The sequence below is a fragment of the Equus caballus genome, chromosome 17 (assembly GCF_041296265.1).
Source record: "Equus caballus isolate H_3958 breed thoroughbred chromosome 17, TB-T2T, whole genome shotgun sequence".
NCBI classification, from domain to species: domain Eukaryota; kingdom Metazoa; phylum Chordata; class Mammalia; order Perissodactyla; family Equidae; genus Equus; species Equus caballus.
Window position 1 is genome coordinate 47,803,974 of NC_091700.1, and position 144,179 is coordinate 47,948,152.

Sequence of the window (144,179 nt, forward strand, 5' to 3'; positions counted from 1 at the left end):
TTTCCCATGCTATTGTCTTAGCTCACGCCTGTATTTCTTACCTAGATTATAATAACCGGGCTTTTAGTTTATCTCCCAGATTTCAGGCTCCTCGTGTTTCAATCTCCCTCTCACATTGCTAGGAGAGCTAGCTTTCTCAAACCGTTATTATTATATATCAGCCCTATTGCAAAACTTTCTGTGCCTCCCACATTGCCTACAGTAGCAGTAGTCTCGAAAGGTGGTCCTGGGACTAGCAGCATCTGTATCACCTGGAAATTTGTTAGAAGTGCAAATGCTTGGGTCCTACCACAGACCTATTGAATCAGAAACACAAGGGTTAGGGCCCAGGCATCTGTTTCAACACACCCTCCAGGTGGTCCTGATGCCTGCTATAGTTGGAGAACCTGTGGCCTACTTGATAGAGCTTGAATGCTGTAGGGTAGCCTAGAAACCCTGACTTTTTTCCCCTACCAAGTCTCTTGCCACCTTTCTCCCCTCCTGTCCCACCCCACACTGCCCACCCTTCAATTTCATTCTTTCATTAGCTATCAAACATGCATTTGTCTTTCTGGTCTAAGCACTGATGATGTAAACAGGGCAATCTAGCTCCTAAGTGGCTGGCAGCCCAGGGGCTGGGGTGCTCCAGCTACAGCACCCCACCTGGAGTTAGGTACACACCTTGTCATTTCAAGCCACAAGCCTCTGCCTTTGAGGCTGCTTCTTGGTGAACTCCTACTTGTTTCTTGGCTCATTTTCAAATGTCCCTTTTCCTTGAATTACTCAGAAGGCTAATCCTAGTTTCCCTGAGCATCCCCTAGCCTTACACTTCCTCTTGTTACTTCACTAATCCCACGGTGGCATTAGAGTTTGTCTACCTGTCTGCTAGAATACAGGTTATGCGAGGGAAGAGCCTTCTCTCATCTTTGTGTAGCCAGCGTTGTGACAGTGGAGATCAACCCAGCACACATCAGAATCATCCGGGAGCTCTTGAACATAAACGGATGCCAGGACTCACCCCTAGACCTACAGATACAGAATCTTGCAAATCCGTATTTAAAACAATCCCCACACCATAGTTGAATCATTGCACACTGTCTTGCACACAGCAGATATTTAATCAATATATTTTTTTTTTCCTTTTTCTCCCCAAAGCCCCCCGGTACATAGTTGTATATTCTTCGTTGTGGGTCCTTCTAGTTGTGGCATGTGGGACGCTGCCTCAGCGTGGTTTGATGAGCAGTGCCATGTCCGCGCCCAGGATTCGAACCAACGAAACACTGGGCCGCCTGCAGCGGAGCGCGCGAACTCAACCACTCGGCCACCGGGCCAGCCCCTAATCAATATTTTTTGAACGTCTGATCAATCACTTAGCAAGGCGCCTGGAGGATCCTCTCTGCCTACCCCTCAGCTTGCTTCTCCAGGTTCTGTTTTCGTTTGCTGTTAATTTCACTTTCCATTTCCTTTAATTTGAAAGTATTTGCACAACAACCAAACAGCAGTCATGACTGACCAAAGGCAAAATTTTATTTAGATGATTTTAATTATTGACCTTATGTCTGGCATCTGAAGGTTAATAGATTGTTCACAGTCTCAAATATCCAGCAGTAGCCTCGAATTAGGGCTACCTGTTGAATAGTCCCCTAAAGTATCTTTCAGGATTCCAGTCACCTCGAGGCTACTTTCTCAAGAGGTGTCCGTGGCTGATCATAGCTATCTTTATTATCCTCTAAGGTGGTTGGGAGACCTTACAGACTCACCAGCAACGGGACAAGGCCATCGCGGGCCGGCGGGCGCTGCTACCTGCGCTAAGGTCGGAAAGCGCCTGGGTGGAACTGAACGGGGAAGTCCCCCGGCGGGCTCGGCCTGCAGCTGCTAGCGAGAAATCGAAACTCAGCTGTTGAAACCGCTCCCCCTGCTCTTCGGAATCGCATCTCGAGACTCGCTCAGCGTCCCAGCCCGCATCCCTCCCGCGGCGGCGGCGGCCGGGGACCCGCGGGCTCTGAACCATGTACACCCGCAGTAAGGTAGTGGGCTCCTCCTACCCGGTCCGGGACCCCCCGGAGGGGCGCCGGGAGCGGGACTCCTTACAAGGCCACAGGCAGGATTTGGAGGCGTCCCCTGAGGACCCTTCGCGGGAGAACCGGGAGCACGCGGGCCAGAGCTTGTAAGTATTTCACAACTTGCCTTGGGGGACGGGAGCCCCGGCCCCAGACATACTGACAGGCACCTGCTTGGTCATTGGAGTTTGATACCACAGGGGACCAATAACAGGGTTTTTGAGAGAATGAAGGCTCATTTGCCTAAACAAAAGCACACTTATAAATTGAGTGTGCTAGTACGCGGTCCTTTACTAAAATATGTGAGCCCCATTCCTTTCACGACCACGACTTTCCTGAATCTGGGGACCGGCTACGGAATTGAAAGATACCGGTGTGTAGAAACTGCCTGGGCTTCTTAGTGATTTTCTAGGGATCTCCAGAACTCATACTCTAACTAGTATGAAGATAATTTTTTCCTTACTGTTTAAAAAAAATTGGTGCCCTAAATTCCATCCTCACGTCACCTCCGGGGGGGGGTGGTGCCGGGAGGGGAAGAGGAAATTGTGATCAGGGGTAGATCCAAGTGCTGCCTCTAGGAGCAGCTTGCACCCCAACATAACTCTCGGATAAACTAGCCTCTTAGGACCAGAGGAGGGGGACTAAGAGAGGAAGGAGTGAGTGACTGGATGTTTCTTGTCCCTGGAATTAAGTGGTCTACCCAGGAACAGAGAGGTAACATTTATTCTTGGTCTTTGGTTCAGGCACTCCAGTTAGTATCCCAGAAACATGTATTATGCAAAGTGTCACTGATCCTCTTTCCACCCTATAGAATGAGCTGCTTTAACTCAACAGGGCGCTTTGTAAAGACATTAGCTGCTTTTGAAGTGCTGCCTCTGTGAATTGCAACTGTCCAAATGGTTTCATTTTCAGTTCTCCCTTTTCATCAATGTCTAGACAGGTGAAAGACAAATGCTGTTTGCCAAGGAGCAATATATAACCTTATGACCAATAAATAGATTTTCTTTTATCCCTTAACTTTGGGAAGAATTTGTAAGTACCAGGTATTTGATATTATTCAGTTTAGGTTTATCCTTTGATGGGGTGGGTGATCTGGGAGATTTCAATTAGAAATTGCTGCATTTCTGTCCTCCTCAGAATAAGAGATATCTTGCCACAAAAGAAGCGCATTAATTTCAAGTTACCTACCTCTCTATAAGCTGTAGCATTTAATGTAACAGGTCATGGACATATAGTTTCATGTTGATGATAAACACCATCTACATGCCTTTTTTTCTATGAAAAAGTATCTACTTAGATATAATCATTTATTTGCAAGCTCAGATCATCTCACAAACATTAGCAATTGCATCCATCTGTTTTCTTTTTGATTGTAAATTACCTCAGAATCTTGCTGGACCACATTTCTCAGAGAGGGGCAGTTTTCTAATTAATTATCCAGATCTCAGTACCTGAAGGCCTCACTGCATACTATTTTGTGATTTCTAAGATTTGTCTATAGACCATTAGAGAGTACGTGGGAGAGTTCAGTTATCTTTCACAGAACTCTTCTTCCTCTTCTTTTTTTTTTTCCATGTAACCCAGTTGCAATAAGTAGAGCATTATAATGTACATTCCCTTTTAGATATTTACTATCTAAGCTCCTGTTTGGACCACTCTGAGTTCTACCTACATCTCCATTAGTTACGTATATCTACTGTTTATTCTCGCTTGTCTCCTTTAATGGAAGTGAGAAACCAAGGAAAATGGTTGAATGCAAGTAACATCTCAGTAAAATGCACAACCAAAAAAAGCCATTAAGAAGATTTTATTTGGGGGCCAGCCCCACGGCCAAGTGGTTAAATTCTCGAGCTCTGCTTTGGCAGCCCAGGGTTTCCCCGGTTCTGATCCTGGGCAAGGACATGGCACCACTCATCAAGTCATGTTGAGGCAGCGTCGCACATGCCACAACTAGGTCCCACAACTAAAAATATACAACTGTGTACCAGGGGACTTTGGGGAGAAAAAGGAAAAATAAAATCTTTAAAAACAGAAAAGAAGAAGATTTTATTTTTTTTTGGCGAGAAATTAGAAGCACTTTCTGTTGGAAAATTAAGAAAAAGGAAGGAAAAGTTAAGTGCCTAATAGTAAACATTCATTTATTCACTCTCAATGTGAGCTTATTTATGTGCTAAAGGGTTGGAATTTTGACTGTTTTGTGTGCATCCTTCCACTTATTCATTAGGGAAGCCCCAGTGTGGGCATCGGAGCATGGGCTTTGATGCCTGGCAGACTGGGGTTCAGGTTCTGATTCTGCTATTACTTGTCTCTGAGCTTCGACAAGGTGCGTAGTTGTTTTATGCCTCAGTTTCCTCATTACTTAGAGTGAGATAATACCGATCTCTCAGGGTTTTCTTTTAGTGTGTGTGTGTATGCACGTGTGTACATGCTTGTATGCACAAAACGTGACTTCATGACTGGCAGAAAGCAAACATCCAGGAAATGTAGGGTGCTGAAGCCTTGAATTCATTTTACAGAGGTTTATTGACCAAGTACTATGCTGTTACCCTGAAGTGGAGTGTTTGTGCCTTGTGAAAATATCCTGATTTAAAACATGTGCTTACGTATAAATAAAGAGATTTTAAGGCAGTCTCTTAAAATGATTCCTGAAGACCTCTGATAGATTCTAAAGCAAGGCTGAGTTCTTGACTATATTTGGATTTAAGTGATTATAGGTATTTACTAATTCATACTGGCTTTCCCAATTGTTTTTAGTTGGTGATTTTATCTTGTCCCTAAGTTTATAAACTATCTATACAGATTTAAAGAGGAAAAAGCTGCCATAAACTTCGAATCTAAAGTAATCCTTTACCCTCTGTTTCAATATTTTGCTTGTTTGTAAACATCTTTTACTTGCTTATATCGTATCTAGATAAATTTAAGACTAAGGCATGAGTTTTCCTGGAAGGGATTTCTGCCTCACTTCATCCAATTCTGGGCAACAGGCTCTTGCCTGTGATAGCGTTACACGGTTCACTCTATTCAGATACACTTTATTCAGATACTTTTCTGTAGCCAGACCTGAAGTAGTCCTTTAGCTTGATGCTGTTTGAAGGAAATAAAAAGATGTTCTGAAAATGAACCTATAATATGGAATTTTACTCTACAGCTAATTTTAACATAATTTATGTACAAACTGTTTGCCGTGACATATTTGTGGCCTATTTATTTTGAGAACTGCAGACACTTAAAGATGAGCAATAATAATAGCAAACACTTATGTAGTGCTTAATATGTGAAAGTGCATTGTGTATATTAACTCTTTCAATCCTCGCAACAATCCTATAATAAGAGAGGATCTCTAGCTCTGGATATTTAATTAAAAATATAGGAACAAATAACAACTACAGTCGTGCACTGTATAACAACCTTTCAGTCAACAATGGGCCGCGTACACTATGGGGGTCCCATAAGATTAGTACAAGATAGTCTAGGTGTGTTGCAGGCTATACCATCTAGGTTTGTGTAAATACACTCTATGATGTTTGCACAATGATGATGTCGACGAAAATAATCTATCCAATCTATAAATGAAAATTTGGGTGAGTTTATTCTGAGCTTAAATTTGAGGATTATAACCCGGGAGAGTCTTTCCACAAAGGAACAGAGCACTCCAAAGAGGGGGGGGGGGGTATACAGGGTCGTTATATACCCTCAAAGAGGATGTTTCACATATGATTGGAATGTCCCTTTTACAATAGTCGCGAGACTACTCTGTCGGCACAGCCGATTGATGGAAATAGCAGGTAGGTCTTCTGTCTCGGTGAACACAGCAGGGTGGCAGTCTCTTGTCTCCAGCTGGGTGGTCACAGGTGAGCTGGGAGGTGAGTGCAGCAATCAGTTCCTAGCCTAAGGAAAAATGCTAATGTGGGGGGGAAGTTGCATCTTTATCACAAGGGCCTTTGTTCTGGCCATAGGAAATGTCTAAGCAGATATGCAATGCGTGCTCAATAGCCAGTCAGGCCCTTTTGGAGGAAAAAAAGAGAAGGCAGGCCGAATTAGGTTTATACCAAATGGCTTCCTCATATACTCCAATATATCCTATTGCTTGCCATTTTTATTTGTCAATGAAATCGCCTAACGATGCATTTCTCAGAATGTGTCCCTGTCGTTAAGCAACGCATGACTTGTACTCAACAAAAGACAAGCCCTTATGAAGCTTATATTCTAATTGATGAGACAGATATTATCAAATAATTGCATGATTAACTCTTTATATGCAGTATAAAGGAAAATCAGGGTCTGAGCTAGTCTTGGGAGCAAGAAAAGTGTTCCCAAGAGGTGATGTTTGAGCTGCTGTCTACAGACTAATTAGGAGTTGTGTGGGGTTTTTTTCCCTGATAAATATGTCATTCCAACACCAACTAACCACAATTCAGTTCAGTTCTGACACTGACTGCTCTGATTTAGCACAGATGCCACAAGTTAGGGGCTCAATCCCACACGTCTGCCTCCACTTTAGAAACATACCGCAAATGGGATCCCCAGGCTACTACGTTTCTGCCCAGCTGACTACAAAGCTGGGAGTTCCTACAACTTTCCCTGCCCTTAGGTTTGATAATTGACTAGAATGACTCACAGAACTCATGGGAACCACTATACAATTACAGTTTTATTATAAAGAATATAACTCAGAAACAGTCAAATGAAAGAGATGCGTAGGGCAAGATACGGGGGGAGGTCTTACATAGAGTTTCCATACCCTCTCTAGTGGGTCACTCTCCCAACATCTTGATGTGTTCACCAGTCTGGAAGCTCCCCAAATCTTGTTCAAGAATTTTTACTTAGGCTTCATTACCTAGGTGTAATTGATTAAGTCATTGGCCTGTGGTGATTGAACTCAATTTCCAGCCCCTCTCCCTGCCCCAGAGGTTGGGGGTGGGGTGCATCTGAAAGTTCTAATCCTCTAATCACATGGTTGGTTTTCTGGTACATAGTTCCCATCCTGAAGCTATCTAGAAGGCCCCACCAGGAGTCATCTCATTAGCATATGATCATACTCTTATTATTTGTATTTCCAAGGATTTTAGGAGCTGTGTGCCATGAACCAGGGACAAAGACTAAATATTCATTTTTCATTATCCCACAGGAGTTTAAGTAGCCTCTGTGGCAGCCAGGGAAGCTTTCTGTTCATATCTCCTTCAAAAGAACTTACTATGAGGAGCATAGTCAACTGACAGCCTCAGCTGCCAAGCATTTGGATACATTTCACCCTTTGCTCTGAGAGCACACTTATTTTGCACTCTTCCCAGCCAGTGTCTGAGTATTTCCAGGGTGCTAGTGCCAGCCCATTCCTGGCCCCTGTGGGACTCCTCTATTCGGCAACAGTTGCCAGAAGACCCCCCTTTGACCTAGCCAAGATTTTCTCAGAACTATGTAGCAGTCTGAGGCTCTTCCTACTCAATCCTCCTTCTCTCTCTCCTTTAGTAGGTATCAGACCTGCTCATGTTCTCACGGCTTTCCCTGCCTACTCCTGCTCACTCAGCTTTTATCATTCAGAGACATTCCTCCAATAAATCTCTTGCGTGTCTAATCCCATTATGATGTCTGCTCCTTGGAAGATCCAAAGTGATATAGCCTTAAAGATATACCACATTCCTGAGCACAACTGCTTAGACAGTATGTCTGTTGGAGTGCTATATGTGTGTTCTGGGGAAGCCCACTCCTTTTTCGTATTTCCTCCCGTGGGGCTCCGGGGACATTACCTAGTTTCCTTATTCTAACTTCAATACTTTTCCCAGCTTGTTGTGTTCCAGGGAAGGAAATAACCCTGGTAACTGATACTTTTCCTTCCCTTCATCCTCAAACTCTCAAGGGAGAGTGAAGGGAGAATAAACGATGGCTTGGTAAGACAACTTATTAATGGCCAATCCCTGATTTTTCTCTCTTTTCCCCTTAAAGAGCACTGTGTTACATTAGTATTAAACATTTTATACATATAAGATGGGATATAAGGTGGGATATATGATAACATAGCTATTAAGTTATAATATTCAATTTTTATAAACATCACTATTTAATAATTGTTGAGTATATTCTGAATCCTGAAGTGTAATTTCCTATGTCTAACACAGATGATCAGAAACATTTTAAGCCATTCGTGACTCACCTCATTTGAATCTGAACTAGCCACATAAAATAGTCTCAAATTAAGTGCAAGTTTTTACAAACTGTAAGCACCTATAAGAAATGGTTTCGCTATTTTTGCTTTACTGCAGTGCCCCAGATTTCTCTTCTGTCTCTTCATAAGAATGTGAGAAAGTAAGCTTTGGCCTCTAGATGTTAAATGGCATGAAAGCATCAGGTTATTACTACTCCCTGGAGATGGAGAACCGAATAATGCCAAAGTTCCTTTTAGTGTGATGAAATAGTAGTACATAAGAAGAGAAAAATCTGTGACTGATTCTAATGAGTAATCTTCTTGATGGCTCCACATAGATGGCTATTCATTAGGGGACTATTTAACTCGATCTCCAGGCGAAAGGCTCATAAGCATTCAGAAAGTTTGTAAAAAAACAGAGAGTATTTAACGCTTAATGAGAATTATATGGCTTAATGAACTGGGTAGGTATCTCAATGATTACCAGATTCTACTACCAAACTAATCAGTAGAGCTCTGGCTATGTGACTTAGTTTTGAAATGAGAACTATGACAAAACCTTGAAGTACTGTGGTAGCATAAAGAAAATTTGTTGTGACTAGAATAGTTAAACTGGGTACCCCAAAACACTAAAACCAAACTAACAATCAGTAGCTCAAACTCTTAATCGTGTGCTAAACCTTGTGCTATGCATGTCATATAATTCATTTTTCTCTTCACAATAAACACTTTGCCACTTTACAGTTGAAGAAACTGAGTCTTGAGAGAGTAAATGATTTCCCAAGGTTTCATGGCTCTGTCAAGTCTCAGAACCAGCACTCATCCCTGAGTCTGCCTACCCACGTCTGAAATCTGAGCACGGTATGGAGCAGGGGGAGGAGTGACAGTGCAGCTAGCTAATTTCCTATCAATCATCATATTTTCACATCAAGAAAATAGAAATTCTATAGGCTAAAGAGAGTGGTACTATAGAAACAGTAATGTGACATTTATTTACAGCTTTACGAGAGCAAAGTTTCTGTGGGTTCCTCTTTGCTGCTTTTCTTAAATGACAGCTTGGTGGGCTTGCATTAGAGCAGTTCTCTCACTGTCACTGTTTCTGAGCAACCTAAGCAACATCCTGCCTTCCAGTGATCTTTGAGACTTCTGACCGTAGCCTAGAGTGAGCAATTCCTTTGTCATTCATGACCTGGTACATGTATGGGTATGTATGAGTTTGTAAATAACTGAAAAAAATTTCACAAAACAATTCTCACCCTCACTATATGTAATGTACTCTGACATTTTCTATTTTTATTCATTAAAAATAAATCCATTAAATTGATTTCATGACCCATTAGTGGGTTACCGCCTACAGTGTGAAAAGCATAGTTCTATGCATGGCAGAAGAGATTGTTGGAGTGGATGGCAAGAAAAGACATTTTGGTTTGATTAGGCCCCATTTCCCTTCCTGTTTATGCAGGAGGGTAGAAATTATGGTCCTGTTTAGAAGGAATTTCTAACTTTTCTGCACTAGATTCCACTCCTCTGTATGATATGCATTTGCAGTCTGCCAGGTCTTGGGGAGCAATCATCTTTGTTCAAATACAATATCAAAAATGAGTGGGCTTTTCTCAAAAAGTCTTTGACAGCTGAAACAGTGAAACAATAAATCAACAGGCTGATGAAAGGTTGAGAACACACAATACTTAGAGTAATCAGTAGAAGCATAGCAGAAATGAGAAAAAAAAACTTAGTTCAATTACACAGTAAGGTTACTTACTTCAAAGTCAGCAGAGTGCTGTAAGGTTATACGTATTGTTAAGGTTAATTGCATCTATTCAGAATGTATTTGAATCTGAAACAAAAGCCTAACAGGAAAAAATCATCAAAGGGAGAAGACTGCATTTGAAGGGTCTGTTCTATATCAGAGAATGAGCCAATGATGATGAGTCCTTTGTTCTGTAATGTTTGTAATTCCCCCCCCCCCCCCCAAATATGAACACTTAAAAGGCAACCCATTAAAGTCCTGCAGAAAAACTGAAGACATTTACCATCATTAAATCTCAACGGCTAGTATTGCCCAGTGTTTGTTATACTATGGAAGAGGTGAGAGCAGAAATCTCGTGCTATGGACTCTTGCAAGAACATCTAAGCACCTGCTTTAAGAAATCTTTTTAAAAATATTTCCTCATTTAAAAATCTTTAGAGTGTTTTTCCCTGATTGTAAAAGTAGCCATATCTGCTTGTGATAAAAACTCAAACATTACAAAAATAATCTAGAGAGTAAAAGTCCCCTGCAATCCCAATCCTCAGAAATAAACACTTTAAACAATTTGATATAAAGACATCTTTATTTTTAAAGTGTAGGTTGTGCTTTTGGAGTCTTTATGCCAAGTAGAAAGTCTTTGACCCATTATGCCCTTTGATTTCTACTGCCAATGGAAGGTGACAGGCAGATATGTTCTCTTTCTAATCTTTATTTTAAAATGTGATTGATCCAGCTATTCCGCTGCTGGGTATTTATCCAAAGAACATGGAAGCACGAATGCATAAAGATATATGCACACCTATGTTCATCGCAGCATTATTCGCAATAGCCAAGACTTGGAAGCAACCTAGGTGCCCACCAAGGGATGAATGGATAAAGAAGATGTAGTATATAAACATAGAATACTACTCAGCCATAAGAAACAATGAAATCCGGCCATTTGTGACAACATGGATGGATCTTGAGGGCATTATGCTAAGTGAAATAAGTCAGAGGGAGAAAGTCAAATACCATATGATCTCACTCACAAGTAGAAGATAAAAACAACGACAAACAAACACATGGAAACAGAGATTGGATTGGTGGTTACCAGAGGGGAAGCGGGGAGGGAGGAGGGTGAAAGGGGTGATTAGGCACATGTGTGTGGTGATGGATTATAATTAGTCTTTGAGTGGTGAACATGTTGTAGTCTACACAGAAATTGAAATATGTAACTATGTCCACCTGAAATTTATATAATGTGATAACCACTGTTACTGCAATAGAAAAAAGAATAAAAATTAAAAAGAAATAAAGTACTGACAGAAGAAAAAATGTGATTACTCTCTATCATATAGGCAGATACTGTTTTTCACATTGGTTTGTTATTTAGTCATACAAGGAAACAGCCTTTGCTCTAACAATGGAATCTTGGGTAATATCTCCTATGTAGTACTCTTTCCAAAAATGGTTAACCTGAATATCTAATCATGAGGAAATCATCGTTTCCTCAAATCCAGATTGTGAGGCATCCTATAAATTCTGTAAGACAATTTACTCACTGTATTACTTAGAGTTCTCCAGGGAAAAGGACCAGTAGATTTTATATGTATATAAATATGTATATATGTACATCTACATATATGTGTGTGTGTGTATATATATATATATATATATACACATATAATCTCTTCATATACATATGAAGAGATTTATTATAAGGTATTGGCTCACATGATTATGGAGGCAGACACGTCCCATGATCTGTCATCTGCAAGCTGGAGACCCAGGAAAGCCAGTGCATAGTTCAAAGTCCTGAAAGCCAGAGAGCCCCATGGTGTAGCTTCTTTGAGTCTGAAGGCCTGAGAACCAGGAGTGCTGAGGGCAGGAGATTGATGTCTCAGCTCCATACTCAGGCAGAGAGTGGGTTCAACTTTTCTCTGCCTTTTTGTTCTATAGAAGCCCTCAATGAATTGGATGACGCTTATCCACATTAGGGAAGGCCCTCTCCTTTACTCATTCCATTGATTCAAATGCTATTATCTTCCAGAAACACCCTCACGGACACACCCAGAAATGATGTTTAACCAGATATCTGGGCTTCCCATGGCCTAGTCAAGTTGACACTTAAAATTAACGTGACACCTGGACTCTTCAAAAGTGTCCGTCATGAAAGAAAGAAAAAAGTCAAGGAAACGGTCCTAGATTATCAGAGTCTGCAGAGACATGTCAGACAACAGGAGTGTGTAATCCATGATCAGATCCAGGATGAGGTGGGAGGTAGGGAAGAATATTGAAATAATTGGAACAATTTGGAAACTTGATTATAGGTTGAATATTGTATTAATATTAATTTCCTTGAGTGTGATAGTTATTCTGTTTAATTTCCTTGGGTGTGATAGTTATTATGTTTAAGTAAGAGAATCTCTTTGTTCCTGGGAGATAACCTATTGAAATACGTAGGGGTGATGTGTCATGACTCTGCAGCTTACTTTCTTATGGTTCAGATAAAACAAAGGAGAGGAAAGAGAGAAAAAGTGAATGTGGCAAAACATTAAAAATTGGTAGATATAGGTAAATAGTATATGGGTTTTCATTTTACTAATATTTCAATTTTGCTGTAGGCTTAAAATTTAAGATAAAAAGTTGGGAAAAAGTAATTTTAGATACCATCCTAAAGTTCATTGTCCCGCTCCCTTTTTTCCTTTATTCTTTTGGAATCTGGAAAAGTTAAAAGGAGGTTTGTCATGAAGCTGTATACTTAAGATTTGTGCAGTTTGCCCTAGGTATGTTATACTAAAATAAATAATTTAAGGAAAAAACCAAGGCTCAGAACCATGCTGTCTTTTATAGGAGAAGACTGTTTACTAACCTTTAATGAAATAGTTATCAATACCACTTTGCTTCATGCGGTGGTCCTTACTGCTTCTGGGACACTGAATGAAGAAAAGAATCAGGAGCCAGGATACAGAGGTTAGAGGGAAATGTCACAACCAGGGGTATAAAAAGGCAATCAGAAAAACTAGGTTGCATATATAGTGGAAGAAGATACAGCAAAAGGATTCAGTCACAGCAGGAAAAAGGAGATGTACCAGTGATTTAGGGCTAGTTCTATTACACATAGTAAAATAGGTGTCATGTTGTATACATGTTATATATAATTATAAGTATATTATAATTACATGTAATAAAATAGATATCCCCAAATAGGTGTCTTAAGCATAGATGGCTTTCTTTGTTTCTCTCCTATAAAATGTCTGAAGGTAGGTAGTCTAGAGCTGGTATAGTACAAATAATAGGCAACCATAATAAAATGTTTATTTCCTAGCATTGTTCTAAGTACTTATCTATACTCTAAGAGGTAGATAGTTGTTATCCCCATTTTATAGGTGAAAAAATAGAAAAACTAAGTAATTTGCTCAAAGTTGTAGTTAGGAAGTAATAGAACTACTAGGCAAAGCTAGGCAGTTTGGCAAAAGATCACCACTAATGTGGTGGTTTTATAGTCACAGGGCACCAGATTGCTTCTGTCTTTCTGCTCTGCCATTTCTGATACATGTCTTCCATATTCAAGTTGCCTCATTGAACGAGATGGCTGCTTGAGCACTAGCTACCACTTCAGCCTTCCAGGAAGGGGAAGGCAACAGAAAAGCTTTGCCTGTCTGTCTCCATTTAAAGGGGCTTCCCTAGAAATCCTTCTCAATGACTTCCACTCATATTCCATATCCCAAACTTAATCACATCGTCATACCTAGCTATAAAGAAGTTTGGGGACCATAGCATTGATTTTAGAGAAGTATTAGCATTTTCTTCTAGATAATGTTCTGTGCAAAGCTTTATTATTTTATGCTTTGTGTATCTTGCAAGATTGTTTATAATAATGAACAACTGAAACAACTGAGATGGTTAAGTGAGTAGTTATATTATGAAGCATCCATGTCATGAAATATGTATGTAGCCATTTAATAGTAAGCTTGTTATATGCTTAATTGGGAAAACTACTTGGAAGGGAAAGCAGGATATAAAATTGAACTTAAGATATCATTGCAACTGTGTAATAGTATGTACAGGACATAGACTGGACTGCAATTCACCCAAATAAAACTGTAACTGAGATTTCTGAGGGGTGGAATTATGAGTGACTTTTAAACATTTTAAAAGTAATTTTCTTCTATAAGCATTATGTTTTTCCAAAATCAGAAATAAAAGATGAATTTCATTTTTAAATGTTCTATCCAGAGATTTAGATACAAGCCCCTTATGTCTTGCATTTCTGGTTTTATCCTTTAAGTTAATAGATAACCCTGAGGAGCAATGCTTAAGACATGTGAACATAATCAGATGTTAGTCTATTAATAATAATAATGAAAGAAAATGTATAGCCCATTTGATAAAGTAAGTGGTTTTTGTGCAAATGCCAATTTCCTTGTTGCTAAGCTATGCTTAAAAAGAAAGTTAATCCTAAATATTCTCTGTTGGAAATGATAGCCCTCCTTGGGCCTCTTGTACTCTTGTGTGTCTTGCTGGATGTGCCAAGACTACACTCCTAAGCCCTCTTTGACCTGGACTATTTCTCAGGGTTGTTACGTAGCTGGGAACTTTGAGAGATGAGGTACACTCTCTCTGGGACAAAGACTAGGCTTTCCTACTACCTGCTATAAAAATGGTGGATTCCCCAAGCTCAGTGTTCCTTGGCTGTGACGCAACACGCTTTGTGTGCAGCATCCATCATTTTGCCGCCATAAGACTTGGGGCCAGAGAGAACAGACATAAATATGCTCATGCTCCTGCTGCTTGCTGTGCAATGAGTAATAAAGTTCATTGTCTCTGACTCAAGAGTCTCGTGTCTTTTGCCAGCGTGCATGAAACAGTAACCAGTAACTGTTAGTAAGGTTAGCTTACAAGTAGGGTCAAATTAATTGCCAGACCTGACATCTCTATGTTCTTGAAAATATAAATTTCGTATAGTTATTTTACTGAGGAAGCAATTTTATATGTTTTGTAAGTATACCTACCATTTGGTCCCCACCTCTACTCCCATAATTGGTTTTTGGCCTCTTAAAGATGGAGTCTCTGTAATATTGTGTTTCATATGTATTCTTTGTATCTTTACAGCGAATCCTTCTTGCTTTCTTTTTTGCATAGCTCTATGTGTGTGAGTTTTTTATGTGAAGAAGTATGACATTGCTCAGGACTACCCTCTGTCATTGCGCAGGTTGGTAACTGCACAAATTTGCTTGGCTAAAGTGGTGATTTGGAGCTTAAATACATACCACACCATGTACTCTGAAAGAAGGGGCACTTTTTTTTTTTTTAAAGATTTTATTATTTTTTTTTCCTTTTTCTCCCCAAAGTCCCCGAGTATATAGTTGTACATTCTTCACTGTGGGTCCTTCTAGTTGTGGCATGTGGGACGCTGCCTCAACCTGGTCTGATGAGCAGTGCCGTGTCCGCACCCAGGATTCAAACCAAGGAAACACTGGGCCGCCTGCAGCGGAGCATGTGAACTTAACCACTCGGCCACGGGGCCAGCCCCAAGAAGGGGCACTTTTTATAATTTACATAAGTATACTGTGTCCTACTAAGCCATTGCCCTGCGTGAGGATCCTGGCATGGATGGATGTGTGTGTGTGTGTGTGTTTAAGTACTTCTTTCTACTTTCCATAAAGGCAACCTATGAACAAAAGCCCTGATGACCTGATCTCTTGTTTATCTTTTCCTTCTGGGTATTTTCAGTGCTCTGGGTAACTATTCAGCCCTCTGCCAGAAGCTGTGAATTACAGAACTTATCAGCTTTACATCAGTTTCTTGGGTGTGCAGACAATGTCTTGGGCTGGGCAGGTTCTAAGACAAAGGAGAATTCCTGAGCCTTTCCACTCCAGGGCTGTGAAGTGCTGGCTTAGGGTTGGTGTAACAGGCTTAGGGGTCAAGGATGATTTAGTCAGCCTGATCTTATCATTTTTTGTTTTTCTTGGGAATGTGGTCTGTTTATAAAAGAACTTTTAGAAACCTAAATGCCTGAAAAGTTTTGGCTCATGTTGGGTAAAAACAATAAGCTTCAGATTCCTATACTGAAGGTCGTATAACAGAAACCAACATGGAAAGCCATATCTAGAAAATAAATCTCTATCCAGTGCCTTTGATTAACCGAAAATCCTTCGTTTTTTCAATTTTACCCAAGGATAAGATTTCTTTCAACTATGAAAACCTCAAACCAATTCTTTGTAGGACAGTAGACTTTACGTGTCTACTATTCAGCTTGAAGTGTTTGGAATTTACTCTTCTACCTCTTTCTGAATTTTTGCTCTTGACTATGTTTCTTTTTCAGTCAAACCAGTGTTGTTCCTAATTAGAAATTTAAATTACATCTGCTGCAGTTTGTACACACCAGGGGATATATTTGTGTAATACTCTTATCTAGCCAAGATATTTTTCATAACTCCAATCTAACATTTTTTCAGAGTGCTCATTGATGAGACCTTATAAAAATTGTGCAAGAATGTACACAAGAGAAGCAGTTGCGTAGCTCAGGAGAGACCTCACAAGGAAACCATTTCCTTTATTTTTTTTTTTTTTGTGGTGCAGAAAAATATTTTTCTCTTTGTCTTGTGCTATTCTGACTTATGTTCTCCCTTAGTCTCCCACACTGATGTGTGCTGTTGGAAAGTGAAAACAATCTTACAACTTGAGATATTTCATTAAATTTCAATGAGGTAATTAAGGAAACTCATTTTCAAAGATATACATTTATTTCAGTAGCTTGAATGTTGCTTAATCAGGAAATGACCGGAATACTAAATAAAGGTAGGTTGGGCTTGTCTAGATCAGCAGCTTTGAGAGGCAGACTGTTGAAAGGGCAGACTTGGAGGTTAAAACAGCAGAGGCCCTTGCTGTGGGTGGAAACTAATTGGCTGAAAACATGAATAAGTTATATTTTTTACTCATGTCAAGGAAAAGCTAAGAGAGAAGGGATAAATATTTGTATCTACCAAGGCATTATGCTCTGCCACATGATAGTAAAAAATAAAAAGCAGATCCTTAGACTTAAGCTCCTTTTCCTGTAGCAAGAAAGAGGACTAGAAGCTCAATTACTTGGCAATGCTTTCTCCACTTGGCATTTTCAGCCAATAAAATATTGGCTGAAAAGTTGCTAAGGAATTCTCTGACATAAAACATTTATTACTGGGACGGCTGTCCTTGAGCCTGGGGTTATGTTTAAATGCTTTCAATTAAAAGCCTCTGATTTCAAGTCTAGATAGTTATTTCCCTCTTTTCATGGTCCTGTCCTGTGTCTAGCTACCTGTAGGCTACACATGTTGATCATAGATCTAACACAGTCCTATTCCTAAGACTGAAGATTTTAGTATGATGTTGTCAGACTTAAATTTAATCAGATTAGACACTGTAGAATAAACTCTTTTCACAACTTGTTTTTCTTTCCAAACCTTTTCCAAAATTTTCATGAGAGAGACCTATCGAGCTTGGAAAATTCTCTGTGAAGCTGCTCTTAGCAAAGTCCTAGCGAAGAAGCCCTGTTTGCCATTTCAGATCCTATCCCTTAAGCCTCACATTGCTGTTCTTCTTCTCTGAAGTTTTCTTCCCCTCTGGGATCTCTGTGACTCTCCCCAACCTTGGATGTCTGACTACTTACATCATCCCACTTTGACACTTGTTCGGATATCCGTGTGGTGTACTCTCATGAATTGTTCCTAACTGCAGTACAAGCTCCTTTAAAGTGGTTGGTGTCTATTTTTTGGTGTCTCCTCTCACTCTTCATAAGCCCCTAACACAACAAGTCCATAGTAAGTGCTCACTTAAGTAGGTTATTTATTTTTTTGGAAGTCTATGAAGAGGTTGAAGTTAAGGACAGTCATGTTATGCTTTCTACACTGAGCTGAAAAATTACCTGCAGACATCCAACTGGTCTAAGTCAAAAGTCCTGGGTTAGAGTCTCAGCATTGTGGCTTAATTAACCACATGATCTTTGGCATGTGATTGAACCTCTGTGTCTTTATCAAAGATTAATCCGTAAATGCCCTTTTAGTCCAAATGTTCTAAGACAGCTTGATTGATCTACAGCTGTGGTTCTCAAAGTGTGGTCCCAGATCCAGAACGTCAGCATCACCTGGGAACTTGTTAAAAATGCAAGTTATCAAGCTCCACCCCAGACTTACTGAATCAGAAACTCTGCACTTTAACAAACCTCCAGGTGCTTCTGATGCATGCTAACGTTTGAGAACTACTGATCTGTAGTATAGTCAAATCCCTGGTATGGTAAGAAGCTCCATATCACAATGTTAGTGGACATTGAAAATTGTATAGTCGTTTCACGGTTCGCATTTAAATCCAGTATCTTAGTGTTTCGTCTTTAAGGCTCTGCAGAATGGCTCACTATTTCATATTTAAGTTTGCAGGTGCTACCTACAGAAATTGCAGCTCTCAAGCTCCTATAAAGTGCTGGCAATTGAGGAATGAGAAATCCTTCTTAGAGTGAACAAAGCATATGCAATGGACAGGGGATTAATTTTTGGCGGCAGCCTCCTAATTGTGTATTCATAGTGTTGTATGCATGCTAGGCTACACAAGCAGCGTTTGCTGATGTACATTAGGTAATTGGGCATCGAGCAGTCCAATTTGCATGCAAAGGTGGTTGCACACCTCCCATTTACAAGTCTAAAATTAAAGCCCAGTTGAAGCTGGCCGAAGGCTCGCTGCTATGAATATAACGAGATAAAGAAGAAATGACTTCTGTTAATCAGCACTTTTGGCCTCTACTGTTCAATCTTTGCTAATTTGTCCTTTGAAATTGTACAATCCGTGTTGAAGGGAGAAACTTCTGAGTATCTGGGGTTTTTTTTAAAAAACCTACATTTATAAGCTGATTGTGTTTATCCATAGGATTTCCCCTAAAACTATACCAACATGTATACTGTGGTCTGTTGCTGTGCTGTACTTTTGCTCTATGAAGTATTCACACTCTTGTAGGACCACATGAATCATCTTAAAGAAGAGCACCCCCGCCCCGCTTCCCCTACACAGCACAGACTCACAGACTGGGTCTGTGGCATCATTTCATTTCAGTTTACCCCATATTCGCCAAACAGCTACTTTGTGCCAGGCGCTGTGCCAGGGGTGTGTGTATATAGATCAATCAAGCACAGTTTCTGCCCTCAAAAGCTCGCAATATTTTGACAGCTTCCTGGTATCTGTGTCAAATATTTTTGCTTAAATGAAGTTTTTCCTGATCCCCCGTGAACTGAGATGACTCCTTGCTTCTCTGAGCTTCTGATTATGTTCTACCTGTGTCCCCAGGAGAATGGGGGACCCAGTGGATCCATGCCTGGAAAAGTCAAAGCCCAAAAGCACAAGACTGTGGCCAGTTGGCTACTCAGACGGGTCAAGAGGAGAAGGATGCATTGCAAATGGCCTGGATTCCCAGTTTGTGGGAACAAAGAATGCATGAATGTTTACTGTACTCCCAATGGACGAGAGTGCCAATCTGAAGCCCTGTTAAAGGGACTTGCCCACAAGCTCCACCTAGAGGAACAATGAATCCCTACAAAGTCAGTCTCCAAGAGCCACCTGTGAAACTGTCACTTGTCACTCTTCACCAGTTGCTATTTCCATATTTGGCTGTGTGCATTTGTTTTACTTTGACAATTAGATTGTAAGCTCCTGGAGATCAGACCTGGGTCTTAAGAAGATTGTCTTCCATAGTACCTATTTCATGGTGATGATCATAAACACGGTATATTAGTAGGAATAATGTCTGGTGGTTTATAGGCATTAGTTGTGTCTCATAATAATAAGCAATTTTTTTTCTCTTCATTCTAGCAGAGGTGCATACACCTTGATAGCACCAAATGAAAACCGAAGAAGTCAGATACGAAGGAGTACGTATACTTACTCATTTAACATTCAGAATGCTTCTCATTTGCTAATAGAGCACAGTTAGTCTGCTTTGGTCTGATGTATTTTTATTTTCTGATTTGTATAGGCTCACTAGGTCTCATCAAGTTTTCTTCTTTTTTCACGTTAGCAGTTTTAATTATACCTTTTAAAATTATTCTATTGTTAATGCTTCTAAATTTGTTTCTTTGTGTTAATAGCAGAACTCGTAGCATGATTGTAAGTCTCAGATGTCTGTTGGGCTTAAACAATTTCACATCTATTGCCAACAGACCTATCTGGTTCCTATAAAGTTAGGTTGCCTGCAGATATTTTTACAAGACTATGAATACTTTTGAAACAGACAAGTTATATATGAAATAGATCATGAAAGAATTTGTCCCTTTCTTGATCTGTCATCTCCCTTCTTAACAGAATTTTCCTTCGCCTCTGTGTTCCCATTATTTTGTAACTATCAGAGTCTACTCTCAGCTGTTTTTATTTGTGTCCTTCAGTTTCCTTCCCTAGATTATAACCTCTTTGAGGGCAGGGACCACATCTGACCCATTTTTGTGCTCCTTGTACCTAGTGGGTATATAATATGTTTGATTGAAGTTGTACAGTAAAATAAATGCTGCTCCTTAAAGTTACAACATTATACTTTAGAGTTGGAAGAAGAACTGAAGTTCATGTAGTTCACAAAGAAGTTATGAAACTTGTTCATGTCAAGTTGTGGGGCTGGCACTGAGATTCTATGCTCTCCTTTATTAGATCATTGGTAGGAAATTTAATTTTGTAACTAATGATGGACATAAAGCAGGAAAGCAACTCTGTAAGGTGTCTCCACCCCACAGGTAGCCCCCTCAGTGGTACAACTGGGTCAACGCAGAATATGACAATAGCTGCTATGTAGACATAGTAACTATGAGCATTGCTGGCAGTTGACCAACAGAATCCCAAGGGTTCTGGCATCTTACAAGCTTTGATTTAAATACTTAACAGGAATTTAGGCCTCAGTGTGGTTTGGAGTTTTGAGATGTTTCAGCAGGTTTTTTTCCTCTAATAATTAAAAAATATCGTAAATGGACCTTTTGAACAATCAGCTGTAATGGGGAGATGAGGGCATGCGCCATCAGAACAGACCTGGTGTCTCTCTGGCGCCCCCTGCTGTCACTCAGTGTGCATATTTGGGGAATGAGCACGGCTCCACAGGGACCTGGCTCTGCCTAGTGGTCCCAAGTGCCAGGAACCATAGTGGGGGCTGCCCCTCCCTTGGCACAGAGCCCTCACTCCTCGTGGTTGCAGTAAGCTTGGGAGACATTTAAAATAAAGTGAATATGAGCATCAGAATTCTCTGGGGATATATGTTTACCTAGGTATGAAAAGTTCTTATTGACATATGAATATTCTAGGTTTGCACACATTCTTTACAGGAAACTTTTAAAATTAATTTGATATAGGGTTTTAAGAATGCCAGAATGGGAGGTAAAATGAAACTTTTTTTTTTCTTAAAGATTGGCACCTGGGCTAACAACTGTTGCCAATCTTCCTTTTTTTTTTCCCCCAAAGATTGGCACCTAGGCTAACAACTGTTGCCAATCTTTTTTTTTTCTGCTTTTATCTCCCCAACCCCACCCCCCCCCCCCCCCCCCCCGTACACAGTTGTATATCTTAGTTGCACGTCCTTCTAGTTGTGGGATGTGGGATGCTGCCTCAACGTGGCCTGACGAGCAGTGTCATGTCTGCGCCCAGGATCCGAACCCTGGGCCGCCGCAGCAGAGCAGGCAAACTTAACCACTCGGCCACAGAGCCGGCCCTGAAACTTCTTTATTTTAGTAGTTCAGGTTGTTTTTTAGATTTGGAACTTATGTGCAGATTCTTGGAGAGAAAGTGACTCAGGGGTGCACCCAGGGTGACTGCAGGGGGTGAGGACTTAATGGTGTCTTCCCTTCCTAGGTTACCTTGTCCACACATGCTTGCATGTAGTTAGTTGCCCTCTGATAGTGGTTACTTATGTTTTCAAGGGACCAGTTTCCTTTGCACATTCTAATCATTGATGGTTTGATATTTTTTACCTGGCTTAGTTGCTGAGAAAGAGCTGGAGGATCTGGAGAAGTGGAAAGAGCAACATAGAGCTAAGCCAGTTAACCTGGTGCCAAGGCGGCTAGGTAAGCCAGCAAACCAGCTGTCTGAACGGGGGAGGACGGGGCCACCCATGATCCTGTGAGCACCTTGCACGTCTGTCTTTGAATGTACATAATAGGTTATTGGGTCGCTGTGCTGCTTGGAATGGAATGCGTTTAAAGTCAAAACAATTAAGCATGCAGCTATGTTATTGTTTCTGATTTTCTGAAAGTAGCAAATGTATGATGCCACAGTTACGTGGGAATAAAGTGATAGCTTAATTGCCAAATAATTTAGAGCCTCTTAGATGATCAACTCTGAAGAAAGCTTTCCTGGGGTGCTGCATATGCCCTGTCATAGCACTAGTCAGGATAGGAGTGCACGCTATCACAAGCATATTAATCATGGCAGCTCAATGCTAATGGGAAAACAATGAATGGAGAGTCAATTCCAAAACTAAGATGAGAGTGAGCTGGGGACCCAGAGGTGGGTTGAAAGAGAAAGATCACCTGTGTTTTCAGTCTACAGATAGAGACCTCTGGGCCTCTGGAGCTCACGCTTCCAGTGTGATGAATTGTCTGGGCTGCCTTTGCCCTGTATTTGAATCATTTAACGGGGATACCACCTAAAGGGAGTCATTCATGGCTATTCTTCTCTTTTCTCTTTCAGCAGCCGTTGAGAACATAAAGGGCTGGATACACGGTTCCCACAGATTTAGTTAATACAAATGTGTTAGAGTCAGGGGTCACTTACTGTCACAATAGTTTTAAAGAAGTATTTTTTCTAGGATGTAGGTGAAAATAACCTAATTTGGAAATCATTTAATGAGAGAATGTAATAGTATTATCACCATCATCCCACTGTATTTCATGAAAGGAGTTAATCTCAAGTGTCACCTTTATGCTGAATAAGCCACATTTCAGGAGTACAGCCAGGAAACAGCTTTGTCCTTCCTAAACTGGCCCCCTCAAACCGGCTCTGGATGAAATTAGATGTTTTTGGTCTTTCTGAAATAATAAAGTTGTCCATAATTCCAGGCATAAAACAGTGTCATTTCAGTAATTAAAGTTCAGTCCTAGGTACTAGTCAAAACTCTCCTACTAATGGAGATGAAAGCTGCTTTGCTCCTCCAGCCCGGGCCTATTTTGGGTAGCAAGCTAGCAAAGGAAATGGGCATAGTTGAATTATTCTCTGTTGACTCCTCTGTTCCCAGAGGACGTAAGACAGGTAGGGGTCTATGGTGCAGACCGACCCCGGTTTCTTCAAGTCTTGTTGTATGCTTCCTGTGCATCCTCCCCTCTGGGGTTCATTGAGTTCTTCAGAGTCCCTCCTTGCCTGCCATCCGTCTTTCACTTGGATTTCCCTGATAGAGATGATACACTTTCCTGCTGGTAGGGCTTGGCTTTGCTGTCGGCTCTTGGTAGGTAGACTCTCTTTAGGGCTTCGCTGTTCCTCTCGGTGGCCCGCATCGGCAAGTCCTTTCAAGATGGCTTTAGACTGGCATTCTTTTTCATGACAACCCAGACTGGAAGTACACAAAAGACTTGTGCATCCTTTCTTCCCATGAACTCTGGGAATGCAGGCCATTTGCCGTGCAGCCACCTCTTCTGGATGACCCTTCTGAGTAGCCAACTGACAGTCACCATGTGCCTTTAAGCTCTGACTTTTCTAGGAAAGTCTTAGTCCACTAAGTCCCTTGGTCTCTTGGGGACACAGACTGAGCTCTCATAGTGATTTTCATTAAACATCTCTTGCTCTTCTTGACGTGAAAGATCTTTCTTCCCCAAACACACACACAGAAGAGATGGAATACACAAAGACATCTTTCCTCTCATTTCTACCTTCCTTTGATCTATCCAACCTCTTACAGGCTGAAGGTAGTTGCTCCTTAAGGTTCCCCAAATTGGTTTTCAGTTACTCCTTGCAGCTCCTACTTAGGGAGCCAGGCATCTCGCTTTGGAATTTGGAGCAGTTGGCATCTCTTGTCTTGCGGCCTAAGCCAAAAAATGAGCAGGAGTCTCATTGCAACTTTCTGTTATATTACATATCTAGGAAAGGTCATGGATATGTGTGTGGGAAGAGACTGGGGGGTGGGGGTAGAAAAGCAAATTCTAGAATGTAGTAAACTTTGAGATGAGTTTTGAACAAAACCTGCAAATGCTTAGATTTCTGACTTTCTCCGTTTCTCCTAATTCTCAACTCCTCCCCCATCCCTCTATCCCTTAAAATATTAGAATGGTTCTAGGAGACATTGCAAGTGGCTGTAACATTAGATAAAAGCTTCAGTAGCCCCCACTGTTTCTTTCCCATTTTCCCATCCCCCATAACAGAGACCGAAGGGCCAAAGTCCAACAGGGCTTACATATCTTTTGGGACTTAGAAGAAAAGTCTCTATGGTATTTTTATCAGTTCAATTATAAAAACTACAGTGAATGCAAATTGTTTTAATGCATCTTCTGTGACAGCGAGTCTTTCAGAGAACTGACACTTTTAGTGATCAAAGCACCAGAGAATTATTTCAAAGGAATCTTTATAATACATATACCACTCTTGCATAAACACTGAGAAATCCCTAAACAGCAATTTTAGGTGATTGTCAAACTTGCAAGGATTTCTGGCCTCAAATTATTTTAGGTTTAAGAGAAAGCAGGCAAATAATCTAACATCCATATTTTTCTCTTGCATATCCAAAGAAAGAACAATAAATAGAATGGATTGACAATCAATTACCAGCTGGAATATTCCCATTGTACTTTTAAAAACCGGGTTATAAAAACTACATACTTGTCTAGTGGCAAGACCTCTGAGGGTTTCCTGAGCTTTGTTGCCTGAATGTGGGGCAATAGAGTAAGAAGAAGGAAAGCAATGACATTGCTTGTCATTGCTTGCCATCTTTTTAGGTTAAGGAATGGTCATACTCAAGCAGGAGGAATATTCTAGAATTTCCAAGTCAGGCATTATTTCTTATTATTTAGCATGGGTCTTCAGGTATGATTTTAATCTAAGTCAAAACTCGAATACTTACACTACTGAAAAACCTTAGTAGGTTGTCCTCTTCTTTTAGGAATATGGCCTTATCTTTCCATCAGCTCTGTTTCTCTTTAGAGCAATTACCATTCTTTAATGTCTTATTAAGAAAACTGGTTATGTCTTTATTTCCAGGGGTATGAAAATGTTAAAGAAACTCGTGGTGTAGACTTATCATGTATTAATTAGTCTTTGATGGCTGACATTTCAGCTTAATATTCATGTTTCACCTTCATGACCTTTTTTCCCTTAGGTGGAAGCCAATCAGAGGCTGAAGTCAGACAGAAACAACAACTCCAACTGATACAATCTAAATATCAGCAAAAGGTCAGAATCCATTTCTTTTAGTTTAATTTTGGCAAGGAATTTGAGTACCAGGACTTTCAAGTAACTGTGAATTAACAGCGACTTTACCAAAACCAAGAAACCTTTAAACCAGTGGGAAAAGGAAACTCAAAATCAAAGAAATCAGAAAGTAAGAAGTAAAGAGATAAATATCTAGAATTCTTATCCAAGGCATATATTGGTCATCAAGGTCCTTGATTAAAGGATTTTTTTCCCCTAGTTTAAGTTAATCTCTACTATGTTTTGAATGTTTTGGTTCCAAGAACACGGATTTGTTTACCCCATGCCAGTCGTGAAAATAGTACAAAAAAAGATTTAAGATGCTAGTGATTTTTTTTACAATGAACATTATGAATTTTATAATCAGGAAAAATTATCTGCCGCTTTTCCTCCCCAACCTGGTGCTGGGGGGTGGGGGTGGAGAGGCAAGGCAGAGACAGAGACCAAGAAGAAACACAAAGAGAGAAATTTCCTAGGCAGGAGATGGAGCCTGACCATTCTCTGTGATCTAAGTAACTTGCAGTACCAACCTATAATCATGGTGAGGTATAGCACAAACAATACTGTAATTTGCCTTTCATCATAATTTTGTGTTACAGAGGTTCGGACTGAAAAATAGTAACTGGTTTTTATCCTCTGTAATCTCAATACAATTTAGCTAAAAAGAGAAGAATCTATAAGAATCAAGAAGGAAGCTGAAGAAGCTGAAATCCAAAAAATGAAGGCAATTCAGAGAGAGAAGGTAAGACGGTGGAGAGGATGATTCATTAACATTCTACTCAGGGCTTACTATGTGCCAAGTTCTCTTCTAGAGAGTGTCCATACATTAACTCATTGAATCTTCACAAGAACTCTATTAAGCATATCTTATTCTTATTACCCAGTTTGCAAATGAGGAAACTGACACAGAGAAGGTAGATAACTTGTCCAAAGGCTCACAGCAGTAAATAGAAGAAGTAGGATTCGAATCCAGGCTGACTGGCCTCAGAGCTAGAGTTCTTAGTCACCACACTGTCTCTCCTCCCAGGCGAGTGATCAAAATAGTCGCTGTATTTTTGGCCAGAAGGCAAAGCCATTAGTAACAATGGCAATCAGGGGTACACCGCCATATTTGTATCCAAATATTGAATTTCCCAGGGTGTGAAATAGATGAACATAGTTCTCTTACTGATAAAAGAAAAAGCATGTCTTTGCATTTCAGTATTAGTGATGTGATCTATTTTAAACCTCAAAGTGATGTTTTTAGTTTTGATACTCTTTCTGGGGCTTGGGGAAAAAATCTCTTGAACGTGATCATCTGCTAGAGAAGAAGGAAGAATGTAGTATTGTTCTACCCCCATCCCTCTCCTCCTCCCATTCCCCACAAAGTCCTAAGCCGTAATAGATTTTAAGTGTTGGAGGTTTGGGGGCAAGGGGTTGACTCATGGTACTAACTACCAAGTATGACAACTACTGCAGGTATAAGTCATGGAAACACATTCCTATTCCTGCTATCTGTCTGTATCTCTCTCTCCTTCCTTCCTTTTCTTTTACAGATTGAGTATCGGTCAAAATTTAAACCTAGTTACCAAACAATAGATCTTTTTACCAGTTAGAGTTAATGAAGTCAAAAGCTGATGCCTTATGAAACACATGAGACTATGAGTCTTTCCTTCCCCCGAAGAGCTCTCTACTGGCTGCGGAACAGACTAAGTCTTTCTTGGAAGGTGTCCTGTTGTGCTGTATGAGCTTGGGCAGACCCCCAGCCCTCTCTGGACTATTCTTATAAAATGAGTCTGCAAGCCCCACCCCCTCTTCTCTCAAGGTCAGGAGCGTCTGAAGATGTAGAGGTGCTGCATCTGTAGAGAGAGAGGCTCTGGGGGTGGAGGTAAGAGTGGACTTATACATGGGGAACTGCAGTGAAATGCTGGAGGTATTAAAAAAAGAGTATGGGAACTTTGTTTACAAAATTTGATTCAGCAATCCGTTTCCAACTGATCAGCTATTATAACTTTATTGAGAAGTTTTTTATGACAATAACCTTTTTTAAAGCTTTGTTTCTCTCTTTTTACTTCCTTATTTCCCACTCTTCTATGTTTCATCTAACTCCCCCTCCCCCCATTTTCTCCTTGAAAGACTTTAGTTTTATGATTATAGAGGAAGTGTTCCCTTTACATAGCATGTAGTCTGTCTGCATTTCAGGTGCAACTAAGAAAATCATCAAATCATCACCAGTAACTGAATTAAGAAGCTTACAGATCCTAAAGAATTATTGCATTGCAACCTCTTATCCTAAAAGTCATTTATGAGTTGTCATTTAATACCCATAAATTGGCTGGCTTGTGGGTCATTTATAGCTAATTTCTTCATGGGTCAAATAATATATACTATTCAGAAATGTTTAGTGGCTGAAACGGTTTTCTTCATCTTTGAGTAAAAGCATTTTCCCCTTTCCAAGTTATAACACTACACGTATAGCAATCATTAACTACTGAAATCTTAATTGAGTTGGCTTTTCTAATGTGATAACTGTAATGACTATTGGTATAATTTGCCTGAAAGTGAGAGATGGAGGGAGAGAGTTGATATGTAGATTATTCCCATTCAAAGTGTGATTCTTCAACCAACAGCACTGGTTCACTTTTTAGAAATGCAGAATCTTGAGCCCCACCTTAGACCTTCTGAACCAGAATCTGTATTTTAACAAGCTCCCCAGGTGTTTCTTGTGCACATAAAAGTTTGGGGAGCATTAATCTAAATTACCTTCGAGAGAAGGAGCAGCCCACCTTGGTTGTTCCACAGGCTTTGTATCTCTTGCTAATTGGCCTGCACTGCCACCATGACCTAGCTGTTCCTGTTGTATATAAATCTGTGACTTTTCATACTAAATGTAAGGCTATTTAGTAGCTTGTGTCAGATAAAAGAAAAATGGACATTAGCCATCTAGAAATGGCATACTTCACGTTGCCAGTGTGAAAATGGCCAAGGGAAGCAATAATGGCTGTGCTTATGGAGCACTTACTCTTTAAAATGCACAGCAAGCACACTCAGGGACACCAGCTTGCAAAATACTGCCCTCCTCCCCAGGCAAATGGCTGCTGTCCAGGAACCGTGAGCCAAGTAGAATCCAAGCAGCCTATTGCCACCCAGGAGCCTCTAGCTTGGCCTCTGGTCTTAACCCCTTGCCCTCCAGTTTTCCCTCTCCTGCAAGGGGTCACCAGGGAACACTTAATCTCATTCTGATTGGTCACCGCCTCTGTGTGTGTGTAACACTGAGTGAGGGGAGAGTAAACTGTATTCCTCCCCAGCATATGTGAGTGTTCTTTGATCCTTAATAAGCACGGAGTGTGAAAGGCAGCTACCTCTTTAGCATATGGCCGTGTCACTGTGTCCTGGAAGAGTTAATCCTGTGGGTGTAGGGAAAATTTGGAGCGAGCGCTGGGATGCTTCAGTCAAACTTGCGTTGCCTATCCCGGAGTATGTTGATGCTATATATTCTTCCAGGGGTGTACTGGAGCCTCTTCTTACAGCCTCATAAGAGTGGATTCTTAAAGTTTCAGGATTTTTGTGAACTAGTTGACTTCATGTTGGTAGCTTGCAGTCAACCATGGTGGGAGTATTTTCGCCATGGAAATTGGTAGAAGCGACAAATCAGCCTCCCCTCCTCCTCCTGGCTAGAGCTGGTTGTTAAGTTTATCAGCACACCACTGTTTAGCCCTAAATGAAAGAGGTCCTCTCTCACCCTCTCCTACCACCCACATTTCAAAGCCAAACCTCAGAGGGCTAAGAGGCCAAAGACTTTGTGAAGTTTCTGGCATACTGTGTGTCTGATACTTATTGATTTAAAAATAGATTGTAGTCCCTGGTGTGATTCCATCCTGCGCAGCTGTTCTGTGGAACAGTGGTCGTTTTTCTCTGTCTGCCTTCTCTCCCACCTAAGTGTGTGCCACCACCCCATGGAAGATTCGGTGGACGTGGACATGAGCCCCCTGAAGCCCCAGAACTATCTTTTCGGTTGTGAACTAAAGGCTGACAAAGATCACTTTAAGGTGGATAATGATGAAAATGAGCACCAGTTATCATTAAGAACAGTCAGTTTAGGGGCTGATGCAAAGGATGAATTGCATGTTGTTGAAGCAGAGGCAATGAATTACGAAGGCAGTCCCATTAAAGTAACACTGGCAACTTTGAAAATGTCTGTGCAGCCAGTGGTTTCCCTTGGGGGCTTTGAAATAACACCACCTGTGGTCTTATGTGGTTCAGGGCCTGTTCGTATTAGTGGACAGCACTTAGCAGCTGTGGAGGAAGATGCAGAATCGGAAGATGGAGTGGAGGAGGATGTGAAACTCCTGAGTATATCTGGAAAGCGTTCTGGCCCTGGAAGTGGTAGCAAGCTTCCACAGAAAAAAGTAAAACTTGCCGCCAATGAAGATGATGATGGCAAAGATGATGATGATGATGATTTTGATGAGGAGGAAGCTGAAGAAAAAGCTCCAGTAAAGAAATCTATACGAGATACTCCAGCCAAAAATGCACAAAAGTCAAACCAGAATGGAAAAGACTCCAAACCATCAACGCCAAGATTAAAAGGTCAAGAATCCTTCAAAAAACAGGAAAAAACTCCTTAAACACCAAAAGGACCTAGTTCTGCAGAAGACATTAAAGCAAAAATGCAAGCAAGTATAGAAGTGCATTGAACAATCCTGGGCACTACTGGTAAATTAAGCCCAAAGATGGAGAGAGGAAAAGAAGAGACAAATATAGTCCATACTGCGTATCATCAACAATCCAGACTGAAGTCTTCTATTTTAATCTCAATCCCCTTTCCTGGTTTGCCACCCACCCATGCCCCCTTCCAGGCTGGAAGCAATCTCACTCCATCTCCTAAAGCACTTTCTTTTGATTGCTGTGGTTCAGTGAACCTTATACTTTGCCTTCTATAACTTGTGCATTTGCCTCACCTCTTTGATCATGTTTTAATCAGCTTTGTATCTCCCTGGCTGCTCAATAAATATTTGAATGAATCAAAAAAATAAAAATAAAAATAAATAAATAAAAATAGATCATAACCCATGTGGTAGGCAGAATAATGCCTCCCCCTCTCCTTCCACCTTCTAATCCTTGGAATCTAGGAATATGTTTTGTTACAGGGCAAAGGGGAATTATATTTGCAAGTGGGATTAAGATTACTAATCAATTTGCCTTCAAATAGGGAAGCGTCTTCATTATCCAGGTGGGCCCAATATAATCACCAAGGTCCTTCAATTGGAAGAGGGAGGCAGAAGATTGAGAAGCATGAGGAGATGGTAGAGGAGAAAGATTCAGCTTGCTGTCGCTGGCTTTGAAGATGGAAGAAGGTGCCATTAGCCAAGGAATGCGGGAGGCTCTAGAAGCTAAAAAAGGCAAGGAAATAGATTCTCCCTAGAGCCTCTAGAAGGATAGTAGCCCCAATGACACCTTGATTTTTAAGACCTATTTTGGACTTCTGACCTCTAGAATTGTAAGATTATTAAGAAATTTGTGTGATTTCAAGCCACTAAGTTTATGGTAATTTGTTACAGCAATAGGAACCTAATACAACTTGCGTGGTTTTGTAATGATGTAACAATTTGCCTTCCCGGAAATCTATAAAGCAGAGAAAATATCTCTAAAATATTAGAGCGTCAGAGCAAGAGAAAGTCGTGAAAAAAAGTAAAGGCAGCATACCAGAGGCAAGTACTCTCTTTGCCACTGGATCTTGCAGCGTAAGCAGAAAAGTTTTCATAAATCTTCGCAGCAAGCCTTTCGCCCTAATATAGTGCGGTGGGAGTAACCCTCCACTGTGCTTTTCCCTCATAATCACATTGATGAATTAAGTAATAATTTGATATTTCCAGGCTTTCATAATACCCACAATCTTAAAAAATGAAAATCTTCTAATGCCATGTCAAAGACCCTCCCTACCTCCTAGACTCATCTTAGTCTTCTTTTGATCTACTTAGGTTTGAAATAATGTTACACAGTGCTATATAGTTTACAAATGCTTTAATTCTCCCAACTTTTGGTGTATCATAACCTCAGAAAGGGCAGGAAACCAGCTAGAGATCTGAGTGGCATCCAAAGACTTCCCTTGCTCTTTCCACTCAACCATGAAGTCATAAAGCTCATAGAGTTATCTAGAGCCCTGGAGGTCACTGTGTTTTATGCAGACACTGAGAAGCATCGTCAGTTAGTTTTGATGCTATAAAGCGAAGCAGGAACCAACCAATAGAAAGCAAGATATGCATATTAGATGCAGAGATGCATACATAAACACTTTTAAGGCATCACATTTGTTACTTATTTCTAGGAAACAAGTAGTAACAAGGGCTAATGGTTTGAGAACAATTTTAGGGGGAAAACTCAACATTGAGGAAATTATTTCAATATTGTTATAAACTAGAAAAAATATTTCCTTTTCTGAAAACTTTTAGGGAAAACCAGTATTTCCCAGAAAGATCCCACATCATGCATTTCTTTGTAAATGAATTGCTGTGGGCATTAAGCCTCTGGTTGTTGAAATGCAATAGGATCCTATTAATTAATCCCATGATGTTGGGATGTTAATGCTATCTCTGAAATGCCGATGTAGTACTAAGAGGGTGGGCTGTTAGCTTCTTTATGCTTCACTTTCCTTATCTGTAAAATGGGTATAATAATAGTATAATGATGAGACTGGTAGGTTGAAAGGATACAATATGTGCAAAGCCCTTAGTACAAAGCCTAGCACTTAGTCAGCGCTCAATAAAGGTGCCCTAAGCTAATTACTTATAAATGTAAGGAAGCACTTTAACACTCTCTCATTTGACTCTATTATGTCAACCTCTTGTGTGGAAGGCAGAGAGAGGATTATTCTTGTTTTACACATGAAGTGGATTGGTTCAATTATTTCATTTCCACTAAACCCACAAGAATGAGGTTGCTGGCGAAGAAAACAGACATGGCTTTTTTTTGCTACACCAGATTTCCGGGCTTCCCTCTCAGCTGGGTATTCAGCAATGCCCACTGCCTGGTATTTCTCCTTTGCAGTCTAGGCCTATCTCTAATTACCAACATCTTTCATCCTTCACATTCTTCCTATCCTCTTCTTTCATTCTCAGCACTTGGTTTCATCTCTCACCTTCTAGGAAAGAAAGGCCATTGGCCGTAATTTGTTTACTTTTTTGTTTCCTTACTCTTTCTTTGCTGTTTCTACCCCCATCCCATCTAGGGAGGAATGAGAAAGTGTTTTTCTTGTTGCTACGATGGATTCTTCCACCCAAGTTCACCATCTCTTCACCCCATCTCCTCAGGAATCTTGCTGGTCCATCAGCTGAGCTTCCTTTTCTCCTGTTACTTTCTTGTTTGTTTGTTTGTTTTTCCCGCTCTTGGGATATATTCATACTCAGATCTCTCATCTTAAAAGCTGAGTACCTCTTTCTATTCTGGTTTGCTTTCAACTCCTCCATCCCAAGCATCATGGCTCAACTTCCTGAAAGCCTCTACCACATTTGGTGTCTACATGCTGGCCTGTGGGCTGACTCTAGCAATCAGCTGAACCAAAGAAGCTGTTTTAAAAAATGCTCCCCAGGTGATTCTGAGCTCAGCTGGCTTAGGAACTTACCCTCTTTGAGTCCTCACCTTTATTTGTTCCTGGGTGGGCTGAGTTTGACTTCTGTCTCTAGTACTTCACTGGTACTGATCTAGCCAAGATCATCAATGGTGCTCTTAATCGAAAAACCCAATGGAGACTCTTTAATTCCTAACTTATTTAAACTCTTTGTGATATTGTAACTATTAAGTACTCTGTCCTTCAAGTTCCATCCCTTTGGATCTCTTCTGGATCCTTTTCCTCTACTTGTTTTTCTACTATTGATGTTCCATCAGGTCCCATCCGTTATCTTCGCTAATATCCCTCTGCCTATGCCACGCTATCCTTAAGTAAAAGCCCCCACATTGACAGATCTAAGAATTTAGTTATTGCTTGTGGTGATAGTTTCTGAAGTCTGTATCTCCAGGCCAGACCATATTCCTGAATCCCAGAACCATATACAGACATGCGCCGTATAATGATATTTTGGTCAGTGACTGACCACATATATGATGGTAGTCCTATAAGATTAGTACCATGTAGTCTAGGTCCCATAAGATTAGTACCATGTAGGCTATACCATCAAGGTTTGTGTGAGTATACTCTGTGATGTTTGCACAACGATGAAATCACCTAACAATACATTTCTCAGAACGTGTCCCCATTATTAAACATGACTATTTTACTGCATGCTTTATTTCTCTCTAGATGTTCCACAAGTATATCTCAAATCCAATAGATTCACAATTGAACTCGTATATTCTTTCTGATGCTCTTAAATGATAGTTATTCTTCCCTCTTTTCTTACTCAACCTATGTAGATATAGTCATTCCTTCTATTATTTTTTTTCCTCCTATTCTTTCTCTCCTACATTTTTCTAGAATTTATCTTTTCCTCTCTGTCCCTCATGCCTTAATTTGGGACTCATAATTTATGGCCTGGACTACTCTGAGACCACTCCATTGGTTTTTTATTTGTGGTCTTTTCTGCAGTTTATCCTCCATGTTGCTTTCGGAGTGAGCTGCTTACTATTCTGCTTAAAATAACATGGCTCATCATTGCCTTTGATGAAGTCCACACTTCTTTACTTGGCATATAAATTCCTTATAATCGCCCCTTCCTACTTTCTCAACCTTGTCTTCCACCTGTCTCACTACAAACACCTTTCAATTTATCCATGAGCTGCTTGGGGTTGCTTGAACTGATGTATTCTCTTGTGCCTTTTTATCTTGAAAATATTTTAAGTTAGGGGAATGCCCTTTTCCTATCCAAGGCCATTACTAGCCCATCATTACCTTTGTGCAAATTAGAAACAATTCTCCATCTAGGTAGTCGGCTCTGGGTGCTCAGATTGGTGATAGATGGTCCCTTTGTGATAAATAGAAAAAGATACATTCATTGCACTGAAGTACCCTATGCTGGGAGGCTAGGCTTGGGTGAGCTGAAAGCTGGCTCTGTTTTAGCCTTTATAACCCCTTCTGCTCAGCCCCACTGGGCAGTGAGCAAACCATACAATGGAGCGCAGTGGCCCTGCTCTCCTCACCTCCTGGAAAATTCTTGCTTGTTTGTGATTGGTCTCTGTCTAGAATTTTGACCTTTCATTGCACCCGTGGTTCTCATCCTTTTATTTGACCATCAGCCCTTTGGGGAATCTGAAGAAAACTATGAGCCTGACTCTCCATTAAAAATCAGCATACTCCTAACACACAGCTTATCTAGGAACTGAAGGTTAGAAACCACATTCTGAGTATTATTCAGCCTCTTAGTTCCCATGCCCAGGATGGAGTCTGCCACTTAGTAGGCACTGAGTGAATATTTATGGCACTGTTGAGAGAATTTCCTGACTACCCACTTCTGTGTTTTTCATACGTGTTGATATTACATTATCTGCAAATCTCTATCCTCTAACATATCTTACATACCACCATCATCTCTTTCTTGTATGTTTCCAGCTAGCCTGTAAAATTTTCCAGAGTGGGTACTGCTCTGTTCATAGTTCTATTCTCAGCATCCAACAGTAACACACATTTGATAGAAGTTTGTTGAATAAATGAGATTCAGTGACATTAAATGATTTAAGGTCACTCAGTCAGTGATGGTGAACCTAGGGCTGATTCCATAATTTTTTCTTCTGGATCTCATGTTCTTAAATATTTTACATTCTGTATTTGTATATTTATGTGGAAGTGTATCTGGGTAATTCCTTAACTCACTGTTAAATGGAAAGAAATAAACAGTCTGACTAAATCCAAGTATTTGGATGAATATACTAAAACAGGTACCTACATTGGTAGGTATACAATTTCTCAAGTATTTTGCAAAAATACTTCTCCATCAACTTCTAAGGGATAAACAGACTTTTGTTGGATAGAATTTAGCTACTGCGTAACTGTTTTTGTGCGTTAAATTCAATGATTATCTATTAGTGAAGAGATTAAAACTGTTTTTCCAATTTCTGACCTTGTTAAAGGAACCCAGCCTTGGTCTCTAGATGCTTGTGTGGTGTTCTCACTATTCTCAAAGAAGCATTCCTAATACTCATTTAATAAATGCCTACTGTTTGCTTGCTGTCTTTCACCCTTTTTTTTTTTAATCCTCAGAGATGTTGGGAGCTCATCACAATTGACCACTTTTGGTCTCATGAGTCAGCATTTCTTTCTAGATTGGGATCATGTTTATTTGGTTTTAAAATTTTCTACTAGTTTGCTTCCTAGGCCTGTGTTACATTAATAATCCAATTGCTTTGAATTGTAATTGATTCCCTTTGATTGTGGTAAATTTCCTTTGTTTTTTTGTAAAACTGAAATCATCCATTTTACCTTTCAAAATGGGACTAGTAAATAGTTCTGTGTGAATGAAGACTTTCATGGAACTGAACAATATAAATAATTTCTTCCCACATTTGAAAGATGGAGCCACACTTATATCATGGTTTGGAAGTGATGATTTCTCTTATTCCCTTTCTACAGGTCTTCCTTCTGGGTAAATCCGATTCTTTTTGTTAAAGCAAAGCAGCTGCTTGCTGTCCTCCTTGGATTCATTTAAAACTTCAAGTCTCTTCCGTGTTGTACAACTTGTTTCAACTCCCCGTTAAATTTGTTGTCTAGGAATTCTTCTTATTTTTCATAGGCAAGTTAAAAAAAAAAGATAGTTGTGTCATGGTGAATAAAAAGCAAGTGTTGCTGAGTTATTAAAGTTGGATTAAAATATGCCAGAGCCATGGTGACAGTAATGTGAAGTATGAAGTTCTTTGTCTCTAGCTTCCCCAAACAACTAATTTTAAAAAAAAGAGAACTCTTTTCTACTCAAGTGGATTGGTTTTTAATGACATTTGCTGTTCGGTCTCTCAACAGCTTTAAGTATCCAATTCTAAGTCAGATGGGAGTTGAGTTGGCTTGTTGAAAATCTTTCCCGAATGCTTTAGTGGGATGTGAGTGTATAAATAAGTTTTGTATGAACCATTTAACCATTTATTATCATTTTAATTTAACATACTTGGTGGGGAAAATTTCATATTTCCCTCAGAACATATTGAAAACACTGCTTACAATATGAATGTTGCTATCTTTTGAACTAGAGAATAAAAATGTGAAATACTGAGTCTGTGATTATACCAATGAAGTTGGGAGAGAGGAGCCACAGAAAGAACTTGGGCTTCTGGCTTTCAGTGTAGTCCGCAGGGGTGTAAGAGTGATATCATCTTGGAAGTCCTGGTAGGTACCACATTGGACTATTGAGGTCACTTGAGCCTACAGATTTTGGACCTTGGGTAACTTTAACATCATGATTCTGCTTAAAGCTTTCCTAATTGATTACATTTTGATATTTGCAATTTCAGAGCAACAAACTAGAGGAGAAAAGAAGACTTCAAGAAAACCTCCGAAGAGAAGCATTTAGAGAGCATCGACAATAGTAAGTATATGTTTTCAGAACTTTGTACATTTATTGGCATATTGTTCACTCTGTTTTTACATTCTAGGTGATGGTAACTTTTTAAAACAGCTGGTCTTGGCTGTTATGTTAATCATATAAATACTCTGTCATTATGTAAGTGAGGTTCTAAAGTCGGAGACATCTTTTCTCACCAAAATATTCTTTAGTAGTCAATTGATTAGAAATAATACTAGTAAATTTGAGGAATCCTCCATTATAAATAACTTGCAGAGCTTGATTCTTTGGTGATTCAGGGTACTTCTGATTATGTTGACTTCCAAAATACCAACATAAGGAGGAGGGTATTGGAAAAGAAGTGCCCAAGCAGAATCTAAACTAACTAAGGATTTATCTAATGGGCTGTAGACTATTACACACTTGTGTTTTTGTAGACAAGAATTGAGTAATTATTTAGCAATTATTGGCAAAACTCTCAATTGGTGGTCATACACTAAGGTACCTTTTCCAGTGTGATTTGTGAATAACAGCAGCTAATATGTGCAGGGCAACTATTATGTGCTTTATAATGTAGATAATCTGTTATACTGGCTTTAAAGATAAGGTTGTGTCCTAGCTCTAAGTAGCTAGGTTACCTGTGCACTGCTTAAAACAATAGACAAAACCAAAGAACCGTATTTCTGGCCCTCGGTTAATTCCAAATGTGGTAGAATTAAAACCAAGTAGATCTGGGTTCAAAGTCCTAGCTCCATTCCCCAGCTGTGACCTTGGACAAACTACTAAACCTCTTTGAACCTCAGTTTTTGCTGTTGTTTTTTAAATACGGATGATAATATCTCTCTCATAGGCCATTTGTAAGGATTAAATAAAATATTTTATATATATGGCATAAAAGTGACTGAATTTTATGGGGACTTGAAATGAAACTTCTTGCAAAGGTCCTTGTTGAATGGAATCATGCAACTTTTATTTTGTAGAGAACAAATAGGGATTTCTGGTCCCACCAGAGCTAGTAATTGACTACCCACTTTCATATGGATTGTTCTCTGATTGCCTCCTCTTCTCTCTTCCGGTCGTTGTACCTCATTTGTAGAATTTAAGATTATTTTGATGTTGGGCATATGTGACACCCTAAAGCGTGTTCCTCCTCTAAGTACAGCTTCCTCTGGCTTTCTCCTTCCACTGAAATTATTCTGCCTCTATCGTTAGCAGCTCCTTCTTGCTTTAAGACTCAGAGGTATGAATGGAAAATAAGTTTCTTAGTGCTTTGCTTTGGTCCTTAGCAAGTTAGGTACTTGGCCTCTGCTACCCAGGCCAGGAAATGGGTGAGAGATGGAATGGGGTTGAGTGGAAGTGCTAATGAGTGACATTATCTTCTTTAAATTAAAATAGGCATTACTCTCATTTTAGTCGTAGAAGCCATAGCCTCTCTTTCCCTACTCTTCTTCAGAGGCAGGCATGGGGATGAAGGAGCTGGTGGGAAGCTAAAGACCAGGAAACACTTCCTGTCTTAAGGAGGAATGGCAGGAAGGAGGCAATAGATTAAGGGTATTAATGTATTATTGCCTTCCTCTTCATGTGTAGAGAATGGTTGAGAATTTATTTCTAGGCCAGCCAGAGAAGTTGAATGTGATAAAAGGATGCATGAGGGCATTAGCCTAGAGTCACAATAGGAACAAATGTGGCATCCTAGCTTTACACTAGAAAAGGGAAGACCTGCTTATCAATGAGAGGTCTTAGGTACAGCACTGGGAAGTTGAATGAGTCCTTTCTCTGGAGAGTTTTAAACATGATAATGTGAAGGATGAGAGATTCTTAGGGTTTTAAAGGATGTGGGAGGGTATATCATCAAACTTCATTTCTTTCATAGTCTCCCAGATTCTTGAGTTTGTGTTTTACTAAATATTAGAGATCAATCACCCTTTTTCTGTAAGAAAAAGAAAGAATTTTACCCTCAGCCACCTTGCACACTATCAGTGAAGCTGAATTCAATTACACGCACATTTCACTCTTGCTCCTTCTTCTGCTTATCGTGAAAGTCCCAGTTAACCAGGAAAAAGAGAAGTTGGCTAAAAATGAGAAGTATCTCAAATTGATTTTTAGATCCTATTGAGAAACACAAGAAGTAGTATATGTGTGAGGTTTTTTAAAAAGAATATTTTATTTTGAACTGCTTTTGAAATTAAGAGACAATTAGCTCATGAAATGAAAGACCGTTATATAGCTAAAAATATGAAAGGGACTTCTTAGAAAAGATGGATCCTCTCTATAACAAGCCTTTTTCGTGTCTTCTTAGAATTAGTTTATGGTGGAAAAATTGTCTAGGAGAGCTGTTAGAATATTAACAGCACAAAGATTTCACCAGAGCAACCGGGCTGTTCCCTGTCTCCCCCTGCCCCTAAGTTAGATTCTCCTGAAGCTGTCAAACTAAGCAACACAAAATAGAAACACAAGTAAGAAATTCTTTCAAACTAGTCAATATCTCATGTCCTTGCTAGTTTCAGCACACTATGATATGTGGTCCAAATAGCAGACCAGGAACGATGTGTTTTTTCTGTAGAGAAGGGCGATCTCGGACTTGAGCAGACTATAAATCCAAGTTGCTGGAGAAAAAGCTTGTGATAGCATCCTGGGGCACCACCGTGAGAATCTTAATGTGCTCTTTCTTAACACCTTGTTCCTGACTTCATTCATTTGCTTCTGATTATTTTTAGTGTTGTCAATTATTTAGCTAACAGGCAGAAAACTAGGCTTTTATTGACATCCAAAGGGACTCTCCTGTGTGTAATAATGAAGGCAGTTTATCGAATGCCTGTGAGGTTGCTTTCTAATTGTACGCATTAATCTGCCCATGCAAGCTGGCTGAAAATACACAAGCAGATTGCACATGCAGATGGAGCACACAGGATGGTTTTATGAAAAGACCTCTAGAATGTACTTCTGCAGTACAGTCTTTTCCTTAAAAATCGAATGACTGTGACTATTTCAATTTGTGGCTGAGAGCAGACCAGATTAATGGTGCATTAGGTCTGCTATTCTGGCTGGGGACAGACTCAAATTTCACAATTTAGAGTTTGTTCCAGGATTCTTGAGCTTGAAAGCAAAGGGTGGAAATAGACATCTAACTTTGGCATAGTTTTCACCATTATTTTTACTTTCTGTAATTTTTTTATTACTTATAAAAGTCAAAGGTGTTAGTCAGTAGTACTGGTAGATTGAGTATTTGAAGTAACAGTTAATAAACCTTTGATTATGTGTGTTTTATAATCGAACAGAGGATGTTGTGATTAAGGTTATTTAAAATACTGGGCAAAATGTCAGCATTTAAAAATTTAAATGGTAATTTTGAGGCTTGTAATCATCTTTCTAATTATGTGGTCTTTGGGTGGATACGGAGACATGTTTGAGCCTGTGTAGCTCATGGTGGGGCCTAGGGTAGGATATGTAGGGAGAATCAGATGCATTTTGTGTGAGAGTGTTAGGAAAAGCAATGTTCTTTTAAGGATGTACTGGAGAGATAAGAATTGGGTATATTTTAAACATTTGAAATTTTAACTCATGTCTAATAACCATTTCATGCAATAGATTATATGTTTGTATAGTTTTTAAAAAGCACAGAGTACTCGGCTCTTTTAAATGAAATAAGCAAAATAATAAGCTGCTATATTTTGAGAACCTGTGGAGTGTCAGGAGTATTAAGCATATAATATACATTCTTTTCATTGAATTCTCAGATTACTGCTACTGGGGATATATCATTCTCATTTTCCAGGTGGAGGGGTGAATAATTTAAACTGCCCAAAGTCACAGAGACAGTAAGTGATGCAGCCAAGTCTTTGTCTTGAGATTTGAGGAGTTAGGGAAAATGGGTAGTTTAGAGGCATGGCATGCTTGCAGGTCAGGAACATCTGGCTAAGGTGGAGATGATAAGCACCATAGCGACATGGGGTACCAGTGGAGAAGACTATAGGGTGGGTCAGTTCAGAGAGAAAGACTTGGGCAAAATTGACTTCTGTTTCTTGCAACCAAGATCTAAATTTTGCCTAGAGTAGGCAAAAGAAAAAATGAGGCAGTATGTCTGCTTTCTCTGATTTTTCATCATAAACGAATGACATCTTCCCAGGCCCAACACTGGGTTAGTACCACAATTCAACGTACTATAGGATAGATGCTTTTGTGACCTCTCCTGGCTGTGCTCTACTCCTGGGTACAGTTTCCAATATTGTTTTTAGGGGAGAGGGGGCTCAGTTCTTAAAACCCCAGTTGGAAAAGCTCTTGGAACCAAGCCCATTCCAAAACAGGACCTTCCTATTCCCAAACTGCCAAGCATCACCTTGAGCTCAGGCTATTGATTGTAATGTTGGGAAGTTTTCTTCATTTCTGCCATTGGAACCATGCATCTCTTTTATTTCCATTTGAATAATAGTGTGATTAGTTCCTAGGAGGCACATCTTCATCTATTTTAGTTTCTTGGAGCTGAAGATCCAGGCAGGTCTGCTGAATATGCATACTTAGGCCCCAAGTTTGCCTTCTAATATGCTCACAAAACTTCTAATGCCCTTCATGGGAGCTTCCAAAAGACACTTAAGGGCTAAATTGATCCCTTATCCATATGGTAGGCTTAAATCCAGCCTCACATTTTATAATCTGAGTAAGGTGAATCAAAAGTCATCCTAGTCATAACTTTCTATCTTACGCTAATGAAGTAAACTTACAGATGCAAAAATCCTGTGTCTGTTTTGTTCAGAGTAAGACTGAACAGTTTATGAGAAATCTGGTCTGAGAGAATCCCTGCCTACCCAATGTTAAATCATGTTGGGTTAAGACCATATCAAAATTTCCGCCCACTATCAATTCTTCCTGCAGACATCCTAGGATACGTTAACCATTTTCATCCCACTACTACCACCTTCATACCGGTATTTATCACATGCCACTTGCATTATGGCTTCTGTCTCCTTGTCATCTCCTGGACTACATACTACATTCTGTAATATAGATAATGGATTTGTCAAATTTTCCTTTTATTTAGGAAATAAATAAAAATTAACAGATCAAGTGAACCAAAAAACTACAAGAAGTAAAGGATTTAAACAGACTCTGCATGACGATTATATAGGCATAGTTATAAAATGTTGTACTTGGTATGTGAAAATACATGTTCTTTACAAATACTGACTTAACTACCACAAAATTGGTCATTAATTTTTGGACTAAGCCCTCCAAAATTCTCAGTAAATTCCAAAAAATCACCAAATCCTAGAAAGCTACTGTCTGAGAAAAATGTAATAAAATTAGGACTTAAACAATAAGACATTTTAAAGCCTATCTGCTTAAAAATTTTTAAGAATTACCTTTCTAAATGACTCTTGGTGAAAAAATGAAACTAAAACTGAAGTCACAAATTACTTTGGGATAAAAGAATAAAAATTTTGAAGTATCCCGTGTTAAATTCTATGGAATGTGGTTACAAGATTATTTAGAAAATATAGAGTCTTAAAACGCATTTAGGAAAAAAGGAAATAAAAGGACTAAGCATTTTACTAAGTAAGATTATAACCATAAAATAAATAAAAATAAATAGAAGAAATAAAGAAAGAAAAAATTTAAAAAAATAATGAAGTAGAAAAGAAAAATTTATATCTATAAATTAAAACAAAAGTTAGATTTAAAACAAAAATTCTGGTAAAATAGGCAAACTTCTAACTTGTCTGAGTAAGGAATAAAGAAGCAATCCAAGGACAAGAAAGAAAGTATAACCAAAGTTCTGGAAGAAAAAAATACTATATCCTACTTCTAATTATTAAATTAGGAAGTCTGGATAAAAAAAATCTTTCCTAGGAAAATATATGCTACTAGACATGAAACCTAAATAGAATGAAAAATATAAATGGAAAAGAAAATCAAGTTTGATCTTAAAGACACTAGGCCCAGTTGTTTTTCTCAGTGAGTTCTGCTAAATATTCAGGGAAGGTGCTATGTTTTGTTCGAAAACAGAAAAAGAAGTCAGCTTTCCCAATGAAGTCTGGAACAAGATGACAAGAATGCTTGCTATTATTGACACTGATTTTTAGGTAGAGAGTTTCTATTTGTAACAAAGAAATAAAGGACTAAATATTGAAAAGGAAGAGATAAGTGCCTCTGATTGTCTAAAACATCTCACAGGAATCAACTAAAAAAATTATTAGAACCAATACAAATAGTTCAACAACAACTAAAATGAATGAATCTAAAATCAGAAATTGTTGTAATGAAGCTGTTTCTGCAAAGAACATGGAATGATAGAAAGTTCTGTCCAAGAGAGGGATGTGTCATTTGATGTTTTGGAGGGAAGACATTTGTTAATGACAACAAAGTCTAGGATATGACTCTTGGAGTGTGGCTGAGGCAGAATGAAGAGCTATTGGAAACGAGGAAGTCAAGAAACAGAGCCTGGGTGCTGGAAGATGGGGAGGCAATGTAAGACATCCATGTTGATGACAGTAGTTGAGATAGAGAGGAAGGCCGATCTTCAACAAATGAGAGACGGTTGACCAGAACGTTGGAGGCTGACAGTAGCAAAGAGGGGAAGAGGATGGTATTTACTGGTGTTGTGAATACTACATGAATAGATGATTTTTTTTGAAGTGATGGGGGTACAAGTAGTGGTCTGGACATAGCATGGGGAGAGAGAGGATGCCTGCTCTTCCCCAAACCTGTCACTGAGGAGTATGTAGTGTGAGGAGTAAAATAGCTCCATTTAGAGAACTCAGGGGGAAGCACCGTCCTTAAGGGATAGTCTTGGTTTCAGGTAATGCAGAAAGATGAGAAATTTTTTTCTTTTCATTTTGAAATAATTTTCAGCTTAGAAAAAAGTTACAAAAATAGTACAGAATTTTCCAGTAAACTCTTCTCCCAGCTTCCCCCACTGTTAATATCTTATATAACCATAGTGCAACTATCAAAACCAGGAAGTTAATATTAATACACTATAAACTACAGACTTGATTAGAACTTCACCTGTCTCTCCCCAATGTCCTTTTTGTCCTTTTTCTGTTTCAGGATCCAATTCAGGACCACATAATGCGTTTTAGTGGTCACGACTCCTTAGTCTCCTTTAATCCTTCGCGCTACTTCATTTTTTCTTTCTCTTTCATGATCTTAATACTTTCAGTGGGTACTGGTTAGTTACTTTGTAGAATGTCCCTCAATTTGGGTTTGTCTGATGTTTCTTCATGGTTAGATTGATGTTATAATTTTCAGTAAGAATACTAAGAAGTGATGCTGTGTCTTTGGTGCATCATATCAGAGGGTACCTGATGATATCCTTATTACTGATGATGTTAACTTTGATCATTTGGTGAAGGTGGTTGCCACTGTGAAGTTTCTGTTTTCTCCTTTTGTAATTGGGGGAGATGCTTAAGACTATTCTAATATCCTCTTGTCCTCAAACTTTTCCCCACTGATTTTAGTATCCATAGGATCATGCCTGCGACAGTTTTTACCCTGACGTTTGCCTAATAGTGTTTATATTTGAGGAAGACTTTCTGAAATGAGGTTACAGCTATAGAATTGTTGGCTCTTCACATATCAAGAGTTTGCTGCCACTGTGGAAGAATTTGGGAGGGCAGATGAGATGTGTGGGCTATAGCGTGGGGATGTACAGAGTAGTATGGGATTGAGAGACCAAGTGATCCTGGGTGAGTGGGGCACTTGGAGGAGACTGAGATAAATAGGAATGTGTGAGGCAGGGTGGGGTTAGTACTTAGAGGAGGTAGTCTATGCCTCCAAATTGCCACTTTCATATTGTCAATTTTTGGTGAGCATATAAATTTGCATTGAGCAGCTTGGTGCTATCAAGAGTGGTTTAAGCATGCATATATATTTGTAAGTAGATTTGCTAGAAAATAATTCTACTTGTAGATATATGTCCCAGAAAAATACTCATACATGTGCACAAAGATGTATATACCGGAATATTCATTGGTAACAATATAAGTACCCATGAGTAGGAGTGGTTAAATATATTTTATCCATATTATAGAATGCTATCCAGCTGTCCAAGGAATAAGATAGCTAAAGTAATATGGAGGAATCTCAAGGATATTGTTAAATGAAGAAAGCAATTTGCAGAACAAATATCATGGTATCCCACTTATGAAAAAAACAAATCTCTGTTAGGGTATGAAAGGCTGTGGTTAAAAAAAAACTAAACATCATAATTTAATGTTGTGGAATGGTCCAAGAGTAGCAGGCTAGCTCTCCTCCCCAGGCATTAAGAACTCAAACAAAGTATGGCTCTGCCATCTTTAGCAAGTGACTTCCTAGCTCACTTTATGTACCACCTCAGACAGAAGGAGGAAAGAGTATTAAGACTCATGTGGGAAGTGATTGATGTGTGTCACCTCAGGCCTGGCTCATACTTTTGCTTACATTCCACTAGACAGAACTTAGGTATGTGGCCACATCTAATTGCAAGGGAGGCTGGGAAATGTAGTCTAGCTATGTGTCCAAGAAAGTGAGAAACACGATTTGGAGAACAGCTGGCAGTTTCTGCCTTACCTTAATTATCCCTGTCCCCAATCCAAAGTAAACCACCTCATCATCCTAAATAGATATTTACCAATTAATAGAAGACAGTCGGGAGGAATACACACCTGACAAGTCATGGAGTTCTCCTCTGGGGAAGGGAGTAAAGTTGAGAGGGATGTTAAGCAGGACTTTTACTTTTTTCTCTTTATACTTTTATTTGTATTTTCTGACTCAATTATGTTCATGTTTTACTTTTGTAATTAAAAAATTAAACCATTAAAGACAAGTTAAACGAGGGGAAAGAATTGCTTAAAGTACATGGGATAGTTTGATTATTATGATGAAGTACAAAATTTAGCCCTCCTGATGTTACTACCTCACTTTCATGTTGTGTTTCATACCTCTCATTCTTGTGATTTTTTAAATGGAAATTATCTATCTATCCCAGGACATTTTCTCTCACCCTGTTACTTAAATAGGCTCCCTGAGTTCTTATAAGGTATGAATGTCTTTTGTTCACACCCACTTATATGAAAATGACTAAGGCAAAATAAAATCTGTTTAGTATAGCAATATCTATAACGCGTATTGCTAAGCAGAAAGCAGAGACGGAGGAAATATCTGTTCTTGCATGAATGCGTGTGTGAGTGTAAGAATGATTACTTGCTCACCTAAACCTCATGGTAGTGAAGTTCAGGTTTGTGAAGCTATTATGAAACGCAGGAAGAATGTATTGTTAGATAGCACTTATACAGAAGGTTCCTAAGACGCACTGAGGTTTTGTTTCCAAATGTGTTATATGACGTGAATTATTCATAAGTCAAAATCATGTGGACCTAAGATGATTATGCATATTACATATCCATCTGTACTACCGTAGTAGTTCTCAATATCACCAGGGGTGCTTTTGAGAGACACTGATTCGCAGATCTCACATCAGACACGCTCAGTTAGAAAGCCCAAGTCTTGAGTTCAGCCTTTTCTAAGAAGCACCGCAGATGATTCTCATGTGCCTGCCCACTCAGGTCTTCCTATTGGCATTTTGCAAATTGCTGTTCTATGGTATCTTGTTTTAATTTGCATGTCCCCAATTATTAGTAAGATTGAGCATCTTTTCTTATGGATATTGCTTGTGATGAGCAGTCAAATGTAGTGGCTGAAAGCATGGACTCTGGAGCCAGGCTGTCAGGGTCTGATCCTGGTTTTGACATTTACTAGCTGTAGGATCTTGAGCAAGTTATTTCTATAAGTTAGAGGTTATAATATTACTGTCACAATGTTGTCATGACGTTAACATATGTGGTATATCTGGTTACAGCAGGGCTTGATGCATAATAAGCGTTATATAAGTCCTAAGCTATTGTTTTTGTTATTCTTTTCATTATTATTAATTGGGTTTCTTCCTCTGTGAAATGCATGTTTCTACCTTTTTGCCCACTTTTCTACCGGGTTGTCTTTTTCTAATTGATTTATTGGAGTTCTTTGTAAATTTTTCACACTAATCCTTTTATTATTTTTTCATTGGTTATAAATATTTTCTGTGGGTTGTCTTTTCATCTTATTTATAGTGTCTCACTGTTGTTTTTCATATATCAACCCAAATATATATAGTTATAAACTATCAAAATAATACACTTTAGTGTTTGGTATAAATGTGAAATACGAGATACCCTCTCTCTCCTACTGTTAGCTAATGTGCTCAAGCCAGCATAGCAGCTATTTCTGAACCGCCGCTTCAATATGAGAATCCAACCTTGCTTATTTTTTCTATTTATGAATATCAAGGATATATAATGAAGAAATCGACAAGCCTGAACAGGTGGAAACAAATTCAAAAACATCTGGTCACAATCAGGTGGCCATTGGGGCCAAATTTGACCTCCAGAGTTTTTTTGGTAACACAGTGTTGGCCCACAGTGTTTCAAAAACTTATGAATTAGTTGCCAAGCTACTTCACATTAAAAATGTTCAGCATTTTGGTCTACCTATAAAAACTAGGACACCTGGCAGTGCTAGCCTGTGTCCCCATGGGGCAGCGATGGCCTGGAGCGAAGTGGCAGCTGACCCCTTTACACAGAAGATCACTGTCTAGTTTGTCAAAATCCTCCCTCCTCTCCCCGGTGTCTTCCACACTGACCTGAGCGGCAGTTGTCATTTATCCGTGGGTCTGAGCTCCTGTTGCCCTCACTCTAGGCCCACTTCACTCATTTGCATGAGCCGTCTGCACCCCGCAGTCATTTGAGTTTGTCTGTTAGCTAACAGGAGATGAGAGAAGGTGAAACTGCCCTATCTATTCTCCACAAGACAAGAAGTACCAGGCAGAGGTTTGTAACTGGTAGTTTTTTGGTGAGGGTATCTTTGTAATTATGACTGTTTAACTTTAAAATCAGTGGTTTAACATCTTTGTGAGAATGTCCTTGTGTGTCTTGCCGTGGTTCTGAGTTGGGAGACGTAGGTAAGCAGGTAGAGAGAGGTACTTAGCCCTTGTAGCCCTGGGGTGTGGTGAGGGGCAGGCGCCTGACTCAAGCTCCTGAAGGTCTAAGTTAAATTTTTGTAAATGATTCTTTCTTGAACATTAAAATCCCTAGTCATCATTTCTAACTATCAAAACAAGAAAAGAAAATCTGTATAGGAATTATCTTATGCAATTCTGGGCTATTCAAATGAGCCAACAGGCACACATTTCACTCTCTGTAGACTTTCCTATATTTTTTGTCCTTACAAAAAGTCAAATTTTGTTTTATTGATGAATCTCCATTAAGAGATTTCAAATATTCTGACATATCACAATATAAAAAGCCACATCCCTTTCCTTCCCTGACTGTCTCCCAGTGCAATTTCTTTGCTCAAACCCCAATCCATACTCAACCTAGACAAGATCCTAGTAGTAATGGGATAAATGAGTACTGGTTTTTGTACTCTGGCCCAGGGCGCTCCTAGACCTGACAGGAAGACGCCTCAAGGATGAATAGGCTCTTCCCCTTTCCCACCTTCCACTCCCCCGACTAAGGTTCTGAAATAGCTAAGATGCCTAGATGAATCCTTGAGAATTTTTTTTTTTCTACACTTCCTCAACTCTTCTTGGCCTCTTCTTATATACTTTTGGAATTGATCATTTAAATTGAAAAATGATTCCCTTGCGTATATTACTATATGTTGTATTATTAGGGTAGGCTAATTGCTATAATAAACAGACCTCAAAAATATATAATAGCTTGAGCACTGTGTTTTTTTGTTTTTCTCGTTTAAGACGTGGGTGGGCAGGTTTGAGACGAGGCTCCCTCCATTCAGATATTCAAGCACCAAAAACCAATGGAGGTTCTACCACCTTCAATACATGACTTCCAAGTTTGTGTTGAAGGTTGTCTCTATTCTAGCCAGCCAGAAGAAGAAAAATGTGTGGAGGTGCATGTGTGGGAAGTTTATAATTAGTTAGTCCTGGAAGTGGTGTGCATCAATTCCTCCCACATTCCTTTAGTCAAGACTCAGCCACAAGGTCAACCTTAGCTGCAAGGAAGTCTAGGAAATGTAGTCAAGTTATGTGACTAAAAGAGGAGAACATATATTTTGATGGACATTTAGCAGTCTCTGCTACAACTGAGTTATGTCGAGATGAGCTTATCCTGAAGACAACTTTCAGGATAAGCTGTAGGAATTGCCCTGAGAATAAGCAGGAAGGACCCTTGAAGATCATAAGTTGGACATGAATAGACTAAATCTTCAAACCAGTCTGTTATTGGTAGTCCATCATCAGTTGTTCTGTGGAGAACAAAAGAGTGAGTCCTGTATTTATCTTGGGTCAGAGTGATAAAGCGGAAGAGGATCATCCCCCTCCAGTAGGTGGCAGAGTCACAATGGTGACAAAGAGCAAGAAACCCCAAGGAGAAGGTGACTCATGGGCAGAGTCTAGGGTTCTTAGTCTTGTTGGACTTCCTCACCAGGAGATTCTTCTCCTTTTGCCTCACAAGGAGGTTCTAAATTTTATTTTTATTAAAGATGACCATAATTACCTAGGGATCCTCTTTCAATTCATCTGATATATGGAAATTATATACTAGGCACTGTACTAATAGTAGAAAACTACCTGTTCGCCTGGTGAACATGGAACTTGTCTTCGTTGTATAGTTAGTCTCTTGGGAGTAATCCACGTTCTCCAAAGGCTCCAACTCGTATTCCTGTGACAGTCCTGTGGCCCTGTCATTATGATTTAATCTTGTGGCACAAGTGGGGCAGTGATAATTGGCACCAGGGCCATAGCTGGTGGTTAGCTACCCAGCCGGCTTTATGCTTGGCATTGGCCAGTAAGAAGCAACAGAGAGAAGACAACGCAGGGCTGCCAGTCAATTTGGTCTGAAGTTCCTTCCTGGCTTACCACGGTGTTTCTTTTTCATTGCTTTTTCCTATGGGCTGTACTCAACTAAGGATATTCAGAAATCTCATCCAAACTTCTGGCAACTCTCTTCTTTTTACACTTTTGACTGATGGCTTCACAAAGCTCCAGACAGTGGGGCAGCTTCCAGACTCTGCAACTCCATTAGTCTCCTTGTCTATTCTGGGCGAGATAAGCAATCCTAGACAAATGGAACGGCTGCTTGTCTCAACCGCCGAAGCCTTCTGTTTCTCAGGGTTATGTACATTGCTTAACTTTTAGCTCTTCCATTCCCAGCTCAAGCTTCTGGCCTTGTTCAAATGCCATGTTCTACCTAAGTAATTATTTGAAGTGATGTTGGCATCTCCATGTAATTTCTAATTCCTTGTTTTGATTTTCCCCCCACTGGATAGCATTTATTTTTACCAGGCCATTTGTGTTTCTTTTGATGCCCCCATCCTAAGTGCTTGATGAATTGGATCTTCACATTAGGCCTAAAATATTAGGAGGAAGCAGAGGGATAACAGAAGGAAGGAAGCAGATGGGGAGTAGACTGAAAGGGTCTGGTCCAATATAAATCATGCCTTGAAGACGTATTTGGTTGTGAATGTGGAGGAATGGGGTAAAAATCCCACAAATTACATGGAGAAAGGACAAAGGTAGAGAAATTAATCAATAGTAGGCAAAATGGGGCAGTCACTAAACTAGGAAACAATTCCTGTGTTCTGTGCTTAACATAGATGAGAGGAGAAATTGGGGTGACTGTTCAGACTTTTAAGGGGAAAAACAAAGAACTTATTAAAACTGAGGACATTTCTAGGCCCATCTTTCATAATCTTTCAGAGCTAAAAGGAGATGTCAGAAATGCAGACCAGAACCAGCAACACTTCTTATCTCCCATGGGAGGTACAAATCAAATACAAATGGGGGTGTATGTGAGGTATCTATGTGTTTGGAGGGAGAGGGTCTGTTTCTTCTTTCAGAATCCCAGAGGGGTCCATGATACATAAATGGTTAAGTGTTACTGGATTAGAGGGTCTGTGTATCCTGAGGGTAGTAAAAGCTATGAGGGAAATGAGATATGACTAGGAGAAAGCCCCCAGAGGGTGAAGGGCCTGATGTAAAACCAGTGTGGAATGAGATGCCATGGGGGATTGATGTCCACAGCTCTATGGTGAAGACTGAGTGTCTAGCTTTAAATGTTCGGATAGGAGATTAGGGCCCTATACTGTGGAACCTGAGAGAGCATTTATCTCTATGTCAAAGTACACAAAGTAGAAAAAAATGAAATCATGGGTTCACATTCCATAAACTCAGTTTTATATTTTTTGAACTAACGTTCTCCAAGAATGCAGTCTTGCAATAGCATTTTCTTTTGATTTTTCTACTCTACCCTGTTCTCAAACTAACCTTTTGTTCTACCTAGGACACTTTCAGTCATCACCCAATATAAGTCTAGGCTAGTATCCAAAGGCACAGTAAATAATGATATTTCTATTTTTATGAAGGTGCTAACACCTATTTGTGTTCCTGCTAGCAAAACTGCTGAGTTCTTGAGCAGACTGGACACAGAATTGCCCCAGAGAAGTGCCTGTCAAATTGCTCTTCATGACCCACAGTCTTCAACTTGGGTAAGTGGAATGCCATGCAGGGTGCTGTGTGGCATTTTTAACGAGCTGTTTGGTAAACAAAGATTAAGGGCATAGAGGGACCTGTACACCACAGAATGTTGAAACTAAGGGCAGATGACCTTATCTGAAACTTGGACCTCAGCTCATTCCTCAGCTGTATAACAATGCTTGTATACTTGTTACCTACGTTATGGGCACCTGGACTAAACATCAGCCTCTGAAAAGCCTTTGATCTCACCCAGTTATCCATCCATCTATCCATCCTTCAGATTTTCAAGTTTACATAAGGCCTACTGAGTCCATACAATTTCTGCCTGGAAGGACCTTAGTCAAGTGAAGGAGAAAATTGTAGTTATATGTGTAAAGCATGTAACAATTAGAAAGCTTAAGCTTAGAAAATGAGTCTCAAGTGAAGAGAGTCATTCCAGGTTTCAGAAATCAATCAAGACACAGAAGCAGGGATTGAGGTATAATGGCAAGAAAAAGCATAGCTTGTGTTAGGGAAGAAGAGTTTTGTGTAGCTGCAGTCTAGAAGAGTGAGCTAGAGGGCTGGAGAAGTAGGCAGGAGCCAGGAGGAGATTTCTCAACAGCGGCAATTTGAGTGGGATAGTTCATTGTGTTGGCCATCTTGGGTACTGCAGGATGTCTAGTACCCCTGACCTCTGGGCACAAAGTGCTGGTAGCATTCCCCAGACACTAAGACATCCAGAAATGCCCCCCACAGGGAGCTGTGGTGCTCCTGATAGAACACCACTGCAGAAATTTGCATGCCACATTGGAGAGCTTGAACCTCATTCTGTGAGTACTGAAGGTACTGAAACATTTTAAACAGGGAAGGTTCAAGGTCAGATTTGTATTTTAGCTGGATCACACTGGTAACCATGTGAAAGATGGATCTAAAGGAATAGAGAGGCAGAAAGGCCTCTGAGAGCTTCTGTATTAGTCTAGGTGAGGAATGATGAAGACTTGAATTAGAGGATGGAGATGAGCACACAGGTCAGAGAACTGCTTAGAAGGTGAAATTGGCGGGGCTTGGTTATTGACTGGCTAATAGAGACAAGAAAGTAAGGGTAATTAAAGATGACTCCAGGAAGGGATTGTAGCTGAAAGAAAATATGGGTTTAAGTCTTAAAAAGTCTTAGCTTTGGGCAGGTAAATGATAAGTTGTTAGAGAAATCTGATCATCTTCTCCCATCCTCCCTTTCTCTTTAGTAACCATGTTTTGAAATATAAGGAAGACATTATGACAGTCCTTGGAAAAAGGTCATTATTCTCTTACCTACAAACCTTTAAGTGCACCTTATTTTTTTCCCCCTGCTATTAATGTGGTGTCCAAAGTCTAAATTTGCCAGTGTGGACACTGAAAGTCATATCAAATTCATCTTCTCTCTCCCCTCATTGCTCTGGAGGAAAGAGTTGAGAAGTTGTAGGTGGTAGAGCTAAAGCATGTGTGAAGGACAGTCCTTGACCTCTGTCCACATACCCTGTGGCTGTGAGGGAGGGGAGGGAAACAGGAGCTGGGTAGCTTTACCAACTGGGTGTTTGGCTGCAGGATGGCCTTGATTTCTGTTTGAGAGCTTCTTGAATCTTATGTTTTGAAACACCTGGCAGAACTATGTGTGCTTGCTCTATTGATTTTGGCTCATTTCAATTTAACAATTTAAAATTCATCCTGAATTTTAATATTGTCGTCCAAAGCATTAGTAATGTCTCCCAGAGCTGCATTTTCTGTGGATTGATTAGTGCATTAGTCACACGATCCTCAGAGTTATTAATAGAAGACACGGAGCTGGGTTGGACCCAGGATGGTTCCCTCTGTACTAGGTTCAATAGCTGCTCCCATTTTGACACCGAACTATTAATAATTTGTTAGTGTTCAATATGTTTAACTGACTTTTTACCCATATTATAGTCTTCACATTCTGTCCAATCTATACACATAGAATTCCTCTGAGAATGCTTTGCAGAACCATTTCTAATGCTTCAGGAAAATCAAATACGTACACTGTGCTTTTGTGAAGTTAAGACACCTGCAGTTTGTCTTCACTATTGTCAATGCACACAACGTGAACGCTGTGTGATGCTTGTCTATATGGGGTGTGATGAGCTGTTTCTTTAAGAAATAATTTTAATTTTACTGCATAATGCAACTTTCCTGAGAAAATTTTTCTTCTTACACTTATTTAAATGTGCATCTGTCATGGGCAGATGGGAATTTAATAAACACTGTATAGTTTTGTCAATGAAAAGACTATAAGAACATCCCTCTAGGTGTTACACAGGAAAACTTCAAACAGAAGATAACTTATGGTGTTCACTTACACATGAGTTGATATGGTTCTCTGTATTGTGTGTGTGTGTGTGTGTGTGTGTGTAGGCAGAAGTACCAGCAGCATCATACCTTCCTCGGTCATTATCATTGAATATTTCCAGTTGCACGCTAAATAGTTTCCAGGCCCTGGTTTGCTGCCCCTACCTGCTCCTCTTCTACAGAGAATAATAATTTAAAAAATCTCGTCCTGTTGTTCCACTGCCCTGTATCCCCCTATATCTTCAAGGATAAACTCAAAAAGCCTTAGCTTAAGCACAAATATTTTTCTGCTCTCTGCCCCACCCCCTCCTACCTCCCAACTCACTACTCTACAGTCCCAGAGTCCAGGTCTTTGCTGCTCAAATATGGTCCATGGGCCAGCAGCACGGGCTTCACCTGGGAGCTTACAGAAGTGTAGACAAATCTCAGGCCCCACTTCAGACTGAGTCAGGACCTGCATTTCAACACGGTCCGTGGGTGATTTGTGTGCACATTAATGTTTGAGGAGCTCTGCCCTAGAGCTCATGCCTTTTTGGTCATATCCTCTCACTTCCACGAATCTGAACACTTAGTGCAGTTTGGTTATTTAAATTTTATCCATGTGGAACATATTCTATAAAAAGTCAACACTTAAAGGCATTTGTCCCTTGCACTCCTTCAATCCCACTTCTACTCCAATACTTTAAACTCCTTGTATTAATTTCCCATCACTTATGAAATAAATAAGTCCTAGGGATGTAGTGTTGCATGGTGACTATAGTTAATAATACTGTATTGCATATTTGAAAGTTACTAAGAGACTAGGTCTTAAAAGTTCTCATCACAAGCAAAAAGTTTTTGTAACCATGTAAGGTGATGTGTGTCAATAGACTTATTTTGTAACCACGTAAGGTGATGGGTGTCAATAGACTTCTGGGTGATCATTTTGCAATATATACAAATATTGGATCATTACATTGTACACCTGAAACTAATATCATGTTATATATCAATTATACCTTAAAAAATTTCCCACTGCTGCTGTAACAAATTACTGCAAACTTAGTGTCTTAAAACAACACAAATTTATTCTTTCACAAGTCAGAAATGAGTATGAAGGGGCTAAAATCGGGGTGTCAGCAGGGCTGGTTCCTTCTGGAGGCTCTGGGGGGAATCTGTTCCTTGCCTCTTCCAGCTTCTTTGGGCTGCTGGCTTTCTTTGGCTCCTTGGCCAATGTCTGCATCCCTCTAATCTCTACTTTCATCCTCCCATCACCTTCTCCTCACTCTTTGACTTTGCCTTCCTCTTGTAAGGACACTTATGATTGCGTTGGGCCCACCTGGATCATTCAGATTATCTTTCCATCTTGAGATCCTTAATTTCTGCAAAGTCCCTTTGGCCATGTAAGGTAACATTCACAGTTTTGAGGGATGGGGACACAGATATCTTTGCGGGGCCAGTGTTCATCCCACCACACTCCCTGAGCTGTTTCTTTTGTTATTTGGCTCCCCATATCCGTTAATGTGTAGATTGCTGTCTCTTGATTAATCAGTTTCAGATCTTATTAATTTCTTCTCCCCATTCTCCTAATATAATTATTCAGTATGTCAGGCTTTCCCTTATGATGACTACATAAATATTTCTCACTGCCAAGTCAGTTAGTATATTCTACATTTTCTTTCTTTTTCAACTTTATAGAATTTTCATTTTATTTTTGCATTTTCTTGGTTTCCTTTGAACATTCAACTGCCTTCCTTCAGCTTTTGTGACTGTTCTATAAAATTTCCCTGAATGCAAATTTCCACACAATTCTCCCTTTTGTACCTGTCAGATAACTTGTCAATTCCGGGTTTCTTGCCCTCCTATACCTCTCTTACCTCCTGCCTTGACCTGGTCTGGTTGTTCTTTAGGCCTCTCGCAGAGCTGTTGTTCTGGGACTCTCCTTCCACAGAAAGGTTCTCAGCCTTGTCTGCACATCGGAACCAGCCAGGGGCTTTAAAATTCATTGCTGTCTGAGTCGCACCCCTAGAGATCTTGCTGTACTGTGGCCTGCGCTGCAGGGTTTTTAAAACTCCCCAGGTAATTCTGGTGTGCAGCCAAGGAAGGGAATCACTGCTTTAAAGTCATCTAGGGAACTGCTTTTATTGCTTTCTGATGTTGGGTCACCTGATTTCTGGGTCTCATTTCTTTTTGCTTTATTTTTTTTGTTTTGGTGCAGCATATTATTTAGTAGCTTCTCAAGAGAAGATGCATGTTGAGTCCTTGCATATCAGAAACTATCTTTATTCAACCCTCATACTTAGCTTGCAATTTTCTGGTAACTATTCCAAGTTGGAAATAATTTTCCTCCAGAATTTTAAAGGCATTACTCTTCTGAGTATTGGTTTCTGAGAAATCCAAGACCATCTGAATGTCAGTCCTTATATGAGCACTTTTCTCTGGAGATGTTTTAATATCTTCTCTTTTTTTCCTGGTATTCTGTAATTTCATAATGCTGTGTCTTAGCATGAGGGCCATTTTTATTCATTTTCAGTCTGGAAGCTCATCTCTAGTTCTAGATGATTCTCTTGTGTTATTTCTTTGATTTATTTCCCTTCGTTTTCTATTTACAGAATTCTTATTATTCAAATCCTAGGCCTCCTAGATTTATCTTCTAATTTTTTAGTAAAAAATATTTTTCTCCTCTAATTTATCTTTGACTACTTTTCCCCCTCCTTCCTGGCATGTTGAATTAGAAAAAACCCCAGTCCTTTCCTTCCTGAGTGTCTCCTTTACTCTCACACTACTACCACACTCACAACACTTCTCACAACACATGTGTGGGGTCTTTTCCCCACAAGAAGCAATTCTGCAACATCAGCTGGGTGTCCTACAATTTAGCTCAATTCTGATACTACCTACCTGGAGATAGTGTCAGTTCCCCCAGGTTAAGGGTTCAATCCCATGAGACTGCCTCCCCCTTCAGATGCCAATTGTAAGTAGTATGTCCCCAGGTTACCCTCAACTTCTGTCTGACACGGCTACAAATCAGAGGTTCCTGTGACTCCCAACTTGGGTTTGAATAATTTGCTAAAGTGGCTCACAGAACTCAGGGAAGCACTTACTTACATTTACCAGTTTATTAAAGGATATGATAAAGGATACAGATGAACATGGATGAAAAGAATACATAGGGCAAGGTCTAGGAGGGTCCTGAGCTCAGGAGCTTCTAGCCCTGTGGAGTTGGGGGTCAGCCACCCTCCCAGTATATGGATGCGTTCACTTACCTGGAAGTTCCCCCAACTCTTGTACTTTTGGGGGTTTTATAGAGGCTTCCTCACATGGACATGATCAATTATTAACTCTGTTTTCAGCTCCTCTCCTCCCTTTGGAGGATGGGGGAGGGGCTGGGACTGAAAATTCTACACTTCTAATCATGGCTTGGTCTTTCCGGTGATCACCCAGGGGCCCACCGAGAGTCACCTCATTCGAACAAAAAATGCTCCTAGTGCTCTTATCACTTAGGAATTTACAAAGGTTTCAGCAGCTCTGTGTCAGGGACAGGGTCAAAGACCAAATATGAGAATAAGAGATGCTCCTAATGTTCTTATCACTTAAAAAATTATTAGGGTTTTAGGAGTTCCATGCCAGGAACTGGGGGCAAATATATATATATATATACACACACACACACATATATATACACACACAAACATATATATACGTACATATATATACATACATGCATATATCCATACTTATGCACACATTTATAATTTTTTTTCTGTTACTTCACACGTATTTTCTTGACTTTACCTTCTAAATATTTTACTGGTTTGTCTTTCTGTAGGAGGAGGGGAGATATTTTTAATTTCCAAGAGCTCCTTTCTTCTCTGTTGCTTTATAAAAATAGCAACCTGTTCTTGTTTCATGGATAAAATATCACCTTCGTCTCTCAGAGGAAACAGTGCAGGGAGCAGAAGAAAACTTCAAAGAGGGGACCCGGAGGCTGACTGCTCAATATGCAGGATTTTACACGATCCTTTCATTCCCAGCCTGGGATTTGACCACTGCTGCCTTCTGTACTAGGCGTGCCTGGTTTAGTTTTTCCCGAGAATGCACTTTTGATTTCCTGCCAGGGTTGGGAGAATTAGCGCCTCAATTTTCAGGGTAGGAGCAGGCATGGGCCCCTTCCCATCACCCATCTGTCTTCCCCAATAGCTGGTGCATCCATTTCTTGGGCCCTCACATGGCTTTGTGCAGAAAATTGGCTTCTCGTAGGTGTCCTCTCTCCCCTCATCGGCACGTCTTTAGGTTTGTTCTTTTCCTCTCTTACTCACTTACCATTTCTTCATCTACTTTGTCTTCACAGATTTTCATCAGGGAATATAGATTTCTTTCGGTTCTTGAAGATAATTTGTGTTTGTTTCATTTTCTCCTCTCTAAATCAGGGTAATCTTTGAGAGAAGAAGGGAGCAGAAACATCTTTGCTCCACCATCCTGAAATGGGAACTTAATGCTTGTCATGGGTTCAATTCTGTCCCCTCAAAATTCATATGTTGACATCCTAACCTCCAGTACCTCAGAATACAGCCTTATTTGGAGATAGGTCTTTACAGAGGTAAACAAGTTAAAATGAAATCGTTAGAGTGGGCTCCAATAGGAAAAGCGTCCTTATAAAAAGGGGAAATTTGGACATAGAGACACGCATACAGAGAAGATGATGTGAATTGGTGTGGGGAGAAGACAGCCATCTACAAGCCAAGGAGAGAAGCCTAGATCCTTCCCTCACAGCCCTCAGAAGGAAGCTGCCTTGCACACACCTTGATTTTGGACTTTCAGCCTCCAGAACTGTGAGGCTATAAAATGTCTGTTGCTTAAGCCCCCCCAGTCTGTGTTACTTTATCATGGCAGCCTTAGCAAAGTCATACAACGCTGTTTTTCATTTGTTCACACAATGCTTTTCCCCTTCATTAGTCTGATTCCTATTCACTCTTTAAAACACAAGCTAATGTCACCCCCTTGGAGAAGGTGTCCTTGATCCATTTTAATTAAATGTCCTTCTTTTTAGCTTCCTCCATCACAATACCTGTCATTCTGCACTGTAATTGTTAATCTTCTCCTCTGACTTCCACACTAGGCTGTAAGCACCTGAGATCTGGGATCGTGTCTTACCACAGTGCTTGCACATAGGAGGCTTAAATATTGTTTATTGAATGAATATATTACAAGCATAACTTTTAGGGGAGGATAAGTAAAATGTATATTTTAGTTGAATAACAAAAAATTAGTATTAATATATTAATATTTAACAATAGAAAAATTATGTGTATACAATGACTTAGAAATTTTGGGGATTTAGAGCTAAGAAAAGTAGTGATCAAAAGTTTTTTCCCCCCATCCTATTATTTTTGAACAGAAGCTTCCTGTCCTGCCTAGGGATCTCAGCTGGGTAAGCAAGCATTAGTAACTTTGAACTCTTCGTAGTTAAGGTGCCATGTGACATCCCAGTTTCTGTGGCCTTTAAACGACACTTTGTGTCTAATAATCATTTTTTTTCTGAGTCAAAAACTAGGACCCATATTTTCATAAAAGAAAAACAAAGTGGTTAAGCCTGAAAGGTGTGTATCCGGATAGAATCTAGGCTCCTCTCTCAAGTCATCATGTCTGCTTTAACTAAATAGCCTACTACTCCTTTTAATGTCTTGAGTAGGAGATGGGCCCCCGACCTCCTTCCCCTCGTTCAGGTCTTATATGGAATATTTGTGATGAAGTCTAGCCTTCTCTACAATAAAAAGAAGGAATCACTGGAGAACCACTCCCCATCTTCTGTCTTATCACAATTCCCTTGTGTTTGGGATATAGATAAGAGAAAGTCATTGGCTGTGTTTGCCTGTCTACTGTAGCAGGGTTTCAATGTACGAGGGCTTTCTGAACACTGTTCTAATTAGTGGTGCTATAGATGATACAATTCCAAAAGGCTCTCTCCTGCTCTGACAAGTACTGCTTATTATTTGATGGAATATGGGTTTTATAGTGACAGAAATGGGGGAATGAATTAAGAGGTGCTTGAGAAAAATTATAGCTTAGTAAAAGCGGGGGGCCAGCCTACATAAGCTTTATGGATTATTAGTGCAAAGAACTAGGCCTGAAATATGTAGCCTGCTGCCATGATGCTGCTGATAGTTTTATGAGAACAATGGAATTTCCTACGTATTAGCTTATCAGGCTGGCCTCTCTGCCTTCCAGAGGCTGGGCTACAAATCAGTGTGAGGGAGAGAAAGTGTATGACAAATGAACAGACAGAATACTTGAAATCTCATAAATTCCAGCATACGTGGTTGCTATGCCAGTGTGTGGAACTCATACACTGTGAGTCGGTGGGACTGAAGGACATCCTACTGAGTGTGCTGGCTCTCCTAAGGCTTACCCCTTGGGGTCCTAATTCAGCCAGAATTGATGACTCCTGTGCTCCTGAACGGGCTTTGTCTTCCCTCTCAGAAATAGAAATACACTGTAGGTACAGATTAGGGGTGCACAGACTTAGAAAGAAATGCATCTCTGGAATTATATGGTATCCATCACCAGTGGACAAGCTATTTAATAGGATACCATTAATGAGCGGTAGACGTGTCAGTGCCTCTAAAGTCAGTGTCGCTATTGCTTGTCTCTGATATTGACTGATAAGTTAGTTCGAATATTCTTGAAAAATATATTTAACTTTCCTCTATTTGAAATCCTTCTCACTAGAAAGAATAAACTATGTTGATTATCTCCAAGGGGATATTTTTAAAGCTTAATTAAACATTTAGATCATCCTTTAAAATGTGCTGGATGATTGTGCTTATGCTAGTCTTCTGATATATCCCAAGGGACATCTTCAGACATATGCATAAATCACTCAATAAGCAAGTGTGCGTGGAGAGCTTACTGTATGCTTAGTACGGAGGCTGAGTTCTTAGAACCAGTCCCATGGTAGGCAGGCAGTATGTATATTGTGGTGATGCTTTTTCCTACGATTTTTTTTCCCTCTACCTTTCAGGCCAGAAGCCGGGCTTATAGGGATTCTCTAAAGGAAGAAGAAAATAAAAAATTGCAAAAGATGAAGGAGGAACAACATCAGAAGGTATTCACAAGATCCTATTAGTCATTGCTAATGTTTTGCTTGTGGTACTAGGTAATTTTGAAGGGTTTCTGAATAGAAATATTTATATACATGAAAATCCTGAAAAAATAACCTAAGCATTAAAAAATAAAAGGTGAGATGTGGGTATCTTTTAAGAACGTGATGGTGTGGGGGCTCCTTCTGGTCAAAACTCTCATGGCGTTGGGCTTTATAGGGGCTGTAGTGTGTCTGCCAAAGTTTGTGGAGAAGATGATGGAACACGTGAACTTCTGATTACAAAATAAAACATAACCAATCACCGCTGTTTTTTAAACCAAAGATATATGAAATTACAAATAGTGTCCAGAGAATACTATAATGCACAACAAGGTAGGCAAAGTTATGAAACTGGCTTAAACAGTCACCTAAAAATACACATATAATAAAATGTAGAGATACACTACAGATTTATACAAATGTGTGAGGCGTTCCAAATGTTTTAAGCAAAACAAATCAGTGAAATGAATACAGAGCCTCCTAAGAAAAGTGCTTACAGGGTAGTCCTTAGTACAATAGGAAATTTCTGGTACAGTAACTGAAAACATTCAGTGTTGTGACTTGATGGTCATACTTGCCTTTAATACATAGGCTCAAATAGGGCCAGAAACTCCTCAGCATGGCATGAGAATGATGAAGATCAGTAGTTAGCTCCAAGGTGCCACTTCGTTCCAGATCCTTAGAAAAAGCAAAATAAATTATTCAACTAGTTGGAGGCCATTATCTTCCCCATCATTCCTGTTTTCCAACTTTTCTTCTTGCCGTGTTGGTGGTTGATAGATCCTGTTATTTCTAATATCTCTCAAATCTATTTCTTCAATTATGCAATTAACTTGAACTCTAAGTCCCATTTGGATTTCCTTGATTTGGTTTAGTTTGGTTTTTTCCTTATGTCATTGCTGCACAAGGTGATTTATTGCGGCAATTTCATGTAAAAATCACGTTGTGAAATGGACTATATGTACTAGTTGTTGTTGCTATAATTTGAACTTTTGAGTACTACCCTCCTCCCGGCAGTAGTCAACACCTTACTCGTTCATAGTTTCACCCAGCATTTGGTATAAATGACTGTGTCACTGAACTGTTTTGTGCATTGTAGATAGTAATTAAATCTCTGAAAGAAATAGTATAAGTTGTAAATTTAGTTATTAAGCTACCACATAAGCCATGAAGAAACCATGAAACATTTTTATCCTCTTGGTTTTTTTAAAAACAAATATGTTTTTCTTGTGACAAAAGCCTCATGAGATTGAAATTCACAATGGTAATTAGCAAGTAGAAGCTAAATCTAGTGTATACTCATGTTGTATTTTCGGTAATGTCTGCCAAATGACATGAAAGTGAGAATCTGTTTCTGTGATCTTTTAACTTAATACCAAGTCCTGAGCTACTTTCATACAGAGGAGAATGTGTAAGTCAGCGTAGATATGATTTATTTTAAAATCACTTCTAATGAATTTTAAATAGTGTTTTGTAAGGTTTGGTGTGTCTATTTGGAATGTGGAAGCCATTAAAAGTAGAACATTTCACAAAGAGAATGCTCAACAGATTAGAAAATCAGATCTGAGATTTAATTTTCAGGTTGACCAGTTATTTTAAACAGTGAAGATTAAGCTTTTTATTTCTTAATCTTGTGTTTCTTTTGAAGTTTAGACAAATATTGATACACATATATTTTCTGGTTATTGACTGGACATATTTTTATTATATAATCTTTTACAAACATTATTTCCCTTTACTTACTCTAGCTTTCAGTAAAAGGAATAACTTTAGCGTGGAGAAAATTCCATCCTTAGGGATTTCAGTAACAGTGGAATACATAAGGATACTTACCCATCTGTTCTACCTTGTTTTAGCTTCTCTCTCTTTTTGTTCAATGTGTTGTTGGAAAATGTCCACTGAAGGCTGTCCCTGATTGGTAGAGTCTGTCATTCCTTATCACTTCAAAAATTTAGTTTAAGAAAACAAGAAGGATCATCTTATGGTGAGAAGATCCAGAAAAAAAATACATTTGTATCATTGCATCTGTTTATGTGTTTGTTCATTCCATTCATCAACAAATATTCATTGAATACCTACCTTGGAGTAATTCCCAAGTAGATCATCTAGGTTAAATTGAGATGACAGCACGTTTGTTTCTCTCTGTATGTCTCTGACTTCCACATTCTTCCATCATTCTGATCTCTGGGGACAGTAGGTTCTTCCTAAGGTTAATCTCTCAATATTTTATATTTGATTCAATTCTCGCTCCTTCTAAAAATTTGTTTATAATTCTATTTTTCTCCTATACCTTCAGTGTATTCTTTTCCATTGACTACTTCTTTTGTCAACAAATATGCTCACTCTTGCCATTTTAAAATAGGCCAACTAACCCTTTCCTTGATTCTGCTGTCTGCAGAGATAGCACCTTTTCTGCTTCTAGCAAATTACCTTTGTATTTTTTTTAAAGTCTTACTGTAATTACATCTTTATTACCCATTTAATCCTAATTCCTTATGTTCTGGTTTATATTCACAAATGCTCTGAATGAAACCACTCTCTCAAGGTAAAATCCTTTCTGAATATTCAATTCAGTGGGTTTTTTGCAATCCCTATGTCCTTGTAACTCTCTAACATTATTTAAAGCTCTCCTTTTTTGGCGTGCTCTCTCTCTCTCTCTCTTTTTTTTTTTTTTTTGGTGAGGAAGATTGGCTGTGAGCTAACATCTGTTGCCAATCTTCCTCTTTCCCCCCCCCCCCCAGTGCATATTTGTATATCCTAGTTGTAGTTCTTCTATATGGGACGCCATCACAGCATGGCTTGATGAGCTGTGTGTAGGTCCACGCCTAGGATCTGAACCAGCAAACCCTGGGCTGCCTAAGTGGAGCACACGAACTTAACCTCTATGTCCCTGGGCCAGCGCCGGGCTCTTCTTTTCTTACTGTATTATTTGGGTTGATCTATCTCAGAGTAAACTATCCCCCCAGTATATCTTCCTTCATTCATCTATTCATTCATTCTATCAACAAACATGTACTGAGGTCCTATTACTTGCTAATCTTTGTTCGAGGTGATGGGGCTTCAATTAAGAACAGGATAGACAGGGTCCCTGCCCTTCTGAAGTTTTCTTTTTAGTGGAGGAGATAGACAATTAAAAGGACACAAAGAAATAAAACATTGCACTTTTTATTTTACAGTGAGTAACCACTTTGCAGTAATTAATGCTGCAAAAAGAAATAACTTGTGCGTTGTGATAACTTCAGAATGGTGTATCCAATTATTGTTGATTGCTTACGTCTCTCCTAAAACCCACTTTTTAGTTTAGGTATCCATCCTGATTAGCATGGCCTGTGTTTTGGAGAAGGCAGACACACACCCCAGTGCTGGAGAGCCAATCCCAAATGGTCTAACTCGTCATGGGAGTTCCATTCTCCTTGCCTGTGGTTGGTTCAACCATGGATATGAGAAGTAGTGTCAACCAGTGAGACATATGGGAAGCCTGCCTTTCAGTACAGATTTTTATCAATATGAAGTATAATTCTCTTCTCATTAAGTGATTTTCAGCTTGATTTCTTGTTTATCTTGTCTGATTCTAATATTTTCTCCCCCAGCTTTTTTGTTGGAATTTATGTGGCAATTTCTTTTTCCATACTTACTTTTAACCTCTCTCTGTCACTTGGCTTAAATTGGTTTTCTAGTGATGAAAATGGCTGATTTTTCTTTTTCATACTCTTTTAATAGGCAAATTTAATATATTCTCATTTATTGTGGTTACTAGCATATTTGCACATGTTCTTGCTATATAATTTACTTTCTAACTATGTTTTCTATTTATTTTCTTGACTTTGAATTGTGTCTGTTCCATTTATTTACTTTTCTTCTCTTCACCCCTTCCTGTCATAAGATATTTCACTGTCTTTGTTTTTAATCTTGTATGGCTTTGGTTGGTCGATTTAATCTCAAAATATTATGTCTCACTTAAGTTCAGGGAAATTTCTATTTTCCTTTCATATTTCTTCCCCTATATTGTCTCTTTTCTCCATTTCTGGGCTATGAATCAAGTAGATTTTAGAAATTTGAGATCTGTTCTCTATATCACTTGTTTTTCTTGTACTTCTCTCATTGGCCTTTCTCATTGCCTCCTGGGAGAAACTTTTAGCTAGATCATCCTGCTCACTAAATTATTTCATAAGTTTCGATTCTGCTTATTTGGCACAAGTGTCGAATTTGTTTAATTACCAAAAATGCTGACTGACTTTTTTGTGGCAATATTTGACTTTATAAATGATGTATTCTTTCTGATCTCTTCACTGATGGTAATTATACAGACATTAATGTTTTCTATTTACTGTTTTAACCATATTTTTTCTTTCCATATTAACTTTTATCTCCCTGATTTTCTTTCTTAAGTGTTTGGTGATTCTCGGTTATTTTCTCCGGTTTCCTTGGGCATGCTGCCAAGTGGGGTACGCAGGAGACAGTCTTCTGGGTGTGGGGTAGCCTCTTGTTCTCCTTCAGTCAGTAGGCACCTGGCTCACTGTGCTGTTTCTCTGAGACCAGACACCCCTTCTCCATATGCTGTTTACCTGGTGGGCCATGTCAGTGCTGTCTGCAGTGGAGCGTAAGTGTGTGAGGGAAAGAGCCCGCTGCCAAGCTGCTCTCAGTGCAGTTCTCCAACTGATCAGCTTCATGACCTCCTCACTGTTCCCTCCCGAAGCTCCTTCAGAAGCACTGCTAACTCAGCTCCAGTTTACCCTGCACTTTTTTTTCTCTGTGTGATTTATTCTGTCTCCTTTCTACCTTTCAGGAGTTCAAAAAAATTTCTGATAGATTCAGTGCACTTACTAGTTTGCATGGTTATCAATTTTATATAGTCATCTGGAAAGTAAACAAACCAAAAAATAAGAAAATACTTCAATTACTGGGTGACAGAAAATTATTATAGAATCCATAAAAAATTATGGTGAAGGCGCTTTTTAGGGAATGCATGCAAAGCTGTACTTGGAGACGTTGTACTCAGAGAAAGAAAAATCATGACTTCTAAATCCAATCAGTACTAAAAAAAGAAATAAGCAGCCAATCCAAGAATTTAGAACAAGAACAATAAATGATACTGAAGGAAGTAATTAAGGACAGAAATTAATAATAAAACTTCAAGAAACAGCTGTTATAAAAATCCAACAGCTTGTTCTTTGGTAAGGTCAACAAAATAAACAAATCTCTGACAAGACTAATCAGGAAGAGATTAGTAAAAACATAAATATACAACATTAGAAGTGAGGATCTAGAACCATAGATTTAGAAAAGATTAAGTTTATATTACTATAGATAATACCATGCTAATAAATTGAATATGTGGATTAAGTGAATGATTTTATAGGAAAATATAAAACTCTAAAATGACTCAAAGAATTAAAATACATGAAGACAAATGAAAATGCAAGAGATTTCTAAAGTTTTCTAAGAGTTACTTTCCCCAACAAGCTAAACTTGGATCATTTTATAGGCAAAATCGTTCGAATTTTCAAAGAACAGATTTTTTTCCGATGATTTACAAATTGTTTTGGAACAAAGAAAAAGATGAAATAGTTTAGAACTGATGTTATTTAACTATCATCCCCATGATGTCACAACCTGATAAAGGGGTGCACACCCACACACACACAGAAGCATATAGAGATTAATATCTGAAAGAAAATTCTAGTTAATGGGATTTTTCTCTTAAATAATTTACCAAGGCAAAGTAAGGTTTATTCTAGGAATGCAAAGATGACTAGCTATATATTATAGCTTTTTATATCTTATCACTGGAATGGGATAAGTCATGAAAAAAAGCATATGACCACCTCTTTATCTGCAAAAGAAAAAAAGGGCATTAATAAATTTTAACCTCTACTATCAATTTAAAAAAGAAACTATAGTGAACCGGAAAAAAAAGAATTTTCGTAACATAGGTATAGTATTCCAAACCAATAACTAACATTATACTCAGTGATGAAGCATTAGAACAGTGAATAAGATAAGGATATCAGCAACCCCTACCACTAACCAGTATTGTTCAGGAAATGCTAACCTAGTGCATCTCAAAGTTATTTCATGGAAATCTACCTCTCCCCACCCCCCTTTTAAGCTAAAAACTCTTAATACAGCGTGGAACGAGGTTTGGGAATTGTTTTAGCCAACTTGGTAAGACAAAAATTAAAAAAGGGAGCTTTTCTAATTATTAGAAATAAGTAATTATTTATGGATAAGAACAATTTGCCTATATAACCCAAGAGAATAAACTGAAAAATGATTAGAACAGGTGGAGTTAAGTAAGAGTTGGTTATAAAATATATATGAGAATCAACAACTTTCTCAAATATCAGCAAAAATTAATTGCAAAATGTAACGGGATAAAAAGATCTCATCAAGAAACTCTGTAAAAAAGAAAATTGCTCAATCCCTAAAAAAAAATAACCCATAAACTTTCCTGTGCTCCATAAGTGTCGATTTGAATGAAGCAGAGATGGATGACGCTCTCGGGTGGTAAAATTCAATATTGTAATAACTACTGTTCTATCCAAGTTAATTTGTGAGTTTAGTGCAATCCCAATAAAAATTTCAGTAGAATTTGAGGTAGTTTGAAAAACTATTTCTACATTTCAACTGAGAGAATGATCACAAGATTAAACAAGAAGCTTTCCAAAAATGTGGATAATTTGTGCATTTGCTGGGGCGAGGAGAAGTTATGCTATTAGTTGTTAAAAATTACTTCAAACTCACTTGTCTTGCTGCTGATGAGAGGTGAACTGAAGGGCTCTTTGACAATGTCAAATTCTGAAGAGTTTCCTAAAGGTGAAAATATTAGATCTAAAAGATATATATCTATTCTGAGGAAATACTCAGAGATGCACACAAAATTTATGTACAAGGTGGTTTATTTTTAAAATGATGTTAATGGAAAGTTTGAAACAATTTGTTCAGTGATAGAGGATTTGGAAGATGTGAAGTCTGGCATATCATGCATCAATTACTACCATGTTTTAGTGACATAGGAATATGTTCACTTATATTAAAATAAAAAAAGGATTATAAAATAGAATATGGGTAAGTTTTGAAATCTACTTCCTCTTCTTATTGTACTTTGTACAAATTATTTCATCGCTCTAAGCCTCATCTGCTTTGTACGACAGTGATGTTGTTTACCTTATGACATTGTTTCTGGGATTAAATGAGAGAAAGCACATGGAGAGTTTACCCTAATGCCTGACGTGTGGTGAGCCTGCAAATGTGACCTGAGGTGATGACAACAACTTGTAATCTATGTGTATAAGTCAAGAAATGAAGGAAATATACTGACATGTTAAAGGAGCTTATCTCTGGAGGGGCGAGTTTTTTATGAGTGATCATTATGTTTTCCTTTATAGTTTCTATACTTCCTACGTTTTCCAGGATGAATAAGTAACTTTTATGAGAAAAAGTATTTTTTAAAAGTTAAAAGAAAGTTGATAGGAAATATTTCTGGGTGGGAGATAGAGAGCTGTGTGATTCAACGATTATTGTAGCTGGAAGCCTATTTCTTTTTATATAAAAATGATAGAACTGAGCCAGCCCTAGTGATTAAAGTTCTGTTCTCACCACTTCAGCAGCCCGGGTTCATTTCCTGGTCTTGGCACCACACCACCTGTCTGTCAGTTGCCATGCTGAGGTGGCGGCTCACATAGAACTAGGCCTTACAACCATGCACTGGGTCTGTGGGGAGGAAGAAAAAAAAAGAGGAAGATTGATAACAAATGTTAGCGCAGGGTGAATCTTTCCCTGCAAAAAGAGGAGAAAGAGAAGAGCTAACAAAACCAGTAAAACAGGAGTGCACAATATTATTCTATTTTTTGACTCCTGTACTTTACACGTTAGTATTTACTTCCTTTGGTTTGGTTGGTCTTCTCATAATTTTTTAAGGTAGTTTCACTTTTTCTCGTAGCCCAGGCCGTCTTTGTCCTTCTGGTCAGAGGTATTACTGTGGGGGGCCACTGAGCAGTCTTCTCTAAACTGTCTCCCTCTCCTCCCCACCATAGCTCTTCTTCTGAATCACAAAACATTCAAAGGACGGGGTTCTTTAACTTCTGTGGCGTCAACGCTTCTGCTTCTGATCCTTTTCCTCAAGTTGAGAGATCATCCTCTCCTGGGAGAAGTTTGTCCTGCCTGGGTGATGGCACTCTAATGTTTACATGAAGCAGTCAAGCTGAACCGTGTCGGAACATGCCTCACTGGGATTCAGACATGATTTTAAAATGAGCCAATCCCAGTCTTCAATCGCTGCACTACAGCCTTGCTTTGGAGCATACCTTTCATTCTAGCCTCACCAGGTTTCTCAAGTGTCCGGGCTTGCATGCACCTGGTTGTTGTATAGTGGACCCTTTGGTAAATTGGAACACAGAAAAGCGATTTCTAAAACCTCTAGCAGGAAATGGTGATCCCTTTTCTTCTTGCTGTTGGGTTGGGCCCCTAGTAGAAATCTTTGTGCCTGCCTGCACCTCCCCAGCCCAGCCCCTCTTGAGAGTAGCCCTGGGAGGGTGGCAGGGGCAGTGGTGCCATTTGCAGTGTTGTCCTCATTTACCATACACCACTTGGCCAATGGCTACAGGAAGTTCTCTTGGCATCTCCAAGTGATATATTGTTTATCATATTACTTAAGTACCCTCTTTGTACGGAGCTCTGTGTGAATGCAGGGAGTTGTGTAGAGCAGTGAGAAGACATGCTCTCTTTCCTCTGGGAGCCTTCACGGATGCGCTTAAAATGTCGAACATCACCCAGGTACATTTGTTCCTTGTTCCTCTTGTTTGCATCCCTTCCTTCATATTCCCATGTCATGTTGCTTGAACTTGTGTTCAACAATGCATTTCTTTCTGCTTTGTGTCCTGGTTGTTTCTGGGTTTGTTTCCCTCATTATACTGTGATTTCCCTCAGGGTGGAGTTGTGTCTTCTTTGTATCTGTACCATCAGCATGAATCCAGGTATCTGGAAAATGGTTGGTGCTTAACAAATATGAATTGAGTGGGACAGGACTTGACAGTGTCTCGGATGCTGTGCGTCATGTCCCCCTGCTTAGAGCGTGTTGACTTTCTTAATGCCCAAAGCTCAGTTCTTGGAACAAGAATCACTTATTTTGTATCTGTCCCACTGTGTATTGCACTTCTGTGTGAGAACCCAGTAAATGAACCAAGAATATGCTTATAAGGCATGCAGACACATCCACAGTGGCTGTCAGTTCAGCAGAACTAATTAATTAGTTGAAATTATCCTTCGCTGTACCCAAGGAAAACCAGCCTCTCCCTGGTAAATACACTTTGCTATTTGTAGAATAATAATCCCAAGTGCGATGATGCCAGAGCCTTCTCTTCTGCCATCTGGAGTGATGTTCTTGCATGGTGACGCCTCATCAGCTGCCCGACCATCCCCACTTCCCTGCTGCTCTGTCTCCTCCTCTCCCCTGTCCTGGTCTCTGTAATAGGATGATGCTTGTTATTCTCTTCCCATCCTCTTTTCTTCCTCCCTAACAGTTCTTGGCTTCATAATGTAGTGTTTTGCTCTTTTACATCTTTAAGTATTAAAAACTATATATTTATTGGGATTTTTAAATGAATCAGAAATTGTGTCCCACGCAGATAAACTTCTGTTGACGGTATGAAGAAGTAATATATAAACATGGTTCAAAAACACTGTGTATGATGTTAAAACTTCCTTCCCCGTCCATCTACCCTCCATGATTCTCTCCTCAGTGATAAGTACATTGGACATTTTAGTATGCGTTTTTCCATAAAAACGTTTTAAATATGGTATATGCCAGCATATAAAAGTTGAGATGGATGTGTGCGTATCTTTTCTGTTTATGTGGAACATTCCCAGGAGCACTGCTCTGAACCTTTTTATCACTTAATGTATCTTACAGATCTCTCAGGTGCTTCTCCCTCCCCCCATCTACCTTATTCCTTCTAACTGTTGCATAGGATTCCATTGTGTGGGTAGTCCACCTTATCATGCCAGTTCCTTATTAATGGGCATTAAGACTCTCTCTTAAACTTCTAGTGTTTCAGTAATACAACTGTGCCTATCCTTACTTATCTCTTACATCTTTGTACACTTATGCTTACATCTTGGAACACTTCTGTAAAGGATGTGTACATTTTACATGTTGATGGTTATTGCTAAACTGTCCTCCCAAAATTGTTAGTTTTCACTGATTTAGGCATTCCGCCAAAGTACTTGAATGTACCTGATTCTCTATGAAACTTTTCTAGTTTTTGCCAATATGATGGGAGAAAAGTTTTATCTCACTGTTCTGATTTATATTTCTTTGATTATATGTGAAGATGACGATTATTTTGAATTTATAGGCAACCTGTAGCTTATCTGTGAACTTCTTCCTATCCTTGGCCCTTTTTCTGTTGGTCGCTGTTTCCTTATTGGTTTATATGAAGTCTTTAGCCACCGTTTCAGGTGTTCCTTGTGCCTCCAGCTGAAATAGTAACTGTGCCACTGACCCTCACATCAACAAGTTTAATCTTCTGCATAGGATTATGATCTGATATTCTTCTCACTTGTTTATGGGTTTCCTTTCTTCTAGAATATGAACTCTTAAGGAGCAAACATCTCATCTGTCTTGTTCATTGCTGTATTCCCATCACCTAGCTCAAAGCCTGGCTCATAATAAGCATTCAGATACTGTTGAGTGAATGAATGAAAGAATAATAAAATTAGCTTATGTGTCATAAAAATTCAGGTTTGGTTTTTTTTGAGTTTGTGTATGTTATTTTTTCCCAATAGAAGCTGTGAATTTTTATTCAGCCAAATTTATCAATTTTTAAAAATGATTTCTGGATCTTCCTCACTCCAAGTTGATAAGTAAATTTATCCAGGACTTCTTCGAAAACTTCTATGGTTCCATCCTTTAGGTTCAAATCTTAGACCTTTACAACACTTATTTTGACATGAAAAATAAAGGATATAGTTTTAATCTTTTTCACAATGGTTGGCTATTTCTTTATCATTCATTTTCTATCTCTCCTGCGTGACTTTAGCACAACTTTCTGGTAAGCTGCATTTCCACGGATTAGATATTTTCCGGGACTCAATCAAATTGTCTTAATTACTGTAGTTTCATGATATGTTTTAATAGTTGGTGAAGTTGGTTCTTCTTCATTTCTTTTCTTTTTTTCAGAATTTTTTCATGGCTATGATTGCATATTTATTTTTTCCAGATAGACTTCAGGATCATTTTGCCAAGGCGGAAAAAATTATTTTAAAAATTATTGTAGAGAACTGTGTAATAATATACATATATGTACATAATATATGTGTCTTATAGTTCTTAAAAATCTATCTCATGTCCAGAACTGATGAGAATTTAATTTGTTTAGAGTTCATGTTATTAAACTTAGGATGGGCTGGATACTAGAAGTGGCTCATGGGAGAAATGGGTTAATGCGTGTGAGAAGAATTAGCATCCTTTGACAAGAGGGATTTAGGTTTGAGCTTTGGTTAGACATGTTCTGCTAGAACTCTTTAAGTGGGTCCTATAGTTCTGGATGTGGCTGTTTATAACTGATATGAGGAACTACAGACAAGTTATCCTTAATCTTAACTGCCTATTTTGGTTGCATCTTGCAGAAGATTATATACAAGAAAAATCTAAGCTCTAGTCTTTATTTTGCTACTAAAGAGCCATTTAGCTCTTGACAAGTTACTTAAAATGAGTCTCTGATCCTGTTTCCTCATCTGTAAAACAAGCATAACAGTGCTCATTTATTCACTCATTCATTTATCAAATAATACTTTATCTACTTGCCTATCTCTGTGAATGGTTGTGAGGATCAAGAAACAGAATTCTGGTAAAATTTTTTGTTTGAAAATGTTAAGGTCTTCTAGGTTAAACATTGAACTTTCAAAATATTTCATTTGCTTATCTCCAGTCTCTTTTCCAAATCCCACTAAAAAACAATAAAGGAAAAACATTTTTTTGAAAGGCATAAACCAGTAAGAACAAAAGAACAGGCCAGGACACTGCAGCAAAGAAAAGATATCAGCAAAATTTTGGAAGCTGGAAAGTAGAGTGGGAAAAGCCAGAACTCACCTGCAAGAAGCAGTAAGATGCCAAGTTGGAGCAGTCCTGATGCAACTCTGGAATTGGAGGCAGCTGGTGCCTCTGAAGGCTGGGGTTGAGAAGAGGAGGGTGAATTAGAAGTCTAAATGAGGAGCTGTAAGAACCCTGGAGCCCCTCTTCCACCATACGGGCAGTTAAAAAATGTTGTAAATGGGCCAGCCCTGTGGCCAAGTGGTTAAGTTCACACCCTCTGCTTCAGTGACCCAGGGTTTCCCTGGTTCGGATCCTGGGTGCTCATCCAACCATGCTGAGGTACCGTCCCACATAACACAACCAGAAGGACCTACAATTAGAACATACAACTATGTACTGGGGGACTTTGAGGAGAAGAAGAAGGGGGGAAAAAAAAAAGAAGATTGGCAACAGATGTTAGCTTAGGTGACAATCTTAAAAAAAAATATTGTAAGGATAAGGGATGAGGATGGTGATGTACTGGGAAGAAAGAAGTTGGGCTTGGGATGGAGGTAGTAATAGAGGCACAAATCTTTTCTGTAGTAGGAAGCCAAAAGATAATACAGATTTTTAAAAAAGGAAAAAAGAGATTATGCATGCTATTAAGGAGATAATTGACAGATGAAACCACACATAGGAGTTGAAAATGATTGGAGGTGGTGGTGAGGGGGAGGACTGGAGCTTTTTTTATGGGTAGTACTAATAAGTAGTACTGTTACTTAGTAGACTTTTAAAACTATGTACATATAGTGACACAAATTAAAATGAAATGAAAGACTTTATGCTATTGTAGAGAAGTGAGTCTCTAGCACAAGACTTGACATCTAGGTGGTTAATATATACTTGTTGAATTGTTGAATGGATATTATTCAATTATTTAGAAAACTCTCTAATTTTTCCCTTGTTGGTGTTAGATGAGAGTTAGAATTAAATAATGTACTTTAGAGATTCATTAGTAATGTATTGGGAATATCACAGTATAAGAAACCAGTCTTTCTATTTTGGAGACTGTGGAATGTTGGAAGGCCTTGAATAGTTAAAAAAATAATAAATAAATAAATATACATATATATATATATCTGAACTTTGAACTTTTTTATACTTTTCATCAAGGGAGTTTTGGGGTTGAAAAAAATACATGTAGGCACTGGCTCCATGGCCTAGTGGTTAAGTTTGGCACACTCTGCTTCAGCAGCCCAGGTTCGGTTCCCAGGTATGGACCTACACCATTTGTCAGTGGCCATGCTGTGGCAGCGACCCACATCCAAAATAGAGGAAGACTGGCATAGATATTAGTTCAAGGAGAATCTTCCTCAGCAAAAAGAAAAAAAAATGCATATGTTGGTATGTGTTTATCAAGACTTGACAGTATTTTCTCTATCAAAAAATCTCTGTCTCAGGCACTAACTTATGACGTGGGCCTGATAATTCTCTTCTCGCTGTTTTTGTCTCTTTGAAATGGGGTTAAAATTCAGTCTGCCTCAAGGTAGACAGTTGGGTATTATAGAAATCTTGGCACCCAGTCCTTTGGTTTAATATTGTAAACAGAGTAACTGAGTTTGGAATTTGAGTTGCCTCTTCCAGGATGGTAATCAGCATGACAGAAGCTAGAGATTTAGTTGTAGGAATGTGATCTTTTTGAAGCAAAGTATCCCCTCCAGGGAGTCCAAAGTTATGCTCCTATTAGAAGTAACTAGTCAATAATAGGTGAGCGATTATTCTCCAGGATGGAGGATGTTGTACTAACAGAATTTCACTACAGAATTGAGTCCAATATTTATTTGTAGGTTGCTACAAATTTATTGGGAAAGAAATGCTAAAGAAATACCAAGAAATGGTTTTGTGTGACATTCCTTAAGGAACTAATTTGATTTGTTTTTCTTCATAAGACACACATGAGTTTGACTCCCATTGTGTTTTCTTCTGTGTGTATTTTACCTTTTGGTCTAATATCTTGACCATGCATTGGCTTTTTAATCTCTCTCACAGAGCTATTGTTTGACTAAGGCACAATTATTTTTGCTACCTAGTTATATAAGAAAATAGTTTCACATGGAAATGGTACTTCAGTAAAAGTTTCAGAAATGAAATATTGTACTACCTAAGCTTAAATATGTAATCGATTTAGGCGTTTTCTGTATAACCATGTACTGAAAACTATATTTTGTTCCTAGAGTGAATTACTGGAATTAAAGCGACAACAACAGGAGGAAGAAAGAACCCAAACCTGGCAGACTGAGCACAGGAGGTATAAATGGTTAATAAAATAAGCATTCTTGGTAAAAACATTTACTTATAAAGGTTTCACAATGTTTTAGGAAAACACTATAGTGATAGTGAATGTGGTTTTGGAATCTATATCACCTTTATAATCTTTATATTATTGGGGTGTGGTGTGTGTGTGAGGGATACCAACTGCCACATATTGGATATTGTGTGTGTGTGCACATATGTGTACATATTTACACACACGCAATATCCAATTTTTCTGGATAGATGGCATAAATTCATGTTAGAAAACTGAATCATGCTCTCAAGCTCTGTGTTTATTCATGATATATTTAATTTGGCTTCCATAGGATGAAGCATCTTAATCCTTTGAGATGATGCTTTGCTGTTTGTAGACTACTTTAGAATAATTAGACTAGTACAGATGGTGAGATACCCATACTTGAACACAAAAGTTCAGACACGAACTACCATTAAACTTGTTTTGCATTGACTAAGGTATTAGGGGAAAAAAAACCTTAAAATAGAATCATTATGTAATTTTTAATAGCTCAAGTACTCTCTATCTTATTCCTAATATCAGATGTTAAGACTACTCAGTGAAATATCATGTTGATGATGGGACAGTGCTAATAACCACTATGTTGTCTGTCACTGTTATGCTAGAGTTTTCCCAAGGGGCACTTGGGTTATTTGAGCTTATTGCAGTGCACTTTAGTGTCTCAGGAGAAGAATTCAGTGTAAAGGCTTTCATGATTTAAAGGAGCACATTCTTCTTTTGAAACCGAGTGGCTTCTTTTATGTCTTTCACCTTTCCACTCTCGCTGGCTTGTATTTTTAAACCATGGTGGTTTCATTTTGTAAATGAGACTTTAAAGAGCATTAACGGAAGCTCCCGGTTTTGCTGGAACCACTAACTGTGGATTGGTGCTCATGTTGTTTTGGCTGGATTTTGCTGCTCCCATAGTCTGGTCAAAATAGTTTTAAAATGTCAAGTGTGAATTTATGTCTTCTTCTCTGATTATGAGGAAACATCAGAACTCTGATACACTGGTTAGGCTATTTTGTTGAGTAAAGGGGGACTGTTACTGCAGCCTGTTTTTTATAAAGTAGCTCATAAATTGGTTTAGCCCTTTTTCATTGGTTTTTCTCATTTTCTCTTTAAAAATGTTTCCATTAAAAAATGTGATATTATATTAACTGGTTATTTGTGGTAGCTGGTCATTTTTCTGAATTTCTGAGGATTAAGTGGATTGTAAGGCTTTAAGCATCTTAAAGATAGTGATATGTCACATTAATAGGATCCATTGCTAAGAAATTAATCTTCAACAGGCACCCAATAAAAACACAAGTTATTTGATTAGAGGTGGAAAGGATTACTTTTCTATTGTAGGAACCTTAACCCTCACTCTTTAAATTTATTTCCATACTGCTGAATACCTAACTATTGGTGGAGCTATCTATTTTCTACACTTTATTTTCTCTTTCTATTGATTCTAGTTAAATGTAGATTCAAATTTAATCCAAAAGGATATCTCTCTGGATAGTAAACTCAGTAATCAGTTTTGAAATAACCGATCAAGTCTTTAAACATGTTTTATAGTTTCAATCAGTAAAGCTTATATCTGTATTGTCCCTTAGAGTTTACAGTGAGCTTTGCCATGTTATCATGAAAATACTCATTCGGTAGCCTGTTAATGAATAAAATAGCTGTGTCCAAAAGCATGAGCTGGGTAGTATATGTGTAGGGGACATAAGTTAGGTTTTCTCCAGGGACATAATTTTATTGGAGTCAAAAAAAAATGTGCTTTCACTGTTTAGAAGTTTATATATCAGAAAACTCACCCCTGAGTTTTATAACAGAATGCTTGTGGGTTTCCTTACAGTCTTCTCAATGCATCCTAAAATGACTGAGCACAAGTGCACTGCACCGGACCCAGTGTAAGTTTTTGAGTAAGAGAAAAATTAGAAACTCCAGAAAGAAAAAACAGAGCAAGGAGGGTCATGGGAGTCAAGGACTTGCAAGGATCTGGGCCATGAACTGAAAACTTGAATAAACTGAATTGATACATTGAAACGAACCATCTTTGAATAATAGTTTTTATCCAAATTAAGCCCTAGAAGAAAATCCAGAAGACTAATTTGACACCAATAAAATGTATGTACTTTCTAAACCTAGTAAACAAAAATATAAACTAGTACTTCTTTTTTCCTGTTTGAATTCTTAATAGGAATTGAGAAAAACAATTTCTTTACCACTCATGATCTCTGGTTGACCCATACTGCAGTGGACATTGGCCAGTCGAGAACAATCCTAAAGTGCCAAGGAGAGTTCAACCACTGTGCTGTGTCCTTTTAGTAATTGATACTCAAAAATGCATTGCATCACCTCATGTATTCATGACAAGCCATCAGTCTTTGCAGTGTTTGGGTGAACTGAGGGAAGTTCACAGTGAGCTGTTTTGCAGCCCACGCTGACCACCGTTGGTGGTTCCACAATACAGCTGCAGTCACAGAAGCAAGAGTTGGGGACCATGCACCTGGATGATTCATTCATTCACCTTTTACATATCAGAGTACACTCTGAAGGCTTTGTTTTGGGCACTGGAAATTGGGGTAAACAAGGAAGAGAGAGTCCCTACCACATGGAAATTACAATCTGGAGGAAAGAAACAGAAATCAACAATTTAACAGCGAGATTATTTCAGACAGTGATACATACTGTGAGGACCACCTCACAGGGTGATGTTAAGGGAGGGATTGGAGGCAATAGGTCTTCAATGAAGAAGTGACATCAAAAAACAGGAGCCACTCACGTAGAGATCAGAGGCCAAAACATATACCTGGATGCTACATCAAAAGGATATTATCAGGCACAAGAACAAACACAAAGGTCCTAAAGTGAGAGTGAGCTTGGAATTTTTGAGTCTCAAATGATTGGATTATAGATGTGGAGGAAGAGAATAGTATGAAATGGTGTAGGAAAGGTAGGCAGGAGCCGGAAAATACAAGATTTTGTAAGCCAGTGATTTTATTCTGAGACTGATGGGAAGCCATGGGAGGGTTTTAAACAAAAGGGAGGCATGATCCGTTTTATAATTTAGTAAGGTGGTTGTATAGAGAATGGATTAGTGAAGGCAGGAGGGGAAGTAGAAGCAGGGGGAGAGAGAACAGTGATTTGGACTAGAATGGTGGCCATGGAAAGAAATGGGTGAATTCAGGAGGTGTTTAGTGAGTAGAGCCAACAAGACCACTTGTGGTTTGGATGTGGGGTAGGGTGGGGGATATTGAAGGAAAGCTGCTCTTTGTTACTGACAAAAAGACTGGATAAAAACAGCCCTTGGCACATGGGCTTCCCAGAATACCATCGTTGTGTTGTTTAGGGGTGACCAGACTCAGCTTTCTCTTCCTTGATAGTCAGGTCTCCAGCTCAGTAAGATACTGTTGAATCTGCATGCTGAGAGGTCTAGAAAGGGCAACACAAACATCAAGCTCTACAGTGACCCAGGATGGCCAGAATTTGGCACTTGGGTAGATTTTATGGTGAGAGGAGAAAAAGCTTTATGATAACTAAGATGTAACCACTGTCTGATGGACTTAGGGTTGTTGAGAAAATAGCAACCCAACAAGCCAGAGATCAAATTGGGTCAACATGCAGTTGGCATTTTCGCTAGCCCTGAGCAAGCACAGACAGGCAAACAAACCCAGCCTCAGACTTTGCTCCCCAGCAGTCATTTTTCCTTAAAGTTCTCAAATCTCCCATGTCATTGCCTCATCCCCCACCATGACCAGATTCTGCTCATCTTCATGGCAGGAAGGAGGCAAACGTAGCTGGGTGCCACCCCCTCTTCCTTCCACAAGCATGTATTGAGTGGCTGCTGTGTGCCAGGCACTGTGCTTCTGCCAAGATGCTTATCTTCTTAATGACACTGTTCCACAGTAATCTGTTGACATCATAAGGTACCTATTACAATGCTGTTTCTCCAGCCTTCACATCCCTGACTCTACTCAGCTATACGTGGGCAACTCAGAGCATGAGGTTGCCTTTATTTTTTTTAATTAAAAAATTGTAATATGTAACACAGAAAAGTCCATGAAACAGACCTTTAGAATGCTTAATTGTAAAATTAACACCCAGGTAGCCAGCTGCAGAAGCAGAATATAGCCATCATCCTACAGCTGAGCCCATCCTGACCCTTAAGAGAATCACTTTCTCGCCTTTCTTTACAGTTTTACCTCATATACGTTAAACTTAATTTCTGAAATTTGTTCCGTCAAGTATGACCGAACATCAGGGAAAGATGTACCCATTTCTTCTTTTGAAAGCTTGGCTTCCCACTTCTGATATTTCTCTTTTCCCGTACTCTCTTCCCGTTGTCCTTCTACTTTTCACTTGGGAGGCTTGCTTTAGTTAGGAAGACTGGCAGTGGCGTACAGGGTATATGAGAGAGATGTCTGTCTTATTTTTGGTTTCTCTTCATGTTTTAGTTCTTGCTGAAGCTTCCATCTTTCCTCAGCCTCTGGGGTTCACATCTTGCATGGCCCTTAGTTGACGCTTGTTTGGGTGACTAAGGTTCTTTCAGAACTGGTAGAAGGTGGGTGAGTGAAACTCTGAAATTAAGAACTTGTGCCCCCTTTGGCCTGAGCCAAGACTGGCACCAGCTCCAGCAAAGGGCTGTCAACAGCATGTCATATGGTTAATGTGAAAAGAAGTTTCTGTAGATTTCTTCTGAGCTGAAGCGGGTAAGCAATCCCCACAGTCAGTTCATAGAGCAAGTTCGGTTCTCAAAAATCTCTCAGCCCAGTAGCAAGCTTTTCACTCACACACATTTTTCATTGTTTTAAAGGGTAAATAATGCTTTTCTGGACCGACTCCAAGCCAGAAGTCAACCAGGTGGCCTCGAGCACTTCGGAAGCTATTGGAATATGAATACTGGTAACAGCTGGGTGAGTTTTTTCTTTTCTCAAAAAAAATCTTTCAAAGTTGAAAAATAAAAACAATGAGAATTTAAAAAATATGTTGTGGCCTTCTCCCTAGGTATCATTTTTTTGGTGTGCTGTTCAGCTGTGTGATGGGCAGTCAGCCAGGGTGATTACTGTAAATTCCACAATAGCTTCTAAGAGAGGAAAAAGTCCTGATTTCAGCTCCGGCCAATCAACATAAAAAATGACACCTGCCCGTTGCTCGCAGTGTGATTGCCTGGACTGTAAGGCTTTTTATCACCTCTTGCCCAGACCTGCAACAAAAACAAATGAACGTTTTTTTTTCAGGAAGATTTTAGGTGAAATGTGGTTATAAAAACAGAAAACATTCTCTAGTAATATATTCTTTCAGTGAAACTGGCACATCAAAGAAACCAGTATTTAATTTTTCACTACAAAATGATTTTTAAAAAATCCCTACAGCAAAAGATACTTTTTGAAAATGAAATATCCTTACAGATTTCTGTGAAGAAAACCTTGCAACTGTGTTGTGATATGTGTGTAATGTGTTTTGCATGCACAATCTATGATTGGACCAGCACCAAAGCTCAGGAATGTATATAATTGTGGGGTTTGCAATGTGTAAAGAATCGAAGCTAACTACAGGAGGTTTTGCAATTTAATTGAAGCCCAAGTGCATTTATACATATTCAAAAAATGAAGTAGATAGAAATCTTTACATTGGTAAAATACAACAAGAGAATTGAGTGCTTGCCGACCTGGAAACTCTAGAGAAGATCACCCTTTAACAAATACTCATGGACAAAAGATCATTTTTCAGAAGACAATCTGTTAGAAATCTTGCATGCATATTTCCTTGAAAGGCATATAGTAGTTGAAATTTATGGACAGGTTTCACAAATGTGTATATAGTGAAGATGAATGAATATAGGCAAATTTGCAGAGAATGCATCCTGGACGCGTCTGTCCATATGTATGCTCACGTGTATCACTATGGCGTTCAGAATAGAGACAATGTGGAAGAGAGAGAAAAGAATCAAATCACAGTATCTTTGCATCTTGTGTTACATTTGACAAATTAGTGACTTATTCTTAAGAGTGTATGAGTAGGAATCATGTGGAAAATGGAATATTGTGAGTTTAAGACGTTATCCAAGTTCACAGAATTTACAAGTGGTGAAATGTGATTGAAACTCACATTTTGGACAGGACTTGGAAACTCGCTGCACATTTTCTCCTCTACTTAACAATTCCCCTAATTTAGAGAGTACCTAGAAAAATACCTAGGCTTGAGGGGAAGATGATGGGAGAGAGTAACTGAATACTGCATGGGCTGCCACTAAGGGAATGAGGGTTGGGGAATCTGGCTCACCATTGGCTATCAGCAGCCTTATGTAAAGGAGCTATAAGTCTCTGCTGAGATTCCTCACAGATAGAAAGAGAAGAACATCATTTTCCCATGATGTGCTGTGAGTGAGGATGATTGAAGTTTCCTTAGTAAGACAGGCATATCCAAGTCCAAAGTGGTTATTGGCTTTTCCCTTGCTTGAAAGAAGCAGTGACAGAAAGGTGAGAACTTCCTCAGGCTCCACCTCCACCTCTGCTTACCTACAAACATCCCTCTATGACTGCTTTTTCTTGGGGACCAGATTCTCTCTCCTCCAGCAACTAGGCGAATTTGTCTTAACAATACATACCCCTCTCTCCTGAATAGCCAAATGTTGCATCTCAACTAGAAAATTCCCAGCAACATAAAATATAAATAAATGAAAATTATAGTGATACTCCCTTCCCACTTGCTACTGTCCTGTTTCCTTTTTCCTGTTTAGAGCAAAACTTTAAAAGGGGTCAGAGCCGGCCCCATGGCCTAGTCATTAAGTTTGGTGCACTCCACTTCAGCGGCCTGGGTTCAGTTCCTGGGTGGGAACCTACACCACTTGTCAGCAGTCATGCTGTGGCAGTGACCCACATACAAAATAGAAGAAGACTGGCAAGGGATGTTAGCTCAGGGCTACTCTTCCTCAGCAAAAAACCAAAAAACTTCAAGAAGTAGCTATCCTAGCTGTCTCTAATTTCTTTCCTTTCATTCCTCTTAAACCCACTCTAATCAGAATTTAGACTTTATTAGTTCAACCATAATGCTCTTGTCATGGTCACTAACAATGTCCATATTGCAGAATCCAATAGTTATTTCTCAGTCTTCATCCTTTAACCATCAGTGTCATTTGTCATGGTGACTCACTCCCTCCTTTTTGAAACTCTTTACTTGGCTTCTGGGACACTGTACTCTCCTGGGTGTCCACCTGTCTCAGTGGCCACTTCTTCTCATTCTCCTTTACTGATTCCCTGTATCTTCCTCTCCTCTCAACTTTGGAGTGCCTCAGGGGGATCCACGTTGAACCACCTTCTTTACTTTATGTTCACTTAATACCTTAGTGACCTCATTTGTTCTCATGAAATTAAATACAATTTTATGCTTATTACTCCAAAATTTCTATTTCCAGCCTAGACCTCTTCCTTCAGACTTGCATATCCATTTGTCTACCTAAAGTCTCTACTTGCAAGTCTAATAGACATTCCAACCGTAACATGTCTAAAACTTAACCTTTGATCCACTTTACCCCAATGCTCTATCTGCACTTTTTCCTGTTTGCATAATGGTACAACCCATCTCTCACATCCCCCCCCGAGCTGATCCATCAGCAAATCTTCTTGACTCTTCCTTCAAAATGCATCCAATCCAACAGTTTGTCACCACCTTCGCCACTATTATCCTGCTTCCAACCTCTACCACTGCTCATCTAGATGCTTGAAATAGTCTCCTAGGTGGTTTCCCTGCCTCCACACTTACCCACCTGGAGTCTATTCTTAATATGAGAGTGATCTGTTTGCAACAGAAGTCAGATTCTGTCACTCCTCTGCTCAAAACCCTCCGATGGCCACCATAACTCTCCAAATCGTTTGGAGTAAAAGCCAAAGTCCTTACAGTAGCCTACCAGGTACTAAATGGTCCAGACCCCACTATACCCCTCTGGTGCTCTCCTCCTACTGCACTTTGTCCTCGTTCCTCCTAGCCACACTAGCCTTCTTGCTGTTCTTTGAAAACTTGAGAAACTCACTGGTCTTACCTGACAGTTTTGTACTGGCTGCTTCCTCTACAGTCTTCTCCAAAATATCCATATGATTTGTTCTCCTTCAAATATTTTCTCGAATTCTACCTCTGTGAGGTTTCCTTGGCCCTCTATTTAATGCTGTGATCTGTGCCCTTATCCCTGGCTCTTACCATCCACTTTCTGGGCTCTACTTTTTTATTTTCCACAGCACTGTGAAACTTCTAAAATAATTTTCTAACATGATTTACTCATATGTTTTGTTGACTGTCCATCACAGCAGGGCCTTTTGGTTGTTTTGTTCACTGATCTATCGCAAGCGTAAAACAGTGACTGGAACTTAACTGCACTCACAGGAAACAGGTTGCTGCGATTAAGGGTCACAAACACAACTGAGGGATTTAGAACCAAATGATTTGATACACTAAAATGATTATATACTGAATTTAAAATAGCTACATATAAAACATTTGATGGAATAATATTGGATTTGAAACAATGAGCAAAAACGAGACAAAGACAACCAAGAGAACTTGCAAAAAGAACAAACCAGAACTTGTAGGAATAAAAAACATAATCTTTGAAATTATAGCTCTCAATGAATTCATCATAATAAAAGGAATACAAATTAAGAACTAAACCAAAATACCGTTTTTCATCTATTATTTGGTGAAAAAAACAAAAGCTTGACAAATTCTCTGTTGGCGAGGCTGTGGAGAAACAGGTTCTTTCGCACATTATCGGTGGGAATTCAAAATGATACAAACACTTTCAAGGCTGATTTGTTACTGTCTTCCCACAAAATAAAAACCAGGCCTAGACATATTACAGTAAAGTTCTACTAAACGTTCAAGGAATATGTTATTCTAAATGTTTAGCAAGTTATTCAGATAAATGGAAAGGAGGAAATATTCCCTAAAAGGATTAAGCCAGTGAATGTAACTTTGAATCAAAATCAGACAAAGATTATGCAGAAAAAAAAATGATAGTCCAGTCTCACTCATAAACGTAGATTCAAAAACATCACAAAATTTTGACAGATTTAATAATGGATTTTTAAAAAACATAATGTATCCTTATCAAATTTAATTTATCTCAAAATGAAAGCTTGGCTTATTACAAATGAACAAATGAAACAAAAAAACTCAGATAATTCACCTCATAAATTATAGGGAAAAGACCATATGATCACCTCAGTAGATACAGAAAAAGTATTTGATCAATTTCAATACTCATTTGTGGTAAAAACTTCCAGCAAATTAGGAATAGCAAGGAAATTTCTTTAGCTAATAAAGGGATCAAAAATTTATAATAAAATATATCAAAACCATTTCCTTTATGGATTAAAAAGGAAAAAGTTTATAAATCACAGATACAGTTATCTACCTGGAAAATACAAAAGAATTTATGTTTAAATTGTTAGAATAAATAAGGGCCCAGCAATGTTGGTAGATATAAGATCAGTATATAAAAATTAACTTTGTTTCTGTACATTGAGAATAAACAAAAAAATTAATAAAAAGATCCAATCAAAGGTATACATAACCTTTTTAAAATATAAAACATAGGAAGACATTAAGGAATAAATAAATGGAGAGTTATACCTTGTTAATGAATAGGAATGTGCTCTCCAATAATCTAGAGATTTAATTAAGTTCTAATCAAAGCAAAGAAGCAAGAATAGCCAATTCACTCCTAAAGATAAAGGAGACTACATGGAGACTTATTCAATATTTAATATGCTATGGAATTGGTACAGGCAGAACCAACCATTTCTGGAATTTTGATGTATGACAGAAGGAGAGCACATCGCTGAGGGAAAGGACTCTTCAACAAATGCTGTTGGAACAATTGAGTACCCATGTGAAAATAGGTCCTGTCCTAACACCACTCATGAAAAATCAACGCCAGGTAGATTAAAGTTTATAGATAGAAAGGAAAACTTTTTTAAATTTTAGAAGAGAATAGACTATAAAATTGAGCTGAGGCAGATTTCATAAGACCTAAAGTATAAACCAAAAGGAAATGATCAACATGTATTAAAATAAAACATGTGCTCATTAAAGGACATCTTACAAAAGTAAGAAAAGAAGCCATATACTAAACTTTTATCCTGGACATGTTTTGTAAATAACAAGTGGACAAAATGTCAGTATACAGAATATGTTAACAATGTGTCATTTACTTAGAAGTTGATAGATGATGATTGAACTCCCCAAGGAATGAGAGAGGAGAGCTGTGCCCCAACTCACAGAGTGGGCTTGGAGGAAATATTGGAACCAGTAAAAATCTAAAGACAGAGAAGGAAAGGAGGAAGGCAGACAATGTGATAAGACTATGAATAAAGTCAAGGAAAGAAAAAGTTATTTCTTGAAATACCATACAGACACTTAAGCCGTAAGCCTTTGATAAGTGTATATTGGGTAGACAAATTAGACTGGTCTTTATTTTTAGGCCTTTTTTCATTTAAATCACATTCTTCTCATATTGTTTAATATAAACTTGTTTGATCATTTGAAATTAATTTTATGTTTAGAAAATGGATTTTGGTTTTCTAGAGTCTTTATTGGTTTTCCTGATGTACCTAGGGTGGGACGTTTAAAAAATCCCGTCAAATGATCTTTTCTCGGATACCAGTAGGTACAACCCTTTGGGATCTTGTGGAAGCTCTAAATCCTGTGTCTTCAAGGGCAGTTAAGCTTTTGTCATGACCTATGAGGCAACCTGAATTGTCATTTCTCAGGGGTTAGAACAGCAAGACTGAATCTCGAATGTAGCTTGGCCCAGCATTGCATTGCAGGAACTTAATGGCGATTTCTTGACCCTTTGCACATGACTGGGGGGAGGGGACTCATTTAGTCTATCTCTCTTCCTCAAGGTCCCCTTAGATGTCACCTTCCTGCTGCATAAAACAGTGCAACTCTACTCTATACATTTCCATTTAAATTGCTCTGCTCCACACTGCGTTCGTCCTGTCCTTGCTGTAACTATGGAGGGGGGGTGACAATATTTATGAACGCTATTATTTGTGACCCATGTTAGCCTATCTCTCAGAACACAGCTGAGGAGCTGTCACTCAAGCCATTACAGTGTTGACAGAGACTGTTTTGTGAATCGAATGCAATGGGACTTGAGAATGAAATCATTTCACTGGGTCTTTAAGTCGTTAAAAAATTGTCATTTAAGTCCAGCGTAGGTGAGAGTGTTCTTTGAAGGGACTGCATTTTGGTACCACAGAGGCTTCGAATTTTGTTTTGCTGCTTGTAGTAATTCTTGTTTTCTTTTTCTTCCAGGATATATGAGAAATATTTACTTACATCTGGCCTTCATCAACTGACCTTGAAAACCCTCACGAGAAGCTTTTCCTTAATGCGATTTTGTTTGTCCTCACTGTTTTTACCTTGACTTCAACTGCCCACCCATTCAGCTGAGCAGCTGGGGATGACTGGTTTTTCTCTGTCATTATTTACACATATCTGCTGGAGCTGATTACTGAACTCGTATTTAATCTCTACTGCCAGTGAAATGTTACATTATTTTTCTGATTGGTTTCGCCTCTTATTGGAAGTATAATTACAGCAATGTTAGTAGGATAGAAAAGGAGGGAATCATTTGAGGCTTTCAGGTTAGCAAGAGCTATGGGCGTCACATGCTTGTTCTCTCCAAGCAGCTAATTCTTATCTACTGCTCAGATCAGGTTTGGGGGAGCTTTGGCATCTTTTTAGATTTTAATCTCTATTTTCTTAATCCAGGGTACAAATGTGAGCAAAAGAAAAAAAGAAATCTTTTATACTTTTTTAAACAAATTTATAAATAAATTTTGAGCTACTTCTGTATAAATGGTTTGTTTTTATTTTTAATGAAAAGCTCTTGAGTTGTTTCTCTTAAGAGGTCTCATGTTTCTATTTTCCTTAACTGTCCAAACAGATCAAATGTAGTACGGTAATCACTAGTGGATCTGGCTCTGGTCTTGATTTACTTACTAATACTCTTCCTCTGGTTTCTCAGAGTGGGACAGTTAATTTCCTGAAGGGCCTTTGTTTCTGTAAAAATCAACTAGACGCAAATGGAGATACCGCGTGTGGGTTTTTTTTAGGTGTTTTGGAAACTTGTCTTTGCTCTATGCAACCTATTTCCTGTAGCTAATTCAGTAAGCTTTCCTATTCTAGTTTTATGACTTCTACTAGTTTATAGACCCTAGAGTGCTAGAATATTGGTTTTCTATGCTGTATACTCCAGCCCCCTCTCCTGTGTTATAATGTTCTATAGGAGAAGCATTGCATTTAGACTTAGAATGAAGGTTGGAAGAGCAAATAATTTTTGCAGCTGGACAACTAATAACACTTTGCAGCATTAAGAGATCTCCTGTGTTACCAATCACTCTGTTGAAATTAACTTTCCAAACGTGTATTCAGGGAAACACTGGGACTTCAGGTTCTTTGGCCAAGACTGAGGGGCTCACAAAAGGGTGGCAAGGGTGTAGTATAGAAAGGGCTGCATTGGGTGGGGGTGGTGGTGGCTGAGAACAGATGGTGTTCAGCTAGTTTCTCTGGAGTAAATAATGCAGATGCTCTTGGTTTTTCTCTCTCCTGCCAGCTGAAGCTGCGTTAGTGCTGTTGACACCAGTATAAAATGTTTGGTCCATTTAAAATCTTTGTCATTGCCTAATATGGGGAAAACTAAATCTCAGCCTGAGTTGCAAACATCGCCAAACTGATTGTAAATGTGTGAATGTCACAGGCGTTTTACTGCTGTGGCATGCAGCCATTTCTGCCCTGCACCTGCCAGCCTGGCTACCTCACAGTCCACATTTGTGTTCCAGTTTTTGTGTCTAGGCTCGGCATCCCTCACTTGCTGCTACTTTCCAGTATGTAACCAGGAGTCGATTAGGGGAAAGAGATGCTTTCTTACTTTGAGGGCTCTCAGGGAAGTTGGCATCAATTTCTCTTCCACTGCTTGCTGTATCCGGCATACCCAAAAATTATGTTGAGATATCTGGTTTCATTAAAATTAAAAAAAAATAAAGCATGTGTAGATTTAGATTTGACTTCATGGCCAAAATTGTCTAGAACGTGTATGAGGGTGTAAACATCTTCCTTGAACAATTCTCTACGTAGGTGGAAATAACCAGAAAAGACGCGAGAGTTACTGTGTAAGGGAGCCTACCATTTTGTGTTTCACATTTAATCTGCCCAGTTGAATCAATTGGAATAAAATTTGACTTGTGAGTAACTCTGGATAGGAATCCCAAAGTTCCAAGCACTATTTCTATGCTTTTAAAGTGCTTTCTTTTTCTGAAAAAGAGAATAAAAATGAGACAGATTGTTACGAAAGTAATAGGTGTTTGTTATAGAAACTTTAGATGTACAGATGAGTAATAAAAAGGAAAAAACTAGTGATTTTTCAGGTTTTATTTGTAGATCATCACAGTTAATATTGTGGCATTCATCCTTCCAGATACTTTTCTATCTGTATGTGTATCAAAATCCCCTCAATAAAAATCCTTGTGGAAGGGAGCCAAGAGTATACAATAGAGAAAAGAGAGTCTCTTCAATAAATGGTATTGGGAAAACTGGACAGCCACATGCAAAAGAATGAAAGTAGACCATTCCCTTACACCATGCACAAAAATCAACTCTAAATGGATTAAAGACTTGAACGTAAGACCTGAAACCATGAAACTTCTGGAAGAAAACATAGGCAGGACCCTCTTTGACATCAATCTTAGTAGCATATTTTCAAGTACCATATCTGACCGGGCAAGGGAAACAAAAGAAAAAATGAACAAATGGGACCACATCAAACTAAAAAGCTTCTGTACAGCAAAGGAAACCATCAACAAAATGAAAAGACAGCCTAACAATTGGGAGAAGATATTCGCAAACCATATATCAGATAAGGGGCTAATATCCAAAATATACAAAGAACTTATACATCTCAACAACAAAAAAACTAACAACCCAATTAAAAAATGGGCAAAGGATCTGAACAGAGATTTCTCCAAAGAAGATATCCAGATGGCCAACAGGCTTATGAAAAGATGCTCAACATCATTAGCTATCAGGGAAATGCAAATCAAAACTATAATGAGGTATCACCTCACTCCAGTCAGAATGGCTATAATTAACAACACAGGAAACAAGTGTTGGAGAGGATGTGGAAAGTAGGGAACCCTTGTACACTGCTGGTGGGAGTGCAAACTGGTGCAGCCACTGTGGAAAGCAGTATGGAGTATCCTCAGAAAATTAAGAATAGAACTACCATATTATCCAGCTATTCCACTGCTGGGTATTTACCCAAAGAACTTGAAAATGCAAAGGCATAAAGATACATGCACCCCTATGTCCATTGCAGCATTATACACAATAGCCAAGACTTGGAAGCAACCTAGGTACCCATCAAGGGACGAATGGATAAAGAAGATGTGGTATTTATACACAATTGAAAACTACTCAGCCATAAGAAATGATGAAATCCGGCCATTTCTGACAACATGGATGGTCCTTGAGGGTATTATGCTAAGTGAAATAAGTCAGGGAGAAAGTCAAATACCATATGATCTCATTCATAAGTAAAAGATAAAAACAACAACAAGTAACATATAGCAATGGCGATTGGATTGATGGTTATCATAGGGGTATAAGGGGGAGGGCAAAAGGGGTGATTAGGCTCACATGTGAGGGGCTGCACTATAATTAGTTTTTGGGTGGTGAACATGGTGTAATCTACACGGAATTCAAAATATATTACGATGTACATCTGAAAGCCATATATTGTTATAATCCAATGTTACTGCAATTAAAAATAATAATAATAAAAAGATTTTTAAAAAATCCTTGTGGACACTTGTCTCATGGTTGGATGACAACAAACACCTTGAGTTAGAGCTGGTGTTTTCAGAGAATCCACATTTATAGGGTTTTCATATATATAGTCAAATTACTTTCCCAAAAGGTAGCACCAATATTTATTACCACTAGAAGTATGCCATATACCCTCCCTAATACTATTAATGGCTTTTAAATCTTTGCTCATATACTGAGTGAAAAATGTCATTTGGAGAGCTTAACCCATCTTTTTCCCATAGGTTTACTGGTCATTCTTTATTTTCTTGTATGTGTATGTGTGTATAGTTGATTTGTAAAAGATCACTCTCTGTTAAGATATTATGTTGCAAGTATTCTAATTTTTATAGATCTTCTAATTTAGTATTATTTTTGTATTGAGTTTTAACGATTTGTGTGTTTGGGTTGATCAGTTTCCTTTGTGGTTTCTTCTTGGTGTTATGTCGATAGATTTAAAAATGCGCAAAGCAGCAAGCCACCCAGTGGCCCATGATAAGAAAATGAAGGACTTCTGCTGTTGGGCGTAGTTAGGGGCCATATGGGGCAGGGCGTCTTACTCCGTTCGTAGCACAGACCTGAGAACCTATGTTTGTTTATGCATTTTTACACTGGAGAGTATTTCCTGTGGTCCCTAAACACTTTGTTTAGGTTGAAAAGAATTTGGATTCTTTCTTTAGATTGATTTTGTTAAACATTGTAAAAATTCTATAAGCTTATTTTTAACTTTAAGATTTGGTTGTCTTTCAGAAAGTATCTTTAGGAAATCACATCATTGTTATGGTAAATGTAGACATATTTCCCTCCAAAATGAAACACGTGGCGTTTATAAAAATGAAAACTTCAAGTTAAAATTCAAAGTTTTGATAACTGTAGCTGAAAATTTATAATTGACTTTGTGAAACATATAATCATAGAAACAGTGCCTACAAGCTTAATTTTAACTTCCAGGATATTAAACAGATGGGCTGTGAGTAGCTGGACCTTTTCCGATGGAAGGGTGTATTTGGAGGTATGGCTACAGGAGGACGTAGCAGACGTTGTTAGAATTGCTAACAGGTGGAAGAAAACCGAAGAAGGCTGTGAGTTTTTTGTTTTTAACTCTGTGAACTAGTTCAAATAGTAGCTAGTGCTGTTCCAATGTGCATGAAATAAGATTGGAGTGATATATAATTCGTTTACATGAGGAAGAAAAAAATAAGCCTTTCAAGTCACCATGAGGATTACAGAGAAAATAACTACATGTTAGGCATTTCTTTCAGGAAGGGGATCTGTGTTGGAACCCTTTTCTTTTTGAGTAGTTTATTGTTTAACAGTGGATTAATAAAGATCATAGAAAGAGGATTTTTTTTCTCACAGAGTTATCTTCTCAAAAGTGAGGGTTTTTTAAAGCCTATAAAGACAAATGGAGGAAAACTTTCATTATGTTTATTGCCATGTTGTCGTGCCATCTGCTCAGGCAGAGGATACAGAGAGACCTGTGCAGCAACACTCACATCCTTAGTAAGCTGATTGTCACAGCCCCCCGGCTTTGCCACTCAGAGCTGCATGCGTGTGCTCGGAGCCTTCCTTCTCGCGTTCCCTGAGGAGCACTGCCGCAGCTGAGAGGTAGGATTTCTTCAGTCATCAGAGGGCAGACATTGCATTCTCCACAAAATGTTACATGAGTGATCAACACTGGATTATAAACGGTTAGAAATTTTAATTTTTATATTTTAGAAACCATAATTGTGCCAAAATGGAGCAGAAATTGTGCTTTGGTAATGAGGCAGAAACAGATAAGAGAGGAATATTTGAAATTGGATGTTATGGATTAGGAAAAACCAGAAATCAAAATTTAAAGACAATATTTCTATTCCTGTCTGTTTTGAATATGGCACTATGGAGACACAAAGATAAGTGGTACAGTTCCTGCCCTCAGGGAATGGGGAGGGCAGCACAGACAGGGTTATGCGACCACGATAAATGGCCACATAGAAGTGGATTGGTAATACTTGTTTCTTGCTTATGCCACACTTCAAGCACGGGTCATCAGGAGGCTCTGCTCATCTTTGTCTCTCAAGGACCCAGGCTGATGCAGGCTCCATTTCCTCTTGTGTTTCCCCTGCAGCAAGGGGAGGCAATGGTGGCAGTATGTTGTACTAGGCAATTAAATGCTTTCTCCAGGAAGTGGTGCTGCTATTTCTGTTCATTTTTCATTGGCCAGACAAGTCACATGACTATCCCTAACTTTAAGGGAATGGGAAATAAAATTCTACAATGTTCCTAGAAAGAGGAAGAGAACTGGAACATTTGTAAATAGTCCTAATGACTACCCAAAGAAATGGACCATAAGGTTGAAGAAGCAAGACACAAGCACACAAAAGCTTAAGTTAAAAGGTACATATAAGTGCAAAACAATGCAGAAACCTCATTCAGTTAAAAAATTGATTAAGGGGTTACTATAAGCCAGGCACTGTGCTGGGCGTGGAGACTATGAAGATGTACCAGCCAGCCATGAAAGAACTCTAAGTTGAGTTCTTAGAGTCAAGACATGCACACACACACACACACACACACACACACACACACACACACACACAGATAACCTAGGAAAAACATGTGATAGGAAGTATGCAAAGCAATGAAACAAGAGATGTAAGGCACGGACGGATCGGAGGCCTTTGTGTGCCAAATGAAGTGGCTTGGGCTTTTGAAGGATGATGAGCAGGGAATGGACCTGATTGGACTTTTGTTTTAAATAAATCATGAGTGATCTCCTGGAAGACAGTTTTGAGGGAGGTAAGACCAGAGGCAGAGCAACCAGTTAGACGTGATTGCATCAGTCCAAGTGACCCATGATGAGGGTCCCAAGCTGGAGTGTTGAGTAGAGACAGGGAGAACAGAATGGCCATGTGGAATTCTTTGGATTTAAAAAATCAGGACTTTTTAAGTGAGTGAACATAGTTGGAGAGTGACAACTCAGAGATGATTTTCACACATCTAGCCTGGGTAACTGTGTTGATGATGATGTGACCACAAGGACAAAATCTGTGGCATTTCAGAGGAAGGGAAGCCCTGGTGTGGTCAATACAGAGTTTTAAAGACTGTAGATTTAAACTCAGTGAGCTCAGGGGCTTTGTCTTGTTCAGTCCTGGATTCCCAGTGCCTTGAATGGTGCCTAGCACATTATAGTGAGTCAGTGAATATTTGGTAAATGAAGAGATTTGGTGGAGGAATGGGATTTTCATACATGAAGAGAAATTAATATGGTGGTGATTGGTGGGAGATCAGATGCAGGGACATTTAGTGCAAGCAAACCACAGCAAGACGGGAGAGGGAGAGAGAGAGAGAGATGTTAGGAGACTAGTATGATTGCTGCTTGGTGTGAAAGGGAGAGGAAGATAAGAATTAGGAGAGGAGAAATACCCTGGAAGAGAGTTTTTCTTGATGTTTTGAGATTTCTCACTGCTAATCGACTAACCCCAGGGGTGGCAGTCAAGGATGGAAAGATTCTTGGGATGAGGATATCAGACTAAGCTGGTCAGTATGAATAACTCCAGATCCTGCCAATGGCATTGCTGGCACAAACCAAAGGGCGGCTTTGCCCATTTGTGGTATCAAAAGGATGCTGGTGATGCCTGTCCTTTAATGCCTACAGATCATTAGCAATGCCATGAGCAGTAGCATCTTGGAAAAGAAAGAACCATTGGACTGCCAGGAGATGTGAGAGTCTAGCTCTGTCCTCTACTAGTACTGAGATCTTAGACAACTCTCTTACCTCCATGTCCACCTCACAGAATAGCTTTTGGAAAAACTGGGTGGAGTAAATGCTTTTAAAAAGTAAATGAGAGTACAAAGTAAGAGAATGGCAAGGTAAGTGGTAAATTAGTATTAAAAGATACTGTCTCAACTCTTGCTCTTCAATATGAAAAATGTTTGCTCTTCTTCCTCCCTACTTTTTCACCATTTTGCAGAACAGCTCTGACTACAGAACATCATTGACTCTTGCAGAACTCAAGTCTTCAGTCTCTCTCATCTGGGCATAACATAGTGGCAGGGCTTATCAATTCTGCTTCCGCAAATCTCTAGCAATTGTCCCTTTTCTTTTAATTTACTGCCATCTTCTGTATTTGGTTCCTCAGTATGTTTTAAAGAGATCATTGTCAGAAAGAACTACCTGTTCCTCCTCCTGCCTCCACCTCACTTCTGTGGTATCATGGAAGTGACGGAAATCTTCCGAGGAAGTGACTGTGTCATTTTAGGATTTCTGCTAGCCAAGCAGAGAGAAGGCTTGGAATGGTTAGACAGGTACTCAACACTTGGAGATATCGGATTTTTATGAATTGAAGAAAAGATGGCTATAATTCTATTCCTGAAGAGGAGATTCAAAAGGATTGGTAAGATTTCAAAATTGCAATTCTGTCTTTGCAGTCACACATGTTTATGCTGAAGACGAAAGGAAAAGGCATTTTAGAGCCAACATGGCTGCACACTCTCTCTGAGAAACTCATTGAAAAAGGGTTTGTGCCAAAAAGAGGAAAGAGAGGCCTGTCGCCAAAGATTATGTGAAAGAGAGGCAAATACGAGTAATGGAGATCAGAAGGACCAAAGGCCAGAGTGACATGAGGCTTATGAGGAAAAAAAGGTGAAGAATAATGGAGGGCTTTTAAGTTCAGAGCAGGAACAAGGAAGGAAGGGACTCCCTGCTTCAGGCCAGTGGTGTGATGTTGACGGATGGCGTGAAGAAAGCAGAACTCCTTTCCTCCCATTTACTCCTATCTTCTCTGTCAAGCAGAGCTATCTTTGGACTGAATAGGGTAGAGTGAACATTGTTAAGAGAAAAATTGAAGCTGAAGACGGGTGAAGAGATTCTGTGAGAGCATGCAGCAGCTGTAAATGAGCCCAAGTTTCTGGCTCTGAATGAATTATAGGGCGGGCTTCCGAGAAAATGTGTGAATCAGTTTATCCACCTAAGTGGGGAGGGCTTTAATGGTGGAGGAGGGGAGAAAAGTAGGCTGACTGGAGATAAGTAAATTCCAAGACCTGGTAACTGTAGAATCCAGATTTGGAAAGGGCCCTAGGTATCTAGTTCAATCCTTATTTGATGCATAATTACATGTTCATTTAGAGGTGTTTGGTGGATTTTCAAGGTTTTTTTGATAGGCTTAGCTTATCTCTCTAGTGTCTGATCCTCTTCTTTAATGCCATGATAAGCCCTTAATGTGGATTTTGCTTTACAGTTGTCAAATCATCCATTCCTTTCTCCCTTTTTTCTTTTCTCTTTCCGTAAACATTTGTTGAGTGTATACTATGTTGGTATTGTATAGGAAGATAAATATGACATAGTTCTTGCCCTTAGGGTCCTTATAGTCAATTACAGGGAACCATATGAATTTAGGTATTCATTTATTCAACAAATATTGACTGGCCTACTCTTCCAGGTACTGGAGATATGGCATTAAATAAAACAAAAGCCCTGTCCTCATGAAGTTTATATCAGAGGAGAAATAGACAGCTAGCAACAGACATAATATCTAAGTAAATTATATGGCATACTCAGTGGTATAAATGCCTTAAGACATGTGTCAACAGATGGTTATTGTGAAATGTAAGGCTCATTACGGACAGTGGGTACATAAAGGAAAGAGGAGTAAATTCTCCTGGGGCATTTGAGGACCTAATGGTTGAGCTGAATCTTGAAAGATGAATGGTTTTGAAAATAGCTGGTTGCTTCACAGGAGGTGTGGAGCTGGTATTCCAGGAAGTGGGAGATATTTGATCAAAGGAGTGTAAATGCAAACAGCAGAGTGCGTTGGGGGAAGTCTGAGAAATGAACATCCTCTCATCTGATACCAACAGCCAGAGGTAGGGATTTTTATTTTTTTCTTCTACTTCTTCCTTCTCTTTTTCTTCTTCTCCTTCCTTCTCCTTCCCACTTCTATCTTCCTGTTCTTCCTTTTTCTTGTAATGATTGAATAACACTGTTGACTCCTATTGAGTTTACCATTAGCTAAAATCTTGAAACTTTTCTACATATGTTATTCCTGAGCCCTATCACTCTAGTTCTTATTTGTGGGGATACTTTTTATTCTCAATAACCCTGTATGAGTTTATGTTTGTGTGTGTGTTTTGTGTTTTGAAGAAGAGTTGAAGCAACAGAAATAATTAGCCTGGGGAAGAGAAAAATCCAGAAACAATGACAGTTGTCTCCTCATATTTGAAGGTCCGTCATGGGGAAGAGAGCTTGTTTTTCTTCTATGTGGCTGGTATTACTAGTGGATGTGATTTCTAGGAGGAAGATTTCAACTCCATCCCAAGAAAAGCTTCTAGCAGTTGATTTGAGAATTGGCCAGGTACATATTGCAAAGTGTGGTTTGGATCTTCAGGAATCTCTTGGAGAGAAGGGGAGGTCTTGGGAAAAATATAGACTACTCGGCCCAATCTTGGACTTTGTGAGCAGAGGCTAAGAATCTGCATTATAAGAGGCTCCCAAAGAAACTTTCATGTATGCTGAAAACTTTAGGGAAGAGGGTTAATCATCTTTTCTTTGAGAGCTCTTTCACTCTTGGGAGACTTTGATCCTAGAAGAAGACCCTAGAAAGGGGAACCAGAGAACATTAATTTTCTTTTAAGTGTGAGGAGCCCAATGACCCTATAATTTGAGTGAACACAGAATTGATCATTCAAACCAGGACACTTTTGAGAGTGAAAGGAGGTACTAAAAATAACTGTATATTTTTTGAAATATCTATTTAAAAATATGACTTACAAATTAGTTTTATTATATTGATTGACCTATAAAGGTTATATCAAGAACTGTTTCAAAAATAATTTTTTCCTAAAATGTATAACATATCTGTATACATCAAAGTTAACTTTTAAACCTACTTCATATTGAAAAGTAAACACTAAAAAAAAATCAGAATAATTATTCACCCCCTTTAATCAGTTTCTTAAAACACATTTATCTCAAATACCATGCCACTGTATTTTCTGACGAATATGGGGTTTTCATCCCATGTAGTCTTGCCATGTTAAATTTTTAAATAAAATTATTTGAAATTTTCTTCAAAGTTGCAATTTTATGGCTAATAAATTTGAAATGGCCCTTCAGGTGACCTTCTCTGTAGACCACATTATGCTGGAGAACACGCTTGCTCTCACATACTTAATAGGATCAGAACAAGTTCTAAGTGGATGATATTCTCAATTCTAATGTACTTTCAAGGGTACTTTTTGCCTCCATTCAGAGTACCTTTCTTCAAAAATTATTTTTACAAGGCAAAGCTTGTCAAGTTAGTTGTCTCTATTTTGCCAAGCTTATATTTTGCAAAATTTAGTTCTTCTCAATTTTACCCTAGTCTGGTACAACGAAAGATAGGAACTCTATATGAAGAATTCTTTCTATTAATTGAGATGTTCCAAAGTGCAATTGTAGAATTTCAAAATTAAATCTTGCACGTCATTTGAGCTGTCATCATTTAATTTGTTCAGTCCCTTGCTTTTGTGAGGATAAATTTTAGTGACTTGCTGTTTTTTTTTAATTTTTTTAATTGCAGTAACATTGGATTATAAAATTGTATGGGTGGGTATTTATCCAAAGAACTTGAAAACACAAATGCATAAAGATACTTGCACCCCTATGTTCACTGCAGCATTATACACAATAGCCAAGACTTGTCTTGCTGTTTTTAAGCGTTGTTACCAATAATCCCAATTTGGTTAAAGTCTGGAAAACTGAAGTTTTTGGACCTTCCATTCATTGAAAATATTGAGAAAAAATGCAAAACTTATTTGGGAAAATATGGCTCAAATTTAGAAGGCTTATTTAGAAAGAGGTCAACACCATTACAGGACACCTAGATTGATTTACAAATTACTTCTTCAAAGGCTCCAACATTTCTAAAATCCTACTTATGGCAGCCAGCACAGAGAGCAAACATGTGATGCCTTGTATTCCAAATCAGATTTTTCACAAAAAATGTGTAGTTCAGTTATTCTGTATATATGATACAATCTTTATATATTCTTAGAGCTACTGCTCCTATTTTGACAGCTTTTTTGAGTGCATGTGTGAATTACATTGCACCACTCTTAATTCTAAGCACATTTCGACTTCATAAGTTTCTTTAGAAAGAAGGTGGTTTTACCAGGGTACTGTGCCCTGTCAAAATTGTATTTCTATTACTATGCACGAATAACTTTACCTTCAGTTTGAACTTTTTTAAAACTGACTTTACAGTAGCACGGATTCATTTAACTGAGCTCATAATGGCATTTCACTTTAGTAATGTCAGAAGCTTTACCTCCAACGGAATGAAATTCCACATGCTTTACTTTGGGACCACAAATCGAATTAAAAAATCGAATCATTATTGAAAGTAACCATTTTCCAATTTGTAGCATCTAATTACGCTTACATAAAAATGCATCATTTAATTGTTTGAAACATTTTTCTGCCAGTGCAGGCAGCACGTTAAGAGCTATCTTCACTTTTTGTATGTGCACAGGAAAAATAGAATAAAATTAATTAATGTAATTGATATTTAGAATAAAATTAATTTAGAGGAACAGTTACTTGATCTAAATGAAAAGTCTCTCCTGGAAACTTTCCACAGCTTGTGCGTTAGGTCATTATCTTCAGGCCCACTCTGTGGGAGTAGATAACTGACACTTTAGCAGAGTTGTGACTTCCGGTTTTCTTGTGATCAGTGATATCATATGGTCTCCACGGTAGAAGATAAGTGTCGATACACATTTTGGAATTTATAGATTCGTCATCAACTTTCTCATGAATAGAGTATTTGACTTTTTGTTAAACAGTCCCTTTCATTTCTAGAGCCTATTAATGCCAAAATATTTGTTGCCGATTTTAAAAGTGGTACCAAGTAATCAAATAATGTAATAGTTGTAGCTTTGTACAGCACGTCATTAATGTTAAAATGACTGTAGTAAGAGCATTTAGATTCCTTTCTGTGTGCTGTGTGGCAAGACTAGTCAGTCTCTAATCCCCATAAATATTTCACATACACCTGGACTAAAATTTCCCCTGTTTTCCACTGACTGCACTGAATGGTGGCCTGCTGACTTCAGGCATCTCTCAAATTAAGACAAGGGTCACCCCACAGCTGGCTGATAGACCAAGAGGCCAGCAGAGGCAGCAGCACCAAGTCCTCTCTCCCCACTGTCCCAGAAGGGAAAGAACTGCTCCTAGCTGATAGTGTCATAGCACACCTTCCTTGTTAAGTGAGCACCCTATAGCTGTCCTGGAAAGGGAGGTGTTATGTTCTGCTGCAGGTCGAATTACCCAGAAGCAGATGCTAAGAAGAAGTTTCGAGTCCAAGGTGTTTATTTGGGACCAACACCTGTGAAAGGAAGAGGGAAGAGCAGGATCGAGCAGAAGAAGATGTCCAGCTGTGATGCAGGCTTGACAAAGCCTTGGCTAACCTGGCTTGGAGTTCTGCAGCAAGCCTGGCCCACCAGAGGTGCTCTGCTTTGAGCCCAAGTACTTGAAACTTTACACCTCAACCTCACCTAATTACCAGGTATAGTCTGTCCTGGAAGGGGCATGACATTTGGTGGGGCCACTCTCTGCAGCTGAAGCAGACCCTGAAGAAGCTGACAGCTAGAGGCTGTCTTGTTCACTCTACTGCCCACAGCTGGGCAGCACATCCTTCTTTGAAGAGGCATCTGGGGATCACATTGTCTACCACATGTTGTGTCTAGATAGATTAGGAAAAGTGAGGTAGGTTATCTCTGGGCATCCTCTGATGTAAGTCGAATGAGAACTCAGTTCGCTGCGCATGTGTCTCATATACTACTGGACAGTCCATGGTAGAAAGTGAAAGCACCAAATGGCAATTGTCAGAGGCGATGGCCTGCTAAGATGGAGATGAGTGTGCAGGGGTTTGTTAGGGAGTGCTCTTGGGATCACCAGCTCTGCAAGAAGAAGGAGAGGAGAAGGATTGGGCAGAAGGAGAAACTGGCCTGTGACGCAGCCTCAACTGAGGCCAACCTTATAGGGAGCTCTTAAGCTCGGCAAAGGGGCCAGACCTTTATACCTCCACATAAACAAATCTTTGGACGTGGGTGCCCTGGGAAGCGGGTGTGGCCATGATTGAGATGACACTTTTCATCTGAAACCATTCTAATGAGGGTTGACAGCTGGGGCTTTCTCCTAGAATCTCTCTCGGCAGCTGGGAGAATAATCCTTCAGTCCTAAATGGGAGTTCTGGGAGGTACATCACAGCATCACACTGGAAGCCTACTGAGCCCATCCTGGCTAACTTTAATGCAGCTAATAATAATAACACTTTGCTTAGAAAATCCTGAACAGGGGCTGCCTGGTGGCATAGTGATTAAGTTCATGTGCTCTGCTTTGGTGGCTAGGGGTTCACAGGTTCAGATCCTGGGCACTGACCTAACACTGCTCGTCAAGCCACACTGTGGCAGTGCCCCACATAAAATAGAGGAAGATTGGCATAGATGTTAGCTCAACGACAATCTTCCTCAAGCAAAAAGAGGGAGATTGGTAACAAATGCTAGCTCAGGGTCAATCTTCTTAACATACACACAAAAAAATCCTGAACAAATGCTGAAAGAGATGAGACCTGAGACAACAGGTACAAACTAAGACTGCTTCTAAGCAAATCAGGAAAAAGTCACCCTATCAATAGTGGAGTTCAAGGCATGACTTCTAGGGAGAAAGAACAACTTACATTTGATAGCCTTGAAGGTGAGCTGCTGATCCACAAATCTTTTGAACTGACTTACTTGAATTTTCACTTTGGTTTCACTCAAACACAAAAGGATTTAAGTAGATTATTTAATTCATTTGTCTAGAGCGTAGCATGACAGTGCTTTTTATTTTGCCGTGTTTTCTTTCATTTTGAGCAATCCCCATTTGATTGTTGTATCTGTTGCTCTGTTCTGATCACTCAGCAGAACCCACTGCCACCCAGGGCCTTTTGGCTGCAGGTTCCAGGTGCCCCCTGTATGATTATTTGGCCCCACTCTTCACATGGCCTTGGTTTCCCTTAGGCTGTGAGTAGAGCATTTTTCGCAACAGTCATAAAACACAGAAATTCATCCCCACCAATTGTTACAAAGAGCCCAGGGAACCCAAGCTGTTCCAAATGAGATGCTTCTGCCAACAGAGCATGGGGAGAGCGACTCTGGTGACCAGAGGGAGGCTGGTGCATATCGTTTCATTATGAACTCAAACCAGGGTAGAGAGGAGGTTAAAATACCTTTATTTGGCTCTCAATCATTGTCATGACGGCACACAGTGCAATAGAATTGTGAGGGAGGAAGACATAGCAGAGGAGCTCTGGAACGGACATCAGGAGGCCTGAGTTCCAGCCCCTCTCAGCCCCTGACATCCTGGTTCTCCATAGATCAGGTCTTACTCATCTTATTTCCACTGCCCAGGAAAGTATCTGGTTCACAGTGGGTGCTCAGAAGTGTGTGATTTTCTTTTTAGGTTTTCTTGTCCCCCCTTGGATATAGCTTGTATAAAGAAAGAATAAAATAGGTGTGGAAAATAGCTAAGGAGTTATAAAGGTTTTTCATCCCATGTTGCACATTCCTCTACTCCTACCACCCAGGGCACAATACCCTTTTCCTGACATTGTATCTTGCAGCCCAGGGAAAAGATCTTAAACCTCCCAACATCATACATCTACCCTAGGGAAATATTCTATCTGGACTTGTTTGGACATGAGCTCACCCTTGGACCTAATTTTATGTCCAGGAGAATAGAGTCCTGTGATTAGAAGATCCAAATACTGATTTTTCACCATTCTCTACTTCTTGTTATCCTATCAGATGTGTGTTGAACCTTTTCTTTTGTTCTTCGTGTTGCTTAATCCCTCCTGTATATTTTATATTTCTTTGTATTTGTGCTGCATTTTGTGTAATTTCCTCAAATATATTTGGAGTTCGCTAATTTTCTCTTGAGCTAGTCCTCATCTGCTATAACTTATTCATTGAGTGTTTAAATTTTTATATTTTGAAAGGAAATAGTTTATTAAAATGTAGACTTGTCCCTAATAGTTTTTATAGTGGTAAAAAAAAAAGGTAACATGCGGGGCTGGCCCCGTGGCCGAGCAGTTAAGTTCGCGCGCTCCGCTGCAGGCGGCCCAGTGTTTCGTTGGTTCGAATGCTGGGCGCGGACATGACACTGCTCATCAAACCACGCTGAGGCAGCGTCCCACATGCCACAACTAGAAGGACCCACAACGAAGAGTATACAACTATGTACTGGGGGGCTTTGGGGAGAAAAAGGAAAAAATAAAATCTTTAAAAAAAAAAAAAAGGTAACATGAAATCTACCCTCTTAGCAAATTTTTAAGTGTACAGTATTGTTAACTATATACACAATGTTGTACAGCACATCTCTAGAACTTTTCCATCTTGCATGACGGAAACTCTCTACCCATTGAACAGTGACTCCCTGTTTCTCCCTCCCCCCAGCCACTGGCAGCCACCATTCTACTTTCTGCTTCTGTAAGTTTGGCTATTTTACTTATCTGTTTATTTCATTTTTTTCCTTTTTTTTTTTAATTGCGGTAACATTGATTTATAACCTTATATAACTTTCAGGTGTACATCGTAATATATCTTGAATTCTTTGTAGATTACATCATGATCACCCCACATGTGAGCCTAATCACCCTTTTCGCCCTCCTTCCTCCCCGCCTCCCCTCTGATAACCACCAATCCAGTCTCCTTTGCTATGTGTTTGTTTGTCATTGCTTTTATCTTCTACTTATGAGTGAGATCATACGGTATTTGACTTTCTCCTTCTGACTTATTTAACTTAGCATAATACCCTCAAGGACCATCCATGTTGTCACAAATGGCCAGATTTCATAATTTCTTATGGCCGAGTAGTATTCCATTGTGTATATATACCACATCTTCTTTATCCATTCATCCCTTGATGGGCACCTAGGTTGCTTCCAAGTCTTGGCTATTGTGAATAATGCTGTGATGGACATAGGGGTGTATGTATCTTGATGCATTCGTATTTTCATGTTATTTGGATAAATACCCAGCAGTGGAATAGCTAGGTCATATGGTAGACCTAATCTTAATTTTTTGAGGTATCTCCATACTGGTTTCTATTGTGGCTGCACCAGTTTGCACTCCCACCAGTAGTGTATGAAGGTTCCCTTCTCTCCAGATCCTCTTAACATTTATTGTTTCCTTCCATGTTAATTATAGCCTTTCTGACAGGAATGAAGTGATATCTCATTGTAGTTTTGATTTGCATTTCCCTGATAGTTAATGATGTTTAACATCTTTTCACGTGGCTGTTGGTCATCTGTATATCTTCTTTGGAGAAATGTTTGTTCAGATCTTTTGCCCATTTTTTAATTGGGTCATTAGTTTTTTTGTTGTTGAGATGTGTAAGTTCTTTGTATGTTTTGGATATTAACCCCTTATTGGATATATAGTTTGCAAGTATCTTCTCCCAATTGTTAGGTTTTGTTTTCATCTTTTTGCTGGTTTCCTTTGCTGTGCAGAAGCTTTTTAGTCTGATGTAGTCCCATTTGTTTATTTTTTTTCTATTGTTTCCCTTGCCCAGTCAGACATGGTACCTGAAAATATGCTGCTAAGATTGATGAGTTTGACTATTTTGATACTCACATAAGTGGAATCATGCAGTATTTGTCCTTTTGTGACTGGCTTATTTCACTTAGCATTATGTCCTTAAGGTTCAAACGTGTTGTAGCATATGACAGGATTTCCTTCTTTTAAAGACTGTATATCATTGTGTGTATTTACCACATTTTCTTTATCCATTCATCCTTTAATGGACACTTAAGTTGTTTCTACCTCTTCGCTATTGTAATAATGCCACTATGAACATTGGAGTGCAGATACCTCTTTGAGATCCTGATTTCAATTTTTCAGGGTATATATTCTGAAGTGGGACTGCTGGATCATATGGTAGTTCTATTTTTAATTTTTTGAGGAACCTCTACATGGTTTCCACAGTGGCTACACCATTTCACATTCCCTCCAACAGTGCACAAGGTTTTCAATTTCTCCGCATTCTCGCCAATGCGTGTTATTTTTTGTTGTTTCATTTTTTGAGAATGGCCATCCTAACAGATGTGAGGTGATATCTAATTGTGGTTTTGATTTGCATTTCTCTGATGATTAATGATATTGTGGATCTTTTCATATATCTATTGGCCATTTGTACATCTTCTTAGGAGAAATGTCTATTCAAGTCCTTTGCCCATTTTTTAATTGGGTTATTTGATTTTTTGCTGTTGAGTTGTAGGAATTCCTTTTATATTTTGGCTATTAACCCCTTACCAGATAGATGGTTTATAAATATTTTCTCCCACTCTGTGAATTACCTTTTTACTCTGTTGATAGTTTTCTTTGCTGTGCAGAAGCTTTTTTTTAAATTGAATGTAGAGTTTTAATTTTTTATTCTATTTTATTATTATTTTGGTAACATTGGTTTATAACATTATATGAATTTCAGGTGTACATCATCATATTTTGATTTCTGTGTAGATTACATCATGTTCACCACCCAAAGACTAATTACAATCCATCAACACACATGTGCCTAATCACCTCTTTTGCCTTCTTTCCTCCCCTTACCCTCTGGTAACCACAATCCAGTCTCTGTTTCTGTGTGTTTGTTTGTTGTTGTTTTTATCTTCTACTTATGAGTAAGATCATACAGTATTTGACCTTCTCCCTCTGACTTATTTAACTTAGCATAACACCCTCAAGTTCCGTCCATGTTGTCACAAATGGCAAGATTTCATTGTTTCTTATGGCTGAGTAGTATTCCATTGTGTAAATATAACACATCTTCTTTATCCATTTGACCCTTGATGGGCACTCTAGGTTTCTTCCAAGCCTTGGCTATTGTGAATAATGCTGCAATGAACATAGCAGTGCATATATCAGAAACTTTTTAGTTTCATGTGGTCCCGCTTGTCTATTTTACCTTTTGTTGCCAAATCCAAGAAATCATTGCCAAGATCAATATTATGAAATTTTTCCTATGTTTCCTTCTAGGAGTATTATAGTTTCAGATCTTACATTTAAGTCTCTAATCCATTTTGAGTTGATTTTTGTGGATGTTGTACAGTAAGTGTCCAATTTCATTCTTTTGCATGTGGACATCCAGTTTTCCCAGCACCATTTGTTGAAGGGGCTGTCTTTTCCCCATTATATAGTCTTGGTACCCTTGTCAAAGATCATTTTACCATACATGCATGGGTTTACTTCTGGGCTCTCTGTTTTATTTTGTTGGTCTGCATGTCTGTCTTTATGCCAGTGTTACCAAACCTGAAGTGAGTTCGCTCACCCATTGTGCAGCAAGCCAATCTCTGAGACCGGGTGTGGTGGAAGAAAGCAGAAATTTTATTTTTGCACAGCGCTGAGCAAGGAGAGAGGGCAGCTAACGCTCAAATCCCAAACTCCCCGAAAAGCGAAAAGGAAGGGTTTTTATTTGGGGCTTTAGGTAGGGGAGGGGGAGCATATGGCCTTGCTGGTTGGAGCTTTCCCATCAGCCTGTCTTTGGCCTTGAGACACTTGCAGAGAGGAGGGAGTTCATGACCTTGCTGGTCAGCAACTTTCCCACCAGCCCACATCTCTTTGCGGGAGGAGACAGTCCAGGTGCTTGTCCTTGATGGTGTCTGTCTCCATGCAGCATAGTGGATTCTGGAGCCAGGAAGCCAGAGAGTAAGCAGGGAATGAGTGTTTTGTCTTTAACCCCGTATATGAGGGGTTTAGTGTGGGGAAACTGATATCAGGGTCGATATCACCAGTACCATACTTTTTTGATTACTGTAGTTTTGTAATATGTTTGGAAGTCAGGAAGTGTGAGGCCTCCAGCTTGGTTTTTCTTTCTCAAGATTGTTTTGAAATAACTAATTTTTTTAGTGTTTAAAAGTAATGTGTTTAATTTTTGTTTTCAAATTGTTTCGCCTTTTTGTCCTACTGTCCAGCTGTTTACTTAGTTTTTATTCTTATTTTATAGCCGTAGATTGTTTTATCAACTTCTCTAGAACTTGTGGTGTTAAATCTACTGCTAGTTGTGTCTACTGATTCTCCTTCAGGCGGTCTCATTCCTTGTACGGTTTGTCATTTTTTGCTGTAAGTTTCTGTTAAACCGAGGTTGTTTTTAGTATGTTACTCATGCACTCCCTCGTGACTCAGTTTTGTATGTGATTGCTTGGGCTTCAGAGGTTCACTAGTAATAGAACAGTTTTTACAATCTCTTGGCTTGAGTTTATTATTCTCCTTGGGCATTGTAACTTTTGATACCATATCTGGTGTGAGGTTTCAATCTCATGGACAATTTTGCTTATTTTCCACTCAGATTCCCAACAATCAGCAAGCTTTCTATTCCCTTCCCTGACTGGATGGGTGGAGTTTTTCTGGTCCCCTTTGTCCAGACAGGGAAGTCCTTTCAAGAACCTCACTCTATGCAGGATTCTTATTTTTGGCTTCGTGCCTCACACTGCCCCAGGGCCATATCCCCTTTTCCTATGTGCAATGTCAATTTCCTGCCCTTAACATCCAGGGCTGATATTCATTCCCATATCCCTTTGGGCTTTCCTCTCAACAGTTGCTAGAATTATCATTCTGGTTTTGAGTTCTTTTTTTCATCCTGGTTTCTCAAGGTTTTCCTCCCAAATTTGCTCTCTCCCTCTTTCCTTCTCTCTCCCTCCCTTCCTTCCTTCTTCTGAGTTGACTACGCATTCTATATTATTGCTCTATGCTTTTACCCAGCATTCCTATGTGCTTTCAGTAGGATCAATAGTACCTACGTGTGGTGGTGATCGTCGTGAAAAGATGCAAATGAATTCAGTTTATGTTCCCCAAGGATCTTGAGTGAACTTTTAAAAACAAAATAGATTTTGTCACTCCCTAGATTAAAGTCTGCCCATGATTTGCTATTGCACTTGGATAAATGAACTCCAGGGTCCTTATTTTGGCTTAAAAGAGCCTATGAGTTGACTCCTATCTCCGTTTGTAACCAGAGCTTATGGTGCTTTCTCCCTCATTCAAACCAGCCTTCTTTCTGGCTTTAGAGTCTTTGTTCTAGTTGTTACTTCTGCCCGCAATGGCTGGGCCCTGGATCTTTGCATGGACATCTTCATCTAGACATCCCGATGACAGAATTGTCACCTTCCCAAAAAGGCTTTCCATGACCACCCTATCAAAAGTAGGACCTACCTTTTCTCTCATATCACCTCGTTTCATAGTCTGCATGACACTCATCATTATGTTAATCAATATTTTTAATTTACATTTTTACTTGTTTATTGTTTATTTTGGAGGCCAGTCTAACAGTGATTGCTAATGGAGGAGAAAAGGAATAGTCAAGGACAAATCCTAGATCTGGGGCTTGAGCAAGTAACAGATGCCTGTGAGAGAAATAGGTGTGGGATGGAAATCAAGAATTCCATTTTTAAATTGCTTATGTTTGAGATCCCTATTCTTCATCCTAATGGATAAATCTAGTGGAAAATTGGATATAAAAGTCTTCAGCTCAAGCAGAAGTCAGGGAAAGAGATGTAAGTTGGAGCATCATCGGCAAATAAATAATATTTAAAGCCATATGACTAGATGGTGGTACCCAGGAGAACAGCAAACTGTCATTAGAAAAGAGAAGGTAGTACAGCCACCAAGTTGGTGTAGTCAGAACTGCAAGGTAATGCCATTGAACAAATATAGTACGCAAAACATGAGAGAGCCGTTTCATGAAGAAATTAAGCAGCGTTATCAAAACTTTATGTAATTAACTTAACTCTTGCTCCTGCCAGTCAGAAACTGGCTGCATGGAACCTCCAGTGATGGCCACTGTGGATTTTCAGAGGGGCAGAAATAAACTTTCTTGACTCTTTCTCCAACATAACTTGAATTTCCCATACAAACGTACATAAGGCTTTCATGAATATTGATTCTTTCCTCTTTCATAGGGATCGGTGTGGGGAGTTCTGTCAGAGATGACACGTGTGTATTGTCCAATCCAAACAATTATGAAAGAAATCTCTGGGGAGTTTTATCTTGGCAATATCCCAGAAGTCTATTGAGAATGGGCCAGAAGAGAATTTTCTTCCCTCTTTATTTTGGGGAAACTAAATTATACAATTGAGTGACTTGTTTATACTTCAGAGGAGCAGGGCAATATTGCTAAATTTCCTCAGACGATTTAGTCCAAGGTGGGAATTATGCTGTGATGTTTTGAGATGTGTGATAAGGTTGAAAAATAGTCAACTCTGGTCCTTGTAATAGAATGAACAGACTCTCTGTCTGCTCTGACTTCCTTGAGCTACAGATCACCAACTCGCTTTTAAATCTCACTTACTTACTGCTCTCATTGCCTTCTAGACTTATTTAGGCTATAAAAGATTTGCCTTAGAGATATGGATCGTTTATGCAGATGGTAAGGCTGCAGTTGTGCAATATATCCAGACCTTGGTTTTAGGATTTCAGTCAAAACAAAATTAAAGGCTTATAATCACCCTTGTTCAGGAAGCAATGAGCAATATTTTAAATTTCACATTTTCATTGATTTTTGTCAAGAATAGGACTGAAATTTCAAATGAGACACATTTTCTATAATGCACGTGGTGCCCCATTCTGAAAAAGCTATTTTCTTTGTCATTCTGATTTGCTGCGCAGTTGGAAATTAAACAATAAAAAATAAGTGTTTGTACATGACATTTCATTTTTGAATAACCAGCAACCCAAATTCCTAGGCATTGGGATTAGTATATTCATCTCCACAGGTGTCCAGAAATAAAATGAAATGTCACCTAAAGCAGTAGACACACTTCATTGCTATTATGCCCCAAACTTTCCTCTGGTAAAATATTTTATTAAAATTAAATGAAAAACCAAAACCTGCACAGTGGTTGTTCAAGCAGCTTTAGTGGGCATTAGGATGGAGCACAACCCTGACAGGTCTTCAGTGGGTATTTTATTATACACAAGACAGTTGTTCAAAGAATATTATAGTATTCTTTCCTCATCTTTTTGGCTGCATGTTGAATCAATTAAATTGCAACTTATAAATTTCTGCTTAAAATCTCTGAGAAAATAGTTTTTCTTTCTATTTATAGATACAGTATGTACTTCCTGAAAATGTTTTCTCTCTGGCTGAATCACTCTCTCCCATCTCATCCGGTTGTTCATTTAGCAAATATTTATTTATGTGCTCTTATCATGTTCATTCTTAAGGTGACACTTGTGAGTAAGATGATCAGAGTCTCTAAGCCCTTATGGAATTTTTAATTTAGCCAGATAGACAGATCACCACCACCACCACCACAGCTTCTCGTGCTTATTAAATATTTACTATTTGCCAGATACTGTTCTGGGTGAGGTCATGTATTAAATCACTTTATCATCACAATAAGATACAGGAAGGTCTTATGAGACAGATTTCTTTATTATCCCCATTGTATGGAAAAGGAAACAGAGACGCAGGGAAGTTTTAAGCAATTTGCCCAAGGTCACACAGCTAGGAAGTAGAACTAACAATACAAGATGATGAGTGTTATGACGTGGAAAGTTCAAGATATTGTGAAAGCATGACGTAGAGGCTGCTGGTCTGGTGTATTAGCCTGCTCAGCTGCCATCACAAAATACCATTGACTGAGTGGCTTAAAGAACAGACGTTTATTTTCTCACAGGTCTGGAGGCTGGGAAGTCTGAGATCAATGTTTCAAAGGGTTCCATTTCTGGTGGGGGCTTTTTTCCTGGCCTGCAGATGGCTGCTGTCTCTTGTTCTCACATAGTAGAGAGAGAGAGAGAGAGAGCAAGCTGTCTGGTGTCTCTTCTTTAAGGGCACTAATCTCATCCTGTGGGTCCTCCTCATGACCTCATCTGGACCTGAACCCATCACAGTGCAGGTTAGGGCTTCAACACATGAATTTGTGGGGACATAATTCAGTCCACAGCAACTGGTTTTAGAAGTTTTTTAGGTCAAGGATTACAGACTCTTTTTCAGGTCAGAAATAATACCTAACAGCTATGCATGAGACCGTTTTAAATATATATATCTCTGCTAGATCCCAACAGCATCGTAATGGATTTTTATGTGACCATTAGCTTTTTAAAGACTTTAACTCATCTATAAGTTGGGAGGAGAGTTGTGTTGCTGCCATACTTATGTATATACAGCATTTCTATGTGTGAATGGTATAGATTTCTCTAAGTGAATGCATGTGTGAATAGTGAGGTGTGCGTGTGTGCACGTGTGGGAGTCACCAATCTTTTTTGGCATTATCATACGTGCAGCACTTTTTAGAGCAAAGTACTTTTAAAAGAACTTTGTAAAGTAGAAGTATATTATCTTATCTGATCATCACAGGTGAGATGTTGTTTTTATTCTCATTTTTACATGTGTCGAAGGTGAGTCCAAGAGGTCAGGTTTCTTTGCCAAGGTCCTGCAGTTGGTATGTGGTGGGGCAGAGATAAGGCGTTACCCTCAGACTTCTGATTCCTGGGTTGGTGCTTCTCCTCGGCCCCATGGCTACAAGCTGCCAGTGCACATTCTGCCTGATGCTCAGGCTCTGAAAAAGATATTCAGTCTCTGTCGTGTGCTCAGCTGACATTTCATTTTGTTTCCTTGCCATCCATGGCTATCCCACAGTGGGGAGTGTTTCAGTGCATTTTTGAAGTATTGATTTCCAGTCAGCCCGTCCCACACCCTACCACACACCCATTTCTATTTGCCTCACTTCAGCTCATCACACGCTTCTCCTGAAAGCTCCTGGTTTGTTCTCGCTAGGCTTATGTGCAGTCTTGCTTTGTTTTACTGTAGCTACCAGGGCTCCAGTGCTAGGAAAACAGCTGAATTTCAGAAATGTGAGGAAATTTTGCTATTTTTTAAGTTAAGAGCAACCTTTTGTATACATGTAGAAATACATGAATTTATGTCATTTCATAATTCCATATACTGGGTCATATGATAAAATCTTTTTTAAGTGAAATATTTTTTCTTTATTTGCACTTACTTACCCTTTTCCCACCCATATCAGCCTCCTCCCCCAGCTAGTCTGTGTTTATATTGTAGCATGTACTCTTTCAAAGAGTTCTCAGTGTTCATAAAGTCATATGTAAACATACATGTATGTGTATGTATATATATGTATACATGTGTGTGTTTTACAAAAATAGGTCATTGTTTTACCAAAATGGATTCATATCACTATTTTTTTTTTTTTGAGGAAGATTAGCCCTGAGCTAACTGCTGCCAATCCTCCTCTTTTTGCTGAGGAAGACTGGCCCTGGGCTAATATCCATGCCCATCTTCCTCTACTTTATATGTGGGACGCCTACTACAGCATGACTTGACAAGCGGCGCCATGTCTGCACCAGGGATCCAAACCCATGAACCCTGGGCCACCGAAGCAGAACGTGCCCACTTAACTGCTGTGCCACCAGGCCGGCCCCAATATTACTATTATTATATGTACTTTATCTTGCTTTTTTCACTCAACAAGAAATCATGGAAATTGATTTCTCCAGATCAATTGACAGAGCTCTATTCTTTTACTATTTTTATATTAAAAATGGAAAATTTAAGACATTCACAAAGATGGAGAAAATAATATGATAAATCCCCATTACCCATCACCTGGCTTCAAGAATTATTGGCATTTTGTCAATCTAATGTCATCCATTCCAACTGACTTTTAAAATTTTTATTTACCTTTTGCTGGAGTATTTTTAAGCAAACCCAGGACCTTGTTATTTTCATCCAGTAAACACTTCAGTATGTATCACTAACAGATAGAGATTTTAAAAAACATTACCATAATGCTGTTATCACTTAAAATTTATAATAGTTCTTTAAAATCATCTAATATCCAGTTCATGTTCAAATCCCCCCAATTGTCTCAACCATGCCTTTTTATGGTTGGTTTGTTTGAATGAGGATTTAAATGCAAAGCACTGCATTCTCCTGATATGTCTTATAAGTTTCTTTTAAATTTGCAACAGTTTTCCCTTCCCCTCCCCCTTTAATGCCTCTATTTATTGAAGAAGCCAGGTTATTTTCTTTGTTGAATTTCCTGGAATGGCCTTATTGTATATTTATGGTGTCCTTTAGCACGTTCTTATGCCCTGTTTCCTTTACATACTTAATTGAATATAGAAGAATGATTACATTCAGGTTCAGTTCTTTTAGCAAGAATGCTTAATAGCTGGTGGTGCATATTTCCTGTTGCATTATGTTGGGAGGAATAGGACCTTGGTTGGCCCACTTTTAATGAAGTTGAAATTGATCCGTGGGTTCAAATGTGGTCAGCTTCACCTCCCAGTATAAACTTCCCCATCAACCTTGACCTAATGTTTCAGCATTTAGTTTTGAAGATTACCTACATCCATTATTTCACTCAGAGTTGAAAAACAGTGATTTTCTAAATCTGTTAATCTTTCTGCATTTATTAGCTGGATTCTTCTATGAAGAACTCTCTTTTATCAATCATTGGTAACCCTGAAAAGCAGTTTGTATAGGAAAGGCAGAATAAAACCCTGATTCTTTCCTTTTATTTGTCAATTTTCTGAATAATGAGTTGGTGCTTTAACAACCCGGAGTGGTGATCAATTACATTTTTGGATTTATAGATTTGTATATCCATGGTTTAGTTTATTGGAGTTATTATTCTATTTGACGCCCAAATGTTCTCATCTTTGGCCAATGGAAACCCCTCAGATTTTCTCCTTTTGTCTTCTTTTGACAAAACCTCGGTAGTTCATAATGTTTTTCTTGCTTTCTGGCACAATAAGATATACTAGACTTACCCAGTACATTCTCTATACCAGACCTAGTTTGAGTCGTTTCTCCAAGGAGTAATGGCCCCTTTTAGTGGGAAATCGTATTTAGAGACCATGATCTTGGTTCTAGAAGTTAAGTATCTTTTTAATGACTCTATGGTACTCTATGACATGCCGTAATATATTTAACCATTCCGCATTACTGGCATCCACTTTGCCCCCAATTTTGCCAGATCCTGGCTTTCAACTGCAAAGCCATATAGAAGATATGAGAAAAATGTTCAAGAAGCTTGCTATGGCCCTTGTATCATTAGCAGAAAAATGTAAGATTGAAAACTAATACTAGGATAGTTGGAATTCTTAATAGAAACTCTGGTAACCCAATTGTACTTGGGCATTATGTGATGACTAACGGGAAATAATACTCCTTCATATGCATAGAGAATTTCTCCTCTCATTCCTGGAGCTGATCTTTAACAAGATGAGAAGCTGATCCATCCCTCTTTTCTTCTCTTAGTTGGAGAAGAATTTTTCTTCCTTCTCTCAGGGAACTTAGTGAAAAAATATTTTCTCTTTGCTTTCTCTAAGTATGCTTCTGGCAATGCACACTGGCCCTCCAAGTCATATAGCAGCTTGGACGTCTCATCAGCTCCATACAACTTTGGATGGAGGTGCAGCTGTGTGCCATATTGGCAGAACATTTTATTCTCACAGAGGGCATTCTGGCCTTCTTGATTCTATATTTTATTTCTTTGCCAATCATCAGACAGTGTGCAATGGAGGAAACAAATTTTATTGAGAGCTTTCGGCTCTGTGACTAGCAATAACCATTCCTGGCTGGTTACAAAGTTCCCCAGATGCACTGTGCTATATAACCCTGACTTTCTAGTTCATTGTAAATTCACAACACTATACTAACTCTGCCAACTGGCCCTCTTTTCAACATCTACATAAAAAAGGAAGCTTCTGGTAACACTCTTAAAGCTTTTGATAATGCTTATCAACTTTACAAAAAAACTTTTATTGTTCTATAACATACATTACAGAAAAGTACACATAAGTGTACAGTTTGATGAATTTATACAAATTAAACTTACTCATATCACCAGCATTTGGATCAATAGATAGTACATTATAAGCACTCCAAAAGCCTCCTATGCTCCTTTCAGTATCTCCCTTTCTACCTCCAAGGACAACTGTTATCCTGCCTCCTAAAAGCGTAGATTAATTTTACCTGGCTTCATACTTATATAAATGGAATCGTATAGTATACTCTTTTGCTTTTGGCTTATTTTTCTCAACATTTGTGAAGTTCAACCATATGAATATGTGTAATTATAGATTGTTCATTCTAATTGTTGTATAGGATTCTATTGTGTGTCTCTACCACAATTTATTTATCCATTTTCTGTTGATGAGCATTTGGGTAGTTTTCAATTTGGGGCTTTTACAAATAATGTTACTATAAACATTCTAGTACATGCCTTTGCTGGACACAGTTATACATTTCTGTTTGGTAGACACCTGGAAGGGGGATTCATGGTCATAGTGTGTGTAATATGTTCTGCTTTATTAGAAAATGCCAAATAGTTTTCCAAAGTAGTTGTACCAAATCAAGCACCCACCAGCAAGGTGTTAGACTTGACCAACACTTGTTATTTTTCATCTTTTTCATTGTATACTTTTGAGTTGAAAGAAGATTCCCAGAGTAGAGAAGACTTTCTAATACCAGCGTCTAGGTTCTGTCTGAAATATAGCGATATATATGGGGTGGATTAGACTGGGCCTCTGACAACATCCAGTTCATTTCATTGATGATAGAGAATGCATCAGATGAATACATACAGCTCTGCATATCATCAAGGAGAAGAAGCCTATGGAGTTAGTGACGTTAGAGCAGTCAACTGTTTCCTTCCGATGTTTATCATTGTATAAATTTTCTGACAAAAATCAAGACAGTAAAAGAGAAACATTATTCACAATCCCATAACTGTAACACACTAATTTCTGAGTTCCCTCATGTACAAACATATCAGAATTTTATATGGTTGCAAAGTCTAGACATAATTTCATATTGTGCTTTTTTGAACTGAATGTTATGTCTGAAGCACTCTCATGTTTTTTCGATATTTCTTTGTTATAGATTTAGGTCATTTCCAAAGTTTTACTATTCTAGAGAAATCTGTAGAAAATATCTTCACCAGCTTACCTTTTCTTTTTTTAAAAAAAATTTAGTCCTCCAGGCTAAATTCCTAAGAGTGGGATTACTGAGTAGAAAATTATCACTTTTTGGCTCTTGGTTTATCACGTGTCTTTCTTTCAAAAAGGCTTTCCACAGTGTAAACCAGTGGAATCCAACCTTCCTGGAAACTGCAAGAGCTTAGTTTTACTTACAGCAACAAATACTTCCTTAGGTTCATGAAAAAATAAAATATCATATTTTAAAAGTAAAGTTTTTGCATTTGGAAGATTTGAAAGTTCCTTCTTAGGTTTATTTGTAATAGCCAAATCTGTAAACAACCCAAATTTCCACCAGTAGGCCAATAGATAAAGAAATTGTGGTACATCTATACAGTAGAATACTATTTAGCAATTAAAAAGGAAAGAATCATTGACACATGTGACAGCATGGATGAATTGCAAAATAATTATGTTGAATGAAAGAAGCCAGACAATAAAGTGCATACTGTATGATTCCACTATATAAAATGCAAACTAATCATAGCGACAGAAAGCAGATCAGTGGCTGCCTGGGGACATGACCTGGGGATGGAGAGGGACAAGAAGGAAGGGTTACAAAGAAGCACATGGAAATTTTTGGGGTGATGGATAGTTTCATGGGATATACATATGTCAAAACATCAAATTGTACACTGTAAATACGTGCAGTTTACTACATATCAATTGTATCTCAATTAAGCTGTTTCAAAAATAAATTTTTTGCTATTTCCAATTCTTTGAAGCTCAAAGCAAATGAGGAGCACGAATTGCTGTTAATTCCTTATTATTATGTGATATAGTGGATTTATGGGACACAAACTCATTACACCACATAATAATAATAGCAATTCATGCCCCTCATTTTATGTCACCCCAAAGAGAGATGTTTAAGTTCTCAGTACCTAGGAATGTGATCTTATTTGGAAACAGGGACTTTGCAAATGTAATCAAGTTAAGATGAGGTCATACTGGATTGGGGTGGGCTCCAAAACTAATCGTTGGTGTCCTTATAAGAAGAGAGGATGTGCAGACACGCAGAGAGATTGCCATGTGTAGATGGAGGTGGAAATTGGAGTGATGGAGCTTCAAGACAAGAAGCACCAAGGATTGTTGGAGGCCACCAGGAGCTAGGAAGAGGCAAGGAGAGATTCTTCCTTCGAGCCTTCAGAGGGAGTGTGGGCCTTCTGACACTTTGATTTCAGACTTCTAGCCTCTAGAACTGTGAGAGAAAAAAATTTCTGTTGTTTTGAGGTTACCATAAGTGGTAATTTGTTACATGAGCTCTTGGAAATTAATACATGTACCAATATGATTTTATTAGCTAGTATACTCTAATTCTTTTAAAAGTTCATGATAACATCAAGGGAAAAATACCAGGTATCTGTAGTACAGAACAAGAGGTCTGATGATTAAGCCCTGTGATGAAACTTTGTATTTTAAAAAACGGATCCCCCTTTGTTTGCACCTTGTTTCTGTTCGCTGTCCTGAAGCCAAATGTGTTACCCTTGTGTCTTTGTAGTAGTAGATGAACACAGGGGTTATCAAAGCCTTGCCCGTGGATGTGCAGTGATCCCCGAGACACTTCTGGGGCATCTGCGAGGTCAGAACTATTCTCACTTTTGCTTTTTGAGCTGTGTTGACATTTGCAGTGATGGTCCAAAAGCAAAGTAGGGAAAACCGCTGATGTCTTAGCACCAATCAACGCAGTACCAGCAACTGCGCTAGTGGGCATTTTATTCTCCATCTGCGTGTACAGAAGAAAACGACCGCACAAAGTTTCACTTAAGAATGACTTGGTGAAGCAGCAAAATTATTAATTTTATTAAATCTTGATCCCTCAGTACGTCTTTTTAACATTCTATGTGATGATATGGGGAGTACAAATAAAGTCCTTCTGTTACAAATGTACGAAAAAAGCAATTAGCAGCTTTCCCATGAAGACCATTTTTCTTTGACAGACTCTTGTTCTTCAAATTATTCAGACCCAGGTATTTGGCAGACATGCCCCTCCACGCCCAGAGATTCTCCTTCAGAGACAACTATCTTAGAGATTCTGTGTTCTTTACTGAGAATAACATTTCCTGTAAAAGCTTAAAAACAGGTAAAGCCCAGGAAGTCCAAGGGACTTGTGAAAGGACACACAGCGTACAGAAGCAGGGGTGGGCTTAGAAACCAGATCCCCTTGCTTCCAGCCCACTGCCCTTCCCATTCCACTATAGGAGACAGGTGGCTTTCCATTTTTCATGCCTCTCCTTCAGACAAGAGTTAATGCTGCAAAAGGAAGAAATGCCAGGTGGAAAAGCTGACAAGTCAGATATTACACAGCCACTTAATTTTTATTTTGTAATTTTCACAATCTGAGCATCCAAGTAGAATACATAAGGAAGACACTAAAACGTGGTGTAATAAAATTCATTTGACCAGGAATATGGGCTTCCATGTTTTTGTCTCCAGCTCAGCTTTTTTTCATGCTTAATGTCAACTGTTTTCTGGGTCCAACACTCACTTTGGTAAAAGCTACATTTAATTGCAAATTGAGACATGATGCATAGCTGCTATGATTGAGGAATTCAGAATCTTATTCAATATAAGACCTTGAGGGCAGAAAGAAACGCTGAGGAAAAAGCATTTCAACATTACCACGTACAGATGAATGCCTGAAATAAATATTAACAGTTATTTCTGCAAACGTTCCCACTGTTTCATATACTTCATTTCCCCCGTTCGTGAGTCTACAACATATTCCAGCAACATTACGGGTTCCTACTCATGATGAGTCTTCTCAGCGTGGGCTGGGTCAGTGTTTGTAGCTCAGCTGGCTGGTGCCAGAGTAGAGAGCTCGTCTGATTTGATTCCACCCCAGGCACTGAAGGTTTTTCAAGATTTTCCTCTTAATATTTGGCTTTACTTGATAATCCCAGAGCATGCTGGGAAATCTCAGCAAGACAAAAAATTTAGTAACCACAGGGAGGCCTGCTTGGAGGGTTGTGGGTAAGTATGAAAGCTTATGAGTGTGACTACTAATGACTCTTGAATGTTCTGCTTTTCACGATAGTTTCCTTCAACAAAAAGCTTATAGGCTTGTGAGGACAGAGGGCTTTTAGAAAACTCAGCCATCCCCAAGAAGACAAATGCATGATTGAGTCATTTCCCAAGAGAGAAGCCACTTGTCAGTAAGGTATCCGGCACCATATGGTTCAGCTTGCAATTTAGAATTTCAAAAGCAGGAGATGGGAAAGTGTTGTGTGGGGTTTTAGCCTCATGTTTTTATCATCATTTTTCTTTCTTATTTGTTGAGTGCTGTCATTGCCCTTGGCATAGGCAAGATAGAAGACACGCTATTTGCCTCTGATCAACACTGGAAAAAGTCCTCAATTCAGAAACAGGCTTTGCAGTCCAGAAGCTTACTAAATCCTGAAAGCTTGAAGGGTTTTTATGTGCAAACCAATTTCTCTTGTGTTTCTTTTTGATTCTTGTTTGTTTGTTTGTTTGTTTTTATATTGTCACTAACACACTCTGTCTTGGACATTTTTAACAATGGGCTAGATTCTCATTTGCTCTGGGTGCTCCAGAGGTGAGCTGGCCCCAAGAAGGCAGTGGTGGGGATGGAGCCTTTGCACTGTGCACAGGGGAGGGCAGACTTCACTGATTGGGTGGCAAGGCTCTGAGGGAGTCTGTTCTCAGAACTAGCTTTTCTGAGCATGCAGCCGATGTGGGAGACATCTGACAGTGGCTGACTCTTAATACAGAAGGAATCCAGCCAGAGGTGATCTATGTGCAGCATGTCCCATAGAAGTACAAAGAGCCTTGCCTCATGACTATATACATAGGGCTAACATAACAGGATGGCTAGGATGACTCTGTGGTCCTCTATCTGCTGGAAATAACTTCACCTTAATTTAATTGAATTCAGTTCACTTTATTAGGTTCCTACTAAGAAAAATGCATGCAGCTTGAACATAATTAATTCCTGTGATTTAGACACTATTATCCTCATTTTAAATTGCAGGAAACTGAGGATTAGAGTAAGTGGCTTATCCAAGTTCATGCAAGTGATTCTTCTTGCCGTATATCTTCATTTTGATAAGAGAGATGACTTTCCTATCTGTGACAAAAACTCAATCTCATGCCCTAATTAGTGATTCTACGACTTCTTGTTTTGTTTTTTTGCTGAGGAAGATTAGCTCTGAGCTAACATCTGTTGCCAATCTTCCTCTTTTTTTGCTTGAGGAAGATTAGCCCTGAGCCAACATCTATGTCAATCTTCCTCCACTTTATATATGGGTTGCCACCACAAGATGGCTGATGAACAGTGTAGGTCCACACCTGGGATCCAAACCTGTGAACCCGGGCTGCTGAAGTGGAATGCTCTGAACCTAACCCCTATGCCACAGGGCCAGCCCCCCCACCTCCTTTTTTTTTTGTCTTTCTTTAGAGACCTAATTTTTCCAGAGCACTTTTAGGATCACAGCAAAATTGAAAAGAAGGTGCGGAGATTCTGCCTCCCCATGTATAGACTCTCCCATTGTCAACATTCTTCTCGAGAGTGGTACATTTGTTACAATCGATGAACCTACATTGACTCGTCACTCAAAGTCCGTAATTTACATTAGAGTTAACTCTTGCTGTTGTACATTCTATGAGTTTGGATAAATGTGTGGTGATATGTACCCATCATTATGGTACCACATGGAGCATTTTCACTGCCCTAAAAATCCTCTGTGCTCGGCCTATCCATCTCTCCCCATTGCCCTCCCCCTGGACCCCCAACAATCACTGATCTTTTCCCTGTCTCCATAGTTTTGCTGTTTCCAGAATGTCGTATAGTTGGAATCACACAGTATGTAACCTTTTCAGATTGGCTACATTAATTTACTAATGTTCCTTTAAGGCTTCTCTTTGTCTTTTCATGGCTTGATAGATCATTTCTTTTTTTTTTTTTTTTTCTGCTTTATCTCCACAAATCCCCCCTGGTACATAATTGTATATCTTAGTTGCAGGTCCTTCTAGTTGTGGCATATGGGATGCCGCCTCAACGTGGCCTGACGAGCGGTGCCACGTCCGCGCCCAGGATCCGAACCCTGGGCCACCACAGTGGAGCACGTGAACTTAACCACTCAGCCACAGGGCCGGCCACAGATCATTTCTTTTTAGTGCTGAATATATTCCATTATGTTGATGTACCACAGTTTATTTATCCATTTACCTACTGGAGAACATCTTGGTTGCTTCCAAGTTTTGGCAACTATGAATAGAGTGCTATAAAGATCCATATGCAGGACTTTGTGCGGACATAAGTTTTCAACTTCTTTAGGTAAATACCAAGGAGCATGCTTACTGGATCTTCTGGTAAGAGTATATTGAATTTTCTAAGAAATTGCCAAACTGTCTTCTAAGGTGTCTGGACCATTTTGCATTCCCACCAGGAATAAATGAGAGTTCCTGTTGTTCCATGTCCTCACCAGCATCTGGTGTTGTCAGTGTTTCACATTTTGGCCATTCTAATAGGTGTGTGGTGATATCTCGTTTTTGTCTTAATTTGCGTTTCTCTGATCACATATCATGTGAAGCATCTTTTCGTATGCTTATCTGAGATCTGTATATCTTTGGTGAAGTGTTTCTTAAGATCTTTGGCCCAGTTTTTAATTGACTTGTTTTCTTATTGTTGAGTTTTTAGAGTTCTTTGTATATTTTGGATAACAGTTCTTTATCAGATGTGTCTTTTGCAAATATTTTATCCTAGTTTGTGGCGTGTCTTCTTATTCTTCTTTTTTTTTTTGCTGAGGAAGATTCACCTCGAGCTAACATCTGCTGCCAATCTTCCTGTTTTTGTATGTGAGCCAACACCACAGCATAGCAACTGACAGACAAGTAGTGTAGGTCTGTTCCCAGGAATTGAACCCATGCTGCTGAAGTAGAGCACACTGAATTTAACCACTAGACCACCAGGCTGGCCCTGGCTTGTCTTCTTATTCTTTTGACATTGTCTTTTGCAAAGCAAAAGTATTTTTGGTTTTTTTTTTTTTTAGGAAGATTAGCCCTGAGCTAACATCTGCCACCAATCCTCCTCTTTTTGATGAGGAAGACTGGCCCTGAGCTAACATCCGTGCCCATCTTCCTCTACTTTATATGTGAGATGCCTACCACAACATGGCTTGACAAGTGGTGCATAGGCCTGCACCCAGGATCCAAACTGGTGAATCCTGGGCTGTTGAAACAGAATGTGTGAACTTAACCACTGCGCCACTGGACTGGCCCCCAGAAGTTTATAATTTTAATAAAATCCAGCTTATCAATTATTCCTTGAATGGATCATGCCTTTGGTATTATATTTAAAAATTCATCACCATACCCAAGGTAATCTAGGGTTTCTCATTTGGTTTTTTTTGGAGCTTTCTTTTTTTAGGTGAGGAAGATTGGCCCTGAGCTAACATCTGTGCCAATCTTCCTCTATTTGGATGTGGGATGATGTCACAGCATTGCTTGATGAGTGGTGTGCAGGTACATGCCCAGGATCTGAACCTACAAATCCTGGGCTGCCAAAGTGGAGTGTGCAAACTCAACCTCTAGGCCATTGGGCTGGCCCCTCTACTAGTGGTTTTATAGTTTTGCATTTTAAATTTAGGTCTTTGATCCATTTTGAGTTAATTTTTGTGAAGGGTGTAAGGTCTGTGTCTAGATTTGTTCTTTTTGCATATAGATGTCTAGTTGTTCCTCCATTGTGTTGCCTTTGCTCCTTTGTCAAAGATTAGTTGACTATATTTGCAGGGGTCTGTTTCTGGGCTCTCTATTCTGTTCCATTGATCTATTTGTCCATGCTTTTGCCAATACCACATCATCTCGATTACTGTAGCTTTATAATAAGTCTTGAAGTTGGGTAGCATCAATCCTCCTACTTTGTTTCTCCTTCAATGTTGTGTTGGCTATTCTGGGTCTTTCGACTCTCCATACAAACCTTAGAATTAGTTTTCCAATATCCACAAAATAACTTGCTGAGATTTTGATTGGGACTGCGTTTAATCTATAGAACAAATTGGGAAGAACCAGCATCTTGACAATATTGAATCTTCCTATCCATAAATATGGAATATCTCTCCAATTATTTAGTTCTTTTTTGATTTCACTCATCAACTTTTTGTGGTTTTATTCATATACATATTGTACATATTTTGTTAGATTTATACCTAAGTGTTTCATTTTTGGGGTGATGATGTTAATGGCATTGTATTTTTAATTTCAAATTCCATTTCTTCATTGATGGTATATAGGGAATTGATTGACTTTTGTATATTAATCTTGTATCCTGCAATCTTGCTATAATCATGTATTAGTTCCAGGAATTTTTTTGTCTATTCTTTTGAATTTTCTGCATAAATGATTATGTCATCTGATAACAAAGAATTTTATTTCTTCTTTCTCAATCTGTATAATTTTTAATTCAATTCTTATCTTATTGCATTAACTAGAACTTCCAGTACAATGTTGTAAAGAAGTGGTGAGAGGGGACATCCTTGCCTTGTACCTAATCTTGGTGGGAACGTTTTGAGTTTCTAACCATTAAGTATGATGTTAGCTGTTGATTTTTTTTGTAGACATTCTTTATCAAGTTGAGAATATTTTCCTCTATTCCTCTTTACTGAGAGGTTTTATTATGCATGGGTGTTTGTCAAATTCTTTCTTTTGCCTCTATTGATATGATCATGTGATTTTTCTTTTTTAGCCTGAAGGATTACATTAACTGATTTTTGAATCTATGACTTCTTGATGATACCTGCCAGTTCTATGATTTTTTTTTGTGCGTGGGATATTGAGTGAGGCATGATAATATTCAATTAATTCTAGATTCATGGAAACTTTGAGAAATGTATTTACTTGTGTGTGTGTGTGTGTGTGTGAAATAGAATGTATGATAATGGTCCCAGAGTAGATGCTCTGAAACTTTAATTCCTGTCTGTCTGTGGGCACCCATGATACTCTCTTCACTCTCTACCTGATGCTGGTCTTTTCCCTTGGACTTATCAATTAGAAAAGCCTATAGCTGTCACCACATAATTGTTCAGAACTCTCAATGTTGATATAAAATTGGATTTTTTCATAGACAAATAAAAATTATCATATTTCTTTCATTAATTAAATTTAAGACAGCTCAAGCACCTGTCTCAACAAAATAAGAATGTCTTTTCTACGAATATGAATAATCTATTCTATATTCTGTTCTGTGAATAATCTCAAGTCTTCATGATGCTTATACAAACAGTTTTAGATAATAAATATAGAAGGAATATTTCCTCCTCACTTTATGAAGCTGCTTGTGGCAGACATGATAGATTGGCTTGTTTGGCATCCATACCAACTTCATTCCTATCTGCTATTCTGTACTGCATTTGCCAGAAATTCTTGCTGTGAAGGATCTGGATATGACTTAAGTTCTACCAATTAGAAGCAAATTCTAGCGGCAGTAATGATGAAGGTACCATTCACTCTTATGAGTCTAGCAGAAACAAAGTGACTCTAGAGCCAGTGCTCTTAGCAGCTTCTCCTTTCCCAGATTGCAGGTAGTTCACATAAGATGTGTATTCTTAAGGTGATTTCCTGATTCCCTAGTGTGTCAGTGATGGTTTCCCAAAGAAAAAGAACAAATAGAAGATGTATGTCTTATATGTATATACATATATATGAAGACATATATGTAAATATATAATGTACATTTTATATAGTGTATATATTTATATAATATATAAAATAGTATTTAAATACATATTACATAATACATAAATACATATATATATTTTTTTTAAGAAATTGGCTCACATGATTGTGGGGGGCTGGCAAGTCCAAAATTTGTAGGGGAGGCCAGTAGGCTGGAAACACAAGCAGAAGTTGATATTGTACTCTTGGGTCTGAAATCTATAGAGCAGGCCTGACATGCTGGAAACTCAGGCAGAATATATATGTTCGGTGTTGAAGCAGAATTCCTTCTTCTCCAGAAAAATCTCAGTTTCTGCTCTTAAGGCTTCAACTGATTGGGTGAGGCTCACCCATATTATGAGGGTAATCTCCTTTACTTAAAGTCAACTGATTATAGATGTTAATTATACCTAAAAATTAACTTCATAGCAACATCTAGACTAGTGTTTGACCAAACAACTGGGCACCACAGCCTAGCTAAGTTGACACATAAAATTTAACCATCACACCTGGTTTCCTTATTGTAGCAGAGATAACAACTTGGTGGGCCATCTGTGCAGGATTTTTCTAGATGTCTGTCTTGGAGTGTCAGTCTAGAACCTGCTTTGACAATCCTCCTAACAAATTTTTAAGGACCTAATCTTCTTTTTGCTTAAAATAGAGTGGTTTCTCTTATTCGCAACGGAAACTCATTGCTATTCTAGTGAAGTCTTGATATCAAAACATGACCAGGAGAGTATGAGAGAGACTTTATAGGCTAATTATACTCATGAGCATAGAGGCAAATTAGTAATTGAAATATTAGCGATTGAACTCAGGAATCCATCAAAAAGATACTGTATGATCAAGTTGAATTTATACCAGAAATGCAAAGTTCAGTATTAGAAAAACAGTTCGTTTATCACATTAACAGATTAAGGGAGAAAAACTTTTGTTTTTCTCAATAAATATATAAAAAGCAATTGATAAAATGCTATTGGAGAACCAGAAATAGAAGTGAATTTACTTAACCTGATAAAGCATATCTAAAATACTAAAACATCAGATATGAAACAATAGTGAATTCAATATTAAACACAAAAGCTTTCCTTTAAAAACAGCATCAAGACGAGGGTACCCACTATAACCGCTTACATGCGATATTGCAGTAAAAATTTCAGAAAGAGTACTCACAAGGAAAAAGAAATAATTGTAAAGATTAGAAAAGCAGGAACAAAATTCTTGTTACTTGCAGATGAAATTATCATAGAAAAACCCATAAAATGTAGAGAAAAATATTAGAATTTGTAAGAGAGTTCAGCAGGTTTGCTGGATACAGCTCAAAATACAAAAGTCAACTTCTTTTCTAAACACCACCAACAGACCTTTAAAAATTCAATTAACATAACATGTAGGAACAAGAAAAATAAATACAGACAGACGAATAAGGGGAAAATTATAACAATTTTATTAGAAGACCCTAAAGAAGACTGAAATAAATGGCGCTACATACCATGTTTTAGTACAGGAAGGTTGAATACTGTAACGATAATAGTTCTCACCAAATCGATCTGCATTTTTTTTCTGAGCACGCTGAACCTAAGCACTACACCACGATCGGCCCGATCTATATTTTTTAAGTAATTCTAATTAAATTCCCAGCAAGATTTTTAATGGAACTCTTCCAGTGTATTTAAAAATTTATAAGAAAGAGCAAGAGCTAAAAATAGCCCAGCTGCTCAGGTGCTCCTGGAGAAGCATGCGGTGGGGTCAGGGGGACGAAGGGGACCTGACTACTTACAAGAATTAAAAGCTATGATAATTACATCAGTAGATATTGGCATATAGATAGATAAGCAATCAATGAAACAGATACAACAGATAGCTCAGAAACAGATGTGCATGTGGAAATTTGGTACTTGGCAGAAATGGCAGTGTAGACCAGTAGGGATAGAAGAGATATGGAAAATAGGAAATTGGATCCCTACTTCACAGAATATGCAAAATCATTTCCAAATGTAACAAGAATTTAAATATGATAGTCAAAACTTCCAAAATTTTCTTTAAAAATGTAGAATAGATTTATACCTTTAGTTCAAAAACATTTCTTGAACAAAACATGAAAGGAGGAAACTTTGATTTTGGAATTAGTTGCTTATTAAATATTTGGTAGAACTCGCATGTAAAACTGTCTGGTCTTAGGCTTTTCTTTATGAAAAATATTTAAATGGATTCAATTTCTTTAATGTGTATGGATATATTCAAGTTTTCTTAAGTTTTGTTAATTTAACTTCCTCAAGGAATTTGTCAATTTTTCCTAAATTTTCAAATTTATTGGAAAAACTACTTACAATCTTAAAAAAAGTCTTGTTAGTCTGTGCTGAATCTGTAATTATGACCCATTTTTATTCTTAAGAATATGCCTTATTCTGTTTTTTCTAGATGAATCTTGGCAAAGTTGGTCAAATTTACTATTCAATTAAAAAAACAATTCCTTTGTTTAGTTGATCTTCTCTGTTAATATCTTCGTTTCCTTTCATTACTATTTCATCTTATCTTTGTTATTGCATTTTCTTTATTTGTTTTTAGTAGATTGATTTTTCTTTTTCTAATTTCTTAGGTTAGACTCAGTTCATTTAGATTCAGCCTTTCTTTTTAACTAATAAAAGCATTTATGGCTACATGTGTTACTTCAAGCACCTTTTTAAAGTGCAGTTCTCAAATTTTGCTACATTTTTATTGTTTTAAACTTTTAGTATCGTTTCTCCATGGATCATGAATTATTTAGAAGGTTTTTTTTTTTTTTTTTTTTTTACCAGGCACAAAGCAGTTTTCTCGTTGCAATAGAACATACATGTAACATCATGTAAGTTTAAGGTGCACAGCATTTTTTTAATTTTAATTTTTTCATTGTTGTTTTTGTTTTTATTGAGGTGACATTGGTTTGTAACATTAAAGTTTCAGATGTACAACATTATAACTTGACATCTGTATTACTGCATTGTGCTCACCACCGAAAGTCTAGTTTCCATCCATCACTGTACCATTAGCCCCATTTACCCATTTCATCCAACCCCCAACCCTTTTTCCCTCTGGTAACCACCAATTTGTTGTCTGTATCTAGGAGGGGTTTTTTTCGCTTGTTTGTTTGTTTGCTTTTATATTCCACATATGAATGAAATCTTACGGTATTAGGTTGTTTCCATATCTGGGCTATTGTAAATAATGCTGCAACAAACATGGGGGTGCATGTATCCTTTCAAATTAGTGTTTTATATTCTTTGGGTAAATACCCAGAAGTGGAAGAACTGGATCATAAGGTAGTTCTATACAAGTGTATTTTTAACTTTCTAAATACATGGGCTTTAAAAAATCTTTCTATCACTGGTCTCTAATTTGATATTATTGAGATGAGAAAATGCAAATTATGATAGAACTCTTTGAAATTTGTTGAGACTTTTCTTATGTGGTCAGTTTTCATATATAATCCCTGTGTATTTGAATAGAATGTTTATTCTCTAGCTACGTTCTGTAAGTGTACATTTAAAATTGTGTTCTTCAAATATTCCGTATATTTACTGACGTTTTGCTTGCTTGACCTCTAAATTACTGAGAGAGGTCAGTTAAAATCTTCCACTATGATGGTTGATTTGTCAGTTTCTCCTTTTCAATCTATAACTTTTTGTTGTGTATATTTGAAGGTATTTTATTATATGCATACAAGTTTAGAATTTTTACATCTTTCCGCAGAATTAACTTTTTATTAATATGTATGTAGAGGCCCTCTCCATTAACATCATGATTTTTTCCCTTTAAAGCTTATTTTTTGTCTGATATTATTTTAACTACATCGTATTTCTTTTGGTTGTTACATGCTTAATATGTAATTTTTCTGTACTTTTAATCATTCTGTGGATTTATTTACAGGTTCCTTTTGTAAATTTTGTTTTAGATGTGACTATTTTTTAAAAAAATATAATTTGACATTCTTTGTCTTTTAGTTGGGCAATGGAATCCACCTACATATATTTGGATCCATTTCTTCCATCTTCTTTTGTGATTTTTGTTTGACCAGACTCCTTTTGTGTAGTATGAACTTTGAGCTTTTCCTCTTAAGGTAACTGGAAATTATCAAGGTGTGAACAGTTATTCAACTTATAACAGTTGAATGAATATACACATACACACACTCCGTAGGACGTAGGTTATTTTTATCTTCATTTTACATCCAAGGAAACTGGGCCAGGCTGGTTAATTGTCTGGCTTTAGGTCACATAGCTATATATGGCAAAGACTAGATTGGAACCAAGATCTTCTGAAATTAGACTCCAAGTCCATTATCCTTTCATGCTTCCATCTGGTCTTTAGGATAGAGAAGTTCTGTCATCTATGATGGAACTGAAGATGACAGGACATACCAAAGGAGGAAGAGGACATCCAGGAGGAGCCAGTAAAGTGTGTGAGGTCAAAAGTTTTATTGCCTTTAAAAGGAGGTTGGATAGAGTTTTGAAAGTGAATAACTTTTTGCTTTGTTCTTGTTTCTTTGATGGGATTTACTCATCAAAAGTGATGATTTTTGCTACAATATAAGTGATATATAAACAGAGTCATTTTTTTATTAGCCATGGTATTTCACCCATGATGAAACGAAAGTTTCATAAAACCGTAGTTTGAAACAGAAGTGAATGGTGATGTTGTCAGTTTTCTTGATAAGTAGAGAGACATGAAGAATGTTGTTGAACAAGTCTGACAAAGAAAAGACCTAAGCCCAAGTCCATTTCAATGATTCACAAAAGAGATCAAAGTGTAGACTTTCTCTCTGTTAAAGTATCCTGTTTTTTGTGCAGTAATTCACTTGGTAAGAACTTCTTGAGAAATGTCTTAGGGTCGTTGAAGCTAGTTTTGGTAATAAGTTTAGGATTTGAAGGGAAACAATGGTTTGGTTAAATGAATCTTTGATCATCAGTTGTCTAAAACAATAGCGATTGGATTGTGTGATTAAGGGGTAAGGAGGGAATTGCACAATTTTGGGGGATTCAAGAATCTACAAATGTAAACAGCCTGATTTTGTTTATGGATTATTTGAAATTTCAAGATAATCATTTCTTCTGTCATGATCACAGCAGCAGCCTTCTAGACCCAGTGCCATGTCCCCTTCTCCATGCTGTAACTCCTCTGTGGCGACCTGGAGCTTCTGCTAAGAGCTCTAAGTAACTTGAACATACCACACGAATCACATTGAAGCTGCTTCAGAGTCCTAGTTTTACAGGTCTAGATGACCAACATTTTTGATAGACTAAGCTGCAAAATCCATATTCAAATGAAATGTATTTATTTTAAAAGTAAAAAGCTCGGGGCTGGCCTGGTGGCGCAGCAGTTAAGGGTGCACGTTCTGCTTCAGCGGCCCAGGGTTCACCAGTTCAGATGCCAGGTACAGACCTGGCACCACTCAGAAGGCCATGCTATGGTAGGCGTCCCACATATAAAGTAGAGGAAGATGGGCATGGATGTTAGCTCAGGGCCAGTGTTCCTCAGCAAAAAGAGGAGGATTGGCAGCAGATGTTAGCTCAGGGCTAATCTTCCTCAAAAAAAAAAAAAAAGGTAAAAAGCTCTGTAAATTAGCAAATTCTTCAAGTCTTGCTGTTAATTAAAATTTGTATGGGCATAAACAGAGGCTGAATTTCATTTTGATTCACTGATAATCTAGGTTACTGTAACAGGATGCTGATGGTTGTTGTCCCTTTTCTTCTGTTGTAGGATCACCTCTACTTTTTATTAATATGGGAAGAGGGAATGCTCTGTGAGATGTACCGATGGTGAAGATATTGCAGTAGGCTTTTAACTGGTCTCCTCCCTTCTGTTCTTGATCTGTACAATTTATATGCATATTGCCGTTGGAACAATTTTTTTAAGCCAGTTGAATCTTATGGATAAAGTGCTAACTCAATAGCTTGGATTAAAAGCTATTCCCCATCCAATCCCATTCTGATCTCACCTCCAATCCTTTATCATCACCTTTAAACACACACACACATGTAGACACATGCAGAAACACACACACACAACATGGTATTTGCTTTTCCTTTCTTTGCACGTGCTATTCACACTGCCTGAAATACTCTTGACTCTTCTACCTTTATAATCTCAAGATCTGGATTAAATATCACTTCCTCTTTGAAGCCATACTAAACCTGCCTCCCATAGTTGCTTCCTCCTCTGTGTTCCCAAAGCACATTATAAATTCATCACTTTATGAAATTTACCAATCATATTCTAGTAATTCACAAACTACAAGACATTGCAATACAGTGAAAGCCCACAAAGAGTAGACACATAGGGATTAATTTTCCTCTTCCAGTTTTCTACCATTGCTTGTGTCCTAATTAGCTGTGGGGTAGAAAAAGACTAGAATTGCTGGCAGTGGGTCTTAGACTTAAGTAAATAATGGAGACAGTATAGAGGACGAGGACTAAGGTATGACAGTAAGGAGAACAGGGGAGTTTCTATGACCCCAGTGTGGTCCATCTGGACCTCCTGTTCTCAAGTTGCCACTGTACCTAGGGGATGCACAGCAAACCAGAGTATGTAAATCAAAGATTGCCAGTAGAGAAAACACATTCTACTTAAGTCTAAGAAAAACCAACATTAGATTACGCATGTGAAAAAAAATAATAAGCTTCCCCAATTGTTGATATTTTTGTGAAACTCACCTTAGTCATGTATCTTGTTTTAATATAACAGTTAGAAATACAAGTAAATGTTTATGCTGAGGTATTGTAAAAAATACTTCAGTCTTTAAATTTGGAAAAGTATAATAACCTGCTAACCACAATTTTAGAAAGAGGAGCTCTTCAAGGCTGGTCTGATCACAATAGTCACAGTTGCCATGTATTCAGTGCCTGTTAAATCCCAAGCACTGTGAGGGATGCCTCACAACTAAATTTTATTTTTATGTATTTTATTTTATTTAATCCACACAAAACACTTGTAAGCTAGGTACACTCATTGCCACTTTATAGAATAGACATATGATGCCCCAAGGGGTTGAATACCTTGCTCAATGTCACCCAGTTTGTGAGCAGAGTCTGAATTAGAATTCCAGTCTTCTGTTTACAAAGCATACACTCTTTCTCTCGTACTAGGGTGTCTCACAAAGTGACTTCTGAGGAATAATATCAGTGACGAAATAAAGAGCTACTCAAAAGCTGGACCCACTAACCAACACCTATAACTTAAAAGCAAACAATTCTACTAGTTAAGAGAAATATATTTAAGAAATGGCATCCCCAAAAATAAGCTCACCACACACCATGACTACAAAAACACTTGACTATAAAACGCTTGAAACAATCAGATGCAGTTGTCTCTTGAGGGTTTTCTATCACTGTCCAGCCCAACATGGAGCCTTTTGACACTAGGTCGAGGGCACCATGTAAAAAGTTGTGGCCTGACACTCCTGTTTATCCATGGCTCTGTCTAACACCTCATTCTTTTCTCTGCTTCTCTTGACTTCATGTTTTCTGACCCTGTGTCTGGTCCTAGCATTCCATGCTTCTTTCCCACCTTACTCTCTGCCTTGCAAAGGGTTGTATCTCTTCTGGGCCCAGCCTCAGTGATTTCCCTTGATGAAGGTCTGCCCTCTAGGTTTGCAATGCAGACCCAGATGGCCTTGACACCATGAGGGTGTTTATCCAAGAGTCGTTTTGAAGACCACTTCTGTCAAAATTACATAGGGAGGGAAGCTTGTAAAATATGAGTTGACTGAATCAGGACCTCTGGGGAGTAGGGTCCTGCAATTTGCTCTTTAATAGGCTTTCTTTTTGATTTTTATGTGACCAATGTTTTATAAGTGCTGCCCTAAGTTTGATGTGATCCCTAGTCCTCCCTATCCTTTCTGTCATCCTCTGCAATGATTCCCTCACATGTGAGAGCTCACTGGCCTGACCTGAATATGCCATCACTCTGTTCCATTACTGTGTTTAACTGCAGTTGTTTATATCACTTGGGCCTTTTAGAAAATCATATACTGAGAGTGACTGCCTGCCCTTTGCAATCACAAATGTAATTTTCCCTTTACTGAACATATAACCTAAGTTTCCCCAAAGCCTCATCTGTTTGTGGGTACAAATAAAGCCACTTAATGTTTATAACCCAAATTTCAATGACTCAAGCCCACACCTACATAACACAAGACCTCAATTCTCTGCAAAATTCTCCACAAGTATTTCTGGGAGATCCTGGGAGGTGCCTCTCAGGTGCTCTCAACCCTGCTTCTCTGCACTGTGCTGGTTGATGTGTGTTGCTTTCAGAGTCATTTAGGCTATGGCTTTCCATGAATTCAAGGCTGATGGCCTCTCTGCAGATGTTGATCTGCATGACCAGAACTAGATGCTCTCTCTCTGTGTGTCCACAGCTGGCAAACCCTGTGGGAGCTGGGAGTGCTGCTGTGTTCCCATGGGGCCGTTCTGTGCTCGGCATAGAAGTGGAGAGGATGCCATTTGCTTTGACTCTGTGTTGTATTTTTTCTACCTATTTCTCTTTTTCATTCAATTTCTGTGTGCAGCAAGTCTCTCCAACATCCAAAACACTAGTCTCTATTTCTGACCCAATCTCTTTTCTAGATGCCCACAAATAAACCACATACCCCCAACAAAACCAGTGTGAAAACTCTACTCCTTATAGATCCTTTCACCAGTTCTTCACACATGCTCAGCCATATCTGAATCTCTGAGGCTCATTTTAAACTTCTGCTGGGACTCTTCTTCCCACTACCCAACACACACATCTGTTAAGGGCCTGATCCATTGACCCCAGTTTTAGAGTTCTTAAGGAGAATCCCGGGGGAAGAGGCTTAAACAAACTTTAGAATGTAGGATAAGCTGTTAGAGTGAGAGAACGCAAACAGTACTGATCCTGAGAAAGTATTTACTTTTCCTTTAGAAGAGGATCTCTGATATTTAAGTTGTACAATATGAAAGAAAAGAGAGAGGCAGAGAGTTGAACCACATGCGGGATTCAGCACTCTAGATGGAACGCATTCTCCCCTACCTTCCTCCTCCTTTGCCATACAGTGCCAGCTGTCACCGAAAGCTGTTTCCAAACCAATTACCATTCCTTTCTCAGGAAGGAGGATAAAATGTTAACAAAGGAACAGATGATTGGATGCTATTGGTTCTTCTGACTCTGGAACTGCTTTCAAAAGGAAGTTGCATCTTTGCAGAATTATTATTATCAATCAGCCTTTATTGCTTCAGCTTTCTTTATTGCATTCTAACACACAAAGTAATGAAAACATATAATAAAGAGAATAAAACACGTAATGCATCACTGTGCAGATATTGCAATCATAGCAAATCCAATGTAAATGCCCTACAGGGAATACTTGAGCCTTCCAATACATTGCTAACAGTTTGCATGATACTACATCACGTTATTTATCTACTAAACCTGTCATGCTCTGCTAAATATCGTGCCAGCATCAACCCCAAATAGCACTACTCCTTCCCATCCTCCAAACAGAAGGCATATTTCTTTGCTGTCACTGGTTTTAATGTTTGCAAAGAGTAGCTCCAGCCCCTGAATAATTAATGCATAACGATTACTAAGCTACGGGTAGTTTACTATTCTAGCCCCTCTGGTCTTTGCAATGTTGCTTGCTTTAATATGCACTTCGAATTGGAACCAAGAGGTAGTAAAAGTCATTAAGATGGCATGGAGCTCAGTCGATAATGATTTACAGAGTTTGGATGCATTCTGGGTTTTTCATTCTTGGCTCTCAAGCCCCATCTGCTGCTCACGCTCTGACTTGGTCTCCCTTTTGCAAATGCTTCTCTGATGGCAGAGTTTCTGTCTGTTTACACTTACTTAAAAGAGTTGACACTCTAGAGTTCAGGTCAAGTACACACTTCCTCTGCGGTATTTCCAACTCTGGAAGAATATTGGCAATGACTAAATACTCTTTGAATATTTCTGCCAAATATACACATGCCAAGCAACTTCCTGATCTCATGCAGTATGGGCACTTAGTAAATATTAAATAATGGTAATAATTACAAGAGTGATTCACCCAAAGGACCATACAATGGGCTTTTAAAAAGCCAGCTGGGAGGGCTTTAAAGAGAAGGAGCAGGAAATTTCTCATGTGAGAATGGCAGAGTGATAGCATGAAGACTCTGCTATGTGCTGCTTGTGGTTTCTGCTCAATGACGTTACTACAGATCAACTCACACTTTAATGATTCCCATGTGTTGTAAACTGTGCCATCCCAAAGGGCAGACATAGGTCATTTTAGTGGCCTTGACTGTGAGCTGGAATAACCTAACCCTCCAGGAATATCTAATGAGAAGACAAGACTATGGCAGGGCTAATGCCCCATGGGTGGGCATCAGGAAGAGAACTAGTTGCTTCTAGAATGTCAATGACCCAAAGTTTATTCTCCTTAGTGCTTGGTTTGGGGCTGAACACAAAAAATACAATAGAAAATTTGTCAAGATATTTGCAGGATGGTAGTAAAGAAAAGAATGTATTGTAAATGCCATGCCATATTAACCAAATAGAGGGCCACTTAAAGCTTGGTTGCTCAGTGTTTTCCTCTTGTAGAATATTGTACCATTTCCCTTCTTTTGAAGTCCCTCAAATGTCCCCATTAAGTGAAATTTTTTTTTAACATTTTAGAAATAAATATATAATTGCTTTGAATCTGGTTCTGTAGATTGAAAAAAGATCTGAGTTTGCTTATGGTAGGAGATATTGTTAATTCTTTGTGGTGGTTCGAAAATGTCTTTAACTAAGTGGGCCCCGGTGACCTACACGTTAGCATAAGTCTAAAAGGTCAAACTTGCTATTTCCTCCTCACCCAGCAGACCAAGCCTTATGTACTGTAATTGGTGCATTGCCCTTTCCAGCTCTTAAATTGTTGCTTGGCCTGGCACTGGGTTAAACAGATGGGACCCTTGTCATTGGTAGAGTAAATGGAAGTGAGACTAAATGTGTGCATTGCTCCATGACTGCAATTGGTTTGCTAATGAATCGTTTGTCAGAGAAGAAGGAGGTGGAAGAGAAATATCTGCAGAATGACCCAAGAAGCCCCTACAGTATGTGTATGACTAAGCAATAGACTGAATTTCAAAATCTCTGAGTACTTCGGAGAAATAGAAGCCACTGAATGCAAATCAGCATCACTTTCCCTGGCAGATTCCTGACAAACAAACCCAACTGAGTCAGGCTCTTCCATAGCTTATGATGTGCAGTGGGTCCATTGGATACATTCTTTGTCTAATGGGTTGGCTGCTGGTTACCATAATGAAAAGGATAGGGGTGAAAGGAGTCAGGGAAGCTCAGGGGAGACCACAAAATGCTTTGGTTCAGTCCTAGGGGCTATCCCTGCCCCACTTGCCTACCCCTTCAAGAGTCAGGGTCCCATCCTCCTTTCCTGGTGTTGGTGGTTACTTGTGTAATCCAAGTCATTGAAGGTAGGGGGAGGTGACTGTTCACATCAGGTGGGTTGAATGGAAATGAGTAAAAGTCAAATGAGCTTCACTCTTGCTTGTCAGTCAGTGGGTAACACCTGGACTGCTGTGCCCTGAGCAGTGGCTCTGCTGCCATGATGCTCCCAGGTGGCAAAGCTGGACAGTCTCTCAACAGTCCTCCATTTCTGTCCGTGAGATCTCTCTTCTCTTCTCTCCTTCTCTCCATCCAAGAAATTGTTTCCTGGAATGAGGGACGTGCTGGACCAAAGATTCTATTTTTCCAAACTTACGCCATCTTGTAACTGTGCATCAGCTTGTCAAACATGAGAAAAATGTTTGACTCCACTGTTCTCTCTCCTCTGCGTCACTACTCCTTAGGCGGTGGGTGATTCATGATGCCTCACTTGAGTCAGGGGAGACGCTTTGTGGAATAGAGGAAGACATTCTGAGGAGGAGGAAGTTGATGTGGGAAGGGGATTGAACTCAGTTAAAACTTCAAAAATATCATCTTGTGATATTTATGATTAGATGTGCAAATAACTTCCTAGAGTGTATGTGACCTTGGGTAAGCAACCTCTTTGTACCTCTATTTTTTCATTTGTGATGGTTATCACCATTGTATCTAATTCCTGAAGCTGTGAGTATTGAGATGTAATACATGTAAAGTATATGGCACTGGGCACGTCACATAAAGATAGGCTCAATGTGAAGGAGCTCACCGCTCTGACCACTCCAGAAGGCTGAAAAGCTAAGACAGCTTCCCCAAGCTCCAAGGCATGCCAGGGATCGGGTCAGTTCTCAGCATCCTGGCCATGTGAAGCAGGGAAACAAGTTTGGGATTTAAATTCAGAGGACCTGGATTTGAATCCTGGTTGAAATTCTAACTGTTAGTTGTCTTTAGGCCAGTTTCCAATGTGCTAATTTCCTGTGCTGTAAGAAAAAAACACAAAAACCCTGTGGCTTAAAACATCATAAATTTATTCTTCTACAGTTCTGGAGGCCAGAATTCCAAAATCAGTTCCACTGGCCCCAAATCAAGGGGTCAACAGGGCCATGTTCCTCTGAAAGTTCTAGAGGAGAATCTGTTCCTTGCCTCTTCCAGCTTCTGGCGGCTGCTGATAATTCTTGGTTTGCGGCTGCATCACTCCAATCTCTGCCTCCATGGTCATGGTGCTCTCTCTCACTCTGTGTGTGTGTGTGTGTGTGTGTGTGTGTGTGTGAAATCTCCTTCTGCTTCCCTCTTACAAGACCCTTGTGATTACATTTCGGGCCAACAGGATAATCTCTTCATCTCAAAATCCTTAATTTAATCACATCTGCAGAGATCCCTTTTCCTTATAAGGTAACATTTACAGGTACCGGGGATTGGGGCCTGATATCTTTGGAAGGTCATTATTCTGCCTACCAACCCCGACTTCTCTTAGACCTAATTATTTTCAACCATAAAATGAGAATAAAAATACCTAACTCACAGGTTATTATGAGGATTAATTCAACAGCGTATGTGAAAATGCCTTATTAATGTTAATGTGTTATCCAATAGTTGTTGAGAGAGACTTCAAAACTCCATGTAGACTATCATAGCTGTGATATGCATCCTCCAGTCCTGTGGTGGGATGCAGCGTGCAGCCTGTCTTCCGAAACAGTGTGAGGATAATCTGAAGTCGAAAATCATAAGAGGTCATTAGTTTTGTTCAGATCAAACATTACAAGCCTACTGTTTGCTGGACACTTTTCTGAGGACTGAAATTACAAAGATAACAAAGCCGTGGTTTTGAGGAATTCCATTCCTGATCTCCATTTGGGGTGCACAGACAGGTGAAGTTTGAGTACACTGTGACAGGTGGAGTGTAAGTATGAGCCAAGAGTGCTGTGGGTGGGAGTGAAGGGGGCTGGGGAGGGCTTGTCATCCTTAAGGGTGGTGGCATCGGGGAAAATTCTATTTGCCTGTAGGTCTGACCCCACTTTGGTTGCTTTGTAGTCACAAGTTAAACAGATCATTTCTATGCTCCTTAGCTCCTGAATTTTGGAAGGGAATGAATGACGATGTTGTGAAATGAGATAGAAATGTGGACTTTGCTGCCTGACTCTTCTCCAAAGCTTGAAGGTGGCAGAGAGTTGTATTAGGGAGATGCTTTTCAATTTAGCTCCAATACCCCAGGAAGACTTTTAGTCCTTTCCTCCTACTTCCCAATTCAAACATGCCTGAATTGTTAATAATCAAACCAAATAAATTATGAAATACTCAGTGACAGCTGGTGGGTTTGATGGAGCTGGCCCTGGAAATAGATTTGTAATTCTGTCGTGTTGATGGGAAAGAAGATGTTGATCAGCATGTTCCTAATTCATTATCATGCTAGCAAGGGCTGCTGCCTCGTGATTTCCTGTCAGATCCCTTGTTCAGTCTGCAATGGAGGTAGACGTGGGAATGTGTCATTCATACTATTGGGAATAAATGTTGTTTTCTCCCACAAGTGTATTATTTCACCACTTTAAGTAATTATTATATGAGAGCTAACAATTGTAGCTCCAGTTTCAGTGAAGCTGATAAATTATGGTGGTCCTATTTGGAGAGACAGGGCATATTTATCAAAAAATAACAATTCTCAGTAGCATCTTCCAAAACAGCAAGTGAGTGGCTCAGACAAGGAGTTTTAAAGACATTTGGAAGAAGGTAGTGTTTGGAAAGATTCCACTGAAGAGATGGGCCCAGAGCTGAATTTTAGAGTGTTGGAAGTTGGGAGGGAGTCAGGAAGGGCATCCCAAGGACACAGGAAGTGTGGCACTAGCAAGGGGCAGAGGCAGGAATGTGCTGATGTGTCTTTGGGACAAGATTTATATCCACGTGGATAAAGTGCTATGATTAGAGCCATGTGATTGTGAAATATAAATTTGAATGGGGAAGTTCAGTCCAGATTGATTGATTCATTCATTTATTCATTTATCAGCTACTTATTGAGAGTACAGTGTGTGCTAGCCTTAACCCTGAGGTAAAGAAATCTGTATTTTGTAACATGGGCAATAATAAAGCAAAATTTTTGAGCACTGGAGTAAAGTAAAATCATGTAAAATCACGGAGTAAACTAAAAATCATGATTTGAGAAGATTCCTTTGTCTGCCTTGCATAGAGTGGATTAGAGCGGGAGAGACCGAAAATGGAGAGATGAGTTACGGAACAACTGCAGGTGAAGGATTTAAATAAGCAAAGGGGCAGAAGGAATGGATACAAGAGATGTTATTAGGGGAAAAGTGGTTGTTCTGTGCATTTTCATAACACTTTGTAGAATATGTTGCTTGCTTACATGTCTAGTTTTCCACTAGACTGTGAACACCTCAGAGGCAAAGACCATACCTGCTTTACTATGTTTCTACAGCCCCAAGGCCTGTGCCTGGCACGTGGTAAGTCCTCAACAAATGTTTGCTGACTTTCTGATGATTAAAAATGGATTGGATGTGAGAGATGAGGGGAAAGAAGAGTCAAAGAAGACTCAAGTTCTCAAACCTGGGACCAGAGGAGGGTTATGCATTACTGATGGGAAAAGAGATAGTCACAGTGGAGCTTCTGCTTCTGCTGCTCTCATTGGTCAGGCATTTGTGACATTGAGGTGATAATGAGACATTAGGACTGTTTTAAGTTTCTAGATTACATTTTAGGAAGAGGGAAAAAGAGGCGTAGTTTCTAAGACAGTGTTTAAGAATCTTATCTTGGGTGGGAGGGGAACGGGGAGCATAGTTTGAAAAAGTGTATTCTTTGCTCTTGTAATCTGATTTTATACTTGGGAAAATACAGATTATAGAAAGGGACGTAAGTATTTGCTTATCAATACAGGGATGATTTTAAAACATCAATATGCTTTGATAAAAAGTCCAGCCAGAGACCTTTTGTAACTCCCTTAAAATCATACCTCACAGATCTGACCATCTTCTTAGAAGGCAGGCTCAACAGGCAGGCATAGGAGGAAACTCTCACCCATTTTAAAGGTTTTATATACAAAAAACCTAAATAAATTGGTGCCCATTGTAAATAACTTAATCAAACAATTCAAAGAGTGCAGAAATATATGGAGAAGGAAGTTACTGTCCCCTTCACAGCTGTCCATATCATTTTCATTAGAGGCAACCGTTGACAGAAGTCTGGTCTGATTCCTTTCATATATTGTTTGTTTGTTTTGTTTTGTTTTGTGAGGATGATTGGCCCTGAGCTAACATCCATTGCCAATCTTCTTCTTTTTGCTGAGGAAGATTAGCCCTGAGCTAACATCTGTGCCCATCTTCCTCTATTTTGTATATGAGATACCGCCAACATGGCCTGATGAGCGATGCGTAGGTCTGCCCGGGGGATGAGAACCTGCCAACCCCAGGCCGATGAAGAGGAGTGCATGAACTTAACCACTACACCACCGGACCAGTCCCTCTTTCATATGCTAAATCTACACACACATACAGACACAGGGATTTTTCTTTTAACACATAAGTGAGATCATACTATTCATATTTGTTTGGGGATGTCTTTTTTTCTTTAACATCTACAATCTCTCCACATCCATATGTGGAAGTCAGCCTCATGCTTTTCAACAGTTGTGTAGCGTGGGGGGTCAGATGATGTAGACCGTGTAGATCTTCTGGTAAAGATTTTGGCTTTAACTCTAGGTGAGCTGGGAAGCTATTGAAAGGTTTTAAGCAGGGAAGGGACAAAAATCTCACATTTTAACAGCATCAGACTGTTGAGTATGGACTGAAGGGGATAAGGGCAGAAAGAAGGAGATCAATTTAGAGGCTCTTGCCATCATTTAGGCAAAAGAAGATGACGGCTTGGATGGTGGTGGCAGTAGGTGAAATGGTCTAATTCTGGAAACTTTTTGAAAGTAGTGCCAACAAGATCAGATGTAGACTGTGAAATTCAAAGAATCAAGGGTGACTTCATTATTCTTTATCTGAGCAATTGGATATATTAAATTTGAAAAATCTGTTAGAGATCCATAGGGAGATATTAAGTAGAAAATTGGATATAAAGTTCTAGAATTCATAGAAGTCCAGACTAGATTTATAAATTTAGGAGTTGTCAACATATGGATGATATTTAAGGCTAGGTGCCCAAATAAAACGATCTGGGGAGTAAGAGAAGATAGAAAAGAAATGAGGGCCAAAAACTAAATCTTAGGTCATGCTGACATTACAAAAAGGCTGTAATGAAATGCTTGTAAATATTCTTTGCATATATATGAAGTTATTTATAAATGTACCTTTGGATACATTTCTAAGGAAGCATCAAAGGACATTTTTTTTTTTTAAGTTTGGTAGTTGCTCATAAATTGTCCTCTGTATCAATCTGTATTCTCATTTGGAAGCAACAAAAGTTTGGACTACGTTAAACAAATAGTTTGCCAATAAATTTCCTTCTACTGAAGAAGTGTAGGAGTCAGTACTAACTGGATGCTGGAGTAGCAGGTTTCAAAACTGAATGAAAACCAGGGTTCTGCATAGGCTGGGGAGCAAGAAAGTTTTCATCAAGACAGTACTGTGGCCACTGCCAGCACCGCAGATGTGATGTTGAATGTAGCCTTGACCAGTGTGCCATTGGCACTCCTGCTTCCATCCCTAAATGAAATTGAAACTTGTCACCATAAAGCAGGGTCAGCAACTACAGTCCTTAGTCAAATCCAGCTGTCCACATGTTTTTACAAATCAAGTTTTATTGAGACAAGCCCTATCCATTCATTTACATATTTGTTATGGCTGCTTTCACCTTTCACACCACAATGGCAGGGTTAAGTTAATAGAGACATTATGAAATGCAATGCCAAAATTACTTTCTATCTGGCCCTTGAGAGAAGTTTGCCAACCTGTGCAGTAAATGAAATTCAACACTCTTCTGTGTTTGCTAAGGCTGCCATAACAAAGTACCATAGACTGGGTGGCTTAGACAACAGAAATGTATTCTCTCACAATTCTGGAAGCAGGAAGTCCAAGGTCAAGGTCTCCGCAGGGTTGGTTTCTTCTGAGTCTTCTCTCCTTGGCTTGTAGATGGCTGCCTTCTTGCTGTGTATTCACATAGTCTTCCCTTTGTGCATGTCTGTCCTCATCTCCTCTTATAAGGACATCAGTCATGTTGGATTACAGCCCACCCTAATGACCTCATTTTAACTTAATTACCTCTTTGCATCTGTTTTTGAAAGGCCCTGTCTCCAAATATTGTTATGTTCTGAGGTATCAGGGGTTAGGATTGCAACATATGAATTTTGTGGGGGACACAGTTAGCCCATGACAACTCCCTTTGTCTGAGGGATACTTGCTTAAGATCTGAAGTCAAGGAGAGAGGCCCTGTTGGTTAAGTCTATGATCTGACCCCTTCAATTCCTTAGGGAAGACAGGTGTGCCTACCAGTAAGACTGTACACAATAGGGGACTACATTCAGACAGGAAGTTAAATGTTGGTCAGCCAAAATAATAACAACAAAAGCAATATTCCTTGTACGGATTTACATTCCTACTAAAAATCTTAGAAAAACTTGTTTCCCCACAACACTGGATATTATCAATGAAAAAAATTTTTTCTTCTTTTTTTGTGGGGAAGATTGGCCCTGAGCTAACATCTGTTGCCAATCTTCCTCTTTTTGCTTGAGGAAAATTGTTACCGAGCTAACATCCATGCCAATCTTCCTCTATTTTATGTGGGATGCTGCCACAGCACAGCCTGATGAGCGGTGCTAGGTCCATACCTGGGATCCAAACCTCCAAACTCTGGGCTGCCAAAGTGGAGCACACAAACTTAACCACTATGCCACAGGGCTGGCCCCTAAAAAACATTCTTAATCTGATGAATGAAAAGTGGTATCTTATGAGTATTTTTATTTGCATTCTTGGAAGAATAAAGATTGAAAATTTTCTATATGTCTACTAACCATTTTTATTTCTTGTGAAAATTCATATCCTCTGTCCTTTTTCTCTTGAGTTGTTTATCTTATTAAAAGTAGAGAAGAGTAGGAGCTCTTTATAAATTAAACATTTGAATCTTTTCTTTATATTTTAATCTTACAGCTATTTTCTTTCTATCATTTAACTTTGTGACATCTTTTATCAGATGGAAGTTTTAACTTTGTATTTAGTCAAATCTATCTTTTATTCTTATATGACATCTGGGTACTGTGATGACTTTCCACACCCTGATATTATTTTCTTTAAAAATCACCTTCTAACACTTTTATAGTTTTCTTTTGGGTTTAGCTCATCAATCTATATGAGATTTAGTTTTATATATGTAGGAAAAGAATATAACTAATTTTTTCCAAATATATAGCCAAAACCCTGATTTCACCTATGGAATAAGACATCAATTACCTACAATTTTAAATTCATCTTCATCATCAACTATATTACATATGTACGTGGGTCTGTTTTCGAAATATCTGTGTGGTGTGTTTTCTTTCTGTTGGTCTGTTGTTTTCTTCTCCTGCTATGACACTGATTTTATTTCTGCACTTTTTATAGTTTATTTGCTATCTGATGTGGTAAGCACTCCTTTTCAAAACTTTCTTAAATTTTATAAATTTGGGTTTTATTTGGACACAACTGAATTTTCTTATAATTCTTATAAGTTGATTGTCTTGAACTTTCTGGTTGAAAACAGTATTATCTGGAAATAAGATAATTTATCTCTACATTACACACACACATATATATATATTACATGTACATAAATATATATATGAGAGAGAGATACAAAGAGAGAGAGCGAACTTACTTCTTTTTCTCATCTTTTTGCATTGACGTGAGCCATATGATATTAATTTTGTCCTTGGTAAATATCTTTTTGTCTCCAAATTTTTATATATCTTCCTTCTCTTTCATACACCAGAAATATAGACAGGGAACAAAAAATATTAAAACATGAAATGCCTGCATTTGAATATGTTGCCATCAGTGGTTCTAGAAAGCAATAAATACAGGCATAGAAAACCAAGGAAAATGCCGTGCCCCATATACATAGATGTGCCTAAAGCTAGTGTTTATTACAGTCTAGATTGGGACTGTCTAATAGAAATATAATATGAGCCACACTTATAATTTAAAATTTTCTCGTAGTCGCATTTAGAAATGTAAAATGAAATAGGCAAAATTAATTTAAATATATATTTTATTTAACCCAATGCATCACACATATTATAATTGCATGTAATCATTACAAAAAGCATTAATGAGATATTTTGCATTCTTATTTTTGAACTAGGTCTTTGACATCCATTCTGTGTTTCATATTTACAGCACTCCCTGTAATTGACACCAACCACACTTCACATGCTTGATAGGCACACGTGGCTGGAGCTTATTGTATTGGACAGAGCAGCTCTAGATTCACAGGTTTCATACAGGGCAGGCCTCAGACAGAGAACAGATAGATAATCAATCACCTACATGTTAGGATTGCAAGGATGGGAGCTAAAACTCCTGCCTCTCAAAATAACTTTTTAACCTACTTACAGATGCCTGAAACCCTTTACCATGACAAAGACTTTTATTCTGCAGTTAAACACATGGCTTACTTACTAGGTCCTCTCCTGGGAGCAAATTAACAGGGAATAGGAGAGGGGAAGACTGAAAGCACAGATGCCTGAAGGGAGATCCAGGGCTGAGACACGCAGAAGGGGACGGTGAGACCAATGGTCTTAAAGGCGAACTTGACAAACCTCACAGCTGAATGTGAGCCAGGCCCAAATCGTGCAGACATTTACCTGGATGTGCCTCAGTTAGTGGAACTTTCATAGCAATACTACCTGAGAATGTGGGACCTAAACTGCTGAAGAGAGTCAAAAGAAAGCTTGAGGTGGGGGAGGGCTTGACGTCCCACAGAAAATATGTGGGCAGGACCCTGATGCACGTGGAGGGCTTCTCATAGCTCTATTGCTCACTGTAGTAAATGAACTAATCTGATAAATAAATGAAGTGTTTGCCTGAACATTTTTGCTTTTCTTTTTCTCCCTACCCTACCTATATCTGCCTCATTTCGTATCATTTTCATCATACAGAGAAACAAAACAAAAGCAAAATCCCAGTTAGACACTTTGAGGAACTCAACAATCTTACTTTGAAATATATAGGGTCTATGAATAGCCAAGTCAATTTTGGAAAGAAGAACAAAGAGGGAGTCCCGGTACACAAGAGTTTACAATAAAATA

At 38.8% G+C, this 144,179-nt stretch overlaps 1 protein-coding gene, 1 long non-coding RNA gene and 1 pseudogene across 4 annotated transcripts in view; 2 read left to right on the forward strand and 1 right to left on the reverse strand.

The window, feature by feature from the left end:
• Nucleotides 1-1,275: 1,275 nt before the first annotated feature.
• On the forward strand, nt 1,276-86,888 carry EPSTI1 (epithelial stromal interaction 1). Of its 3 annotated transcripts, none has more exons than XM_070239821.1 (12): nt 1,276-1,403; nt 1,714-2,146; nt 19,745-19,800; nt 21,880-21,963; nt 25,200-25,273; nt 25,950-26,033; nt 36,698-36,771; nt 51,168-51,261; nt 60,573-60,656; nt 74,940-75,013; nt 79,842-79,941; nt 86,342-86,888. In XM_070239821.1, the coding sequence occupies exons 2-12, from the start codon at nt 1,989-1,991 to the stop codon at nt 86,348-86,350; spliced, it is 891 nt and encodes a 296-aa protein (XP_070095922.1). In that variant the 5' UTR covers nt 1,276-1,403; nt 1,714-1,988; the 3' UTR covers nt 86,351-86,888. The 3 variants fall into 3 exon arrangements, with proteins under 3 accessions (XP_070095922.1, XP_005601310.2, XP_005601311.2); XM_005601253.4 differs by having other exon boundaries at nt 1,295-1,403; nt 19,742-19,800; XM_005601254.4 differs by lacking the exon at nt 1,276-1,403 and having other exon boundaries at nt 1,431-2,146.
• On the forward strand, nt 26,407-30,336 carry LOC138918412 (nucleophosmin pseudogene; annotated as a pseudogene).
• Nucleotides 86,889-143,126: 56,238 nt separating the features above from the next.
• LOC138918521 (uncharacterized) overlaps nt 143,127-144,179 on the reverse strand; it is a 25,558-nt gene continuing 24,505 nt past the window's right edge. Inside the window, exon 5 of the long non-coding RNA XR_011427974.1 lies at nt 143,127-144,179. This exon is cut by the window's right edge and continues 2,393 nt beyond it. This is a non-coding gene — a long non-coding RNA (uncharacterized lncRNA).

What these genes read in the sequence shown, in the direction of transcription:
- EPSTI1 (XM_005601253.4), top strand. Translation starts at nt 1,989, where the DNA reads ATGTACACCCGCAGTAAGGTAGTGGGCTCCTCCTACCCGGTCCGGGAC. An exon ending in AAGAAGTCAGATACGAAGGA is followed by an intron (nt 19,801 to 21,879) that starts GTACGTATACTT and finishes TACCTGGCTTAG; the next exon opens with TTGCTGAGAAAGAGCTGGAG. An exon ending in ACCCACAGTCTTCAACTTGG is followed by an intron (nt 51,262 to 60,572) that starts GTAAGTGGAATG and finishes TCTACCTTTCAG; the next exon opens with GCCAGAAGCCGGGCTTATAG.